Source organism: Fundulus heteroclitus, chromosome 5, assembly GCF_011125445.2.
Source record: "Fundulus heteroclitus isolate FHET01 chromosome 5, MU-UCD_Fhet_4.1, whole genome shotgun sequence".
Classification (NCBI taxonomy): Eukaryota; Metazoa; Chordata; class Actinopteri; order Cyprinodontiformes; family Fundulidae; genus Fundulus; species Fundulus heteroclitus.
In genome coordinates, this window is record NC_046365.1 from 10,319,704 (window position 1) to 10,462,374 (window position 142,671).

General features: G+C 43.6%; 5 protein-coding genes across 16 annotated transcripts; 3 read left to right on the forward strand and 2 right to left on the reverse strand.

Moving 5' to 3' along the window:
* Window positions 1-1,393: 1,393 nt before the first annotated feature.
* clockb (clock circadian regulator b) lies at window positions 1,394-39,330 on the reverse strand. Of its 7 annotated transcripts, none has more exons than XM_036136857.1 (25): window positions 39,062-39,328; window positions 33,985-34,069; window positions 32,180-32,308; window positions 29,744-29,832; window positions 29,287-29,346; window positions 29,055-29,203; window positions 28,440-28,531; window positions 26,836-26,925; window positions 26,536-26,656; window positions 26,122-26,235; window positions 24,007-24,125; window positions 23,835-23,917; window positions 20,821-20,927; window positions 20,562-20,709; window positions 20,373-20,448; window positions 16,288-16,432; window positions 16,061-16,164; window positions 13,647-13,727; window positions 13,159-13,317; window positions 12,325-12,594; window positions 11,373-11,560; window positions 11,142-11,274; window positions 9,270-9,401; window positions 5,525-5,668; window positions 1,394-5,494 (listed from the first exon to the last, which is right to left on the reverse strand). In XM_036136857.1, exons 4-25 carry the CDS (start codon window positions 29,758-29,760, stop codon window positions 5,354-5,356), a joined length of 2,673 nt encoding a protein of 890 aa, XP_035992750.1. In that variant the 5' UTR covers window positions 29,761-29,832; window positions 32,180-32,308; window positions 33,985-34,069; window positions 39,062-39,328; the 3' UTR covers window positions 1,394-5,353. The 7 variants fall into 7 exon arrangements, with proteins under 7 accessions (XP_035992750.1, XP_035992748.1, XP_035992749.1 ...); XM_036136855.1 differs by adding an exon at window positions 35,563-35,651 and having other exon boundaries at window positions 1,394-5,668; XM_036136856.1 differs by having other exon boundaries at window positions 1,394-5,668; window positions 9,270-9,398; window positions 39,062-39,330.
* Window positions 39,331-47,480: 8,150 nt separating this feature from the next.
* si:dkey-245p14.4 (PH-EXOC1_like domain-containing protein) lies at window positions 47,481-53,242 on the forward strand. The gene is made up of 4 exons (XM_012851333.3): window positions 47,481-47,552; window positions 50,699-50,858; window positions 50,982-51,160; window positions 52,445-53,242. Exons 2-4 carry the CDS (start codon window positions 50,738-50,740, stop codon window positions 52,712-52,714), a joined length of 570 nt encoding a protein of 189 aa, XP_012706787.1. The 5' UTR covers window positions 47,481-47,552; window positions 50,699-50,737; the 3' UTR covers window positions 52,715-53,242.
* A 3,350-nt stretch (window positions 53,243-56,592) lies between these two features.
* smc2 (structural maintenance of chromosomes 2) lies at window positions 56,593-69,237 on the forward strand. The gene is made up of 25 exons (XM_036136858.1): window positions 56,593-56,894; window positions 56,987-57,136; window positions 58,682-58,804; window positions 58,894-58,932; window positions 59,012-59,122; window positions 59,234-59,278; window positions 59,392-59,625; window positions 59,706-59,855; window positions 59,939-60,172; window positions 60,257-60,416; window positions 60,503-60,620; window positions 61,791-61,929; window positions 62,016-62,135; window positions 62,228-62,432; window positions 63,272-63,407; window positions 64,684-64,808; window positions 64,908-65,101; window positions 65,306-65,449; window positions 65,752-65,826; window positions 65,956-66,075; window positions 66,204-66,404; window positions 66,577-66,693; window positions 67,003-67,163; window positions 67,257-67,404; window positions 68,852-69,237. Exons 1-25 carry the CDS (start codon window positions 56,727-56,729, stop codon window positions 69,035-69,037), a joined length of 3,603 nt encoding a protein of 1,200 aa, XP_035992751.1. The 5' UTR covers window positions 56,593-56,726; the 3' UTR covers window positions 69,038-69,237.
* Window positions 69,238-69,337: 100 nt separating this feature from the next.
* Window positions 69,338-93,477, reverse strand: ecpas (Ecm29 proteasome adaptor and scaffold). Its single transcript, XM_036136859.1, has 49 exons — window positions 93,456-93,477; window positions 92,653-92,783; window positions 91,219-91,335; window positions 90,824-90,942; window positions 89,495-89,644; window positions 89,196-89,373; window positions 88,921-89,060; window positions 88,742-88,820; window positions 88,524-88,643; window positions 88,340-88,425; window positions 88,174-88,249; window positions 86,539-86,588; window positions 86,387-86,453; window positions 86,182-86,304; window positions 85,990-86,093; window positions 85,696-85,819; window positions 85,525-85,605; window positions 85,216-85,426; window positions 84,910-85,001; window positions 84,629-84,763; window positions 84,362-84,533; window positions 83,492-83,664; window positions 83,304-83,405; window positions 81,230-81,353; window positions 80,002-80,147; window positions 79,855-79,909; window positions 79,609-79,723; window positions 79,458-79,526; window positions 78,951-79,068; window positions 78,690-78,857; window positions 78,526-78,605; window positions 78,329-78,434; window positions 78,181-78,228; window positions 77,979-78,097; window positions 76,608-76,758; window positions 76,453-76,518; window positions 76,284-76,373; window positions 76,122-76,188; window positions 75,950-76,041; window positions 75,801-75,867; window positions 73,988-74,185; window positions 73,666-73,877; window positions 73,538-73,581; window positions 73,190-73,382; window positions 72,942-73,113; window positions 72,757-72,862; window positions 72,578-72,666; window positions 71,940-72,011; window positions 69,338-69,957 (listed from the first exon to the last, which is right to left on the reverse strand). The coding sequence occupies exons 1-49, from the start codon at window positions 93,475-93,477 to the stop codon at window positions 69,818-69,820; spliced, it is 5,559 nt and encodes a 1,852-aa protein (XP_035992752.1). The 3' UTR covers window positions 69,338-69,817.
* Window positions 93,478-97,825: 4,348 nt separating this feature from the next.
* On the forward strand, window positions 97,826-140,826 carry kdm4c (lysine (K)-specific demethylase 4C). 6 transcript variants are annotated; one of them, XM_036136864.1, is made up of 22 exons: window positions 97,826-98,088; window positions 101,176-101,342; window positions 101,795-101,970; window positions 103,089-103,203; window positions 104,878-105,071; window positions 110,236-110,285; window positions 114,696-114,799; window positions 114,980-115,117; window positions 115,305-115,498; window positions 115,588-115,817; window positions 116,424-118,291; window positions 118,423-118,534; window positions 123,975-124,198; window positions 125,434-125,677; window positions 127,887-127,963; window positions 128,968-129,023; window positions 129,189-129,297; window positions 134,340-134,534; window positions 136,007-136,177; window positions 137,268-137,387; window positions 139,341-139,418; window positions 139,536-140,826. In XM_036136864.1, exons 2-22 carry the CDS (start codon window positions 101,199-101,201, stop codon window positions 139,701-139,703), a joined length of 4,767 nt encoding a protein of 1,588 aa, XP_035992757.1. In that variant the 5' UTR covers window positions 97,826-98,088; window positions 101,176-101,198; the 3' UTR covers window positions 139,704-140,826. The 6 variants fall into 6 exon arrangements, with proteins under 6 accessions (XP_035992757.1, XP_035992756.1, XP_035992758.1 ...); XM_036136863.1 differs by having other exon boundaries at window positions 116,424-118,282; window positions 139,341-139,433; XM_036136860.1 differs by having other exon boundaries at window positions 97,827-98,088; window positions 139,341-139,433.
* The last annotated feature ends 1,845 nt before the right edge of the window (window positions 140,827-142,671 follow it).

Consider the following 142,671-nt stretch of genomic DNA (forward strand, 5'->3'; position numbering starts at 1 on the left):
CTTTGAACGTGGCATGATTGTTGGTGCCAGAAGGGCTGGTCTGAGTATTTCAGAAACTGCTAATCTACTGAGATTTTCACACACAACCATCTCTAGGGTTTACAGAGAATGGTCCGAAAAAAGAAAAAAACATCCAGTGAGCGGCAGTTCTGTGGGCGGAAATGCCTTGTTGATGCCAGAGGTCAGAGCAGAATGGCCAGACTGGTTCGAGCTGATAGAAGGGCAACAGTGACTCAAATAACCACCCGTTACAACCAAGGTGGGCAGAAGAGCATCTCTGAACGCACAGTACGTCGAACTTTGAGGCAGATGGGCTACAGCAGCAGAAGACCACATCGGGTGCCACTCCTTTCAGCTAAGAACAGGAAACTGAGGCTACAATTTGCACAAGCTCATCGAAATTGGACAATAGAAGATTGGAAAAACTGTTGCCTGGTCTGATGAGTCTCGATTTCTGCTGCGACAGTCGGATGGTAGGGTCAGAATTTGGCGTCTACAACATGAAAGCATGGATCCATCCTGCCTTGTATCAACGGTTCAGGCTGGTGGTGGTGGTGTCATGGTGTGGGGAATATTTTCTTGGCACTCTTTGGGCCCCTTGGTATCGTTGCAACGCCACAGCCTACCTGAGTATTGTTGCTGACCATGTCCATCCCTTTATGACCACAATGTACCCAACTTCTGATGGCTACTTTCAGCAGGATAATGTGCCATGTCATAAAGCTGGAATCATCTCAGACTGGTTTCTTGAACATGACAATGAGTTCGCTGTACTCAAATGGCCTCCACAGTCACCAGATCTCAATCCAATAGAGCATCTTTGGGATGTGGTGGAATGGGAGATTCGCATCATGGATGTGCAGCCGACAAATCTGCGGCAACTGTGTGATGCCATCATGTCAATATGGACCAAACTCCCTGAGGAATGCTTCCAGCACCTTGTTGAATCTATGCCACGAAGAATCGAGGCAGTTCTGAAGGCAAAAGGGGGTCCAACCCGTTACTAGCATGGGGTACCTAATAAAGTGGCCGGTGAGTGTAGTTTCTCATCTGTTAAATTACTTTAGATCTTTGCATGATGCTATTTTAAGATTGTTGTTTTGTCTGGTTCTTTTTAAGTGATTATTTGATTCTAATAATTTCAAGCTGGCATTTACTATTATCACAGGGAGCCAGCTTGTTCTGGATAGTTATTTCCTATGAGAACTTCACTTTGTTACTCTGATTTTTAAATTTGTTTGATGATCTGAAACATTTAAGTGTGGAAAATAGCAAAACCAGGATACACTTGTAAGGAGGAAAACACTTTTTTTCCAGCACTGTATGTTCAATACAGTAAAATTCTGCACAGGAGGGGTTGGAAAAGCAACAAAGACACAACAAACGAGAGAGATTCAAGTTCAGGTGTCGTGTTTTATTCTCAAGTTGACCAATGATGGGACAGGGGGGATTATAGCAATTGCAAACATTTTGCTTCAAAATATGGATTATTAGTATTACATTTGACTTTGGGGTAGATAAAAGGAGTACAGCTCAAGAGCAGAAGAAGGGATTTACATACGTACAGTACAGGTAGAAGCATAGCACCATTTTACACTGAATACTGGTGTTTTTAGCTTTGTGTCTGTGTACAGTATTATACTAGAACTACACTCTTAACAAAAATGGTGGTTTGGAGAAAAAAAAAAAAGTGATTGTTGCATCTGTGTGGGAAGGCAGTGAGGAAGGGGGCGTGGCCGTCTTAATGCTGTCGCCCATCAATTATGCAACACTTCAACAGCTTATTTTTTTTTTTTTTTACTAAAACCTCCCCATCATTCCTAAAAAAACAAAAACAAACAAAAAAAACTAAACATTTGTAATGATGAAACATTCAGAACTAGTCGACAACAACTTTAAAAACACAGTAATGATTGTATTGTTTTTCTATGTGGAAACTTGTGATTGATGAGCTCTCTTTCATTCCCCTCCTTTTCCTTCATAACAAAGCCAGTCCAAAAAAAAAAAATCTAATAAAAAAAAAAATAAAATCTGGAAAAATCAAAATTTACAACAATCCATTAGTCTTTTCTTTTTTTAAAAAAAACAAACAAAAAAACAAACACCTTTACATTCTTTGGGCTGGGTATCAGTGTCACAAACTAGATCCATTTTCAGCTCTACTCACATTCACACCGTAGTCTATCGAGGCTCTTTGTTGTCGTGGGTGGGAAGACCTGGCTCAGACAGGAACTTTGCTGTTTCAATGAGCTACTTCGGCTTTTACCATCTATCATCCGACGGGAGCTTTTTTTGTGATCTTAGCATTTGCTTCGTAACTCTGCAGTTTAAACCAGTGCTCTCCTATTGCCTATTTCCCCTAAAACCTCTTCAGTCACACATCTCTTCTATGAAAATATACAGGGTTACAGTGAAAGTCACCACGCATGCCACGTCTCGCTCACACGACCCACGTTACGGACTTGGAGCCGTCTCCCACGCTGGAGACGGCTCTCAAAAAACATCACTTCTTTATACTGCAACGCAAGAACTGATTGGCTATCACCGGGGGAGGGAAGGGGAGCAAATACGGTGACCCACCCCCCCCCACAACCACCCCAGACTGATACAAGTAGGATCAAGGAACGAAGATGCTACATTCACACAAACACACACAAGCACACGCCAGCTTCTCCTACGCAAAACACACTCCTTTGCCAGCGACTGCACGCTCCTTCGCTCCGAGGCCTTTTTTTTTTTTTATATATATTTTTTTCTCCGTTTGATATGGCTTATCGCTGTAGCACACGCCGCCTGGGCCAGAAATCCACTGCCGTCTCTGTGCATGGACCCGGGCCCAGTCCTGGTTTCGACTGCCATTCGAGAAACAAAGTGAACCGGACTGCATGAGGGTTTTCTGAGACCTGTGAGGAGAAGGAAGGATGAAACACTGATGACAGAGTGGACCGTGAGATATTAGCTGGTGAAAATCCACGTTTGTTTCTGCGCTAAAGTAGGTACATGTAAGATCAGGGTCATAGTTAGGGGTTTTGTTCCCCCCCTCTCACCGTAATTCCAAAAGTCACTCCTCAACCTGTACTTTCCCCTCGTCACGTTAGGCATGGGCCATTCAAAGTGTGCCAAAAAATGTCCAAACCTCTCACATTTTCTGTTCACCGAGTTGCTAAGGTTAAAAGACTCCTTAACGAGGGGCCACGTGCAAAGCCATGACCCCTCCCCCACACATTGCTGTGCAGTGCCCGTCAGCTGGCTGAAATAAGGGCACAACACTCTATCACATCCAAAAATCACTGATTCAGCAGCATTTCTGGTCGGGGGAACAAAAAAAAACAACATCTGTGATCTAGAGACTACAGGAGTTGCACCTCTCACTTTTTACAAAGGTAACGCCTGTTTGTAAAAGCAGCGGATTGCGGGCTAGCTACTGGAGCAGACAGCCTGACTAACTGGATCGTATCAGCGCGTCGTACTCCCAGCGTTTATCTATAAAGGACAGAAAGGGAAAACACTATAATACTGCATAGAGACAGTTTAGTTGTTTGCTTAAGTCTATATAGAATAAATATATGGTGCAGATGACTGGGTTAGCTTCCAGCTAACCACGTGGTAACAGTGGTTGAGGAAGAAAAAGTATTTCCACCAAGTCAATTAAACTGGAGTACGATTACAGCGCCAACAGGATAAACGGCGTACGTATTGATCCTGTTGGCTCCCACCGCAACTTGGCCAATCCGCTGGGAGAGAACTGCAAGTATCAGCATAATAGTTTTTTTTAAATATCCATGTCAAACATTTTTGTTATAGGTTTTGGTATTTTTACTTAGTTATCACAGTGAGAATCTCATACCGGCCCATGCCTAAACTCTGTTTACGCCCCTGAAGTCCACGCCTTTGAAGGAAAAAAAAGGAGAGACTTTTGAAATCGAGATCACATTTTCCACTCAGTCGCCGCATCCTTTATAACGCGAGCTCCTCTGGTGTGTGAAGCATCACTGTCTAATCCTTCCTGGTCTGGTTCCAGACTGAGGCAGAAGCAGAAACAATAACAGGACAACTTTCCACATTCCTGAGAGGCAAAGTACCATCCAGCAACTTCAAACCCTTACTAAAGTCAACGTGGTAAGACACCAGGGCCCAACACACACGCCCACTACAACACACACGCTCACGCTGCGCCATGCACCACGACCGTTTTTATCAAAAACGCACATTAGCTTACGGAATCACACCACAGGTTACAAATTTTAAAAAAATGGGGGTGGGGTTTAACAGTGATGTTTCTTTACACAACCACATTAAGTGCTGAAGTTGCCAGGAGGTTGAGGATATACCGTCGCTCACGTATAGGGCTCTCTGACTGGTAAAAAATAATCCCTACTATATACATATGCATGACTTGTTATTAGGGGTAATATCTTTTTGGAAAATATATATTTATATATATATATATATATATATATGACTTTGAATATTGTAATTTGAAATAAAAAAAACATAATTCACTATGTTATTGGCACTTGGAATCACTAAACCCGTTATACGTACAGTAATCATCCTGCAAATAATTCAGTTAAACTGTAATCTAGTTTCTTCCAGCTTCTTGTCAAACATAACTTTTAATTACAAAGGTAAAAGGATCCATTTTTGTCCTGGAGACACAGTGTTAAAAAGCAGCTTCTACAAAAAAAAAATTAAAAAAAACACCCGAGCCCAATCCTTCCTATTTTTCCTTTTCATTTTTTTTTAACACACCCAAAGACTTTAAAGCCTTGTTCTGGACTTGTTTTTCTTCTTTTCAAGAGAATGGGGAGGGGGTCTTAGAGAGCACATCGTTGCTCTGTGTTTGACCAGAAACCACGAAAAAGTAAAAATTCTGTTTCCAAAAGCAACTAAGAAAAGCTTACATAGTTATTATTTCCATGCAGTCATATAAAATACTAAGGTTCTGTTTTCTGTTAGGCTATACTTGCATATTTACAGGTTTTCTTTTTATCATACAGTAAATCTGTACACAGTCAGTCCGCTTTGAGACTCTTTTAAAAAAAAAGAGTCCATTATCATCGGCGTAAGGTGTATTTTCTCTTTATCTTCCAAAGTCTCCCCAGAGACTGAAGCTCCGTCAGGATTTGACCTCTTAGGAGAAAAACGGGTGTTTTCTCCTTCCTTCAGCCTCAGTGACGGCTGTCGCAGAGTTCCTCATGAACTCAGAGCTTTTCCTCGTTCCTACAAGTGATTTCTTTTAAAAGACGGAAGGGAAGGCAATCAGTTTTTTTTCGGAGGGTAGATGAGGTCAGAAACATCCAGAAGACCTACACAGACGTACGCAGCCGTTTCCACAGCTTTCCTCCGCGAGTCATTGCTGCTGATTGTTGACAGCGTCAGTCCTGTGTGATGACGAGGCTTTCTGCTGTTTCTGCGGCTGCGGTTTCAGCTGCTGCTGGTGCCGCTGATGGTGAGACTGTTGCTGTTTTTGTTGCCTTTGCTGCTGTTGTTGCTGTTGATGTTGTTGCTGTTGTTGTTGTTGTTGCTGTTGTTGATGTTGTTGCTGCTGTTGTTGTTGCTGTTGATGTTGCTGCTGTGGAAGGGTTGCCTGGGTGAAACCTCCCTGCTGTTGGATAGGAAACGCTGCTTGGAGAATCAGCTGGTTACTGTGAAGGAGCCGAGTCCCCTAGTAGCAAAAAGATGCAAACGTTTTTTTAAAATTTAAGCAGATATTTAGAAATTTCAGTGTTTTTTATTTTATTTTATTTTGCACTTCTTAAAGGGACAGTGTATCAGTAGCTGATTTGGCTCGTTATTAGAAAAAAAAATAAAGTATTGCTTTCAAATATACATAATCTGCCAAAGTCTAATAATCACATCAAAAATGAAGGCGTTCTCGTAGCTCAGAATGAGTAGTTTATAAATACAAAGGTGGTGCTGGACCCAATGGAAGACGCCATTTTTGATTACAGTAGCTGAAAGGGGACAAACTTGTTAGCCTTATGCGTTTTACCCGTGTATAAAACGTGTTGTCGGTATAAAACAAGCAAAGACGACCGTAGATCAGTCTATTTGCCATTTTCTGTTGAAATGGAGGACCATCCATACTCTTTACCCAGCGAGAGGTAACCAAGAAAAGGAAAATAAGTAATAAACACAAGAAAACGACAGTCTACATCAGCGTAGACTGTCCAGGTGGAGCGGAGATAATGTGCAGAGGTTACCAGCTTTCTGGTGGACAGGTAAGTAAATTTTTATGTATTTTTTTTGGGGGGGGGGGGGGGTTGCGGCTCTAGCGGCTTGCTTTTTCTGAAAGTAGGCTGACAGGAAGGGGGGTGAAAGAGGGGGAGAGACATGCGGCAAAGGACCGCGGATCGGAGTCGAACCCGGGTCGACCGCATCGAGGACTAAGGCCTCCGTATACGGGTTGCGATACCTGCTGCGCCACATGCGCGTCCCAAGGTAAGTTAATTTAACATAACAGGGGAGTTTACTTTAGCGTTATGTTAGAAACAGGACACTGCAGCCCAACAGCTACTCTGTCCTCCCTGCAGGGACGGCTAGTTTGCTTGTTAACTAACACTGGACGTTACCAGTTGCTGTAATTCTTCCCAGAAGTCATACCAGCAGTATGCTTCTTTCAGACGTATTTTTACCGTAAATTGTCACATTCATGACACTCCGCGGCTTACAGGGTAGTTGTTACGCGCTTAAAAAATACACAACATCCTCACATAAGAATCCGAGTGACAATTTTTTTAAGTTTTGAGGTGCTATCCTGACAAATTATTGAAACATTCAACAGTGTCGCACCTCCGACACTATAGATCTGCTTCCACCAAACCGAGTTCTAGCGCTAAGCTAGTGCTAATTTTTACAAACAACACGGGCATAATTTATAAAGCTTGTGTATGCATAAAATGGGGCCTGAAACTTGTGTATGTCTCTTTACACACAAAAGTTGGGATCCAAAATAAAAAAATAAATTAAAAAAACTTGGTGGGAAAATGTGCGATCCTCACAGCAACTCTGAGTCGTGCGTATGCTCATTTTGGAAACTGGGGAAATTGGCGATGCAGATGCTAAAGTGGCGAACTGCAGCCAAACTGCCTGAGGATTCCTCTCAGGCGTAAATTTAAAATATGCCCAAAACCCTAACTCAACTTACATCTTAAATCCAGGTCTGCAGAACATTTTATTGGGGTTTCTTTTATTAATTTTATTAAAAAGGCTTTCTTTTTAATTCCAGCTTTCTCCACGCCGCCCTAGCTCTTTCTAATCTCCATCTTTCAAACAGCATTTACTGAGTGCGGTGACGTGTTACGTCAGGGTGCGTCAAAAAAATAAGAAATAACGAGCTGCCAGTACAGGCGGAGGCAACCCAGGGATAGCGGTAGCAGCGTAGTGTGCGTGATCCACTCTACAGTGTCATGATTGAACAGCGGCCCAAACAAATAAATAAATAAATAAATAGGAGAACAACAGCCCTTGCAGCCCAAATATCAGACACGGCTCGCACGGCCGTGCTCCGATGGCACAAGGGTAGAGAGCGCGACCCATGGGAGTCCCAGGTTTGATTCCGGCCTGGGGTCCTTTGCCGTATGTCCTCCCCCCTCTCAAACCCCCTTTCCTGTCGGCCTACGTTGTAAAACTGAGCCCCTAGTGCTACAAAAAAAAAATAAAAATAAAAAAATAAAAAGACTGCTGACACTTTGTGCTCAACTGGGGAGTCTCCCATCAGCTTCATAAAATGCTGATCACCCTCCCTCGTCAGAATTATGACTGACGGCAGTCATCCAACTTTTAAAACAGCAATCAAGTTCACTTTTTAACTTCTATTAAGTTCTATTAATGTGGACAACATCTGTGCTTTTACCCGATTTTCACATTCAATAAATGCTTTTCTGTGAAATGTTTTCCAAAGTCTCTCTGCTTTTTCGCCCTGGTTGCCATTGCAATGAAAACTGATCAGCTGACCCATTTTAATACACATTAACATTCATGAGGTGCTCTGCATCGACCATTTACGGTTGAATCTGGGCGTGTAGAGAGCAGAACATGAGGATGAACCTGGTGCACAAACACTCAGGTGCAGCAGTGATGTATAATTACGTGGTGGTGTGCGTGTGCATGGTTTAATAATTTATTTATTTTTTAGCATGGGCCATTTTCGTTTTTTTGGCGTACACGTTTAAATCTGGATTCTACACAATGTTTTATAAATGAGGCCTCAGGTCTTTTGCATCCTCCCCTGTCAAAACTCTGGTCCCATCACTTTAAAAGCAGCGTTAGTCCAGCACCAGTTTGCTGCTGGAACAGAGAAAGTAATCATTTTCATCACCAAGACTCACCAGGAGGTTTGGCCCTGCCTTAATTGGTTAAATTTAAAACGACAGAAAAAAGCTGGGGGAAAAGCGCGTCAACAATAATAAAATGTCAGATTAGCATCAGAAGCTGGCTGTCTCCTATTAAACCACTGTTTATTTTGAAATAACCTGTTTAAGCAGGTAAATGTGCTGCTTACAGCTAATTATTTCCATTATAGACATAAACATTATTTCTGACTCAATCCTTTAACACTGTTGCTCTCTTAATATCTCCAGGTGATGTTAATAGATCTGTCTCTGAAAGTCGTGGTTAACCCGGTGGAGCGAAAAAGAGATCAGCTGATCAGGAATGTGAAACTTTCAACCGCTGGTTGTTTAAAACAGCATGAAAGAATTAGTGATATCAGGGCTACTGAGATAAATGGTATTATGTGTGGAGCAAAAGGATCATTTTATAAAATGATCCTTCATAAAAATGATAAAACAGTTATAATGAAGTAATGACGACACTCTTGGTTGGAAAAGCAAGCTGTTTCTTTTACAGATCCAGATCAGAACCGACCATAGCACCAGACCTGGGTTAAAAACTGGAACCATTTGGGTAGAAAAGCTCAACATAATCTGATCTGGGTTATTACTATTCAATGTTGTTTAACCCAGAAGTGTTTAATCCACCTCTGCAGCGACTGGCACCAGCCAGAAGAAATGTGGCAACTTTCTCAAATGTCAATCTGAAATTATATCAAGCAATTGCTTTTATCTGCTTAGGTCTGACACTACTACTGATCTTTATTTAATAAATATTTAAAAAACACATCAAACACTGAGATATCAATTCTGCTTCAGACACTTAAGACTATTTTAACCTCTCGTTGAGACAGAGAGACATTAAAGACGTAGTGCAAAATAAACAGACAGTATGACGTCTTTAAACGGGCTCGCTCTGCCCTCTCCCGTTACCTGCAGGAACTGCTGCTGCTGCTGCCCCTGCTGGCTGTTTTGTGCCACTACAGCTGTTTGGTTTTGGCCATCAGGCTGACATTGTGATGACTGGGCCGGTTGTAGCGTCAGGGTCTGGGTCTGTCCTCCCTGCTGAGGTCACACAGAGGAAAAGGGGAGACGGTTAAAACAGAGAAGGGGACGTTTTCTGCTTTCCACTAATACTTTCACCGATACTTCACCTTAACACACATCTTTCTTGTGTTGATTGGGAAATTAAATGCACCAGCTCGATATTGACCTAACATTTCATTTTGTAGTTTTTCTGGTGATAAAAGTAAGAACAGAAGGTATTAAGAATCCTCCAGTCTGTTTTGGCAACATTTTGCTCTCACTGTGCGTCACTGCCTACAGCCAAAGGGCCCTAAAACACAAATAGTGCCGTTAATAACAAATATTACTGAATAGGCAACGTCCTTACAACAGTTCAGTTTATCCAGTGCAATTGTTTGGCATACACTGCTCAAAAGAATTAAAGGGGCTCTTTGTTTAATTTTAGTCTAATATCAGGTAAAGCCCCATTTGCAGAGATTAGTTTTATTTAGGGACCACAGGTGATATTGTCTGTTTTTAATCTCGGGCGAATGTGCCATGTCAGTAATTTGTAAAGTAAAAATTTTACAATTTTGCTGCACAGTGCGATAGACAGGAGAAGAGGTTCTGTTGGAAAAATGACAAGCCCAAATAAGCGACTTTAAAAAAGAGAGAGAGCCCAAAGTCCCATATAAGTGGAGTTGTCAGCTGCTTATGTTGCACAGCTGCTCACATTCACATCACGCAGCAGAGATGTCCGTACATTTCATCACACCTCAGGCTTCAGTTATCCCGTGTGAATGCGGCACTTAAAAAGCTGACGTAGGAGGGTCATTTATTTATTACATGAGGTCCCTAGGTGAAACTGATCCCATGTGAACGGGGCTTAAGTTAAATGTCTGCAATATTGATCTGGTCAGGTCGGTAGTAGAGGGGGACGTTAATGAGTGTCGGCCGTTCTGGCGCTAATGAAATTAACAACCGGGGCACTAAAGGGGCAACAATGAGACAACACAGACAACTTTCCCTCCTGTTTTGTTCTGACTGCTTTCCAGTACTTTTACATCTGACCTGGATCAGTGTCACTACTGGTAGCATGAGGCGATACCTGGACCCTACAGAGGTGGCACACACAGTCCACCAGGATGTCCCACCCATACGTGCCATTCCCAGAAGGTTTCCTTTGTTTCCTGTGCATCCCTTCATGTATCCATGGAGGGATGCACAGACCCGTACACAATAAACGATGGCAGCCTAGCTTGACTACAAGCCTCTTTTTTGGCAAATAACAAATTGATCATTTCCTTTTTGTACAGAAACTACAAAAAAACTGTTCTCAGGACTGAAATGCAAGATGTTTGTCTCCATCACCTCTGATGTGACTCGTTAGGTTAGAAGCACGGATCGGCAGGACAGCTGATCCCTAATCGATTATCTGCTCTAGTCAGGATATTTACAGATTTACAGACATCCACGATAAAAATGAGCAACAACCCCGAAAATAACTACAGCTTTTACTGCAGCAGCACATTACACTGAACAAATGTGAAACAATCCAGCCTTTAATTAAACATTTTGCAGTGGTAGGAGGATACTGGGTCAACACTACGCGCTGTCCTGTTGGAAAACAGAGCATTTACCAAATACTTCTTGTTTTATTTTCTGATTTTGAGATCTGTTGCAATAAAAGATGAATTTAGTTTAAGGTTCTTTACAGATTTGCACCAGGTCATAACTGTGTGTGTCTGCAGATCAGAGGGCAGAGACAGAATCGCCTTTCTGGCATGAATGTTTATTTACCTGCTGGCCACCAAAAGGGTTGTATGCTGTAACAACCTGGCCCATAAACATAGAGGTGGGCACCATGACGGCACCACATGCATGCATCGGAGTCGTCACCAGCTTGGTAACGAGCTGCTGCCCCGCTGGGAATCTGGGAGGGGGAAAAAAAAAAAATAGTTAGGATCCATCCGTCCTCGTCATTAACATAATAAATCACTAAAAGCTTTGGTTTGTCTTTTGTCTGCTCACCGGATCTGTCGGTCCTGCGTGAAGGTGGCCACGGCGGTGCCCTGCTGCGCGTTGTTCTGCGGGAGGCTGGTGCTGATCTGCAGCACGTTTGGCTGTCCCGGCTGGGAAATCATCATGGTGTTGTACAGCGGGGCCGACACGGATCCCTGGGCCTGGCCCTGAGCCTGGCCTGCTTGCTGGGGCTGACACTGGATACACAAATGCAACATATGGGGACGTTACGTTGATTTCTTTACAGCAGCGCTACATAAACATTGTCTCCAACATGGCTACACTCTCTCCAATACACTTCGTATTTAGACCACCATTTGTCATGTTATTGAATCCGTTTTATTTGCCTTCTGTGTGAAAGGTCAACACAACGTTGCAATGAACAGACCAGACGGAGCAGAAAAGACGTTGTGGAGTTTAGCTTCATCTGAAGCTACGGTTCGTGTCATGTGAAAATTCAAAGAGCATCGTACAACTGCAAACTCACCGAGAGAAGGCCGTCCACCCTAAAAGGCCAAGCTGGGTGAGAGGCGCATTAAAGAAGTCTCTAACAGTCCTGCCACATATCTGCCGCCCCCAAAGGTCCTAATTTCATCTATTATGAAAAACTATCTTGCAAATCTCCTTTATAGAACTATTAAGGTTAAATTAAAATCCATAATCAGGGAAGCAGAATGGTGACTCTGCAGGAGCTGCAGAGATCCACAGCTCAGGTGGGAGAATGTACCAACGGGACAACTAACCATTAGCCGTGCAACCACTAAATCCAGCGCTCATTGAAGACCAGCGAGAAGAAAACCATCAGGATCTCCATTTTTATTTAGGGAAAACGACAATCATGTGAGAGAAGGTTCTAGGGTTATAAAGTCAAAAGCTGTGAAAAGGTTATTCCCTTAGAGTCGAAGCCGTGCAAGAAAGCGTTGAGACATTTTAGTGTGAACTTTCTAAAACGGGGCAGCACCTGTGTGAGTGCGTTGGTCTGCTGCTGTAAGCTCTGTTGTTGTTGTTGTTGTTGTTGTTGTTGTTGTTGTTGTTGAGGAGGAGGAGGAGCAGGAGGAGCTTGCTGCTGAACGGTGAGCTGCTGAGATCCCGAATGAACAAGGTTGACTGAAGGTTGCTGGACCTGACCAGCCAGCGTCGCGGCTTGTTGGACCGACCCCACCTGTGGTAGCTGTACGTTCATCGTTCCACTCTGCTGCTGCTGCTGCTGCTGTTGTTGTTGCAGCAGCATCTGATGGGGACATCAAATGTTTTTTTCATGACTTTCTGTTATTTTTCATTGTATAGTAAAACCAAACGTATTTCCAAACAGAAAGAAAGGTTCTGGATTCGGATAATGACAGCCAGCTATTGCTATTACATCTCTGATCCAAGTCAGGTAAACAAAGCCAAAAAAGTGAAAACAAAGCAATCTACTGGTCTGAATAAAGAGGGAGATAGGTTGTTTTTTTTGTTTGTGGCGTTCAAATCTTATTTCCCAAAACATTGGGAAAGAAGCCTCAAAGCTACTGTTTTACACTCATCTTTTGCCATTTTCCATTGCTGAAAGTCCTAAATGTGAAATCAAGCTGTGAAACTGTATTAAAGTGTTACATCTATCCACCTAGCAATTAAGAAGCTGGTGTGAAATATAACAAACCATTTGTAGCTCTAAAATAAACATCTAGTAGAAAAGTTGGAATGTTCTAAACAAATATTAAGAAACCACACATTAAACCGGTCTAATCCATCTGCATTCTCTACAACATAAAGGTCAGGACAGCGTCGAAGGCGTTGCCGGTCGTTTACAGCCCACCTGTATGCCCTGGCCCTGGACTCTCTGCAGCTGATCCTGGATGTGCCTCAGCTCCTCCTGCTGCCGCTGGATGTTTGCCTGGATCATTCGGGTTCTCTGCTCCAGCTGGTCCTTCAGGTGCTGCATGGCGTTCACCTGTGCTGAGAACTCCAGCACCGGCTTGGGAAGGCAAAGAAAAGCCTCGTAAAAATCCGCTTTTGCATCAAGCTAAACAGGATAGAGCCCTCTAATACATTCCAGTTTGCAGATTCACATGTCGCATCATAACCTAACCCATCATCTAAAACCCACTGCACAGACAAGACCATTCCTCTACGTTCTATGTGTATTTGCTGTTCTTTCAGCGCTCCATCACTGTGGGACATCCTGCATCAGGTCCCATCAGATCATATTCTTTCACACATGTATAAGTCCGTCGCTGTTAGTTTCTTGTGCTTTTTCTCTTGCCTGAGGCAGGCGGGACTGGTGGCCCCATTGTAGCTTCTTACCTGCACGCTGGTCTGAAGCGGCTGCTGCTGCTGCTGCTGCTGCTGCTGAGTGATCTGTCCTGTGGTCTGAGAACTCATAGACTGCAAATACAAAGATACGCAAGAAACATCAAAGGTAAAGAAGGCTGTCATACTTTTTAATTTATCTTGCGACTCGATGCTATTGGTTGGGCTTCGTAGGATAAAATACTTTTTTTAATAAAATACTAAAATTGACTGAACTGTTTAACAACTAGGATCAAATAGGGATGTATATAACTGATTTGAATCTCTGTATTATTGGATTGAATTATCTTTTTTTTAAATGCCGTAAGTTGGGTTAGGGTTATGAATTTGCGATGCAAAAATATTGAACTGAATTGAATCTAGTCTGCTTTTTAAGCTCCTGTTATGACATTTCAGTACGTAGGTCCTAAAGGTATCTTTGCTAGAGTTTTAATTTCCACAACAAGGATACCTTCACTTCTTTGGACCTTATTTTTGTGTGGTTATCTGTATTAAGCTCACATAAGTTGATATAGAGAAACGGCCCTTTTAACACAATGTGCCAAAGAAAGTGAAAAAAGTCTATTTTATATATTTAGCTAAGCCTGTGATCCTTTGCATAGCTAGATTCTTTACAAAGTCTGTGCTCTAGCAAAGCTTCAGCAAAGCTAGACATGCTGTAGGACGGCTTCCTGTACAGTTTACAGGCCAAATCTGTGTAAAGTGTAAATACTGAAGGCCAGTATTTAGTGGCTTTTCTACAGTGGTCAGGTCTGAAATAAGGAAACTGTGAAAATGGAAAGAAAGACTAACAGATACAAGTTTTATACAAATTAGGGACTAATTTTCAAACTCTATTTTGCTTTCCATATAAACCTATACCTGAAAATTTCAATGCTTTTCCGGACTGTGTAGGAACCATGTGCCGAGTCTCATTCTTCTAACAGGGGATTATAATCTGTAGCTGATTCAGTGTTGGGGGAGAAAGCTAACAAAGGTTTCCATTTTCAACCCTCTACTCTCATCAGCAACGCTATCCAAGACAGAGACCGACTACATTTCTCTCCACACAAGTGTCGACATCATCCAGAGGACAAAGATCATCCGCTGTTACCATATAACATAGAAAGGATTCTTGGATCAATATTTGTTTCTGTGCTTTTTGTGTCTCTGCTCTGTCTTCTCTAAACCCTCAGTCGGTCGAGGCAGATGACCGTTCACACTGAGCCTGGTTCTGCTGGAGGTTTTTCTCCCTGTTAAAAGGGAGTTTTCCTCTCCACTGTCGCTTCATGCATGCTCAGGATGAGGGATTGCTGCTAAGCCATGGACAATGCTGCTTGTCAAGATTGATGCAATCTGCTGGGGTTCCTTAGACAGGAAACTTTCTGACCAATCTGTCTGCATGTAGGGATGAGTACTGAATAAGGTACGTTTATAGGTACCGACTGAATCCCGTCGGTACTACCGGGTACCAATTCACGTAAAGTCAAACGGTACCATGTTTCGGTACAAAAAAACGCATCACCGTGACACTGAGTGATTTTCCATGCCGAACATTGCACGCACAAAAGCATAATGATGTCAGTAGCTGCTGGTGGTCCAACAAAGCAAGCCTGGCTGATAGAAAAGTGTTCTATCAGCCAGAACACTTTTCTATCAAGCCTGGCCCCACTTTCCAAAATGCCCTGCAGATTACGCTCACTGCAACATTTGTGAAGCAAAGTGCAAGACCAGCAGCGGGAATTCCTACTTCTCCAAGCCCTGTCTCACAGACGGACAGACAGCTGCTGATGCTGCCTCGTCCTGAAGCCCGCCTGCAGTCAGAGCAAAGAGAGCAGAGAAGAGAGCTTCTGTTCCCTCACTGCAAACGTATCCCGCCCCGATTTAAGATTTAAAAGTGGGATAAAATATGTTTCTTCTCTGAAACTTCCGCTAAAAACAGTTCCCTGAATGTTATTCACACACAGCTTCAATCCCGTATTCACCTCATTTACTCTGTGCCTCTGACAGCTGCTGTTTTGGTTAAAATAAATAGTTTATGTGTTGTGTATTCATGTATTAAAATGTATAAATAATTTCATATGGTTCATTTTTAAATCCAAACAAGTTTATACACTGAGAAATAAGTTTGTTAAATTGAAAATGTAAGATTTTATTGATAAATTAACATTTATTACTACATAAACACACAAAAGTAGCGAGAATAGGTACCATTAAATACCAGTATTAATTCCCAGGTACCGTTTATTGGTTCAAAAGTGAAAGGTACCCATCCCTGTCTGTATAATTTGACTTTGTAAAGTGCCTTGAGATGAGGTGTTGTGAATTGGCGCTATATAAATAAATAAAAAAATGTATGTGTTTATTTCAATTCTGTAAAAAACATCCAGCAGAATTAAACGTCATTATTTCGTCCGATCCTGTCCCACCTGGCTGCTGATGGAGGAGCGTCGCTGAGGCGTCATCTCCATGTTAGAGGCCAGGGACTGCCGAGGAGGCGAGGCCATGTCCATGTGTAGCTTGGGAGCTGTTGCTGCAGAGACAGAACAAGCGGTCACCCCCCCTGATCCCAATGAAACACAGATCCCTTCTAGTACTGGGCTTTAACTCGCTAAAATAAAGCTTGTTGTTACTGTAAATGTGTAGAGCTCCTTACAAGTGCAAGTGTTGTCCGAGACGTGTGACGAGGACTTCCGGGAGCTTCGCGAAGACGTTGAGGGCGTCCGACTATGGTCGAACCGCTCCAGCGCTTCCTTCAAGCTGTTCGTGTTTAGTTGTGAATCCGAACCAGAGTCCTGACTCTACAGATTTAAAGAAATAACACCAAAGATGAACACAAGTCCAACTGGATACGGAGAAAATGAAAAAACGGGACATAATTGACATAAAATTAGGAAAACAAGCAGTTTCAACATTTCTGTTGACCATTGCGATGGTAAATGGAGCCATGAACCCTCAGTTAACCACTCTTCTTTCTTTTTTGCCATCAAGTCGTTGCCACTACTTTCCATGAGCGTTTTGTGTCTAATAGCGTCTTATAGCAGGTAAAGGCAGCGAGAGTCCATCAGATCAGCTCAGTATATTACTGCAGAGTGTGAATGCATTGCATTTAAAGTATATATTTATTAATCGTATACTGCATCAATCACACCCATGCTGATACAGCAATGACTCCATACATGACAGGATTATGCATAAATGAAACTTTGCACATCACTGATTTAGATCTCATCTCACCGTCTACTACGTTCTACCAAGGCATTAAATGATGCATCCAGATAGACCAAAGAAAGTTTCATTTTATACTTGAGCACCGTCCATCTGACAAGGAGAGTTTTAGCACCTTTATAACAACAGAAGCAAATAAAAGTAAAGCTTGCAAGATTCTTTAACAATTCTGGGACAAAACATGTGACTGATAGTCAAAGCAGACGATCTAAGCTAACAACCTTCTGGAAATGATAGTGTGTGTGGGTGCATGTGTAAGTGTGTGATCTTAGAGCTTTTTTTATCATTTATCAGGTTAGGAGTGAAAAAAAAAGGAAGTTGAGAACTAACACTTTACAAGCAGAGGTGGGCAATATGGACCTAAACTTTCATTATGATTTGTAGCGTTTATAGTGACAACAATGTTAAAATTAATTCTACTCTTTTTTTTTTCAAACTCTAAATCTCTATGTGCAACCATTCAGAGCATCAAAGAGAAAAATGTATCTGAAATAAAACTCTAAATTGTACATGCAAGTTGAATATCAGCTGTATTTCTAGATAATGTCCTGAAATAAATTCAAGAAAAAATGATTCATGCAGCAAAACCTTTATTTTTTTGCTTTGCAACCATCATCGATTAGAGGTTATGTTTAATATCGCAGGACGACCACTTCTTATCTCGACAATCTGATAAACAGGATGATACTGACCTTTAAATCCCAGCGGTACAAATGAAGAGCCACTACATAGCTGTGCATGGACAGGTGATTTACTAACAAAGATCCCTGTGATAATATAAAACCTCCTTCTGTCTAAAGAGGAGTTAGTGCAGTGGTCGCCAACCCGTCGATCGCAATCGACTGGTAGATCTTTGAAATATTCCCTGTAGATCCCGATGATAGAATAGACCAGGGATGCGCGAGCTGAAATCTGTAATACCGTCTGACGGTGTTTTTTCCCCACACCATAAAGACGTGTAAATAAACATTTCCTTTGTGTAAATTAAAATCAAAAACTGCTAAATTAATAAATAAATAAAATGTATTGACATGGAAATCTATTTATTTTTAGTCTTCTTCTATGCTTCATTTTAAGATGAAGTGATATTCTCTCGCCCACACCCCGTTGCAGCCTCGGCTGCTGCTGGGGGGGGGGGGTGCACCTGAAAATCCTCACGATTCTGTTGTGGATTTTGCAACTTTATTGCAGTTTAATTCAAATTATGTTCTAATTTTCTTCCCACAACTTTTGTTATGATGGCAAAAAAATTTAGGAACCCCATGAAAGGAAATAGGCCACGCTTTTACTTTTTGTGTTGGACATAAAGCTGTACCTATAGTCGCATTGAGGATTGTGTTAAAGTAAGAGTTCGGTTTGGTAAAATGTTGATTTTAATGTGACTTTAGTGACGCTTCAGGAGATAAGCATAACACTTGATAAGACATTACTTTACTTTTGTGTTGAGATGAATTGAAGTTTATGTGTTGATGTGAAGCTATGGCCAGTTTGATATGCTACTTACAATGTTTTCTTTGTTGCGTTAACTTGTCCAGTTGGACCAAAACATTTTATGTAATTCAAAAACAGATGATTTATGAGTTAATTCATGAATAAAAGACTTCAAGTTTGAAGTAGAATCTGGGCTATTTTTCTTGCAACGCCTCTACAGGTAGATCTTGCTTCCTACCAAAGTGGAGGTCGGGGATCTTGGGCTTAAAAAGGTTGGAGACCACTGAGTTAGTGGGTCATGAAGAACCAGAAGTTTAGATTCTCCAGGCCAGAATAGCATGTTTGGAGACAGCATCTATTCTTCTTTAAGAGATTAAAAGATTTCAAAATAAACATCTGTGATTGCTGCTACAGGTTCCATGCGCGGCGGTTTCCAGGGCTTCACCAAGGCTGGAGGCAGAGAGCTCTCATAGTGGCGTTCATATTTTGAGCCGTAGTGTACAAACGCAGCTGCAAGGACCTTTTAAGGGATCGTCTAGCTTTTGCAGCAGTGTGTCTGCGTGCCATTAAGGAAGTTCCCTGACGCACATTAAACAGTCCCAGCAGGGCTGATAAAGCACACTGGTGACATTAGCACATCTGTTGGAGGTGTGCTGGACCAGGGACACGTCTGGGCTGGAGATTGACACTGTGATCCGGAGACCCAGGAAACCTTTACAGATGTTCTGAACCAGTTACCTAATTAGGGAGCCAACATGTAACTTTTCCAACAGAAAAACTAATTTATTTTTTCTGAGAAGATGACAATTTTGTGGTTTCATCCTTTGTAAGGCATAATTATCAAAATTACAATTACAATTTGGAGATGCACCTGTGAGTAATGTGATGGCATGTCTCCAAGACTGTGGAAGAACCACAGCTACCTGTGCCACTAGTTTTGCTGGATTGCTGCCAGGCGTTTGCAGGCCGATGCATAACTGACTGACAAGTTTTCTGAGTTCAAGGGCAAACAGCAGCAGCGAAACAACATGAGCGTCAAACTGCTTTAAAAAAGAACCTTTAATATGGCTCCTATCATTTAGTGTCCTTAATGTTTTTCCCACTGTTTAAGCCAGGGCACTGCCTCTTCTCCACCTCTTCCTGCACACTGCCAGGCAGCTGGCTGAAACGAGGTTGCCGCCACACAGAATAACTGGGAAAAATTCAATTTGTAACCTACGGAGAGGCTATCTACCGGAGCAGACAGCCAGACAACAAAACAAGGCAATAAGTTGTTCATCCATAATATTCTGCACCATAGGCCCCAGAAAGCCATTAGGAAACTCGCCGGATGATTATTCTTCATTCTAACTTGCATACAAAAATAAAGAAAGATGTATGAACCAGCTGTTGCTGTTTTTTTTTTCTTTCAATAAAGCATTTATATGGTGTTGTACTTTTCGTTTGATATTGTTCTGTAAATACATGGACTAGAACTGCCAAATATATCAAACAGCAGCACTAGTCGTAGTATCAGGGCCAATTGCCAAGCATTGCCAGGACACAATATTTTGTAAGAATATATTTCAATTGCAATTCTGTATACCTGTAAGATATATGGCCTGCGGGATATGGACTTTTATAACCCTGATGCCCACACTTGATGTATGTATATAGTGGCCAATTTAGCTTAAGCTCACAAAGAGTGGTGGGAAAGAGAGTCACAAAAACTATTCTATCATGACAGATATTGGTCATTGTAACACAAGTATTGCTGTTACACATAAGATTGTGCGCCGCTAAAAGTGATCCGTTAAAGCTGTGGTATTTTTACCCAAAGTTATCATAGCGTCAGGATCTCATACTGGCCGCTGCCTCGGCCCCCAAAGAATTAACACCAGCATATTTTTGGTCAAATATAGATGAGTTTTGTTTCAGTGTCTATTACATTATCAGTACAAAACAAGCCTGGTCATACTTTATTTATAGCTGTTCTTGAATAATCTAGCCCGCGTCCTCCAGATCCGTCAACTTCTTCAGCTAAAGTGGTTGAGAAAAATGCAAATGAAACTCATCAGACCATTTCTAGAGGCGATGACTCACTTTATCAACAGCTGCCTCCGGATTGGACTCTTCAATTCCCAGCTCCCTGCGCTGCTCTGCCCTCACCTCTGCATAGCTGCACATTAGACAGAGAAAAGGGGCTATAATTAGAGGGATGCATAAACAAATCAATGAAGAACAATAAAAGGTGGTGTTTATGAAGATGAGAGCGTGTAAAGAGGACCGCACCTGACCACCGTGTGTGTGCAAACGATGAACTCCGGTCTGGAGTTCCACTGATGATAGGTGATGTAGTAGTGCGTCTGCAGCCAGATCCACTGTTGACCTTTAGTCAGGAAACGATAATAGCACGACTTCCCTTTTCCATACTGCATCACTGACAAGGAGAGGGACGAAGACAGGCAGGGGCAAAAGATGTCAGAAGAGGGGCAGAGACGGGACCCCTGCAAAGAAGCTTGGACGAACGAGAAAGAGCGCGGCCTCTTACGGTGTTCGTGACATTTAGCCAGCGTCTCCAAGTCGTCCACGTGGTAATAATCATACCCCGATGTTCCCAGAACCTCAAAAGGCAGGTAGCCTATTATTGGTGGCGCTCTGAAAAGAGAAAAATGACACATCATGGGGGGTGAAAAAAAAAACGTATGACTCGACATGGCTCAGCTTCTCGTTCCCAGGAAATGTCTCTGAAAACGAGCCATTACTGTTTTTCCCCCTCCGTCACTTTTCATCGTTTCCCCTTCCAGATATTTTATACAAGGCGAATCAGGGGAGGGGGGGGGGGGGTCTCCAGTGGAAGTCCAGAGGAAATGCAGCAGATCTTTGTGTTCACACATGCCATCCCATCTCTACACCACTTGCACGGCTGCAGTGCGTGTGTGAAAATGGGTCAAGTCTGTTTTCATCCGTCTGCCAGTGTATTTGTGCACATGAGTGTGTTTGTGTGTTATGGTTATAAAGAGGTGAGAAAAAAAAGGGGGGGGTGGGGGGAATCCTGTGTGTTAGTTTATTTTTATCATCTTCCTCCCTGGAGCCAAACCAACCAGGGGGGATTATTATGTCTTAAAACCAACAGTCCTAGATAGCTCGTCTTAAATCTTAGTAAGTCACTTAAAAATGCACCAAACGTGCCTAAAATATCACCAATTATTGCTTGGATGAAACACTTGACAGTTGTTTATGTCAACGCTGCTCCTTTCATTCCAGAACGGCCCTACTACTGCCAGTAAAATAAAAATAGTAAAGATGATGCTTTTTATGACGGTCGTTTGGACAAAACTTAGTGAAAACCTGTGAGAAACTTGTCAAAACACCAAGGTGTCCGCTATATTTCAGCATCTCAGCATAACACACACCGTGTACCCTGGGGATGACGGCAGTAAATTACAGCTTTTATCCGTGCATAAACTGGAGGGTATAACAGGGTCTGAGCTCGCAACATCAGGATAACATGAAAGGTGTGATGACGTTTCTGAAAGACATGACGATGACATGACTTGCAACAAACTAACGCCCAAGTTACAGATCAGCGACTTTCTGCTTTGGGGTCACTGTGAGCATACACCCAAGACAGTAACTAGTCTGGGCAGATCCCGGGCAAAAACCATTTCCATCCCAGCAACATAGTTTCACTGCAACGCTTCCTGCAGCTGTATTGTCATTGAAACAACTTCATTACACGGCAAGACAAGTTTCTCAATGACGTTGGCACAACTCGTCTCCAACAACAAGACCTTTTGTGCTGCTTCGAACAACAAGCATCACAAAAAACTAGCAGCGGAGCGTAGATGCATGACGTTCATGAATGAATTAACTATTAAACGCAGAGTCCTGGCAGGTCTTTCAAAACTAATACTGGATCCACTGATATTGGGAATGATTTAGAGTTTGGGTTTATTGCTCTATGCCGAACTGCTTAGTAATGACAGAAGGTGTGAGAGCGTGGTTGGACAAAAATATGTGAACAAAGCCAATTTATTAAGACCAGAATCATGACAGGCTGAAGCAGGACAGAAGAAGCTAACATGCTGTGTGAACGATCCATCTATAAAGCTCATGAAAGAAGACAGGACAGTGTGTTTCAGGAGAAAATATTTAGGTCCCTGTAGTGATTCTGATGTCTTCAGCTGTTAGCAGACGTCTAGCTGACTAATGAAGATGACCAACAGATAGCCACTGCCATCAGAGACGGCTCCCCTGCAGCTTTCAGTATCAGCTGTGCTCGTTTCAGGCAAAACAGAACCAATTAAGTGATCAAGATATAAACAGTGAGGCGGATCAGACGAGGCCTTTCCAGAAAACGTTGCGTGAGAAGGGCAGTAAGACCACCCCTTGTTTCTCTCTTCTCACAGCCACGTTATTAAGACGCTCCGCTCACGACGTCTCGCCAACCCAGCTGCTCGCCAACTCGGCCACATCTCTCTCTCCTCTGGCAGCTTAAAGGAGGAATAAGTAATAATGACACCTAGTGTTTGGAATGGGAGCAACACACAGACGACTGACAGCCTATTGTGCCGTTTCCTCGATGATTCGTTGCTGCTGTGATACTCCACCGAACAGGTAACACGGTCTTGTTCTGGTCTACGTCTGGTCGGCTTCTCCTACTGGCCTCCATGTTAGCAGGCTGCTGCTGCTTTGACAACATAAAATACCAAATGCTGCGCTCTGTTTTAGGAACTCACGTATGATTGGCGCAGTAACCAGGAAGTAAACACGGGCTACGCACCGCACCTCTCGGTTTAAAAGGAGAACAATTGTCATTCCACTCTGGATGACAAATGAGAACGATGTAGGTTAATTTTACAGTAAATTTCGTAGTCATTGCTGGTTTAAAGCCAATTCTAAGATGAAGCGAAGAAACAGTGGAAAAGTAGAAACGCGGGTTTGGCAAGTTGAGGCGTAACGGGAAGAGCCGTGATAGAACAACAGGCTGTTACCGGACCAAAACGCAGAGCAGAGCAGAAAACGCAGAGGTCAGCAACTCAAACCTCCACTATGCCATCTGTGGCACAGTTTTAAAACTAAAACCAGGTCAAGTTCTTTGCCAACCTGCAAACTTGGGCTGCAAACCCATTTTTAGGTCACACCAGTAGATTGGGGACAAACAGTCAGCAGAGCTCTGCCTGTCGTAATGCGTGTTTATATCACCCAGGTTAGACGTGTCGTTCATATTTTAAAATGAAAAACAGAGAGTAGCACGTTATTTTGTTCCTTGAAGACCTTTATAGGGTAGTTTCAGATCTAGCTCATTGTTCCCTGGATGCTGTGGGGTTTTCCTTGCACATCCTCGCCTATCAAGACGTGATGCGGCACACGCAGCAAAACCAAGGTGTTAAAGAGAGACGTGACATTTCACAAAACTTCCAGTGGCCTATAGAGAGATTTAAATCCCCCCCTTTGACCTCATTTCTGACGGTGGCGGCCGCGCCTGGAAAATACTTTGGAAAAAGTAGTTGTGAATGGAGAAGAGGAATTCCCCACAGAGTCACTACAGAGCGAGTTTACCTGTGGTCTAAGAAGAGGAATTTCCATTCGAGACTGTGCCTGGAGGTAAATTCTTCATTTGGCTCCTCGACTGTGCACATTTCCTACAACCGCAAAAAAAAAAAAACATGAGGACCCGACCGGAAGTAAAATGACAAAAAAGGAGGACTCGGCTGTCTCGTCTTGACGATACCTTAATGAACTGAGGTTTGGCCAAGCGGACGGTGGCTACGAAGCACACCTGGTCGTCGAAGGCAGGCTGCAGGGACCGCTGTAACACTCCTGCCAGACCGTTCCTGGTGATGTTTGGAACTGAAACCAAGTGAACCGTTTATCGTCACATTCAACTGCAGAGGTCTTAATTGTTAGATGGTTAATACGTGGAAATGACGCACAGCAATAACATCTTTTCACAAATAAAAAACTTAAAGGTTTTGCTTGCACGCGTATGGAGTCGGTGCTTTGCAGAAGCAGCTTTCACTTTAGCTACAGCTGCAAGTCTTAGCGTATTTCTTCACCTTAGCCAGAGGCTGAAATATTTGCATATTACTGCAAAGTAGCTCAAGTTTAACCTGACAACAGCCAGCTGCATGTATCGCTCCGCCTAGCTCCACTCACATACATCTGGGACACCGCTCATTGAAAGTGATTTCCCCAACCAAATTTATGGTCTGGCCAATCAGGACGCAGGGCGGGTGTTTCCTGGATGTGACGTAGTGGAGAAGCGACCGTGAGATTCCAACAACAATGGCGGCTCGCATCGAGGAACCAAGCGTTAGCATTGATGCTGCTATTTCTTCCGTGTTGTCCAATCTATCTGATATTGTTTCATTAAAAGAACATCAGAGAACGGCTCTGAAGGCTTTTGTTGGTGGACACCATGTTTTCGCCCTTCTCCCGACCGAATTTGGCAAGTTTTGTTTTCCGGGGCGCGGACGCGCCTATTAGTCCTCAACGCGGTCGGCCCGGGATCGACTCCGACCCGCGGCGCTTTGCCGCCTGTCTTCCCCCTCTTCCTGTCAGCTCACTGTCAATAAAATGCGTGCCACTAGAGCCACAAACACATAAAAAAAAAAAAAAAAAAAAGTTTTTTTTTCCTGCGTCGCTCTCATCAGCGTCACGGGTTAGCTTCGGTGTGAGTGGTTGAAATAGCACGTAGATAAAGATGACAGACAATTGGCATATCCAATCATATGCAAGGAGTTTTGATAAGGCCCAGCCTTCAGTAAAGGCAATGCCTATCGCGGTGTCCCAGATGTATGTGAGTGGAGCTAGGCGGAGCGAGACATGCAGCTGGCTGTTGTCAGGTTAGCTCAAGTTAGGGCTGGACGACAATTCAATAACAATATACATCGATCAACAGATGTATATCGATGATAGACAAAAAGGGTCAGTAAAAAGCTCAATAGAATAAAAAGTTTTCTTTCCTTTTGCATTCAAGGCTATTATGTAGGTTAATATTACATTCTCCCAACCAATCACAACGCAGACCCTGGACCGCTCCGCCCCCCTAAGCCCCGCCCCCTTCAAAGAGTTCAGAGAGCACGTGGTTAATTTTTCTTTTATAAAAACTTGCAGTTTTGGTAAAACGTTGGTTGAATAAAGGGCTGAGTTTGAATTCAGCGTTTGTGTGTTCTGGATCTAAAAATAGGTTTCTAAGCAACAGCATAAAATGGCCAGGGCTGCACATAAAATAAATGTTTTGAATTTGTTGATAACTATCGATATCGATCAATATGATTTCTATTATATCGATATGTTTTTTTTTTCCTATATCGTCCAGCCCTAGCTGAAGCTTAGTCAGATTAGATGGAGACGGACTGAAAATTTATTTTCTGGTGCCGTCTCTGATGCGTGGATCTGCTTTGACCTGAACCCTTCTATCGTAGCTCTGGCTCCACGTTTAAGGTCTCAACACCTTTGCAGCCTCCAGCAGGTTTTCCTCCAGGACTGCCCTGTATTTAGCTCCATCCATATTGGGATATTGTTTTTATATCCTAACCCTGTTTTAATTATACTTATACCTTAAAATTATCCTTACACTTCACAATTATGTGCAGCTGGTCTGCCATACAGAACTTGGTGGCTGTAGTACGACACAAGCGTAAAAAGGGCCATGAATACGTTTATAAGGACCTGTATAAGGTGCTTTGGAGTGGAATAGCTACTCATAATATTGCTTATGCTTATTATGATTTAATAATTGATATTGTTCCGATTGTAAAAGGTTAAAGTCTGTAATGTGAAATATCACGTTAACATCGTTAAAGCATTGGGCATCAAATTAACGATGAGAGGAGCAGCGTACCGTTATTGAGCGACTTGAAGTTGCCGATGAACTTAACATATTCATAGACAGGGGGCTCTTTGGGGTCAATTGCCCCTCGCAGCATGTGGCAGCAGAACTCCAGATGATTCTTAGCTGAAGAGACAGACGCACACAAAGAGTTACTTCAATTACAAATGGGAAGGACACTGCTGGAAAATATCTTATAGTGCTGGAAAGAAAAACTGACGCCATTGCATCTGCGTTTCTCCAAAAATCAAAAACATGCCAGGGCCTTTTGTGAGGCAGACAGAGGACACAACTGAAAGGAGGCAGAAATGTTTTTACAACTGTTTTTACCACTTTACAAAAATCCATACAAAGTACCTCCTGGTTTTAGAATGAATACTTTTAAAGGAGATTTTTATTATTCAAGCTTAAGACACTGTTACTGACTCTTCATGTAGTCACTATTGAGGTTCTCCAGGTCAGCTGGGTGTGTAGACAGAGCCTTGTACACTTCGGAGTGTTCCCCAATGGGCAAAAAGTTTAACAAGTTCTGGTCCACCAAGTCCGCCTGGAAAATACAAGAATTCAGGAATTAAGAGATAAAAAAACAACAAAAACTAAATATTCACACTGGACAGGTTTTAAATCTGAACCACAACGAACATACACACCAAATCCATTAAAGCCTGCACTGGAGTAGAACCAGAGATGAATACATGATGAACCAAGAGAACCAGCGATACTTACTGGTAGGTGTTCTAGCAAAGAGGTGACGCTCTCAGAGACGTACAGGATGTTTCCATCGGTCATTATTGCTATAAAGAATCCATCCAAAGCCTGAACCAAAGGCAAAAATGATAATGTGACATATTCTGTTTACTAGCAAGAGAAAAGCACACACTGAATGCTGAAACGAAGGATCGGTCTTTGCCAGACAGAAAAGATTTAAGAGAAAAGTTTGACACACAAAGCCAGAATAGCAGCCGTCTGTTAGTTAGGCAAAACATCAGGTTTACAGGAAGTCATTGTGGTTTCCTAATTAATGAAGCCATGAGCTTGACGCTCTTCTTTTCCCCTCTGTAATCCACTTAATGGCAAAAAAAAAAAAACAAGCATCCTCTCCGTTAGGTTCAACCATTTACTTCTAAAATATAAATGATACAGGTATGAAATATCCAGCAAAAATAAAATAATAAAAGAAGATTAGGAGAAATGTGGATGAGGTCAAAAAACTGTGTGGCTCCACTCCTGACTAACCTGAAGCCGAAGCCACACCCCTAATAATCCAGAAACTCACTAATGCAACTAAATATGCACATTTGCTTCCTTACACATGAGAACCTTTAACTTTGTTGTATATAAATTGTAACTTATGAGTAATCCTTTTTATCTTAACTTAAACAGAATTTAGGCTCCTACAGTCATCGTTGGCATGAATACCAGATTATTCTTTGTCTTTAAATGATTTTTTTTAAACCATTCTTTTCTCTCATGGGAAATATCATGTTCTTTAACAGGTACAAGTTTGAATTTATAGTGTTTTTTTTCCCAATCAACACAGAGACAAAATTATTCATGCAAGTTAAACATACAGACAGGAAGAACATCTGCATCAGTGTCTTCAGCTTTTAAGCAAAGTTCGGGGCTTTGGGAAAGGCATTGGAGAACTTTATTGTTGGCCTGGTTTGTCCCTGCCCAGTTTTGATGTGTGTTTAGGATGAATTAACAAGTTTAACCCAACGGTCACCCATCAGGTGAAAAGGAAATTGGCCGGGATGTTCTGGAAGAACCCAGAACCCACCAAGGCTCAAGCCTGCAGTCAACGTGAAGGTGATTGGTCCCCATCTACGGTGAAGCCAGTCGAACAGAAACAGGTAGATGACTGCCACCAAATCCTTCAACCTTAACTCACATCTACAGCTAGATTGTTGAATCCTGGACCCGGCTGGGTGTTCCAACAGGACAATGACCCAAACACATCCAAACTATCTTTGTAATGGATACAGGAGGTTACCATTAACTGGGACGGTTCTTGACCTCAACTAAAACCGCATGGACTAAGCTTGAAAGCAGGTCCTTTGTCAGGAAGACAGAAGCTCTGCTGGTTCTGATAAGAAGAGCGGTCACAGCTGATGGTGACCGGTGGCAGAGTTAGTTGGTGGCAGAAAAAAAGGGTTTATCTGCAAACTAACCAGAAGATGAAAATCTATGTGACATTAATGTCCACGATGACTGCACGCATGCGCTCGGCTGCGACAGGAGAACCCAACCACAGAACCAACAGAGGAGCCGGTCCTACGCCGTTGTCACCCACAATACAGGAATAGAGCAGAGAATGTGACATTTCTGACCTCCAGCATGAGCTGTGTGAATTCTTCGTTGCTCAGAAAGGGGGGTTTCCAGTCCTGTCTGATCTCGCTCGACTCCGACTGGGCTGCGATCTCTGAAGGAGGAAGGAGGATGGATGAGGTTCAAGGAAACACGTTTCAGGACTCTTAAAACTAAGAGGCGGGGAAGATGAAGGGTGTATAAAACAAATGTTCTCAGAGACCGACCCGACTGCAAAGACAGCACAGCTAAGAACTAAAACGATGATTCCAAGCTAAAAGCTGGGATTTATAGGACCGTTAGCCCCAAATGCTGTTACTGCACCTAATCTACAACCATCAAAGCTGAAACGCTAAAACAACCCAATCCCTAACTATAAGTAACTAAGCATTTAGATACGGCCAGCGGTTCAGAAGGTTACAATAAATCAAATCATATTTTACAATTTCCCCTGCGTCATAAAAAGTACCATAAACCCCGTTTTTTGCAAGAGTTCAGCACATGAGGGCGAACGGCCCTGATAGTGGAGAGCACCGGAGTAAATAATTAACCCCAAAGACCAGCGTGAGGAGTCTCCACCCAGCGAGGAGCTCCACGTACGCACGGGAAGTGACGGGAGGACCACGGAGACACCCGACCTTTGTGTTTACACAGGAAGTCGATGCTTTTCTGCAGGATGGTGGACTTGTCCATCTTTCTGGTGTTGCCCGGCAACATGGTGCCAAGCTCCTTGATGAGGACATTGAACTGGTCCCTCCTCTTCTTCTCCGACTTGTTGCGGGACACGCTGCAACCCAAAGCAGTGCGGTTACATGTCGAGCGTTACGTGACCGGGGCGGCTTTTTTCCCGCGGCGCGGCGCGGCGCTCACCGTTTGGCCTTGTCCTTTTCATCTTCTTCCATCAACCCATCGGTGAGGCTGCAATCATCCCTACAGGAAGCAAGGCAGTGAATGAAAAGTGACTTTCTGCCATGTTGGCGCTCCTGCGGGTGTACGTTTGTAGGAGACTTTGAAGCCTAAACGCGTTAGTGACATTAGTAGATGATAAAGAAGAGCTAAAACGACAAGATTCCTGAAATGCATAACAGATGCCAGTTTATTTGGGATGAGAAAGAAAGAAAGGAAGGAAGAATGTGCGATGCATGCCAGGAAGGTTAAACTCAGTTTGAGTAATAGGGCGTGCCCTGTCGGAGCTTCGGTTATGAATGTCAAAATACTTTCATTTATAATCGCAGACAGTTCCTGAAGCTCATTCCTTCGATGTAATTAGACAAAACTATGGAATGAATTTGTATGCAGGTCTGTGTGCGTGTCTCGGTCAGCGTACCCCATGCTGGATGTCATGGTGGCTGCTGATCAGGGCTGTGGCTGCAGTGACTTGTTCTTTAGCCGTGAGGTCGGCATTTGGAAAAGCACCTGGAAATGAAAGACAAAACAGGGCGGAAAACGTAAATGAAATTAAGATCGTCGCTTTAATCCTTCGTAATCCTGTTCAGGGGATTAACAGCATAAATCGTAACAAAAGATTCACACATCTAATCGGATGCCTTTAATTGAGACAACTTGAGGTGCATGCCGTGCTGGCTGTATTCATTTTAGCCGCTGGTAAATACGCAGGAAGTCTTCAGATAACTTCCTCTCTGAAAGAAGTAGGAAAACTAAAACCTTTAATTTGAGTCGGTTCGTTTTTTGTATCGGGGCAAAGTTCCATTTTAAGAAATTATTTGAAAAGAAGACGGTTTATTATGCGTCCGTGGATGTTTTTTTGAGTGTTGATTCCATTATCCGATGAAACACCCAATTTTCCCCCTAATTGTGATCTGACAGGTCCCGTTATTTCAAACGGTTTATGATGCCATGCCCTCCGACAGTAGAGCAGAGAAGGCGTTTTCCTGAAATCACTCCCAAACTACTGTTTGGCACGTAGATCCATCTAACCATGGATCCCTCTGAGACCCTAAAGTAAGCTCCACTCTCCTCCGGCTCTCCAGCAGAGAGCCTTCAAGACGTTTTTGAACGTCTCTTAGTCTCTGTGCATGGTGGCAGGATAAAAACCAGGCCTGGATCAGGCTAGATCGATGCCAGTGTTCAAAAGCAACGTGCCTTTATGTCATGACACATTTATATCCAGAGAAACAGTAAGCAAGGGATTACTAATTGGAAGTTCCTCAAAACTCAAAAATAAAATAAAAAATTATATATATATATATATATATATATATATATATATATATATATATATATATATATATATATATATATATATATATATGTAGCCAAAGGTTTGATTTTTGCACAGATTATAGAGCAACAAAAGCTCGACTTCTTTCTAAGTTTTCCCACATCTGTAGCAGGGATGCCAGCAGAGTGGCCAGCACTGCACCTCATCTGGACAGGTAGAGAGATTGATCCCTCTCTTAGGAATATTTAAGAAGCTAATATGTAATGAAAATTGAACATTGTTACTCTACTTAGGTGCGTTATCGTCTATATTTAGAAATATCTCAGAGTTTTCATCTGCGGCCACGTTTTAACCACCTGTGAACCAGTTCAACGCATGAGTCATGATGAAACTGTGCCTGAAAGGTGGACCAGCACCAACTGTGCAGGGTCAAATTCAAGTCATGGAAAAGGCAAACACCAGACAACAAAAGGAGCTGGTCGACATTTCTTTTTAATGCACTGGCTCCGCTTTATGTCGCTTTAATGGGTGTCTAGTACTACTAATCTAAAAGGCTGGACATTTTGTAAGGAAAGCAGTAGAGTACTTAATTTGTTCAAAAAGAGCGGTTTCACTGACATTAAATCTTCAAAAAACATTATGGTAGCATGTTAAAAATGTAAATAAGGGCTGAACATGTCAAAAAAAATTCAAAAGGCCATTAATCAACTCGAATGAAAGATTTAAAAAAGTGCTTTTTGAAATACACATCGTGCTAGAGGCTGCCTCTAACCATCATTATTACTGGCTGCCTTTAAAAAACCAATTATACTCTTTTACAAAGGTGAAGGATTAGTAAAAACTGGTACCAAACACACACACATCAGTGTTCCTACAGCATAAGGCAAGTGAAATTCAAGACTTTTTAAGACCTTTTTAATGCCACTTGAAATAAAAAGTTAAGACCAACTTGACGATAAACAAGATAAACCTGGTTGCGACAACTTCACCCAAATGATTATTTTAACATAAACCATTACTTTCTGGCCCAGTAGACATGTTTAACATTTTGAAAAACATTCAATATAGGAAGAAAGCTAAAAAAAAAACACACAAATTACAGATATATTTTTAACAACTACTGAACTGAATTCACAAACTTTGTTTTGTTCCCTACTAAGATAAACTATTTATCAGTTTTAAAAACCACAACATAACCAGCGCCAACTCTTTTTCACAGCTATGATCCGGCCGCGACAGTTTTTATTGGTTCCGTTATCGGGACGACCCAAAAATGGTTACATTGAGCCGTTCTGTAAATTAAAAAATATTTAATTGTGTCAATTATTTTACCGTTTGATAAGGATTACAAAAATAAAATCCTATTTATGACCTGGTAACAATTTTAAGACCTAAGAAAGACTGATTTAAGAAATTTTAATGCCAATTAAGGCCTTAGTTTTATAATACAGAATTCAATGCCTTTTAAGACTTTTTAAGGATCCGCGGGAACCCTGACACACACACACACACACATTCACTAAATTCTGTCTGCCAGACCAAAGCATTTTCAGTGGAAGTCAGCCATGGGGGACTCCTTACCTTGCAGCAGCTTCTGCACACGCCGAACGTCTTTTCTCACATGTCACAGAAAGGGGTCGGTGCCGTCGCTGACTCTGAGGTCAGGACAGCGAACCACGAGGAAGAACGCCTTTGGTCGACCAAAACCTGCTGGAGAAACCAGAGAACGACAGAGAGAGGGTCATGGGGGTGTGGGCGCAGGTTTTGGAGGATTTTCCACTGTTGCAGATGGCTGCCCTGAGGACAGACAGCAGGAAAATTAAGTCAAATGAAAAACTCCAGGTGATCAGCAACTTCTAAACTTTAGTAGATTTTCCATTTTAAAGTACATTTAAAAAAAAAAAAATTACTCACCACTAAGGAAGCTATATTTTCAAACAGCTCATTTACAAGACACACTGAGTCTCAAGAGACTAACCTTTATAAATAAAGGATTAATAAAATTAAATAAAAAAAATCACAGCATAAATTAACAAAGAGTTTGTTTCTAAACTACCCATACGGTCATATTTAATAACTGAAAGGTTATTTCAGTAACTCTTAGTTACTTAGTTACACTAAGGGAAGCACATTATACACAGACTGATGATGTTTTGAAGCTTTTATTTAAGATAAGAAATTCCTTTATTGTCCCACAACGGGGAAATTTGGAAAATGTCTGTTAATTATGATTTTCTTTTTCAGCTCCAGCTAATAAAAACACAGCATTTAAGATTAGAACAATTAATCAGACCAATAAAAGAGCAAAACATTTTATGCAGAAATAGGGTCTTAATGAAAAGCAGGTTTAATCCCGTCTTAGATGTTGTATTTATTTATTTATTTTTCAAAAAGGTACTTTTAACCTGATAAACAAGCCTCTTAGAAATGCATTTTATAACTTACTGAATATGATCCATATACAGATTGTAAATTGATGAATTAACGTGCTAGGCTTGTAATGTGCTCATCAGTGGGATTCTTAACAAATAGTTGCAGTAGAAGTTTAAGGTTTAATACCATATCTGCAACAAACAAACATAATAAAACAGCACGGATTATAAACATTTTAAATAAGATTCCCTAAACCTGAACTTTTAAATAATTGTACGCTATTTAAAAAAAATACTAAATTCACAATAAAACTGTTTGCATGTTGTTACTTATAGCTAAACATCAAAGTAAAATGATTCATGTGAAGGTTTATACGGCAGAACTGGCACATTGGCGCCTTTTAAACAGCAAACGTAGAACGACCCAAACGGAGGGTCCTTCTGCGTGTTTGATCATTTCTAGCTTTAAAAGAAAACGTGATTTTTTTTATGAGAGGATTCATTTAAATGCAGTTTCCTACTCCTACATTCATCCTGTCACTTTTCTTTTCCAGATTCACCGCAGCGTTTGAGACGTGAGGCAGAGCTCCTCATTAAGGCTCAGTTAGCACCGCCTGCCTTCTCATCGCCGACAAATCCTGGGACACAACATTCAGACTTACGTTTTCAAACCTTCAGTTTTTCCCAAAACACGTACAATCATGGCATTATTAGCCTTCAATAATAAAGGCTAATATTTGCTTTTAGTTTTCATTCTCCCATGTTCTATTTTGTTTCTACATTTTATTCCAACTTGCTTTTATTCTGTTTTATTTTCCTATATTTAATCATGTAAAGCACTTTGCATTGTCTTTGTACTGAAATGTGCTATATAAATAAATTTGCCTTGCCTTTGAAAATTATTCTGCTTCAATATGTGACAATTAAAGAAAACCAAAATCTAGTCGTTTGCCAGCATCTATTGAGAAAAACAACAACATAAACAAACCCAAAAAAAAGCCATTTTTAACTTACCCCTGGCTGGAATGTCCCTCCTAGACAAAACTGGCCTATTTAGTCTTCTTCACAAGCTGTGACGAAACTTCACACCACACCTGACCTGCGACACAAAGAAAGCCCTGACTCATTAGCCAGCGCAGGAATGGGTTCATCGTCGTGATTCAGTTCCCCACACGGACAAGAAACCTAAACATCAAATCCATCCTCTGCACAGAAGTCAGCAGCAGCAGCATTTGTCAGATCAGAGCAGCACGTCACGTCAGGACGCTAAAAACTTTGTGAAACGGCGCTGCTGGGAAGCTGACGAACAATGACCCAGTTCCCCACACAGCAGCGCTGTGATACAGCCCATCTGCAAACCCGCCGGCTTATCCTAATATTCATATCAATGAGCAAAATCCCCCATGTGTGTTTGGACCCAAATCGTACAGAAGAAAAAATAAACAAAACAAGCACTAATGTCTGAACAACAGTCCAAGTTAATCTATTGAAACCAAGAGATAATGAGGGATTTCATTAACTTGACACTAAATCCCCTTAAACTTGATGTGACTAGGGCTGAACAATTAATCGCATTTTCAATATAATCGTGATTTTAAAAAACGCAATTTCCAAATCGCAGAGGTCTGCAATTTTTGGCTATGTAACAATTAGTGAATCAGACGTGTCCTTTAGGAGTCTGTAAAATGTTAAAAGTGGGTTTGCCTCCACATGGTAGGGAAGACAGTTGCAGCAGTGAGATATTCTAATTTTATTAGTCGTTTTAGAGTTTATATAATCATACAAAGCATTAAGTACAGGTAATGTGACTGACAGAAATCACACAGAAGGAGAGGGACCCTTATTTAACAGAATCTTCCAAGTCTGAAATCCGCAGGTATAATCTTAGATAAAGTCTGGATTACAGTTTAGTTAACTCTAGATCCTCCGGCGTCTAGAAGGCCGTTATAATCCATCGAAACCCATCGAGTGAGGCAGAATACCAAAATGAGGCTGCTTGATACGCTTCCAGGGTTTCAGGGACAACACTCAACATCGACTTCGTCCCCTTTGGAAAACGAGACATTTTTGCGGTGGACAAATCCATCTAATCCGTTTCTCTACACGGCCCGTATTTATGAAATGTACGGTTAATTGGCGAAACGTTAAGCTCCTAAAGCTACCCTCCAGATATTTCCTGTAAAATCAATCAAACCCGCTTCCGATACAGTTTATCATCTGCAGAACGGCAGCCTTTTCATTTTTTTTTCTCTCGCTGAGAAACGTTGCTTAATCAAAATCAAACCTAGCCTCCCTAAAAGCCAGCGTCCGCATGCATGTGTGCCTCTACGGGCGGCACAAAAAAAACATGGAAGCAGTTGATGTGGCGGACCGCACTGGAGGGGTACAAAGACGCTTCATGGCTAGTTTGGCAAAGCGTAGCGATGCCTGCTGCTCCGCTCAATAGCTGCTGCTCCGTCTGAGTTTTAATGTTTTCATTTATTTGAAATCATTCAGTCAGTGCCTACTGTTTTAACTGCTTTATGAAAAACGCTGACTTGGCTCTTTCAAATTGACACATTTTTTGCCCAGTTGTGTGCAGCGCTGCGCTACCTTCCTACTGCTGGTGTGCACTGCAGCTCAGCTGGCTGAAAGAAGCTCCCACCCAGGTCTGTCCAAGCAGACGTCTGCAGGACGGCCGCCTGGACAGACGAGCCAACAAATAGCCAAATAATATCAACATGCTCTGTGAGGAGCAGAACAAGAAAATAGGTCAAATGAAGGCAACAGAATGTAGCAGGCGCTTCTAAAGGATTCGTTTTAAAAAGGAGTCAAACTAAGAAATAACTATAACAAAAGACACGTCAGAACAGCAGTGATCAGGAGGATGTTGGAGTTTTTTCTCACGCAGCATAAATAATTGTGGTTATTCTGTTTCACAAAAGAAAACTCGCTGGGAGAACGTTGTGAAACCATGGTAAATAGGTTGGTTACCATCGCCATTTTACTGCTCTACAGGCTAAATCGACCCTTCAACGCTGCGTTTTATCTGCCGTTTCCATTGTCGAAAAGAAAAATGACCTGGAGTCTTATTCTATTCTTCGTTCCCACCTCTGCTGACAACAAAGCTGAGCCTTGAGTTTTGCTCTGACAAAATTGAGCCCGATACGTCAACATAGGTGGACTTTAGTAACATCAGGCCAATAATCTACTATCTGATGTTTTTTCAGTACCTGTATAAGAAAAATGAACTGATCTGCAGGTTGGAGCATCACACAAGTCCCGGTATCCATTTAAGACTGGAAATCATTTTTCATCTGAATCACAGAACCGTCTGTGTTAAAATAAATGTAGTCAGCAGAATGTATTTGTGTTTCAGGACACCACGTTCTCTTTCACAGCTTATTGTTGCAAAAATATATTCTAAGCAACTCGACATTGTGACTAAAGAATAAGACTACTACGAGTCTGACATTTACACTATCCATATAAAAGCATTTGTTGAACGTTTTATTTTAATTTACAAAAACGAAAGTTAAAAACCAAATTAAAGTTCAGCTATCTTGTCTGATTTTGTGTCACAACTTATAAGAGGTTTCAATTTCAATTAGAGGACATATATTACTCAAACCCTAAGATTTAAAAAAAAAAAACAAGTTGCTACCATCTTAAATGATCCTGGCATCGTTTTTTACATGATTTTTGGAGGAAACTTGTGCGAATGTTGGTAACATTGCTCAGTGGCGTATTTACTCAGGTTTTCTCATAGCGTTAGATTCGTCTCGGGTCAGATCCGCCGGTCACCGATTCGCGCCCCAGTTCTGTTCATCCCTTCCCACCTGTACACAAACCATTGCGTACCAATTATACCGTGGTGTACGATTCTATTCTTCGTGAACCATGGAGATTAAAAACACGCAAATACGTTGATAGTGTACTATTACATATAACTTTGTATTACACCATGTTTCCATGAAGCACTTAGGGTCAGAGGATTATTTTTGTGACAGATTACGACTCCTGGGCAAACCGAATTAACTCTTCATGACCTCCTGCTGGTAGATGTTATCATTCTGACCCCTATAAGTAGCGTTCTTTACCGAAGACTATTTATAATTTGGAAAACAACTTTATTCAGACCCCGGTGGAATTGAATAAATGTCCGATCCTTTTTGAAACATCACCAGTAGACACCACAATTTCATTAGGGTGCTAGTAATTGCGCCCCCTCGCCGTTTAGTTTTAAACAATTTCATCTATCCATACCTGACTTTTTTTGGACTACCGAAATGATTCCGTCTAGTGCAGAATATTTTCTAGCGGCCATATCATTTCATACCCGTCAGAGGGAATGTTTTGCACAAGCTTTCTACATATAACTCCATTTACATGAACTAAAATATTGCCAATAAGCATTATCTAACAGCAGAAGGTCACTGAGCGTTATTTCTAGTTTTGACCATTTTTTCTCAAGCCAAATTGACTAAATTGTCACGCCAACTCTTTAAATACGCAGTGAAATTAATTAATTAATTTGTGGGCTTACTCGTCTCTTGATAACATTTTATCTCCATAGTTCACGAAGCTATTTCACTGCGAAACAAAACAAACTGATTCACCATGGTTTATAAAGCACATGGTACAGTGTGGTGTGTGTACTGGAAGAAAATGACATCAGAAAGGGATGAAAGGACTTTTTTTGTCGTCCGAAAAAGGGGGATAAGAATAAGCAAAGGGCCGTAATTACTCAGGTATTTTCTTACCTGAAATAAAATTGCAACTAACCGACCAAAACTGCAAAGGTTTGCACGCCAAGCCTCTTTGATGACATTAGACCAAACAATGCACTTTTTTTTGGGGGGGGGGGGGGGGGGGGGGGTGGTTGCTTTTTTTTTTTAAATCAAAACCTGCAGTCAAATCCATGCCTTACTGTCCAGCTGTGTTCTCATTGTGGCTGTTATAATATTAAAATTTAAAATACACCTCTGGATAGCAAATTAGGAGAACCGCTGCCTCACAATTTCACATCCTCTGCTTTTAAGACCTGGATGCAGGCAGGCAGGTCACAGTGACTGCAAAGACCCCCACAGCACATCACATCACCCCCCCATCTTTATTTCTGCATTTCTAGCTCTTTGGGGGGGGTCTGTAATTGATGGTCAGTCGGCTGAAGCGTCAGTACGTTGTGCTTCTTCACAGAGCTAAGAAACACATCACCATTACGAATGAATCAACTCTTGACATTAGCAACATGGCCGCAGCAGTGTTGTTGACCAAGAAGAAGTAGTATTCCACATACCTTTTAATGCCACAGGTGTTGTTGTTGTTGTTATACAACCGTAAGAGAACAACCCATTTAGCTAGCTAGCAGGCTAACTAAGCTGGCTACCGAAAACTGCCCATTTAACTCAAGAGATTTAATGCTCTTACTGTCCCCGTTTCCTCCCCGCTACACTCGCAAATGGTTATGACGGGCAGAGCGATTCACATGGATCACATAAACAACCAGAAATAAATTCATTTGAAAAAAAAAAAAAAAAAAAACTCAGTCTCTATCAGTGCAGGCTGACGCCGCGCCTGGAGCTGTCACGCAACAACTGACATTGAAGACGGAATAATCTTCAAAATATCAGCGCTGTGCCACCAAGCAGCGCGAGGGAGCGCGTCTAAACAACCGCACGAGGCAGCGTCTTCGGACTAGCCGACAAAAAAAAAAAAAAAACCCTACAAAGCTGCGGCCGGCGAGGAACAGCCGAAACCAGCGACGGCACAAACGTTTTTCGCGGCAGATGTATGCGCGAACGCACACGCATACATATATAGTCAATGGGAACGCGCGCGCAAACACACACACACACACACAGAGGAGGAGCCGCGCACGCGCACGCCCACTCGCTCACACAGATACTGGCAGCTCAGAATGTGGGTCACTGGGCCTCTACTCTCCCTCGAGCGTGCGGAAACAGTCCCGAAGCTTTGCTCTGCAGTCCGACCGCTTCCGCACGCCGAAAGAAAAAAACAAAAAAAGAAACACCGTACACAAACAATCAACTTAACTGTTTCTCAACACCCGCTTTTGTATGTGCAGTTTAAAAAAAATTATAATATTTACCTTCGCGAATTACCAAGCAGCCAGTCTCCCGTGTTTTGCTTACTTGAGCGTCACGTCGAGGCGGTGGGGGCCAGGAGGACTGAGAGGACTTCGGGCTGGGGAGAAAAACAGGAGGCCTACTTCATATTACGACGTACAGTCATGCGCAATGGAGACAGTAGGGCGCACTATTTTTCAAGTACAGTAGCAGAAACGGAGGGAAACTGCTGAGTGATCTCCAGAGGAGAAATGACTTGGCGTTTTCGTGGCCTTTTCATTTTCAGTCTGACTGCTCCATTCGCAGTCCATCCTCGGCTTTTTTTCTTTTTTTTTTTTTTTGTAAGTGCAGAGTAGCAGCTCAGCAGCTTGCTCTGCATTTGACCGGACTGGGGAGGAAATCAGGACGTTTCTCTAAAATAGTAATCTAGGTTGCTCACACGTTATTGTAATACATGACCCAAAGATGATGCAAGTGAGGATTTTTTTTTTTTTAAAGGTTTAGCATTTCTCAAATTTTGTAAAAGACTGGCTGAATGTGACCCAGGACAGGATGGGTTGGTATGGTAGGGATAGCCCAGACCACTTTGCAGGGCTTTCCCCCTTTTATCGACATCCAATCATCAGCCCTGCAAGCCATGACGGTGTACCTACATTTCGAGCCACCCTGTATTCAATATGTGATTAAAACTGTACATATATTACAAAAAATAAAGGCGTGCAAAAGAACTGATCAGTTGCTTTATCTGCAATTATGCTTGTTTTTGTTTTAAGGGAGCACAGACCTTTGTCCTCTTCATTTGGTTAATAAATGTTTTAGAAACAAAGTAAAAGCCTGTTTTCTCTTGCCATGACCCGGATAACAGAATTTGCACAAGCAATTTTAAAGCTACTAGTGTATATTTCCCACTAACCGATGTACACTGATATTAAAAGCACAGCTTGGTAATGAAGCATATGGACTATTTCAACTGTGAAATTCAATAAACTATGATTTTTTTGTTTGTTTTTTGGGGGTTTTTTTTTAAGCAGGCTGCTGAAGGATGGGGGGGTGGCAAATCTTTGAGCAAATGTCTGTTGATGACATCACAAGAGGTACAAGAATCAAGCTCGTCAGCTGCTATTTGTAAACAATATATGATAGACAAGCAACCTTTGTTAAGTTTTGATGTTAAATTTCCCCGTCTTATTCTTATCTTGTTCTCCTCTGTGTGTTTGACTGTTTCCTAAAATGCATTCTGTGTTGTTAAATGGATTAAATGATGAAACTGTACAGAACGCAAGAGAAAAATCTTTAAATCATGCAAGAGAAGAGGTAAAGAAAGTGGAAAAATGCAAATGAAATTGATTAGTTGCCTCATGTGATGTCAGTAGAGGTATGTGGGCTTTATCTTGATTAAATAATGTTTCACAACAAAGTAGTGAAACAAAGGGAAACATTTTATATAAATGTCATCTTATAGGTGAAGAACTATACATTTACATAATTTTGCAGCAATATCTGGCGAGCAGCTTTAATGGAACATTGTTGTCTGTTTAATATTCATTTCATGCTTTCTCGAAGTTACTATTACATTTCACTAATCTATGATAGGTGCAATATTGTGTACAGGAATGGCAATGATAAGTCTGAAATAACTAAATATAAGCTCGAATCTTATAAACAAAGTTTAAAAAGAGAGATTTACTTTCTTTCAATTGCGAATTCAACATGTCCAATCTTGGTAAAGTACAGGATCTCAATTCAAAGAGTCCATCCATGGCATAAGGGAATAAACTACTAATGGTCATACTAACTTAGTCCAGGTTTAAAAAACATAAGGGTTTTAGAATTTGACCCAAACATGTTCATGTTTTTTCCGGGTGTCTTACAAACACTGAAGTACCAAGAGAAATGTTGGCACTGAATTCAAAGATACAAACCAGATACCAAGCTCAGAGTTGTTACCCAGCAGCAATGCTGTGTTGTCTTACGTTGCACAAAACAGCGGGCTGTCCCTCCTGCTCGAATGAACTTGCAATCAAACAATATGAAATTCATTCAGAGTACGACGGACACATAACGTTTACATTTTTCTTCCCCTTAATGCGTTTGTCGGCCCCTAATGGAACCGGTGGAGAACCACATCACCCATATCAAATACTTGCACTGAATACCATTCTCTAGAATTATTCAAATACAAGCACACATAAATCATACCCCATACTATGGCCATATTTGTTAAACAAAAAAACAAGCAAAACTAAAAAAGCAGTGAGTAAAAATAGAAAGTCCACTAGCTTACAGAACCACCGTTAGCAGCAAGAACTCCAACAGAGTTTTTGTGAACCTTTCAGTTTCTGAAGGTATTGAGGAGGAACTTTGGTCTGCTCCCTCATGGAGAAATGATTCTGCTCAGGCTTTTGTTTGAGCGCAGATTTTTTTAATGTCCCAATAAAATTTGGTCTGAATTTGAACAGGGAGTTATCCTGATTCTGTTATTTTATCCCCGACTATTAAAACAAGGCGACATGACAAATACTTTATCCAGAAAATCTATTATTTTCATGAGAAAAGACAACAACAAATACCTGAAGCCACGGTGAAGCCTTTTTTTTAACATATTATCTATACTTAGTGTAAAAGAGTAGAATCTATTCATTAGAATTATCTATAATTGCTTTTAAGTCGAACCAATTGAATTTATAGGGTGGATATGAATCAAGAGATAAATCATGAGGTTGTACAATTTTAGGCTTTACTTTCAGAAAGGTTTGCTCCATTCTGAAAAAAATAACTTTTGTTAATTTATTTTTCTATGATACACATTAAGTTTTCCAAATAATTAAGATGTTACAACATTTGTGAGCCTGTATAGCATTCGCAATTTTTAAAATGTTTAAATATCAAATATATTCAATATTAAATATATTTAATGTTTTTGTTTAGTAAATATTTTTACATTTTGTATCATAGTTTTGACAAAAACAAACCAAAAAAATACTAGCTTTGTAAAACAAACAATACAGAACTCTCCAGTCACTCTGAGAAGCACTGTTTGGATGACAGAAAGTGAAATCTGGGAGAGATTTTTTTATTTATTTTTTTTACTAAAAACGTGACAGTAGCTGTTCATAGGGGGTAAAACGTGGGTGAAGGAACAGGAAAGTTCTCAGCAGGCGATCCAGTTTGTTTGCAGGAAGTATTTTCACATAAACGCTTCAACGATTCCCACAGTTGTTCTTGAGCTATGAGCGCCCCCTACTGGCGAGGACATTTTGTACTAAACAGGTTTTTCTCCTCTTAAAACAAACATAGATGGGAAGCCATGAGCTGCCACGTGATTTAATGAGGCTCCATACGATTGGCTTCGCCTTACCCTGCTTCTCTTTTAGCTCCCTTCTTTCTGGGCAGTCAAGAAAACTTACTGCCCCTGATTTCCAAAAATAATATTTAAATGTTTTTCTCTTTAGCACCACTTCAAGACTGGGGATCGAGAACAGCTGCGATGCTTCTGGGTTTTTAGGATCTTAATTTCTTAATTTTACATGGGAGAGGTGTAAATTACATAAGTGGATGATACTTTTGTTATGCACTCACTGACAGTATTACATTAGCAATCTGCCTGTCAGTGTGTTGATCCACCTTTCCCATTTAAAACAGGCTCGAACCCTCAAAGCGAGGACTCCACGAGACCCCTGAAGGTGAGCTGTGGCATCTGGGACCAAGGTGTCAGCAGCAGATCCCTATAAGTTATGAGGTGGGGATAGGTCTTCTGGGTCCAGCACGTCCCACAAATCACAAATTGGACTGAGATCTGGGGAATGTGGAGGCCAAGTCAACAGCACTAAAACCTCCAACAAAAGGGGGTTAGCATGGGCCCCTGATTGGTCTGCAGCTATGCGGCGCTGCACAGAACAAGCTGCATCGTATTCTGATACTTTTCTATCAGAACTGGCATCAACTTCTTTGGCAAACTCGGCTCAATCAGCCTGCTGATGTCCACAGGTCCAGTTTATTTCTGTTCCTTAGCTGGACCACCTCAGATAGATGTTGACCAATGCGGACAGGGATCACCAAATGAGAGCTGAAGGTTTTGGAGAGGCGCTGACCCAGTGGTCCAGCTATTATGACCTGGTCCTCGTCAAACTGACCCTGATTAATATTTTCAGTCAGGTTGTGGTGGAACGTTCGGCTGCATTAAAAATGCAGATAATCAATTCATTTTAGAGCACTTTTTCTCTGTGCACCTCTGAAGTCGAAAGCTGTGCTAGGAACACACTTTTTAGATCATTTTTTTTTACTGTTGACTATTACTTATCAATTAAAAGAGACCAACACTGTAACAGCTTTGAATATTCATTAGAGTAGAGCTGTGTGAATGTACACAGAACTGTGGTTTTCTGATTGGCATGTTTTTTGGATTTTTTTATATATATATTTTTTATTATTTCGTTACAAAATACAGGTGACAGTGTCCCCTCAGTAGGTCAGTATTATTGGGGCTGAATAAGCAGCAACGTTCTCATTAGTTCATCAAGTTTCTAAAAAAAAATAAAAATAAAAATAAAAAAATTAAAAATAAAAAACAGCTGCAGCAAACTGGTCTGTTCCTACACATTAGCACCCCCTAGTGGAGAGGACATTTTGTACTAAACAGATTGTGCTCCTCTTAAACAAACATAGTGATCCTATAGGCTACCACGTGATTCACGGAGGCCCTATCTTTGACCTGCTGATAGCCTTTTGAGCACAAAGAACACACTGTCCCTGCTGTTTTCCTGGACAATCTTTACATATTCATATCCCGAGGCTCTAGATGGTCCATAGACTCAAGCTCAGGGAAGGATCTGATGCTTTTGGATCTTTCAGGTTCTTGATTGCCCGTTTCTTTTTTTTTTTATGGTGGAGTTTTCTTCCTTGTGTGTAGAAAGCACATCTGTATCTGCTTTTTTCCTCGTTATATACAGCATCCTCCAACCATATTGCAATCCCCTTTAAAGAGATAAAAGCAGCAAATTATTATTTGTTATTACAAAAAAATGCATCACTGAAAATGTTTAGAAGGAGCTTCTACACATTAGATTATTACTGTCCAGGAGTCCAACATCCAGTAGTTTGGCTTGTTTCTTCGTTTGTGTGAAGTCCTCTGAGTAATTTCCAGACACGCATAGTTTCACATCAACATTCAAACTGATATTGAAAACATCTGACAAATGACTGACTCATTTGCAGAAATCCAGATTTTTTTAGATCCCTATAAGCAGTGTAAAATAGTTCCTTTATGTTTCAAACACTTGTCTTACATCTGGAACATTATTAAACACCCCGTGAAGTTTAACAGGGGTGCTCTACGTCCTTATCAGCCACTTATTGTAGTCTTTTAAATCGTGTCTTTATTGTTTCTTCTTGTATCTTTAAACAAGCCTCATTCCAGTCTGTTTTGTATGTCCATCCATCCATCCATCCATCCATCCATCCATCCATCCATCCATCCATCCATCCATCCATCCATCCGTAGCAGCTTCAGTAGGGAGGCCCAGACGTCCCTCTCCCAGGACACTTGATCCAGCTCCTCCGGGGGAATCCCAAGGCGTTCCCAGGCCAGCCGGGAGACATAGTCCCTCCAGCGTGTCCTGGGTCTTCCCCTGGGCCTCCTCCCGGTGGGACGTGCCCGGAACACCTCACCAGGGAGGCGTCCAGGAGGCATCCTGACCAGATGGCCGAGCCACCTCAACTGGCTCCTCTCGACGTGGAGGAGCAGCGGCTCTACTCTGAGTCCTCCCCGGATGACTGAGCTCCTCACCCTATCTCTAAGGGAGAGCCCAGACACACTACGGAGAAAACTCATTTCAGCCGCTTGTATCCGGGATCTCGTTCTTTTGGTCACGACCCAAAGCTTGTGACTTAGACTTAGACAAACTTTGTCATTTTGTGTGTACAGAACGAAATTTTGTTTGCATACAGCTTAAGAATTTCAGTGAATTGCAGTGGATTTCAGAATAAAGTAACTTTGCAGGATAATAAAAATAACTTTGCAGGATAAATGAAGTAACTTTGCAGGATAAATGAAGTAACTTTGCAGGATAAATGAAGTAACTTTGCAGGATAAATAAAGTAACTTTGCAGGATAAATAAAGTAACGTTGCAGGATAATAAAATAACTTTGCAGGATAAATGAAGTAACTTTGCAGAATAAATAAAGTAACTTTGCAGGATAGTAAAGTAACTTCGCAGGATAATAAAGAAACTGCAGGATAAAAAAGTAACTTTGCAGGACAGTTCCAGGATAAAGTGCACTTTATCAGATGGACACAATGCAGGACACATGTGATACAGAGTCCAGTTTTAGCTTTAGCAGTTCAACAGTCTGATGGCAGCAGGGAAAAAGCTTTTACAAAACCTGGAGGACCTGCAGCGAATGCTGTGGAACCTCTTCCCAGAAGGTAGCAGGGAGAACAGTCCATGGTGGGGGTTTGTGGGGTCTCTGATGATGTTACGGGCTCGAGACACCCATCGCTGTGATGAAAGGTCCTTAATGGAGGGAAGAGGAGCCCCCATGACCATAGATGAGGGTAGGAACATAGATCTACCGGTAAATCAAGAGCTTTGCCTTTTGGCGCCCGCTTCACAGCACACGCTGTACCAATCCACTTGTCCTTCTCCCACTCGATCTTCCCCTCATTCGTGAACAAGACCCCAAGATACTTAAACTCCTTCACAAGGGGCAGTACATCCTCCCCAACCCAAAAAAGGCACTCTACCCTTTTCCGCCTCAAGACCATGGTCTCGGATTTGGAGGCACTGATTTTCATCCTGGCCGCTTCGCACTCGGCTGCGAACCGCTCCAGTGAGAGCTGTAGATCACGCCCTGATGAAGCCAATAGGACCACGTCATCCGCGAATAGCACCGGTCATACAGAGACCTGACAGCCCTTATTAAAGGGTCCGGTACTCCATACTCCCGGAGAACCCCCACAGGATCCCTCGGGGGACACGGTCGAATGCCTTCTCCAGATCCACAAAACATATGTAAAATAAAAAAGACTGGTTGGGCACACTCCCACACACCCTCCAGGATCCTGCTGAGGGTGTAGAGCAGATCCAGGATGAAAACCACACTGCTATTACTGAATCCGAGATTCGATTATCTGACGGACCCTCCTTTCCAGAACCCCAGAATAGACCTTACCAGGTAGGCTTAAGAGTGTGATTCCTCTGTAGTTGGAACACACTCTCTGGTCCCCCTTTTTAAACAGGGGGACCACCACCCCAGTCTGCCAATCCAGGGGAACTGCCCCTGATGTCCATGCAATGCTGCAGAGCCGCGTTAACCAACACAGCCCCACAACATCCAGAGCCTTAAGGTACTCAGGGTGAATCTCATCCACCCCAGGGGCCTTGCCACCGAGGAGCTTTTTAACAACCTCGGCAACCTCAGCGCCAGAGATGGGAGAACCCGACCCGTCCCCAGGTTCTGTTTCTTCAATGGATGACGTCTTGGTGGGATTAAGGAGGTCTTCGAAGTATTCTGCCCACCAACACACGACGTCCCGAGTCAAGGTCAACAGCGCTCCACCCCCACTATAAACAGTGTTGGTACTGCACTACTTCCCCTCCTGAGACGCCGGATAGCGGACCAGAAATGCTTTGAAGCCATACGGAAGTCTTTCTCCATGGCCTCTCCGAACTCTTCCCACACCCGAGTTTTTGCCTCAGCGACCAGTCGAGCCGCCTGCCGCTTTGACTGCTGGTACACATGAGCTGCTTCCGTAGTCCCACAGGCCATTAAAGCCCGATTGGACTCCTTCTTCAGCTTGACAGCTTCCCTCACCGCTAGTGTCCACCAGTGTGTTCGAGGGTTGCCGCCGCGACATGCACTCATTGAACTATGGCCTAGGGTGTCCTGGTGCCAAGAGCACAAATGGACACCCTTATGCTCGAACATGGTGTTCGTTATGAATAATCCATGACAAGCACAGAAGTACAACAACAGAACACCACTCGAGGTCAGATCAGGTGGGCCATTCCTCCCAACCACGCCCCTCCAGATCCCACTGTCATTGCCCATGTGAGCGTTGAAGTCCCCCAGCAAAGCGAGGGAGTCCCCAGGAGGAGCACTCTCCAGTACCCCCTCTAAGGACTCCAAAAAGGGTGGGTAATCCGAGATGCTGTTTGGCACATAAGCACAAACAACAGTCAGAACCCTTCCCCTATCCGTATCCGGAGGGAGACCACCCTCTCGTACAGGCACCGAGATGAGGGGCAACAAGTATGCCCACTCCAGCTCAGCGCCTCTTACCAGGGGCAACTCCAGAGTGGAAGAATGTCCAACCCCTCTCAAGGAGACTGGTTCCAGAGCCAGAGCCGTGCGTCGAGGTAATTCCGACCATCTCTAGCCGGAACCTCTCAACCTCACGCACTAGCTTAGGCTCCTTCCCCACCAGAGAGGTGACATTCCATGTCCCAAAAGCCAGTTTCTTCAGCCAAGGATCAGAACGCCAAGGTCCCCGCCCTCGACAGCCACCCTGTTTTGTATGTCTTGTTTAATATCATGCCTCCACACATTGAGTTTATCCATTGCTGAGTCAGTTGAACTGGACATTAATAACTTCGAAAATGTGTTTTTTTATTGTTGAATTGATATTGTGTCTATTTCTGATCATAGTGGGATCTGCATAATGTTTCTGGATCTGGAGAGCAAATGACTTTGGATCTGCAAATATTTAAAGAAATTGTTTTTTTTTTTTTAGGAATTTTGTGTTTTTCACATTATTGTTCAAAGGCAACCCCCCCACCCCCCTAAAAAAAAAAAAAAAAAACATAATTTTCGTATAGATCTTTAACCTTTTGGATACCTTTTATATTACATAGTTTAAACACATCTTTTTGGCCAGGTATAAATTATTGACAGCCCAGGCTAGAGGCGAGGTGGTACATAAGTGATGTAAGTGATATGAAGCTGAGGCTTTTGGTCATCTCCGCCTTTCTCATCTACAGCTAATGATATCAATAGATGGTGTGACAATGTAACAGAAAAGTTTTAAATCAAAGAAAGCAATGAAATCATTAGCTGTGATGTAATGAAATTAAACGTATGTATACATTTATTAATCTTGACAATCAAACTGAATTGTTTATGTTGTACACATCTTCTTATTTTGCATATAATGTGTATACATAATTTTAAAAACAAAAACCTATTCATAAAATTAAAACAAAATCATCGCAAGAATGTCAACTTTGAGTAAGGAGACAATAACAAGCAATTGAAACGGTTACTGTTAGAACTAGACAGTCTGTATACGTTTATGTGCCTTTATATGTTTTGGTCTGTGTAATGGAGAGCTTCAGCTGTTCGCTTGTGTAACGTGCGCGTTTTGTAGTTCGTTTTTGGAATGACGTACGAGTTAAAGGCTGTCCGAAAACAGCACAGCACTCTGAAGCTCTTTTCCTACCCGTGATAGAGTTCTTACCGTTGACCCCATGAAAGGTCAAGGAAGAGGAGCTAGGAGCTATAATTAGACGTTTTCAAATGCAGCCATCTAGTCCTCCGCACTACTCCTAACATTTTGTCACTTTAGGAGCTCTCTTTAGGCCTAAAGTACTTATCTAACCGAGGTGAAATTCTAATAAAAATTCTTGGAATTCTGGAAATTCTGTGATTTCTCCTGAAATTACGTCACTAAGAGCTGCTTTAAGTCTTAGGATTCTTTGTGAACACGGTGACAGGCTTTTAACTGCTGGGAAGGCCGACATGACATGGCAGCTGGGTGAAGGACTAAGCTGAGAAGCTGCTGAGGGTCAGTGACTAAACACCAGAGGAATGAGCAAAGGGAATTAAATAAGACACAAAAGGACCTTAGCTAACGCACTAAAAGCTAATTACTGACACTTAAATACAAATCTAAACCAATACACAAAAGGAACTTACAATCTCAACAATGAACTGTGTAAGGAAAATTACTTTCCAAGATAAGCCAAATACAAAACCGAGTTACAGCCAAACACACAATATTAATACTTTTGTAATAATTTTATCCTTGCTCCATAGCCCCTCTATTCCACGCACAGCTTCAGCCTGTAGCAATCCTTCTCCTCTTTTCCCTCCGGTAATATTTAAGCTTCCATTTTCCATCCATTCCATGTCCGGCCCTCCTACACCCCCTCGCATTGCTTGGTTTTCTTATCATTGTTATATTAATTTTTGATTTTGTTGGAGTTCTATTTTTTGTTTGTTTGTTTTTCCATCATTTAATTACGTTTTCGCTATCCATCAGCTCTTCATCCGGTCTGCTACATTTGAGGCGTCTCCAAGCTCGACATTATGACGATGCCCACCAAAGTTCTTCGCATTATCTTTCTCCTGACTCCAAATGCAACAAGACATCCTCACATTAAACACAAATAGGAAATGACTGTTGCTTTTATTACCATGCATGCCAACAGCACATATCACACAAGCCATTCTCTGACCTTATAACAGTACTGATGATAGGTAAGTACAACGGACCTCATGTGTTATTCATGGTTTTTCAACACTTGTGTGCTTCCTCTCTGCTCCCTGCCCATCCGCTTTTCTTTCCATCTTAGAGACAAAAAGCCTCTCAAGTGAGCACCCACGAAGATTATCAACAACAACGGCAACAGTAAAGCACTTAGCTGTGGAAGGACCCATCTTTGTTTTCTCAAACGTGACAAATCCAATGGAGCCACGCTCTTTCCTGCTAAGCAAATCAAATCAGCGGTTTGGTCCGGTTCACGCCGGGGTGATGTTTCGCTCCGAGAGAAGTGCTGAAAACTTCAAACCACGCTCAGACGCAGTGCTCTGTTGACACGCTCGACGTGATACCTCACGAAGCTGAGATTAAAGAAAGGCAGCATTCTTTTGAGCAGCACCCCCCACACCCACCGCCACCCCTCATGAAAGTGCTTCACCTCACTTGTATCTAGTCTCAGTGATTGAATTATAACGGGGTAATGGAAACCATGCAGAGTGCTGTGGGACATCCTTTTCCCTCACAACAACCGTTTAATCACAGACAAACAGCGGGCACAGTGCCACATTATATATCAACGTCTGTATGTGAGTGAGAGCAGGAGACAGGATGGCGACAACCAAAAAGAGACGGACTTTCTCTATCAGCTGGGATATTGTAGGAACTTTGGTAAAATGTTTTTGGTTTTCCTTGTGATTTCAGCTGAATCACTATAAATACACTATATATATATATATATATATATATATATATATATATATATATATATATATATATATATATATATATAAATTATATGAGGCATTTGCCAGATACCTTCCTGGCATCATAATGGGTCTTAATTGGGACTATAAAACTTAAAGTGATGACCAGATTGGCATTTTATTGCCTCCTTTGCTACTTAGACCCCCCCACACAGACACACTCCCTTGTGAGCATGCTGATAGGCAAGCATTACCTCAAACCCCATCACCACGCAGTGGACTGTTTGCGTGCCGGAATCACACACAAACAAACCAACCCACAACCTCAGAAGTTTCTCACCATCAGATCAGAAGAAACATCTCCACCTCTCTCCCCACCTCTGCCAGATTCTGATGCTGATCGGAGTCTCGTTTTTTTCACTTCCCTTTCCTTTTCTTGAAATTTATTTGTTGTTTTTTGGGTTGTTTTTTTTGTGAGGCCCCCTTTTTCTAAAGCCTTGACTCCTTTTGTGCCAGCATGTCGTCTCTTTTGAGGGAAGAGATGCAGAGGGTTTTATTTCGACCTGCAAAGCACAGACTGGTGGAGTTTATCGAGATCGAAGAGCCGTCGCCTGGAAGGCATTTTCTCTGCGTCTCAGGTAAGCCGCTTTTATCATTTCTTTTTTTTTTTTTTCTCCCCCTGATTTCATTGCAGATGAAATGCCTGGTGCCGCACTGCATCTCTTTTCCCATTAAAAGTAAGTGTCTTCCTGGTCTCACAGTTGGACGAAAAAAAGTGGTGCAGCTGAGCATAGTGCATTGTCAGATCTCTCAGACGACCCAAAAGTCTGGATCCAAGAAGTCGCAAACCAAACGTTCCAGCATCCAGGAGTGCTACAAGAGGATAGAGATCTGGTCCCTGCACGACTTGACTCTTGTTGATGGGCGAGACCCTGATGTGGTAATTTACTAAATTTGATTATTCTTTTACACTATCTATCTATCTATCTATCTATCTATCTATCTATCTATCTATCTATCTATCTATCTATCTATCTATCTATCTATCTATCTATCTATCTATCTATCTATCTATCTATCTTGCTGTTTTTTCATATTTGCTAAATTAAAGCTTGCCAGTTGATATTTGGTCTTAGTTTTTCTACAAATGTAGTCTTTGCATCACTGTAAGAAATGTATCAAGGGAATTATCTTCATTGTTTAATCAAAAACATTTAAATTTCAATAAAATTTAATGGTGTCAGAACAGCCAGTCTGTTACACTGATAGAAGTCCCTGAACTGTTCACAATTTGTCATGTTTTGGCTAAAAATGTCAATATATGTTTTTAGATTAGATGTAATATACCAGGGGTATCCAAAGTGAGGCCCAACGGCCATTTGGGAGGCCTTGGCATAATTTTATGCAGTCCTTTAAGGGCAATTCAAGAGTGACGCAGGTTTGGCCCACCAGCTGAAGCAGATCATGCTGAGGGACACTTAAGGAAAAAGGTTTGGGCAAGATTTTTGCAGACAGAATTGTTTCCTTGAAATGGAATTTGTTAGCTAAAAACAAAGTTCTTGTCTTTAATTCCCTCTTTTTTCTTTTCTTTTTTTTTCTGCTTCCATTTCAGTTTCACAGAAAATCAGACAACTTATATCCACTGAGTTACTTTTTAAAAGCAGACCCAGATACACCTTTTTAATAAACTTGGCTGAACACAGCAATCATAATCAATTAAAAGGCACATACAATAAAAAATGTTCTCAACTAATAAAGGAGAATGTAATTACTAAATCCCACCCTAATGAAATTATATAGGTTATGTTTTACACATTCCTTTTCTGCATAAATCAACCTATTTAGTTAATTTTACTAAAATATTGCATGTTTAGCATTTTAGTGAGAAAAACAAAAATACATTTTAAATTTGATGAAATTGGCAAAAAAAAAAAAAGAAGGTTGGACACCAGAGTAATAGATCATAAACTGGTACTGTTGTGAAGTGAAAGGAGAATTATGCATTGTTTTAAAAACCTTTATTACATTTTAGAAAGTTTATGATCCATTTCTACTCAGCCTGCTCATGTCTATGTTGCTTTGTACTTTTAAAGTATTGAACAGCAGGTGGGAAATAAAGACGTAATTTTAGAAAAGGACAATTCAAGTCATAGAAAGGAAACCAGTAGATTTGAGAGCTCTGTACCTTTAAAGCACATTGTCATGCCCATTGATTTGCCTTCAGGACGACCCCTGCTTCCTGCTGCACTTCGATGAGGTGCGCACAGTGACGGCCATCACCTGCTCAGCCAAATACACCATGGTGCGCGCCCTGGTTGCCCTCTGCGAACGCCACTGTCAGAGGCCGCTGAATCTGCAGAACTTTGACTTCCCTTACATCAAGCCCACCACCTACTACTCCAACAGAGGGGACTGTGTCGTTCTGTCCCAGATATGCTTCTATGCCTGCAATCTGGTTTGTCTGTCCATGTGTCCCGTGCCGCTGGATGCCTAGTGACAAAACTCCCGTGTGTGGTTCTCTATATAGTGTGTGGGCAATGTCGTGCTGTCGCTAATGTTCTGTGTGTAGTTCGGGTCAATAGGAGCTATAGAATTTGCTTCAGTTGGGTTTTAATAAAGTGTTATTGATCTTTTTTTGCGTTAATGCTCTTCTAAGTGTGTGTTCACTTAATGTGATATTTCTAAAACATCTTTTATACTTTATTTATATAAGTACATGACCCATTTGAGAGTCCACTAAATATGATATTTACAATAAAACAAAATAAACTGTAGAAGACTAATATGAAAATAAAGAGATGACCCATGTCTTCCTTTTGTCACGAAAATAAAGAATCCTGTGCACACAGTATGATTACTGTGTGCTGTTTATTTGGCATCTCTGTATTTATAAACGCATATGGAGCCAAAGTAACACGTCATATAAAAAGAAATGACTCCAGGGGCGTTCTGTTGGTTTACTGCTGCATATTTTAGCCCAATAACAGATTAATCATCCCCTGACTTCTGTTTCTATTACGAGTATTGAGTATTGATGTGAAGGTTCTATAATAACCTATTTTATTCGCCATTTTAGGAATGTTGTCGTCAAAATAACTACTAAGTGGGTGTTATGCTAAACTGCTCATCCTCTTTACACAGAATATTTAAGTAAACTTTTACTAATACGAGCAGTATAACTTACATTACATGTTGTAGAAGGTCTTTTTTTCTGTCTGTTGATTTGCCACACCCTCTCATCCCTGCAGGATCCCAGGTGGGCCAGTGCCCGTCTCCAGTGGTCATTGGATGAGAGGGAGAGTACATCACAGAGCAACACTGAGACAATAAAAGGCAAAAAAAAAAAGAAAGACATTCACATGCTCATTCCAAAGGGCAAGTTTAACGGGGACCAATTAACCTAACATGTATATGATGAAATGTGGGTGGAGGCCACCCAAAGAGAGTATGTGAAATCACATGGAAAACATACAAATTCTATGCATGGTGATCACCAGCCAGGATCTTAAAATGTTGTTCGTGAGAAAAAGACCAAAATGCTGGCAAGAGCTTGGGAGCTGCATGATACATTGGATAAAACAATTTATTGAGAATAATGAACAAAACTTACAGGCAGGCAGGCGAAACTAGGATCAGGGACATGACAAGGAGGGAACCAGAACAGGGGTAGCATAACGGAGGACCTGACGATGAGTGTGGATGAACTGGCAGAATATACAGAGGAATATACAGAAGGGGAGGCAGGTGGAGCAATTAGCACAGATGAAAGGTGTAATGGCAACTAAGCTGAGGGAGAGAGAACAGTGATCTGACAGGGACAGGAGGAAAGCAGAACCTACCAGGAAAACATGGGGAATGAACAGATAAGGATGAAACGCCACAATCCCCAGGAATATAAAATTAAAGTAATCAAACCCCTGGGGATCATGACATAAACAAGAATAAACCACTAAAAGTATTATGAAGACGAATGACAGGACCAAAAGGAAGGAACTTAATCTATAGACTGACAAATACTAAAAGGTGAAAAAAATAAACGGAACTGCACGATCCCCTGGAGCCAAAAAATAATCAAAGACCTGGGGATCGTGACAATACCACTTATTTGTCCTAATCAGGGGATGCTGCCCTCTGTGTTTATGGTCCAAAGAAAGTGAACGCCCTCACAATACATCTGAGAGGGCTCCGGTGTCTTAATGTAGAAAATAATATAAACTATAAACCTTTACGGTTAAGCTTTTAAATGTATGCTGGTCTGATTGTAGAGTAAGACATTTTGTATTAGCATCTTGTTTTTCATGAAGATCTTAATGTAGTGTATTTGTGTGTGTGTGTTAGAGCAGGCATACACTGTACGATATTTTCAATTGTACTCAGAAACAGCTCCAACTGTACGACGAAACCGCAGGGTTTAAAAGTTCACTTCTCACCATATCTGTTCTTACACTGTACGACCAGATGCTCTGATGCGACCTGACCACTCACACTGTACGTCAAAAAAACACATGTGGACTCAGCCCCGTACAGAGATGGCGCCTATCGGACGCATCTACCCACAAGCCAAATGTAAACAGTAGAAGAAGAAAAAGACTGAAGTGTCGATGCTCATTGTTAAATATGAGGCTCACTAGAATGAAACGCGCTGCCTTGGCAATTGTACGAGTTGCTCCTCTGTAGTTTGACTCCATGTCACACGTACCACCGTCATGCTTCTCTCTCCGCTCCTATGTTTTGGGCTGAAAAGAAGAATTTCCTTGTTTGCGCATGCGCAGTGCGTAAAGTTAGGGGAAATCTGCTTGTAGACGCTGGTAGCTCTGCTTTAACAGCCGGACGCACTCACTATCACCACAGGGCTGACTAAATTTCAAACATGTTTGATTTTAATCGGACTATACGACTCCTGATCAGGAGGTGGTCATGAGAGGCTAATCGTCCATCATTACCCCCTCTATACTACACGATGCAGGACACACGATGAAGCTGAAACTCGGCCTGATCCAAAAAGTTCTCTCACAACTGAAGAATCGGCCAAAAAAGAGCAAAAAAAATCGTACTGTGTATGCCGAGCTTTACTGTGTTTGTGAGTATTTTGTAGGTGTATACTTGCCGTTGTTTGTACCTTGTTTTATGTGAAGCACAAATTTAGTGTTTTTTTGCATTTTCATTCATGTTTTTTTCTTCACTGAAAGCACACTGTATTGCTTTTGAAAAGTGCTTCATAAATAAAAATTGCATTAACCTAAATAATTGTGCCAATTAGTGCAGCCCCCCCATTCGTGTTTACACCAAACACGTACAAGGCAATTTTTATTGTGTTGGTCGTCTTTCATTGGTCGCTTGACATTTTGCCTCTCTCTAGCAAAGAATTTGCGCTGACAATGCAGCTGTTGTGCCAAGCGACGCCACCAAAAGTTGAACATTGTTTATCTTTCTTGTGTCACGTTGCATGCCAGCGTGTGCACATCTATGTGTAGGAGCTTGAAATTTCACACACAGAAATTTCACCTTAGGTGTGAACATGCCTTTAAGAGGCTGATGACGGTCTCCAGACATTGGGCAGGAGGTGGGGTACACTCTAGCCAGGTCACCAGTCCATCACAGATCAATACAGAGACACACAGAACAACACACCTAAGAGCAATTTGGAGAAACCAGTTCACCTAACAGTCCTATTTTGGACAGTGGGAGAAGAAGCCATGCACGCACAGGAAGATACAGGAGCTTCTTGCTGCAAGACAAGGGTGCTGCCATCTGCACCACCATGCAGCCCTGCATAGTCACTGATCACTTTTTGAGAAACTGGCTTATAGTTCTTAATTTATTTAGTTCCAGTATTGGAGTTGCAGCAATCCCTCATTCCGAGCACATACATATATAATATTATATATATATATATATATATATATATATATATATATATATATATATATATATATATATATATATATATATATATATATATATATATATACTATAACTAACTAACTATAGTTTGGTATATATATATTTAGATATTATTGATATATATATATACCAAACTAACTTATTTTAGTTTCCATCAGTTGAACTTGCCACTCACAATATGGCGAACAAACTCACGAATGAGGGGACGTGTTTTGTGTACGCTAGCGCATGTTTTAGCCGTCAGACACTATGCCTGATAAAAATACATCGGGTGGGCCTGAATATACAATCATCTGTGTTGTTCGTATTTCATATTTAAATATTTCAGAATAAATCAGTTACCAGTTTTAATACAGTATATGTTTGGCATATTACCATTAAACTAGACAAATGTTTTTTTTTCTTGTTTTCTTCCGGCTCATAAAGGAAAGCCCCATAACTCTAGTTTTCGTCCACGCCTGCTTGCCGCCAAAATTTAAGTAGAGACGGGGTTGTCAGTTGCAAAACACTGGACTGCAGCCGTGTCCCTGCGTATATTTACGCCTCGGTCCGTCTTCATCTTGATCTAGCCTACGGGATCTGCGGAGAGAGAGGGCAGAAAGATGTACATCAAGTCTATCATCATCGAAGGATTTAAATCCTACGCCCAGAGGACGGAAATCAACGGCTTCGATCCGCTCTTCAACGCGATCACAGGACTGAACGGCAGCGGAAAGTCCAACATCCTCGACTCCATCTGCTTCGTCCTGGGCATTTCCAACCTCAGCCATGTACGACAGTTATTTAGATATCCGCGTTAAATGATTAAGTTATTCAACACGTTCGCTTTTTAAAAAAAATGTTGTTTTGTTTCTCACTAAAGGTGCGAGCCTCCAACCTGCAGGACCTGGTGTATAAAAACGGACAGGGTGGCATCACTAAAGCCACTGTTTCTATTACGTTTGACAACTCCAACAAAAGCCAGAGTCCTCTGGGGTTTGAGACCCACGATGAAATCACCGTCACCAGACAGGTGAGGAGCTGGCTCTGCTCTACATCTTCCCTTTTCACAGATTCCGGCTTGTTTTCATCGCACTGGTTTACTTTAAAGTCGCAGTTAATCAGAGCTCCGTAGCTCTGATGATCAGACTCTGTTGACACCCACGCTGAAAACAAAGCCAGGCTGGCTGGGATGATAGTGCTGCGTTCAGGCTCCGCCGGTGCTGCGTTCAGGCTCCGCCGGTGCTGCGTTCAGGCTCCGCCGGTGCTGCGTTCAGGCTCTGCCCTTTTCGCTGCTCGGTGGGCGGGCATCTGCAGGTGATGGCGTTAACTGCTGATGGCGTTAACTCAGTACTGGAAAAGCCGATATCATTAAATTTTATTAACACGTGAACAGAACATAATAGTGATATGGATGAAAAAATTTATTTCACAATTGTTTATTTAGATTTAATTAAAAAAAAGTCAGGCGTCCCGAGTCAATAGTGGGTTTCTTTTTGAGCATTGCCCAGTATCTTACCTCCATATCCATTTTTTTTCCATCAACTCTGACCAGCTTCTCCTTCTATGCAGAATAATAGCATCTCTGTAGCGCGATTCTCTTCCACCGCCATGTTTCATTGTGAGGAGATTCAGGATGTTTGCATGCATGCACATGTATGACCTCTCTTGGACTGTGAACGCATCCCACCCAATGAACAAGGCTCTCCTTTCTCAGGAAATCGAAACAGACTGGACTTTCCACTAAGCTGTTAAAAAAACGTCTACAGAGCTACAGTAGAAAGCGTCTGGTGACTCACTGTGACGGTGTCGTATGGGAGCTGCACAGTGCAGGAGAGGAAGGACGGGCGGCGAGGACAGCGCGGGGGATTGTGGGATGCCGTCTACAGGACCTAGACTCAGTCTGTGCTGCATGAGTCCAGAGAAGCGTCAGACGTACTGCCACAGATCGCCGTTTGTCCCTCTTCCATCAGGGAACCCATTCAGGAGCAATACAGCGATAACTAACAGACTTAAAAACGGCTTCTTTCTTACTTTCAGTTAATAATCTGTTACATGTTACAAACACATTACTGGTTACACAGCTTTATCATCTGATGAGAATCGTCTACTCTGTCTCTCACTTGCAAAGGCGTATTCACACGCTTCAATATCTCAGGGACTTCCTGTTCGGACATTCATGTATGTACTGCAGTGTGCTACTTTTGACCCCAAAGAGTCCATTAGCTGCTAAGGACTATGTGCACGCTGAGCTGATGCTTATGTCAGGATGCCTTCTAAGACTTCCCCGTCTTACGCTGCCCTCATTTTGTTAACGCTTACCCTTTTCTCATCTCTGCGGAGGAAGAAAAAAAAGCATGCTTCACAGTGGAAACAGAGTTTTTAGACCGATATGCAGAATTCATCTTATATATATTCATCCCCCTTTACGCTGATACCTCCACATAAAATCTACTATAATGTCCGTCTTTGGAGACTACCTGTTATTAAACACATGACGGTTTATTTGGGTTCTTTCTTTCAATCATGGTGTCCAAATTAAATCTTTTTTTTTTTCCTTCTCCTTTCTGCCTTACAGGTGGTGATCGGTGGCAGGAACAAGTACCTCATCAATGGAGTCAACGCCAACAACACCCGGGTGCAGGACCTGTTCTGCTCAGTCGGTCTTAACGTTAACAACCCACATTTCCTCATCATGCAGGTTGGCTGTTTCTTAACAATCCTGTTTGTGTGTTGTTGTTGTTTTTTTTAAGAGCTTCCTTCAAACTTTTTATGTTTGCACCACTTTAGGGGCGGATCACCAAGGTCCTGAACATGAAGCCGCTGGAGGTAAAGCCGCCACGCGTCAGACAGTGCCTCGCTAATAGCTGCTGAGATCTGGAACCTACAGAAACTCTCTTCTCCCCAGATCCTCGCCATGATCGAGGAGGCGGCCGGCACCAGGATGTACGAGTGTAAAAAGCTCGGCGCCCAGAAGACCATCGAGAAGAAGGAAGCCAAACTAAAGGAGATTCAGACTGTATGAGATCCAGGGCTTTGAAAAAAAAAACAACAACTTCTGTGTCTTTTTATGAGTGTTTTAATGGGAAATGTGCTGCAGCAAACCTGTTCTTGTATTTAACTGTTCTAGATTCTGGATGAGGAAATCACTCCAACCATGCAGAAACTGCAAGAAGTAAGCTGACCGATAACTTTTAAAAGGAGAGGAGGGAAAATATGGCCACTTCTTGCCCCCTGGGGTGTGGTCCATGCTGACCTTCGCCAACCCTCCCCTCTCTCTCTCTCCAGGAGCGATCATCTTATCTGGAGTACCAGAAGCTGATGCGTGAGATCCAGCACCTGTCTCGCCTCTATGTGGCCTGGCTGTTCGTGTGCGCCGAGGAGACCAAGATGAAGTCCGCGGAGAACCTGAAGGTGATGCAGGACAACATCGCCCAGATGCAAGCCAACATGGCCGAGAACGAGAACAAAATCCACGAGCTCTCCGCCCAGATCCAGGAGCTGGAGAAGAAAAGAGACCAGGTACAATAACAGAGTTATTGTGTGGCGTCTCAGTGGTCGCTTAGTTGTAATTTTCATGATGTGAAATCCCTGGTTTGAAGGAGCTGATCGGCGTGCTGAAAACCCTGGAGGCCACTCTAGCCGACGCCCAGCGGGTGGACGCCAAAGCCCAAAGCAAGCTGGACATAAAGAAGCAGAACCTCAAAGATGAGACCAAGAAGCGAAAGGAGCTCGTGAAGAGCATGGAAGAAGTACGTGAGCTAAGGTTCCCAGGGTTTGACCGGGTTGTTCAGAAGAGCAAACGGGATCGCAGACTGATCGGATTCCTCCTCAGGACAAGAAGACGCTGGAGGTGAAGGAGAAGCAGCTGTCCAAGTTGGCCGAGCAGCTCCGGGCCGTTCAGGAGGAGGGGCAGGAGGACGGCGCCGCCCTGGAGGCCGCCGAGCAGCACCTGCGGGCCGTGCTGGCCGGTCTGTCCACCAACGAGGACGGCGAGGCGGAGACGCTCGCCGGCCAGATGATAGCCTGCAAGAACAGCATGAGCAAGGCGGAGACGGAGGCCAAGATGGTGAGAGGACAACCACTGTGGTCCTGTTGGTTAGAAGCCTTTGGGTCCCCGTATTCGGTCAGACTAATTAATCTTCCTGTCCAGGCCCAAATGACCCTGAAGCACGCCCAGGCTGAGCTGAAGTCCAAACAGGCTGAGGTGACCAAGATGGACAGCGGCTACAAGAAGGACCAGGACGCCCTGCAGGCCGTCAGGAAGTCCACGGAGAAGCTGCAGGCGGAGCTGGCCAAGTTCAACTACGAAGGTGGTGTCGAGCCTCCGAACTACAACTCCCAGGCTCCTCCGGTGTGCTGACCGTGGCCGTCTCTCTCTCTCTCTCTCTCTCGGCAGATGGGAAGGAGGAAAGGCTGCTGGAGCAGAGGCGGGATCTGTCCAGACAGGTGTCTCAGCTCAAAGGGACCTACGAGCGCCTCATGTCCCGCTTCCCCAACCTGCGCTTTGACTACAAGTAACGGCTCTCACTTCTCTCACTTCTGCACCTCAAACACGCAGGGTTTCAGGGGGTACAAAGAGCACATTTAGAACCGGGTTCTAGTTCAAACAAAAACTAAGTGGATCTGATGCTGACTCCATCGTGGTTGCTTCCACCTGCACCGCCTCTGTTGCTGGTGGACACTCTCCTCCCTCTTAGCCTTGGTCAGAACTTCCCAGGCAGCTCGTTTCTCACGGCTACGGTTCTTCCTTCATAACTCGTGCATGGGTACAAAACTGACCCGGTTTCTAATCTTTACTGATTAGAACCCCCCCATTAAAAAAAACCAAAAACAAACAACGGTCACACCCAACCACTGTAAATTGTTGGGCCGCTTAAAAGATTGAGTTCTTTGGCCCTGAGTTTGGAGACACACAAATAATATTTTTTATTATTTATTTAGGTGGAAAAAGGTTCAAGTTTGATCTTTTATCAGTCAGAGGGAGTATGTCCAAATAAATATCGACTATGAAATTAAGCTTTTGAATAAAGGCTTAAAATCCCAAAGCTGATAAAGTGAAGTAGCCCTTTACCTCACTGCAGAGTCCGACGTCGGCTTCGGTTCTGTGTGGTTTAAGGGTTTGTTAAAAATGAAGAGGAACGCAGCTGTGGAAATATTTTGCACTCGGTCGTCAATCCCCAAAAGCCTGATCTAGAAAACCCAGAGTCGGTGTTGGAATTTGAAAGGGAAACTTTTAGGAATCCTGTTGATCCGAGCCGATGTTCTGCTTAATTCAGACCAATGCTCAATTGTCTCTATTTGTCATTTAGTGCAGATGGTTAAATGGTGGATGTGGGAAAATAAAACCGAATTAACACGCAGATCGCCTCCTTCTATGCATCTGTGATTAACTTCTCACCAGACATAAAAAGAAAAAAAAAAAAACTACCTTGGAAACAAACCAGTTTGCATCCTATTCTCTGTTATCGGATTCTTTAACAAAACAATTAACATCACGGAGCTGTAGAAGTGCCTTAAAAAGTGCCTTAAAATCAACAAATGCTCCTTTACTGCTTTCAGACACCTTAAGAGGGTCCTAAATATCACATTTCTGGTGTTGGCTCCTCTAGAAAAGTTTTCAGCTGGAACATGCAGGTCTGTGTTAACTCAGTAACGTGAGCATCGCTTGTCTCTCCGGCCGGCAGGGATCCAGAGGCCGGGTGGGACCGCAGCAAGGTGAAGGGGCTGCTGGCCAACCTGATCACGGTCAGCGACGTCACCTACGCCACCGCGCTGGAGGTCGTTGCCGGAAACCGGCTGTACAACATCGTTGTCGACACGGAGGTAGGTGTGAGCGGCCTGCATGATGACAAAGATCTGCCAGAAAGCCGTGGAGACACTCTGACCGGAGCCCGCGCGCTGTCGCCTAGGTGACGGGCAAGAAGCTGCTGGAGAAGGGAGAGCTGCAGCGGCGCTACACCATCATCCCCCTGAACAAGATCTCCGCCAAGACGCTCAACGACAAAGTGATCAACACGGCGAAGGGCCTGGTGAGAGCGCTGCTTCGTACCGGAGCCGGTCGCCCCGTCACAAACGCTCCGCTGCCCCCTCACCGCCGTCCGTCGTCTCGTTTCCCTGTCAGGTTGGAAAGGAGAACGTCCACACGGCCCTGTCCCTGGTGGGCTACGAGGCCGACGTGCGGAAAGCCATGGAGTACGTGTTCGGCTCCACCCTGGTGTGCGACACCCTGGACAACGCCAAAAGGGTGGCGTTCGACAAGCAGGTCATGATTAAGACGGTCACGCTCGGAGGGGACATCTTCGACCCTCAGGGAACTCTGAGTGGAGGTGAGGCGGGGCGGGGGACGGATACATCCGCTAGCAGTACTTTGTGAAACTGAACCGGAGACATACAGAGAAAGCGAGTCATAGCTGGACCGATTTTCAGATCGATTGGCGTCAGTCAACCACCGGACGGTGCGGAGCTGCAGACGCGACCTTTTCCCCGTCAGTGAGCTCGTCGTTAATAGCCGACAGGAGAACAAAACACGGCTGAATGGGTAATCGTTATATTCCTCCAGCCGCCGAGTTAATTCAGGCTGCGAGGCGGTGAGAGAGAGCAAGACTTTAGGGTGATAACAGGAAGGCTGAGGGTGTCGGCAAAGTTATTCTGCATGCTGGATTAGGAAATGTTGAACAATATGTGGAGTCGAAGTCACGCCACATCTATCAACTTAACCGGAACATTTGAAAGGATAGAATATTTTAGGAGTCAGGCGTTAGGCCCGTTTGACGGACTCTAGCCAGGCGTACAGCTGACGTACGTTTTTAGCGGCTGAGATGCTGAGTCTCAGAGCGGAGGAGGGTCCTCCTGAGTCACCTGGTATCAAGATGGCGGTTTTCAGTAAACCTCAGCCAGGATTTACATTTTCTAGAAAACGCTCGCCCAGACTTCTGACCTCATGCTAGCCGCGCTAATATAAGATGTTTCCAGAGATGGGGGCGCTAACATAAATAAGCAACGAGCACATTGCTCGGCGTTCCATGACAGAAATCCGAATGAGCTAAAAAATCGGCGTCCGACTCGGCTCACAGAGTTCCCATCGGTGCGTTTGTTTTAAAGGAGTCGTCCGCTTTGTAGTCGCACACCAGCGCTTAGAAAGCAACTGGCATGTGTTCTCCGCCAGGTGCCCGCTCTCAGTCGGCGTCGATCCTGTCGAGCCTGCAGGAGGTGAAGGACGTCCAGAGCAGCCTGAGCGAGAAGGAGGCCCAGCTGCAGGACGTGGAGCGCCAGCTGGCCGGCCTCAAAGGGACCGCCGAGAAGTAAGCAGCTTTCATAGGACAATCCCGCAGAATCTGACATGCTCTTACTTTGGAGTGCACTTTGACATGATCCCGTTGTATTTTAGGTAAAGCAGATTTTACGTTTCATACACGGACTTGAGGGGGAAAAATGGAGGAGAGACCTGCTAGCTATAGCGATCGTTGTCAAGGCCATTTCCAAGAGTTTTGTAATTTCCTACTCACTGTATAATTAGTGGGACTATGTCCTAAGTTAGCTAGGCATGCCACTAACAGGGTTTCCCCGGCTTACCCACCGTGTCATAGGCCTGATGGGCTGCCAGGCTTATAATGGGGCGAGGGAAACCCTGCTCAGGCTATAATTTATTTGTTTTGTGCCATACACCGTAAGAGGTGCCCAGCCATTATAAAGCTTATAAGACACGAATGTATTCAAAAAGGCACAGCATTACTCTTCAAACATAAAGTGTCGTCATTTTTATGATGCCAGGCTTTTGAAACACTGAGCTAACTGAAACGCATAATAATTAATTAAATCCTGTAGTTTGCCTTCATCACTGATATAAAACAAATCTGGGTAAACCTCAAGGACTTAACCAAACGATTAATTTTTGAGAGTCGTATACACAGGACAATAAAACAAATGGTGCATTTGGGTTTCATTTAGCGGTAAATCACACAGAGTAGCGCTGGACGATATAAGAGGAAAAAAGCATATCAATAAATTATCAACAAATTCAAAACATATTTTAAGTGCAGCCCTGGCCATTTTATGCTGTTGCTTAGCAACCTATTTTTAGATACAGAACATGCAAACACTGAATTCAAACTCAACCCTTTATTCAACAAACTTGGTACCAAAACTACAAGTTAAAAAAAAGAAAGAAAAAACACCTGCTCTCTGAACTCTTTAAAGGGGGCGGAGCTTAGTGACAGAGGTTCCTGAGTCTGTGATTGGCTGGGAGGCTGTAATGACTTTAGTATTAACTTACATGATAGGCTAGAATGCAAAAGGAAGGAAAACTATTGTTATATTGAACTTTGTATTGATCCTTTTTTTTTTTATTATAAATATACGTCTATTAATCAATTATATATCGTCCAGCCCTAACGGAGAACATATTTGTCTCCAAGTTGTGCACACGCTGACCCCTGGGTTTTAGTTGGGTTCACCGTGACCTTAAACATAAACGCAAACGTCCTTTATTAAAGATATCCGTTGGTGAAGCGGCCCTTTTTCAGCCAGCTGACGGGCGGTGCGCAGCAGCTGACCTACTTTCTCATTCCGCCTGTTCAGGTACCGGCAGCTGAAGCAGCAGTACGACCTGAAGGTGGAGGAGGAGCGCATCCTGCAGGTCAAAGTGCAGCAGAGCTCCTTCTACTACCAGCAGGAGGAGCTGGAGGGTCTGCGCAAGGCCATAGGTCAGAGTGCAGCGCACGCCGTCGTCTCCAGGTAAAACGCTCCGCTTTGTGCCCGCCGTGTGCGTGACGCCCGTCTCCCCTTTTTGTCCGGCCAATCAGCGGAGAGCGAGGAGACGCTGCGCGTCACCAAGGAGGTGCAGAAGCGGGCCGAGGAGAAATGCAAGGTGCTGGAGAGCAAGATGAAAAACGCCAAGGCGGAGCGGGAGAAGGAGCTGAAGGGAGCCCAGGAGCGGCTGAACGCGGCCAAGGCCAAAGCGGACGCCTTCAACAAGAAGCTGAAGCAGAAGCAGCAGGTGAGGCCGAGCCGGAGGACCCGCCTCCACGCACCCTCACTCCTCCGTTTTACAGCTCCACGATTTAAACATTTGTAAGAAGCAGCCTAAAAGATAAAGTCGTTTATAAAAAAACAATAACAACAACTGAGAACTCTGGGAAGTTGAGTATGGAAGAGTATGTGGTCCAGATGTTGCTCCTCCTGATCTTGATTCTGCCTTCAGGAGTCCGACACGGTGGCCCTGGAGCTGGAGGAGCTGCAGAAGGAGCAGGCTGGCTACGAGCAGCAGATCCAGGCCGTAGACGAGGCCATGAAGGCCATCCAGGAGCAGATCGACGACATGGCCTGCACCGTGTCCCAGAACAAGGTGACGTACACTGGAGGGGCCGATTTAAACGGCAGGCAGCATCTTTGTGTAGCTCCTCTACTGCAGCGTTCAGGTTAGGACTTCTGCTTATAGAACGTCTGTTTAACATCCAGAGGCGAGCGGTTTTCTTCAGGGGTATCAGAGTAAAGGGGGTGAAATATAATTCACGTCTTTCAGATATAAAAAAATAAATAAACAGAGAACCTCCATGTTGGTTGCCTTTCCCGTGGGGCAACTCCTCGTCGACGTTTGCGGCTGTGAAGCTGAGCTGCTCCTAAACGTTCGCTGCCTTGTTCCCGCAGGAGGCGCTGCGTGAAGCAGAGGAGGAGGTGACCAAGCAGAAGGAGGTGATCGTGGCCCACGACCATCAGTTCAAGGTGACCGAAGCGTCTCTCGGTTGTTTTCGGCTTCCTCTTCACGAGTCGTCGCGGCGACAGCAATCCCTCGTGACCTGTCTGTCCGGTTGCCTCTCTCACTCGCTCTCTCTCTCTCTCTGAACGCTGCAGGAAAAAAGCACGGAGGTGAACAAGATCAGGGAGAACAACCACAAAACGCAGCTGAAGATCAGGGAGCTGGAGCACAACATCAGCAAGCACCACAAAGAGAGCCAGGAGGCCGCCGACAAGGTGCGCGCGACCTCTGACCTCCGTCCGCTCCGCCTCCAAGCAGCATCCCCCACCCGGAGGCTGCACGATGTTTTATAGTGGGATCTTCTTTTTTGGTTTTACATTTTCTTTCCACCTCCCCCCCCCAGGTGGCCCGGATGCTGGAGGAACACGACTGGATCCACTCGGAGCGGCAGTTCTTCGGCAAGCCCAACACGTCCTACGACTTCAAGACGAACAACCCCCGCGAGGCCGGCAAGCGCCTGAAGAAGCTGGAGGAGACCACGGGCAAGCTGGAGAGGGTCATCAACAAGAGGGCCATGAACATGCTCAACGAGGCGGAGGAAAGGGTGAGGAGGAGGAGGAGGAGGAGCCCGAAAGTTGGTTTTCCAGGACTAATGTGTCTAAATGCATCATTTCTGCCCTTCCTTCTCTATTTTGTTGCTTCCTTTCCTTCTTTCCTTGCTTCCTTCGCTCCCTCGTCCACATTTTCTAACGCCTCCTCCCTGTATAATCTTGCAGTACAACGACCTGATGAAGAAGAAGAGGATCGTGGAGAACGACAAGGCGAAGATCCTGCAGACCATCACGGAGCTGGACCAGAAGAAGAACGAGGCTCTCAACGTGGCGTGGCAGAAGGTCGGCTCGTTGTTCCACACCAGGGTCACAGTTTTTAAATTCGCTCGCCACCCAACGGATCAGTTTTGATATTAAAGTTTTTGAATGTTAAGAAACCAGGCGGGTATGTTTGAAAATGTCATTTTAAATAAACGGTGAGGTAATGGTTGGAGACTTACAGGTAATATAGGAGAGAGGCAGAGCTGTGGCCAAGGACTGTAATGGAAAGTTGAGTGGAAGGAAAAAAATCTTCTCAGAGCGTGTGCTGCTGCTGCCTGTTCAGTTTCACACCTGTTTTTATTTAGTTTTGTTTTTTACCTTCCTCTGCAGGTAAACAAGGACTTCGGCTCCATTTTCTCCACCCTGCTGCCCGGAGCCACAGCCAAGCTGGCTCCTCCCCAGGGATGTGGCGTCCTGGACGGCCTGGAGTTCAAAGTGGCTTTGGGCGACACCTGGAAGGAGAACCTCTCTGAACTCAGCGGCGGGCAGAGGTCGCTGAGCCCTATACACGGCTGCTTTTGTTGTTTTTAACCCGCCTGTGTGGATAACTGGCTTTAAAGGTGACGTCCCTCTTTCTGCACCAGGTCCCTCGTGGCTTTGTCTCTCATTCTGGCCATGCTGCTCTTCAAACCCGCTCCCATCTACATCCTGGATGAGGTGGACGCCGCTCTGGACCTGTCGCACACGCAGAACATCGGACAGATGCTGCGCAGACACTTCACGCACTCTCAGGTAGGTGGAAACACGACGCCTGTTTTCACAGGTCTGCCTAAAAAGTGGATCAGACAGCTGCAGCTGATCCAGAACGCTGCTGCCCGTGTCCTCACTAAGACTAAGAAAGTAGAGAACATCACCCCAGTTCTAAAGTCCTTACACTGGCTCCCTGTTTCTCAGAGAATAGACTTTAAAATAGGGCTGAACAATTAATCGCATTTTCAATATAATCGCGATTTGAAAAAACGCAATTTCCAAATAGAGTATGTAACAATTAGGGAATTAGACACGTCCATTAGGTGTTGGTAAAATGTTTAAAGTAGGTTTGCCTCCACATGGAAGGGAAGACAGTTGCAGCAGTGAGATAATTTAATTTTATTACTTGTTTTAGAGTTTATATAATCATACATAGCATTAAGTACAGGTCAATCAGTTTAATACATAGACTTGCTTGTTGGTTGCACTTTATGTTCAACAAGGATTGATGTCCAAATCAACTAAAAGCTGTTCTCTTGAACAATATTCTGATTAATAGAAAAATTAAAAGTTCTTGTTTTAAATAGTTTTTGTTTACAAACATCTTTATTTAGAGGTCATTTTTGTTGCTTGTGGTTAACGCAGAGAAAAGTCAAAATTGCAATTTTGGTTGAAATAAATCGTAGTCAGAACGCAATCATTTCTGCTCTGAGTTTAGATGCTGTGGGTCTATTGGCAACTAATCTGCACAGCGAGGAAACAAATTGATTTGTTGTTTGTATATGTTTAAAAAGACATGATAAATTAAACTGGAAAAAAATCGTATTAAATCGCAATATTAAGAAAAAAAAAACGCAATTAGATTATTTTCCAAAATCATTCAGCCCTACTTTAAAATACTTCTGTCAGTCTATAAATCCCTAAATGGCTTAGCACCTAAATACATTACAGATTTATCAGTGCATCAACCCTCCAGACCACTCAGGTCTTCTGGCTCCAGCCTTCTCTGCATACCTAGAACCAGAACCAAACATGGAGAAGCAGCATTTAGTTCCTATGCTCCACTTATCTGGAACAAACTTCCAGAAAACTGTAAAAGGGCTGAAAGCCTGAGTTCTTTTAAATCAAGATTAAAAACACATTTGTTTAGGATTGATTGCCTTCAACTGTTCTAGTTAAACTGTTTTACTAAAACATCATTAGTTTAAGTTTGTAATCTGTTTTTGTTTGCTTTTAGCTTCTATTCTCCCATGTTCTATTTTGTTCCTCCTTTTTATTGTTTTATTTTCCTATATTTTAATCATGTAAAGCACTTTGCATTGTCTCTGTACTGAAATGTGCTCTAATAAATCTGCCTTGCCTCTCGCTAAAGTATTCAGACCCCTGGAAGCCCCCCCCCCTCAGTTTGTCACCTGAGCAGGGTTTCATTTAACTTGGTTAGTGATCACAAACACCCAGCTCTCTTCTCTTTTAACCTTCTCCCCTCCAGTTCGTGGTGGTGTCCCTCAAAGACGGGATGTTCGCCAACGCCAACGTCCTGTTCAAGACCAAGTTCGTCGACGGCATGTCCACGGTGTCGCGGACGGCACTCAGCCAGAGCGAGGCCGCCGTTCCCCTCAAAGCCACGGACAAGGCCCGTCAGAAGGACAAGAGGAACAGGCAGCTCATCAGCTAATGGCCGCCGCCATCTTTCACCCGTTTCCTATAAAATGTTAGCAACTTTCCCTACGTGGACAGTAACTGCTTTGTTTGTCCTTTTATAGAAATAGCATCTTAATGTTTCTCATCCTGTCCTGTGCTTTTTCATGTTCCTTTCTTTTAAATCAAGCTGATGGATCTATATGTGTTTTTGTAAATAAAGCAAGTAACCCGCCATTGCTTCTTTTCATTTGTAAACCTGGGATGTTTATAAGTGACAGAAGCTCTGTGGATCAAACCCACAGACAGTGGAGGAGAAACATGTGAAGAGGTCAGGTCTGGGTCAGTGGTCCAAAGTTTTATTTCATGAAGGACAAATCGAAACAACCATGGCATCACTTTCAAGTTAACAGCAAGCTCTCGCGTCTTTCTGGTCTGGCACATGTTCTCATCACGCTATGAAAAACTAACCTGGGCGCCGCACTTTACACAACAGTTTATTAAGACAAACCCACAACAGTAGTAAAATCCCCGTTTAGAGGCTAGAGCTCCAGTGTCCACAAAGCAACACGTCGGTTTGGTTTTTAGAAAGCATTTCTCAACACGCTGCCCATTTTAAACGGACAAAAAAACTAAATAATAATCAATCACACATGGTTGGCGCCTCGCACCTCAGCCACCGACCCAGACTACACGGATCCCCGCTGCGACGGTCGTGGGTGGAGCGGATGAAAGCGGGCGTGTCAGCTCGGGTGTTCTAGTACATGGTTGGTGTTGCTGACTGTTGAAGACGGCGCTCCGCCTCTCCGCCGGCGGCTCAGGGCTGGCTCTGGATGCGGCGCCGCAGCTCCTGGGCCTTGTCCCTCAGCTCGGGCCGGCTGTCCGACTGCAGCGTGGACAGCGAGCGCTGCAGCTGCTCCCGGCTCCTCGCCGACATGCAGTCCCACTGCTCGCTCTCTGTTAGGGTGGGCGCACACACAAACAGCCGCTTACACACCAGCGTACGTGCAGAGGAAGATGCATTATACTTAAAAAAAATAGACCTTTTCTATTCATACATGCAAATATGCAGCATTTTCTGCTTTAAGGCAAAAACATGCAGACATGATCAAAGTTAGCTTGCCTGTCATTCACACTGCAAAAACATGACTAAAAACAAAAAAATATTCTTGAAATTAGTGTATTTGACCTTGACTTGAGCAGCAAGTTTACATGATCTGCCAATGGAATAAAATTTTTGCACTTAAAATAGGAGCAAGTCATCTCCATGTTATTTCAAGTGTAGTTTACCTAATTCTTATTTTAGGTGTAAAAATACTCATTCCATTGGCATATCATCTTATTTACCTGCTCAAATGAAAGACAAATACACTAATTTCAAGAAATTTTTACTTATTTTTAATTCAGTTTTTGCAGTGCACTGCATGGATTCCAGCCTGTGTCTTTTTCTTTTTTCAGTTTTTCCTCTTAGCTTCATGTGAGTCTTCTAGAGGTCAGCGGGGACTTTCTATGATGACCCTGTGCTGAATAAACATCTTTGCCATTTTACTTCATATGGTGTGCCAGGTCCTTTTAGTTTCTATTTTTTAACCATTTGAGATCATTTTTGCTCAGGCATCTCTAATTTTCCTCACTTCTAGACACGGTCTTCCTCTCAATTTAACTTCACTTTTTAATAAAATGGCTGGAAAACCCGGTTTTACTCAAGATTATCAGAAGGACGCACCACAGCCAGCATAAACAACCTGCTACCTTCCTTCCACAATAATGACCTCAAAGACTGAACTCCAGCTGTTATTTTTTAACACATCTGTCAATACATGATTCAGATACTCAATGTGTGCACATGAACGACTGTTTAGTCTTTAGGTTTTCTAATACTCTACCACACCTACTAGTAAATGATTTGCCATGTAGCAATAACATTCGTATCAAACCCAGGTTGATCGGGTTTAGCGGCGTTGGACAAAGAGACGTAAAGCTGTGAATAACTCAAAGTAACAAAAACAGTTGTTTCATTATCCTGGAGTTCGCGTTTCTGCCGACATCACAGAATAAGCCAGGTTCAGTCTGTGGGCTCACTAGAAAGGAGAGTATCCGGGGTGTAAAACACTCAAACTCACCACTCAGAACATGCAGCCATCAATGAGCAAGCATCCATGTTGACGATGTAGCTAAATGTCATTTAGGACTTAGGATGGAAAATCCAGACATATCCAGTTTTTAAAAAGCCCAAAATGTAGATTGTTAAATGTAAAACCTTTGAAGACGCTTCAGAAAGCCTGATTACTGCTGCACATTCTGCTGGAATAGTGAATGTAACACAAGAGCGACTCAAGTTTGTCGCAGATCCTCATTAAGCAACATTAGTTGTTTCATCAAATGAAATGAAATAAAGTTTCATCAGAACCTTTTGAACTGGACTGAACGATCAGTCTGAACAGTTTTATGTTCTGGAAAATGCGACACGGAGAGAAACCATTGTAACCATTTTCTCGTCCCTATGTAGACAGACAGAGCTGATGGAAGCTGATTTTATACTTTCAAAAAGACTGTTCAACTCCCCTGGTGTGCAGGTATAGAAAAACGGGACGTCTGAAGAAGGATTTCAAAGAAATGACTTCCATTTAGGAGAGGGACACAGATAACAGACCTGAAGTCTGACAGTAAAAACTTCACATGACATCAATAGAGTCACACCAAGGCAGCGTTTCAGCTGCTCTCCCTCCCTCCTAGTTGGAAATCGGGCAAGATTTCCAACTAGCAAAGCTCTGCATCACCCACAATCCCCGACGAGGACGAGACGCCGCCTCACACCCCTCCATCTGTCCACTCGCTGATCGGCTGGAGCTTACTGGGACTTATTTTTCAGCAAGGAGAGATAATCTAGACCCAAACCCTAGACCCTTAATCTAAAGTATTATGAAAGCGGAACCTACCTCCTGTTCTCTTAACGATCAGATCCACGACGGATAAGGCCTCCGTCCTCACAGAAGAGTAGCTCTTATTTTCTGCAGAGAAAATGAAACGTGTATATAGTCGCTGAGCGTTAAAGACTTTCAGCTAAACCACGTGTCAAACTTAAGGCCCACGGGCCGAATCCGGCCCGTCAAGGCAATTAATCGGGCCCTTAAGAGCCAAAAAAGGCATATTGTGTCATAAAGTAGAGGCATATATCCTTTTAAATTGTATAAAGTGGCTAAAACTGTGCCTCCTGTAGAAAATGTTCATTTTATTAACTATATTAACAGCATCATGCCACTAGATGTCACACAATACATTAAAACAACCCAGAAATGTCCAAAAGAACGATGAGATTTTAAAGTGTAACTCCCCCCGATAACAACTTTGTTTGCAGATAAACTGTATAAACTGATACTAGGGTGCTACTTTTATGTTACTGTGCATTTTTTTATATTTCTATGTGAACTGAAATTAAATGATGAAATCAAAAGTATCATCTATAAATGTGCAAGCGGCCCTTTTAATGACTCCATGATGCCGAAGTGGCCCCTTATAGAAATGAGTTTGACAGCCATGAGCTAAAGGAATCAAAAACTGCTAATTCCCTCCTTACCTAAAGAATACGTGAGCGCGATGCAGGCCTCGGTGAGGATCTGTGATAGTGCATTCATGTCTTTGTTGCCCTTCTCAAGCAGCAACAACCTACGCAGACCAAAACAAGTGATGATCATTGAACATTGAGAATAACAGGCTGCCCAAATGCAACAGGTTGTGTGTTTGTGTGCTCCTTACTCCTGGAAATATGCGTTCATGGCCTGAAGGACGGCGAGCTGCACCTTCCATGTGCTCAGTTTCAGCTTCCCGGACATCAGGGTGCACACATCCGTCTGGAAACGAGCTGCGCGCCAACAACGAGACAACTCGTCACCTTCTCTTCAGGTAGGTGTAGAGGGCAGCGGGCCTGCCGGAGGACTTACCTTGGGTTTGGGGGTTTCTGGGCCAGGTCTTCCCAAGTGTCTCAAAAGCACAGAGAACAGCTTCGGTTTGCAGCTCCTTATCTTTCACGTCTTTGGTGTCGTCGTCATCGTCGTCGTCGTCCTCCATTGACCTGGGAGAGGCGCCGCCAACGCCGCCGCTCTCTGGACAGCTCTGTCGTGAAATCGGGAGTTTAGACCTTTTTCTGACGTCGGGGCTCGCGACAAACGGAGAGTTCTGGAAACCCAACCTTCTTGATGAGAGGGAAGAGGATGTCGGCCATGTCGCTGAAGCGGTCCTCCTGGCTGCTGTGGAGAACGTCGGCGGCACAGCGCAGGGCAGCCATCTTGTAGAGCAGGTTCTCCTTACGGCACTCCTTCAGCACCACATCCAGCACCTCGGGGACGGTGGGCTGGCCGCTGCAGGGCTTCCGCAGCTCCGCGCTAAACGCCAACGGAGGAAGAGGCACAACTTAAAAAGGAAGGAGGACATTTTATCCCACAAAGAAAATGTCCTGGACATTAGACAGGAAACCTTTTGACCAGTCTGTCAGTGTGATTTGATTGAATCTGACTTTGTAAACTCTAACATGACCGACCTGCACTTGGACACCACCGATCCGATGGCTTTCAGCAGCTCCTCCTGAGCAGAGAGGGAGAGAAGAGCTCTGAATCCACGGCTGTCTTTTCTTACCGACCGTTCTCACGCCACTGAAGCGGCACCAACCTTGCCAGCCCACGTTCGCCCAGACAGTCCCTGCATCAGAGCCGTCAACACCAAACCGAGGTGCGGGGCCACCAACGAGCCCGTCTGTTCCTTAGCAACGGTGGCCATGGCAGCGGCGCCCTGCGCCTTCATCTTCCAGGACTGAGACTGCAGGGCCTTTTGGGTGATGCTGATCAGCTCCGTCATGTAGAGCCTGATGCCTCCGAAGCTCCCTGAGATCAGAGAACAGTTTCAAGACATGGCTTCACCATAAATCCCTACAGCATTGCTTTAGGATGTAGATCTCTTATCGGCCCGGTACTCGTTGTTGCCGTGAGCTCACCTGGCACGTTCTCCTGCCACACCTCCGACCACAGGGTGGCGTCGTGGCCCTCTCCCTTCTCCTCGTCGGGACCCGGCGCCTGGTGCATGCCGAGGAAGGCCAGCGGCAGAGCCACGCCCGCGTGGGCCTTCAGCACGTCTGGACTGTAGTGGCTGATGGCGTGCACCGTTAACGCGCACGACGACTTGTGAACAGGTTCTGGAAGCAGGAGGGGAAGAAAAAAAACTTTGGTTCACCTTCTGTGACGTTACGGCTTTAAATACGTAATTTAAATAAAACAGGAAACAAAAATGATTCGCGTTCTAAATGTTTTTAACCAATCAAAATCTAACACAATTATGCGCTGCTGTGTAAGACGCTAACAAAATACACTGAAGTTTGGGCGTGAATACCATTTCCAGGCCCAATATTGTCACATTTTATTGCTCCTTTAGGAAGAAAACACATTTAAAACTAAGACATGAGTATATATTACTCACTCAATATATATTTGTATGGATAAGAAGCCGAGTTAAAGTCTAACTCTTGGACTGAAAAAAAAATCCTGAAAACCATTGAATAACTTCCTAGAACAAGGTAAACTTTGAATATTCATGCATCAAAAGTGTTCAAATTAAGTTTAAATACAAAATATTGCACATTTTTTACACCGATTATGGTATTCCGCGTTTGAGTGCTGCCTCCGTTTACGATCGGCCATTTCCGACGTGTGACGTCAGTTCAAGAACACTGAGAATGCGCGAAGCGAACTTGCATAGAAACACACATTGTTTACATTGTACAACCCGTACGGCGAACAAGGATATATGGATGTTTTCCAGTATCTTCTTTCACACACCAAATCTGCTGATCCACGTCTACTTTGAGCAAGCGCTTTTAAAAAAAGTCGCCGAACTAAGTCCACAATAAAATGCCTTCTAGGTGCGTAGTTAGTGGCTGTAGTGCAGACCGCGGTGAAGTTGGTTTGACATTGAACATTCAAGCTCTGCGGAGTCAGCGGGATCTAGCTCACGGTTGATCCGGTTGAAGGACTCGATTTCGGCCAGCGTCTCTCAGCTGCTCCCTTCTCCCATACGCGGTGGGACCGTCAACAAATCTGATTTGATTTTTTGTTTCTCAAGAGTGCTCCGCTGACTCCGCGGAGCTTGAATGTCCAATGTCAAGCCAACTTCACTGCAGTCTAGTGCAGGCCAGAAAGTAGCGCTACATACTTGGCCGAAGGATCAAAAGGTCCGAAAGAAATGGGATAAATTCGTAAAAGAAACGCAAAAGGACTGGATTGCCGGCAGTGACAAAAGTGTTTTATGCAATTCACACTTCATGAGCGAGGATTTTGAGGGGTACTTACAATGGAGCATGGGCTCTATGTCTTAGGCAGCGTTAGATATAGTCTCCTCAGGTTCACCTTGTTCAAACTCCGTTTCTTCATATATATATTCGGTATCGGAGTCGCCGATGCTTGAGGTGGAGTTTGTAGATGTATCAGACATTTTTTTATTAATTTTTTGTACGTAGAGTAAGTTATTAAATTTAATAAATCGGTAGCGAAAGTTGTAGTGTTAGCAGCCGGATGCACGGTACTAGTTCTGTTTGTGACGTCACATTCTGGAGCAGCTGATTGAATAATGTTTAGGCTCTTTCGCTTATACGGCAAGTTTTATCGAAATTACTTCCAAATGGCGCACATAATTTACATATAATTTACATTTCTTTACTCTGGTGACTATTTGAATGCATCTGCGTTAAAATACATTCAGTCCAGGAGTTAGACTTTAACTTCACAATAAAGGCCTGCTGTGCCTCTCAGACTCACCTTCTTTCTCCAGGTACCAGTTGCTGAGCTTCAGCAGTAGTTTTTCTACACTGCTGTCCTTCGCTGTCTAACAGGGAAAACAAGCATTAACCTTTAGTTCACTAATAACTCCCCTAAGACGTTCTGGTAACCTGATGTGTGTGGCTTACCCTGACCAGGTGCCCCAAAGCAAAGGCGTAGGCTTTCTGTACGACTGTGCTTCTGTCATGAATGCCGTTGAGCAGGGCACTCATCAGTTTACCTGCAGATCAAAAGGCTGATGGGGTTGCTTGGTTTGAGCAATGAGCAGCTACCAGAATCAGCTGGAGTGTTGTGGCGTACCTGAGTATGGGGTTAGGTCCTGGGGACACTGGACTGTGAGGGACACGATGACACTGGCACAGCCTCCCTGATCGAGCAGAGCCACCAGAGGTTCAGTAACACAACATTTACGGGTAATTAAGAACTGTTGACTGTGGGTCAGACGGCAGGACTCGGGTTTACCTTGGTTCCCAGGCCTACGCCACTCTTCAGCAGCTCACAGAGTCTGGGGACCAGCTCCCCCAGCACAGAAACATCCAGATGTTGCAGGCACTGAAAGAAGACACGTATTTGGAAGCTGCTGAACGACCGTTTAAAAGACTGTAGAGTTAAGCATTGCTTTGTGTCTTACCATGTTCACAGTCTCCATCATTGGAGAAGACTTGGCAGCGCTCAGCCTGGCAGCATCCATGGCACTCTGCAGAGGAAGAACAAACACACCTCATGACACCCAGTGGGACCCTCTGGATGGCGTCCAGGAGAACTGGAGACACTTTAACACTTTACCTTCTCCTGCTCAGTGGCTCTGAGACTGAGGTAGTTGAGGACCTGAGGCTCCAGGGTGCTGAGGGCTTCCAGCAGAGCTGGAATCAGCCGAGCAGCGTGGGGCTTCAGTCGGGCACCGGCAGTCTTACTGATCTTCACCAGGGTCTGAATACTTGAGAGAACGGATCGACAGGACAATCAGACAGCAAGAAACGTCGGAGCTACTCAGGACCAATCAACAGATACGGTTAAATAACAGCTTAAAGAGTCCATAATCATTTCATAAATGATACTTTCAAAGACCAAAAGGTCAAAACTAATTCTATGCCATGTGTTTTCAGAAGCTGGGCTCAGTCCTCTCAGTGAGAGAAACTCTGAATGCTTCCACACACTCAGACATTTTGGAACATGTTGTGCGCCCAATGTTTTGGGGATTAGAGCAGAGAGAGAGCCAGGGTGCGGGTCCAACATCAGTGTCTGACCTCCAAAATGTGCTCCTGGATAAAATGGTCGAAGATTGAGACAAGCCCACCCCTGAAACCAATGGAAAGCCCTCCTGGTAGATTTGAGACATCGTTTAAACCAGGGGTGTCAAACTCATTTTGATTGAGGGGCCGCATACAGCTTAATCTGATCTCAAGAGGGCCACACGAGTAAACTCATTGCAAGATTAAATAGAACTAATAAATGTGGACTTGTTGTTGATTTTTATATTAAGTTAATTTCACTTTTACACAATATATTATGAATAACCTCAGCGTTTTTAAGAAAAGTATGTGTAATTTCAACAATACTTTTACTCAGTTAAACATTTACTTGTGCATTAAGCATAAGAACTGATCACAGTGATTTTTTGGAACTTAAAAACACTGTCCTACATGACAAAATACATCAAACAGATAAAAATTAAGAAATGATTTGAATTTTGTCCACACCTGAAGCTTAATCTGCTAATTAAAACACAGCGCCCCTCGTGGACAATATAGGAACTGCATATTTTCAATTAAACAAAGTACATGTTTTTTTCAATAATTGTTTTATCATTCTCTTCCTTTTATCTTGTCCACTTGTGAAAGTCAAATCTGATGAGCTCTTTGTGGCATCTTATTGCCACATTGCCAGACAGGACACTGGAAAAAAAAAAAAAAAAAAAAAATTGTTCGGCGGGCCGGATCCGGCCCGCGGGCCGTATGTTTGACACCCCTGGTTTAAACCCTACGGGTTAAGAATGGGACTTCACACAAGTCCATGTGGACGTGACGGCAGGGGAATGAATACTTTTGGCCATCACCAGTTCACCTTTTACCATCGACTCTTAATACAGACGTTTAGTCCAAAGTGAATGAGCATTCCTGTTGAGCAGGTGAGCGCGGTTACGGGGAGACGTCTCACCTGAGTGAGCGAACCTCTGAGACGTTGCTCACGATGCCCTTTTCCAGCAGGGTGGGTAGCATCATGGCCACGGTCCTCTGGGCAGCGGAGCCAGTGGACTCACACATACGAACGCACACCTGCACAGAAAACCCACCAGCCGTGACACACGCAGTCATCCACACGCAGTGGGACTCCAGCATGCTCTGAGGCTTTACGTTACCTTGCTGAGCGTTTTCAGTGTCAAGTCTGCAGCCTTTCGCACAGATTCCTACAAGAGATGAAAGAAACAGACCAGATGGGGACTCCACGGTGAACCGCTAGGACTTCACGGGGCGACGTTTCTGTCAGATCGATTTTTTTCCTCTCACCTTGATGTCATCCAGGACCCTGAAGAGCGTCTCCCACATCTCTGCCAGGTGATCGACGAGGTCGTCGGCCTGACGGCCACGGATCAGGTCGTTGAGGGCCAGACAGCTGCAGGAGAAATCCAACAATGTAAATCAGTTCCCCATCATGCCGAATATAAAACAGGCGACATAGTAAGGGAGAAGCTGGCCCACCGCACCTGGACTCACGCACTCTCCAGGTGTTATTGGTCAAGTTAGACAGGACATCCTGCAGGATCTCCTTCAAATATTTATCCACCTGTGCAAACAGGAACGCAGCTCAGCATTCTTCCATCTTTATCCCACATTTCTGCTCATGTGCACACCGACCACCAAGCCTTACCAGGGTTTTATCGGTGACTAAGGCATCCCAGATGCTAGTCATAGCCTGGCGGATGCTCAGGTTCGGGTCGAACTGGTAGCGGTACAGGCGAGGCACTAACTGTGGCAGGAAGGGAGCCAGCTGCTCCCCGGCCTTGGCTGCGATCATGTGGAAACCGAAAGCTGCTCCCTGAAAGAAAGAGTAAGTGGGGTGGGGTCAGGGAGGAGAAGAAGGCCTGGCGGGAATGGCGGCTGTGGAGGGGAGAGAGCCTGAGCGCGGTACCTTGCGTGAGTTCCACATGGCATGGTGGTTGGCCAGGTTCATGAACTTGTAGACCAGATCCGGTTGGTTCAGGTCACTGGCCAATGAGCAGAGCTCCTTGTATGTGGACAAGCTTTGGCTGTGAGGAAATACGGTATTGCTTCAACTCAAATTAAAACATATCTTGTCCAAACATTTTGGGTCATATTAACGCAAAGAAAAAAGGGAACTAAAAGTAAGACTTGCTTGAAATGAGTGTACAGTATTTGATCTTGATTTGAGCGGATAAATAAGATTATCTGCCACTGGAATGAGTAGTTTTACCCCTAAAACAAGATAATTAGCCATCCTGCACTTAAAATAAGACGACGGAGATGAGTTGTTCCGTTTTTAAGAGCAAAAATCTTATTCCATTGGCAGATCATTTAAACTTGCCTGCTCAAATCAAGGACAAATACACACATTTCAAGGAAATTCGACTTACTTTTAGCTCCATTTCTGCAGTGAGCACCAATTGTGAAAACTTACCCATCGGGTGTTTTTCCCAGACCCTCCCCTTGAAACACCTCGGTATCCTCTGACACTGCATGTTTCACCCTGTTGGCACGGACAGATCAACATTAAAGGAGGTCTCTCCTGTTTGGGGTCCATTTACTGCAGAGTTCAACCGTCAACTGACCGCTTGCCAGTCATGAGCGTTTCCACCAGTGTGGACACCAGCTCCTGCTGATCAGCCTCGCCCCCCATCTCATAGACGAGCCCAAGGCCTTTAGATGCGACATCCTGACTCAGCTCTGATCGGAATGGAAAAGACGCGTGCATGAGAGCAAATCAAGGAGCGGTTTTTGTTGTTTTGGGGTTTTTAAAACGTTACACATATGAATTAGATCAGCAGCAATAAATCCTCAGTCATCTTTTGTCTTACCATCGGGGTCTGAGAGAACAGAGATGAAGGCTATCTGAATGTCCTTTAGATGGGTCTGTAAAAGCAGGAGAAGGGAAAACGATCTTTGAAGCTCAGACTAAAGTTATACATAAAGACAGTAATGCTAGAGGTGTATTTTATACGTACTGTGATCTCCTTGTGCTGGCTGAGCTTCCTGACGAGGGACAGCAGCCAGATGCAGGCTGCCTGCCGAACATGAGGGTTCTGGCTGGGAATGTACCTGGACAGGATGGAGTTGAGGACCCAAGGAACAACATCGTTGCTTTTGACATCTGGTTGGAAGAAGACAGAAATGAAACAGTTTTGGAGGGTAGGGCTGAACGATAAATCGATTTAATCGATTAATTCAAGTTTACATTTTTTTAAGAATAAATTTTTGGAAAATCTGGATTTTATTTTTCCAAATTAATCATTAGGCTTCCGTGAAGAGATCAGCACGCAATGCTGGATATGTGTTTAGGAAAATATATTGTCAAAATAGTGTAAAAGGAAACCTTTTCTTTTACCGTAATGCGAGGCATTTTAATTTACTCATTTACTTATTTTTTTTTAACCTTAGTTTGAAGTTACACAAGTGATGTGAAGCCTGCTCTTAAAAGCAAGTTTTTAAATTAATTTTTTTCATTTCTTTTTATGAAAAGAAAAGGAGGAAAAAAGAAAATCGATTAATCGGATTTGGTAAAGTAAAATCGGAGATTTTATTTTTAAGCCATATCGCCCAGCCCTATTGGAGGGATTTGGTTGCGGTTCAAACGCCCTGCGGTGAGAACTTCCAGGGCTTTCAGAGTTAAGGCTGAACGTAACGTTTCCCTTTTATACAATGATTAGCTTTTTATTCTGAATCCCTGATATTTACGATCCACTTTGGTTATAAATGAAATTAGCAGAAAAGTAACCATTTCTTCAGAATTCAGTTCTCCTTGATGAAACCTTTTGACTTCAAAACATGTATTGATTTCATGTAACAAGTGTTTTATATTTATTTCAGTTATTACTTCTTTTTAATCCCCAGATCTCACGATCAAATCCTAAACTTGAAAAAGCAGACGCCGTGCAGCATCTCCGATCCATTTCTAGAAATACTGCAGGAACGATGGGCCGCGCCCTACAGGGCAACTAAAATCCTTTCTTTCTACTCCTGATCACAACCCAGCGATCTCCGAGCAGTTGTGTGGGAACAGAAGTCGATTTGCCCTGGACATTTTCTTTTATGTGTATTTTTGTTGTTCAAAAGAAGCGTTTGTGTGAATTTTTGACGTGACCTCATCCATTAGTGGGTAAAATTCAGATCCATTTCACACCAGCAGCCTGTAGAAGCGCCTTGAGGAACAACACCAAACCTGCCAGCACTCACTGGGTGGCGGGCTGTACTGGTCCTCGGTGCAGGTCCAGGGGTCTCGGGCGGCTCCAGAAGAGGATCCTATTGCAGCGCTGGTGATGGCCTCGCCCACTGTGAACTGCAGCTCCACCTGCTTGGCCTGAAAGGTAAAAAGGAGGCCGGTTGTTGTCAATAAACTATTTGTTTATGGCAGCTTTACAGCGGGTTCAGTAGAACTAATAAAATACTTTGCTCTGTGCTAGTAAAAGCCCGTCTCAGCTGCAGCTATACGGAGTTTCAGACTAGTCAGTATTTAATGTGCTGCCATTATCTGCTTCAAACATCCTGTGAAAAGCAGTGGTGGTCACAGCTAACTTAATAGTTAGCTTTGTAAACTCATAGTCTGCGAACAAAAATATTAGCTTTGCTACCGGTTAAACCTTACAATAAATAAGGATACTTCAGGAAGCTAACGCTAGCCGCTAACCACAGGCTGTCACTCACTCCGTGTCACACGTCTTGAGACAAAAAGGTGCTACACACACACACACGGCTCATGACGAACGTGCTCGGTTGTTTGAGTGGTCAGCTGTTTTAGTTCAGGATAATTAATTACTTTTAAACTAACTTTTACACAGCAGTGGAAGCTTATGAGAAGAATAAATATTCTATCCATCTGTGCCCAGGCAGTGTTACCAGTTTTTCTTCTTTTTAATTTAAAAGCGTATTTTAATATATATATATATATATATATATATATATATATATATATGTTTCATCATTGCTGTGTAGAAACAAGCTTTTGTTCTATTTTATACATGCTGGTTAAATATCCCTCAAAGATTACCGTAGCAGGTGAGGCAGTAAGCCACCCAGTGTTTTATACAGAAGTTTTGGGGTTAAAAAAAAAAAAAAAAAAAAAAAAAAAAAAAGTCCAGCTGGGCCATGCAGTGACCCAAAACCCCAGCTCTGAGTCCAGTCTCCTTCCACCTCATGCAGTGCCGATAACAAACCTAGAAAGCTCGATTACACCTCTAATTAAACAGCAGGGTGCTTGCTCTTTTTCCAAATTAAAATTCCAGACTTTTTTAAAACTGATATTTTTTCCCCCCCCCAAGACCTTAACTTTATGTACTTGTATACTTGTGTGCCTACTGCCTACTTAATTGGTTGAGATTGTACAAACTGTGTATTAGAAATGTTAATTTTTATAGGCTAGTATTCAATGAACAAATGCATTATTCACAGTAAATTATGCTTTTACTGATGAAAACGTTTCAAAACATGAAAATCACAAGTACATGAATTTCACATCAAACAAGTGTTTGATTCCATTAGGCTAATACAGTACGTGACCAGTTAGTAAAATTATAGTTTTATAGCCTACCTTCCTATTTCTCATTTCACAATGCCTTTGAGCATACTGTAAAATTCTACCATACACTTTTTCCCCATACTTTATTAAGACTTTCACACAAAATTCAAGACTTTTCAATGTCTGGAAAACAGTGTTTCAAAATTCCATACTTATTAAGACTTTCAAGACTTGCGCAAGCACCCTGAAAAGGGATCAGGGTCACACAGCAGCGTAGTGTTTACAGAAAAAAGAAAAACGTGACTACCGGTGTCTCTATTTTTTAGCAATGGGAGCCGACTGCATCATAACAACAAGAAGGAAGATAAGAAAACAGCACAGCTATTAATGTTTTTATGGAGCTGTGACTCTTACTGTTGTGGAGTCTGTGTGTGGATGTGTATTGGGAGCCAGGACAGTGATGTAAACGGCAGAAGAATATCTTGTTGTGAACATTATCATACTTAAAGTTATTAAAACCCAATAAAGTGGACGCCAACAGGTCCGCAAACAGTTTCTAAACTTAGCGTGATTGATAATGCATGGACGAAAAGTTAGTGCTGCAATTATCTGTCTTTGGACTTCCACCTCTGGTCAAAAGCTGTATTCCCCCCCCCCCCATTCAGGTCTGCATTCACAGACAGGTTCATATTTGTTGCAGAACCAATGGAAATGTGACTCTCTGTGGTCAGCATTCAGTGTTACTTCCTAAGATGTTTCTGAACAGCGTGCCCCGTTATCCGGCATGTTCCATACCTCCACAGAGTCCATGAGGCCCTGCAGCAGCTTCTTCTGGTGTGGGAAGTCTGTGTCTCCCACTGATAGATAACCCAAGGTTGTAATGGATCGCTCCTTCATCTGGGAAACGACACAGAGAAAAAAATAAAAAAAATCAATGAGCGCATCAACACAGCAAATCAGAGACGTTAGGACTCACAGTTTACCTTTATGCTCTCTTTGCCAGAAGTGATGCGCGCCAACAGGTTTTCCACCATGGAGAGTTTGGTGAAGCCGTCTCCCTCTGCGGGGATCAGGAGGGGGCCGTTCCGCCCGATTTCTCCCAGAGCTGTGCAGGCTGCTACGGCCAACATAGCACTGCTGCTGTCCAGGAAAGAACCTGGGTGTAAAAACACGCAATCACTTTACAGAGGAAAATATCAGAGAGACACTAATTACACAAATTTACTTTGTATTTGTAGAAAAGCCAAATAAAAGGTTAGAAACAACAAGTTATTAACCTTGTGAATGGGACTACTTCTTGTGTACGTCTCAACCTGATTCAGGTTAAAATTCTCCACCGTACTCACTATAATAAAGTCAGACTTGCCAAAATATACCCTGAAATAGATGGAACGTGTGATCGCTGTAGAGCCACCAACGCAGACTTAGCTCATATGTTCTGGTCGTGCTCTAAGCTGGAAGAGTTTTGGAAATCAATATTTTTTGAACGTGGCGTTTGGCCTGCATCTAAAATCTAGTCCTTTAATGGCTATTTTTGGGGTTGATGCAGGGATTTCTAGCAAGGCAAATGTTATTGCTTTTGCAACTCTGATCGCTCGAAGGAGAATACTTTTAGAATGGAAATCCCAATTTCCACCGAAGGCATCAATGTGGCTTTCCGATATGATGATGTTCCTAAAAATTAAAAAAAGTGAAATACTTTCTAAAAGGATTGACCAAAAAGTATGGGGCCCTTTACTGGGTTATTTTGATAAACTTGTAACTCTCCCTTCTCACTAGTAAATAACAAAAACTTAACTGTACATCAGTAAAATCTCCACTAAAAAGGATCTATGAAGAAAAAAAAGACATACCAATTGTCTTAGTTGCCATGGAGACTAGTTTGTCATCATCCTGGGAAGTGATGCTCATGTCCTCTTCCTTGTTTTCTGTCATCTCGCAAGAGGTGGTGCCTTTCTTCCTGCTCAGATTCCTTCCCACCATGTAGCCGAGGGCCAGGATGGCGCCGTGCTGAGTCTCTGGACTCTGAAATTCCCCCCCGTAAAACAAACGTCAACACCCGAGAAATAACACAAGCTTAGGAAACGGAAAAAAAAAAACCACGAGGCGACGTGGCATACATGGTTGTCTTTGGTGATTTTGACCAGGTTCTGCACGGCCTTCTGCAGCTCGTTGCCAGTCATGGTGGAGATCACCACAGCATACAGCTGGGCGGCGAGTTCCCTCATGTCCTCCTTATTTGTGTTCATTAAGCTCTGAAAAGAAAAGAAATGAAGAAAGAAAAAAAAACGATTATAGCTGATGTGGCCAACACAATAAAACGTGCATTAAACTCCAGATTTTACCAGAAAGATACATAGTTTAATGAGCTTAAAAGTAGTGTACATGAAATAAAACTCACTTTAATCCAGTCTATCTTATCAGAAAACCTGGGGGCCAGTTTTTCTGGGCACACAGACACCACCTCCAGTAGACAGTACATGACTGGGATCCCTGCAGGGAAACGCAGAGGCACACAATTACATCCTCGCTAGATTTTTTTTTTTTAAACCAGGACTGAATTACAGTATTAAAACAAAACAAAAACACAGGTATTATTAATTAGACGACTCAAAAACCAGACATCATGAATCCCACTGTTTACTACCCGGTTAGACCCCAATCGGGCTGCTGCAGCCGTGTTCTAGACAGGCACATGAAGTCACACCTCCCACAGCGGAGAGCAGCTGCTGCAGCAGGTCCATGTACACGTGTACGGGATTTGCCTCCAGGCCCTTCGGTGCCGGGGGCTCCGCTGAGAGCAGCGTGTGGACGTAGCGGCCGATGGCGGGAGCGTCGTCCTGCATGTCCGGCAGCCGGCTGGACGTGGGCCTGGCGCCAGCGCTGTGGGCCAGACACATCCTCAGGTACAGCATTATCTAGAAAAGCCAGGGAAAGACGCGGAGGATGGGTTCGGTTTAGTTTGCAGACTCGTCACGTTTTATCCACCCAACAACAAACGCGTTTTGGTCCTCACCTCTCCAAATGCAGATGGGTTAAAAGGAATAGTGGAGGTTCCAACGATGTACTTCGCAGGGGTTTTAATCCTCTGAGCTGCCTAAAAAAAAGAATATAAAAAGAGTCGATCACTACATGTAGAGTAAAAAGGGCGAAGCTGAGTTCTAGGTGTGCCGTCTCAGAGCCCCACTTTTTCCTGGATATAGGCGACCATGTCAGGAAAGGACGGCATTGGCTTTGGTCCCTCCTTCTCAGAGATCTTTGTAGGAGAAGCTCTCAGCACCCTTTGGGCCTCGGCGGACACTTCCTCCCTTCTGAAACGCAGAATAAATTCATCTTACAGACCGCCAGGTACACTGCAGACACACTTATTTCAATTCAGCCATCCAGTTTTCTCTTTCTGCGTTAGAAATGATTAAAAAGGTTCCATAAAATATTTTTATATATATATTTTTGTCATTTCTCTGCGTTTCTCTTGACTTACGGGTCTCCGGCGGCCAACAGCAGCAGGTATCTCGACGGCACGTGGTCAGGAGCAAACACCGTGCTGGCGAACTTCATGGCCACCTGTCGGACTTGCACCTCCGGCTGCAGCCAAACGACAAGCAGCCGTCTCTCAGCCCACACTTCCCGCTTGCTAAACTTGCTTAAAACGCAGCTGGCGGTCCACACTCACCTTTGAGATGTATGCGGCCACCAGGGCTTCCATCAGGTTCAGCAGCGCCCCCTGCAGGTTGGCATAAGCTCCCACCATCATTGATAGAGCTTCTTGGATGGCGAGGCGAACATCCGGCTCCTCCTGAGGAAGCAGGCGCGTCGTTTTAAAGAAGCGAGCTAAGCTACGTTCGCCTGCGACTTTCCCTGAGCTGCGTTCAACCCACCTTACACATGGACTCAAAAAACTGCTGCACAAGAGCAATATCCTTGGTGAAAAGCTGAGGCATGCGACTAAAACGGGAGAAACTTGTTAGTTTGTCTGTTTTTAGATTGTCCAAGTGGTAAGATAGTAAGTGAGGGGTTGTTTTCATCGTACCTGGAGAGCTTTCCAACAGCAGAGTAGGCGACACACAATAACTTAGGATCCTGCAACGAGTGATATTGTGAGAGAACGGAGACACAATAAAAGTGCAAGAATTGCCACCTAAGTGCGTGTGGACATTAGAGATGCACCACGAAAATTGACTAATGACCGAAATCAGACTGTTTTGAAATGATCAACAATCAGGCGAGAGAATGGACCCTTAAAACAACCATTTCACCAGAAGCCTCCTCTAAGTTGCTGAGGGAAGAGGACTCATAGTTGGCTTCTGTTAGTTTCAGGCAAGTGTTCAGAAATGATTCCAAAAAAGTTCAACAACAAAACAATTTTTTTTTTTTTTTTCCGAAATTTGAAGACGTTTCGCTTCCCATCCAGAAAGCTTTCTCAATTCAAAATTTCTGCAGTAATGTGGAGTTCCAGGTTTCATAGTACTGCCCAACAAAGGCCTAGTAATGGCTTAGATGACCTGCAAATTGAAGCGAAACAGGAACTAACCCTTTATAGGGTTGATTCATTCCAATTATCACCTCAAACCTCACCTCCATGCAGGTGATCAAAATATCTCTCTGGTAAACCAGGCCAATAATGACCTTAACGACTCCCCATTGCAGAGGCATGGACCGGTTTTGGTTTAATTTGCATGTCATCTAAGCCATTACAAGGCCTTTGTTGGGCAGTAATATAAAGCTTGCAGCTCTAAACTACTCCAGACATTTTGAATTGAGGAAGCTTTCTGGATGGGAAGCGAAACGTCTTCAAACTTCGAAAAAAAAAGTCCAGTTGTTTTGTTTTTGAACTTTTTTGGACCATGACCTGAAAGACTGAGAATCTTCACCAGCGTGTTCAGAAATGAAATCAGAGAAAAAATAAGAATGTTGCATCTTCCAAAAGAAACCATTTTTATCAGATGGACGTCGGTGTCTCATCCAGGCTGCTGCAAGCGAGTTAAACTTCAGCTGAAAACAGGAAGGCTGAAGGTGTTGCAGCAAAGAGCCACAGTTTAGTCCAGTTCTGTCTGCTGAGAAACACAGAGCAGTTCAGTGGACTGAAACTCCAAAATTCAACCTCTACAATGAGTCTGACCTTCAGGCCTAGTTACGCTAACTACTATTAAAAACTGTTCAAAACATCCAACCTTTAATCATTTTGTCTGTGTGAAAATATTGAGCATTCTGTTTAATTGTGGAACAGCAGCTGCTCTCCGTCTCCCACTCCCAATTAACGACTGATTAGGACCAAGGGACTAAACAGTTTAAGACATCTGACCATAAACCAGAACTTTTTGCTTTCAAACGTAAAATTGGACATAGCTGGCATCAAAATAATAAAAATAACACCTTTTAACTCGGTGCGCTTTTATATTTGGAGATGTGACTAAAGCAAAGCTTCTCTTTTCATGGGTTTCCGCTTCAATAACTTAGGTGGACTTCTGACAAACAGCCTAGTTTTATTTCACTATACATTTTCAGCTGAGCCATAAAGTAGAGAAACATGTTGGTGTTGTCACCATTAGCTCTGAACAAGGAGTGAAAACGGCATAAACGCCGTTTATGTCGGAGCTAAAAGCCGACCAGAGAGTAAAAACGGGCCACGGAGTCTCAGGTCGGCGCGTGTGGCCAGTTTAAATACCTCTTTGTATTCGTTGATGAGCTTGGTCAGACCGTTGAGCAGCATCAGTCCTAAAGGCTTGTTAGTGTCGGGGCAACTGTGAGGCAGAAAATAAGACGACTAACAATTAGCCCTCATCGTCCCTGCATTCATGAGAGCTGCTGAGGAACGAGAGCGGCCGTCTTACACCATGCAGATGTGATGGACGAACTGTAAGGTGAGCGACAGCAGCTTGTTGTTGGTGTTGGTCCCGAACAGGCCGTCGTAGACCACCTGCAGCACAAAGCAGCACACACGCTTAGCGCGGCTCAGAGCGCGGACGGCGAGAGGCCAGCCGGCGGCCTGGTCGCCTGAAACGGAGTCAGCCTGACCTGGATGTTAGCCGGGAAGCACTCCGCTGCCAGGCGAGAGCGTAGAAGATGTGGCAGGATCTTTAGCTTCACTCTGGTGCTCACTGGCTCGTGCTTCAGCTCTTGTTTGACGTTCCCGCCCTGAGGGAACGAACGGGAACGTTTTAGCTCGTCTCATACTTGAACAGAATCTGATCTATTTAGCAATGATTTCTGGATGAAATGGAAAGCTTCCACACCTTTGATTTCAGAGGAACGTCTCCCAGATACACCTTGAACATCTTGTTGATGATCAGAGGATTGTTCCAGTCAATGATGCTGGAGAAAAAAAAAACATAAAGATGACAGGAGAATTCATGCACAAACAGCAAACAGTGATTCTCCCACATTTCCTTTGCATAGAGCTTAAAAAGTCTACCTCTGTTTGCTCCTCAGCTCGAGGTCCGCTGCAGTGGCCACGCTGTGCCTGGTGTCGCTTGAAGCCACCACCAAATGAACCACCGTCTCCACCTCTGGAGCCTGCTTGGCCTCGATGAACTTCACGATGCCCAGCTTGCACTGTTGAAGTGAAGACAGAAGGCTGCAACTTAACTACGGCTAAACCAAGATCCACCAGGAAGACCAAGCTAGCGGCGATACAAACCATAAACACCTTTATCTGCTCAGCCGGCCCCACCAATCCGCTTGTCGTACCTGTTCCAGCTGCTCGGCGCTCCACTGGGCCTCTCCGATCACCCTCTTCGCAGCGAAGACGCTCATCCCCGGGGGAGGCTGGGGAAGACCCTGCCCGCCCCCCGTGGCCGCCCCGTCAGAGGAACCCCCCTGGGAGGAGGACGGCGCCGGCCGAGTGGGCGACTCGTTCAGCACAAACCTGCCGGTGAGACAGAAGGAAGAAGGCTCCGGTTCATAACGCCTTCATCCACAGCCGCTGCACTGACGTCCGCCCGCGTGTCGATTTTTGACACGCCCGCTGGAGAGAGGGGGGGACTCACCCGTAAGGCATGAGCAGAACGTCCAGCATGAACTCCAGCAGAAGGTGCATCATCTTCGGCCTCTCGGTTAGGTTGAACGGAGACACGCCTTTGGATGGGTCAGCGGGATACTTCATGTGGTAAAGGGTGGGGATCAGCAGGTGCATGAGGCTGGAAAGGCAAAGACAGAGCTTAAAGCCTGACCCCCCATGTGGGAAAACAAGCAACCCTCCACCTTTAAACGTCGCACACGTTCAACCAAGAAAACACAGGACAAAAAAAGATGTAGAAAATTAAAAAGCTACGCACTTTGTTGGAGCTTAACATCTAGGCTTGAGCTTTTTTATGCCTTCTACCTCCTAAAAGTTCTCCAAACCTATCAGATTTCTATCCACAGCTCTCCTTCCAGCCCACACCGGAAACTTCAGGTTCAAAGCTGACTGATTCAATTCAATTCAATTTTATTTACATAGCGCCAATTCATGAAACATGTCATCTCGAAGCACTTTACAAAGTCAAATTTAATCAGATTATACAGATTGGTCAAAAATATCCTATATAAGGGAACCAGTTGATTGCTTCAAATTCAAAGTCCTGACAAGCAGCATTCACTCCTGGAGAAGCGTAGAGCTACAGGGAGAGTCGTCTGCATGTTTGGGACGGTTCAGGATTTCATTCATTTGGAGAAAAAAAAAAAAACAAAAAAAAAAAAAAAACGGTTCCATCAGAAGACAAGTGGTCCCACAGCACGATGCGGCCATGTTTCAGGGTGGATGTGCACCGTCACTTCTGGTTCATCTGGCTTTTTACCGTGTGTGCTTCTTTAAAGGGTTTCATGGCCCGTACCCATTTTGTCTTTTCCCTCCTTTTAAAGAAACGTCCAGCTTTTGTAAAGTCACAGCTGTCCCTCATTTTCATCTTTACTGGGCTTGGGCATATGTCTAATGCAAGGATTGTTTTAACAGTGGCACTTGTAGCCTATGTCAGCTATGGCTGCAGCTGACAGATGCGGACGTAGCTAAAACCCAACCAGGCGAGTCAAACTTTCCTTTAGATTAACCCGACTCCCTACAATCCATGGCCAGTGTGTCCTTTGGTTGACTGAATGCTAAAATTGAACCAAAAGGCCCTGATTAGCTTAATGCTGTGCACTAATATGGTCTTTGCAGCTGTATTGTACAGGAAATACGGCACATAAAGAGTGGGAAAAGCTTCTGAAATGACTTATTGTGCGTTTCGGTTTCCGTAAATCCCAGTGTTTCTAACAAGGGTGTGAACATCTTTGACGTCCACCATAGAAGACAACAGCAGAGCAGCGGGTAGCTAAGCGACCGCATGCGTCCCCCTCACCTGTCCTGCTGTGGCTGGGGCTTGCCTTCCATGGCGGTGATGAGGGTCGGCGCCAGCTCACATTGTTTCGCCACCTCCAGACGAGGGTAGCCCATTTTAATGTAGATGATGGTGAAATTCTGTTCAGATGGAAGGAAACGATCCCGTTATTTTTCGGAGAGCAGACCGACTCCTGTGTAAATCACACTGGACCAAAAACTAAAAGTCAAAACGCTCCGTTTAAAACCACCCGACCGTACCGTGTACCGTAAGGGCCACAGAACGCTGAGCCTGGCAGTCATACGTTTACTTTGATCCGTCAGATAACTGATACTAAGTGTTTGCCCGTGTGATATGTGCTTAGAGGGACCAAAGTCAGTCTCTCACAAGGCAAACTCTACAAAGAAACATCTTACGGTGACAAAAGAAGCAGCGGCGGGGTCCTGGTACTGCACCAGCAGCGTCTCCACCGGCAGCTGAATCTTTGGCCGGCTTTTTATCCTCTTGTTGAGGTGAACCAGCAGTTCCATCACCTAGAGGGGGAAACATTTTTAGTGCAGTTCCATGAAACCGATGCATTAATTAGTACTGAGGAGAAACACATGCGAGGCCCCACAAAGTGACCCTTTCATCAAGACATGTTCAAAAAAGCAGCTTTTTTTTTTTTTTTTTAGCATTTTGTGACATTAAACCTTAATATAAGGGGAGCATGACTTAAGAGAAGCAGCCAAGAGGCCCGTGTTGACTCTGGAGGAGCTGCAGAGTTCCAGGGAACCCCCAAGCAGCAAGATGAAAGCCATTGCTGCTAGAAAGCTAATTACAAGTCCAGTTAGCAGATTTTCACATTTCCCCAAACCAGGTAAAAAAAATAAATAAAAATAGTGGAAATAATTCGCAAGATTACGCCCAAATTCTACCTTCTGGATTATAAGCAAAACGCTACATTTGGCTCAAAACCAATACTGCACATTACTCAGAGAACCATTTCCTCACGGAAACATGATGTTGACTGAGTCATGCTGCACAAATACTTTATTTAGCAAAGAAAGTGAAAGTGGTCGGATTTAATAGGTAGATGCACGTATTAGGGCTGGACGATAATTCAATATCAATATATATCAATCGACAGACATATATCTATGATAGAAAAAAACAAAAGGCCAATAAAAAGTTCAGTAGAAAAACAGTTTTTCTTCCCTTTGTATTTTAGCCATGTAGATTAATATTAGTCATTATATCCTCCCAGCCAATCACAAACGCAGACCCAGGAACACTCCGCCCCCTTCAAAGAGTTGAGAGAGCACAAGTTCCTTTTTTTTTTTTAAACTTGCAATTTTGGTAAAACGTTGGTTAAATAAAGGGTTGAGTTTGAATTCAGCGTTTACGTGTTCTGTGTCTAAAAACAGGTCGTTAAGCAACAGCATTAAATGGCCAGAACTGCTCTTAAAATTTGCTGATAATTATCGATATCGATCAATATGATTTCTATTTTATCGATATTGTTTTTTCTATATTGTCCAGCCAAGCCTGGAAGAAAGACCTATACCCAATAGAGAACAGCTGGCAAGAAATAATCCTAACATCAGCATCACGATTGAGCCACTAGATGCATACAACTGGCTGAGACCATAATAATAATAATAGGGGGACACATTGCAGTGTTGACTCAGTGGCACTGAACACCAAGGGCCCGCCACACTTTTCAGATTTTATTGCCAATAACTGGCTAAAAACCACGTCTCCCCATCTTTCTGTCCCAAGGCTAAGGCTGATCTGGTGATGCACCGACACCCAGGCTCCTGTCTAAGGTGCAGCGTGACGTCATGAGACGGGAGTGTAACCAGTCTCACCTTCTTCCGCACGCCCTCCTGGACACTGGAGAGCTTGAGGAGAACAGGGGGTAGGAACTTGGAGATGATGTCCTGGAGCTGGTCGTCGGTCTCTGCGTGGCCCAGGCGGAGGAACACGCGCTCCAGTTGATCTAATAAAACACATTTATTTTTTTTAACATCACTGGCACTCAACTTGAACATGCCACTTCAACCCATCGGGCGGCCGGAGACACTCCTCTGGGCTACAGAGCACCGTGTCAAGTCACTGTGGAGGAAGGCATTGCTGTCCCCGTTTGGCCGATGAGCTCAGCCTGTCTGTCAGCTGCAGACTCAGCCCAGCCATGCCTTCTTTAGCTCCACAAGCCGCTAGCGACAAATGACAAGACCATCCACGCAGTTCATCATTCCATTTTTATTGAAAAATTATTTTTTTTTAATTTTGAATTAGAAAACAGCAGCAATTTTTTTCTATGTAGTGACACCTCGGTGTAATTTATCCTAAACGTGACACACGCCCACGGTGCAAATCTCCACTTTGGGACTTTAGTGAAGGGAGCCAGTTTCATTCTGACCATGACTGGGCAAACGGCCTCCTGCCGATAGCATCTCAGCTAGCAACATAGCCGAGCAGCTAGCTAGCTAGCCAGCCAGCCAGCCTGCACCTCCAACCCGGTTTTAAGCGGAATTGGGCGCTATCGTGACATGATAGACCGCCTTATTAGCGGGACGGGCAAAATAATACCGCCGCATCTGTTTCGGGGCAATCCCCAGCGGGAGGTTTAAGAGGAAACGAATCGTTAGTAAGACAGAAAGAAACTTACTGAGTTCATCCTGGGCGGCCATGTTTGCTCTAAGTCATCGGCGACCCTCCCAGCTGTATGGAGTGCCGAAAGTGCCACGACGTGTCGCAGAACTAAATCACAATTATCATAAAACCGCTATTCGTGTTTTAATTAAACGAATTAGCGAATAAATACGTTTTACAAATGGATACGTTATTGTGTGTCAGCAGTTAATTAATTACACTGACAGACTTTTAAATGGGAAGTTTTATGATATGTTTGTTTTCAATTATGAGAGAGACCTGTTGGAACATATTTAAAAGCTCATGCAAAAAAAATACACTTACAAAAAAATACAGTGTCACAGTTTTAAATACTAAATAACTAATAAAAAATTATATAAAAAAATTAACCACACTAAACAAGTTAAGTTTTTTCTTTTTAGATCCTGACTGTGCTGCCATGAATTACATAGTAATTTAAATCATTCATCCATCCAAATATGTAACCACTGTCTTCCGTTGTCTTCCATTTATCTCAAATCAGGACTCAGGGGGAGAGGTAACAGACCCACGGGGGAAATAACCCATACATTTCTCTCCCCAGCAACACTCTGCAGCTCATTCTGGGGAATCCCAATGTGTTTTTAAGACCAGAAGTGATATATGTAGCCCCTCCAGCATGTTCTGGGTCCGCCCAATGGTCTTCTCTCAATACGATGTTTGTCACCAGGATTTTATTCTTTGGGTTACCTATTTCATGATCATAGGTGAGGGTAGGAATGAAAACTAAAGCTTGAATTGATATGATAAGATAAGATAGGCTATATTGATCTCACATTGGAGAAATTCACTTGCCAATGAGAACTTTCACAATTTGGCTAAGTTCTTTCTTCTTCTCATCGGTGTAGCGCAGCGCCCGCATCAATGCTGACAAAGCCACAATAATGAAGCTGTCTGGCTCCTACACCGTTCTGGCATTATTGTTGCTTTTTAGCTCCACCTTCAGTGGTCAGTGTTTTTTGTGCCCTGCTGCCATTAAGCATTGCTGTGTGGCATTAATTCTAAACAAATCAGTGAAAAATGGTAGAATAGAAACGTAAAGAAATCATCATAAATAAAAATGAAAAAAACAACTAATAATACTAATAATGTTTGTATTATTGTATATGCAATAATACAAACAAATAATACTTGAATATTTTTAAGGGTAAAATATTCTACCAGACTAAATATCTGGATCACAGATCAGACTGAACTAATAATGCAGTTTCTTTTTGCCTGAGCAAGTATTTTGTGTGTGTGTTCTTGTCCCTGCTGCTGAGCAAGAACACTTTCTGCTCATTGTACTAGTAAAGTGAGAACTTTGATGTAAAGTGAGGACTTTTTGTGGGTCCTCACTTTTATTCTGGGCTAGAGGTTAGGTTTACCACTATGGTGTCAATTAGGTTTAGGTTAGGGTTAGGTGTAAACCTGTAAAGGGTAGGGATAGGTCTAGGGTCAGGGTTAGGCCATAGAAAGGTAATGCTTCTACACTGGGAACCCGAGTTAGTTTCTTTTTTAAAAAGACTTATTGAAGAGAATGTAGATGACAGGCAGGCAGGAACGGCAGCTCAGACAGGTTGAACAGGTGACCTTGGCTGAGACAGGAAGATGACGTAGACAAAGGCAGACTTGACCAAGTGATAATGGCAGAAGCAGGCATGTGACCAGATGATGAGACAGGCAGATGTACTAGATGTTCCAGTCCTCCACATGACATTCTACAGCATCATAGGATGACGGTTCTCCTCTCCCTGATCCAAAGAAGCATTTCAATTGCCTTGGCGACCTCTGCCACTGTGTTGGACCTGCCGTCCTCTGATTTCTGCACCTCTGAAGGACATGGACACTTGGAATGTGTCACGAGGTGTTTGAGTTTTTGTGTCTATTTAGTTTATTTTTTTGTTTGTTTGTTTACATTCTCTAGTTCCAGCCATTTTATTTAATTTGTGGATTAGGTTTAAATTTCATCTTTACTGGGCTTAAATTCAGTCTGTACATTTTGTGTTATTTCTGTAAGATTCACTACACTCCACTACAGCTCCTCTGTTCTAATTAGTTTCAGCTGGGCCCTGGTTTCCTTTTCTGAATTCTCAAACCTCCGGCCAGAACTTTTTATAAAGCCAACCAGACATTCTTCTGTGTGTCCTGTCCAAATTCCTCCCACACCCAGGTTTTTGGCTCTGCAAACTCTGGAGCTGCCATCCCTCTGGCCATCCTGTACTGCTCTGCTGTTTCCGGAGTCCCCACATAAAATTGAGCCTTGTACACAGTAAATGAAATAGATATTTTTATCAACAAAATAATTAATTTACTGAATAATAAACAACATTTCCATGTATGTTTTATCGGTTTGGACACATTTTAGCAATTAATTAATGATTGTTTTATGCATTAAACTGTGGCACTTTGGGACTTCCATACTCTTCTCTTCCAATATGGCCGCCATGTGCTTAAAACTTGGTAACAGCTGCTGTGATAAAACTTATTTGCATTTCTGGTTGTTTGTGAGTGATTAAATCTTTAGCACGCACACAATATTTAATCCTGTTTAGTAAACCCAATAATTCCACAAGAAAAGTTTAAAAACCTGTTTACATTTTTTCATACCTTTTACTCTGAAATTATCCCAAAAAAAGGACTTTTCACAACAAAAATTAGCATTGACAATGCCTATTAAAGGAATGAAAACAACGCATGCAGTAATCAATGATACAATAAACCAAATGATTAGTTTGCGGGGAATGTTACTGGTTGACAACAATGATCAGCGTTGCCAAGCATGGTGTGGTCAGCAGCTTGTATGAACTAGGTCATTTTGTACAATGTTCCAGCAAATCCTACTTTTTTTTAGGTGTGGATATTAGAACATGGGTGTGTGGGCAAATTAGCTTGTATTTCTTTGCTGATAGCAAAAATGAGCAGTGTGTCAGTCAATCAGTGAAGCCACGCAGTTAGGTAGGTAGATACAGTGAAGAGGACTTGCTAAAGTTCAAACCAAGCACCAGAATGGGGTTAGAAAGGGGATCGACTTTGAAGGTGCAGTGGTTGTTGGTGCCATTCAGACTTTTCTCGGTATTTCAGGAGGAGCTGATCGACTGGAATTTTCATGCACATCCATCTCTTTGGTTTACAGATAATGATTTGAAAAAGAGAAATCCTCCAATGAGCAACGGTCGTGCGCATGGTTGTGTTCAGAGGTCAGAGGAGGATTGGCAGGTAATACAAAGGCAACAGTACTGAAACGAGCACCCGTTACAAAAGGGTGCTGCAAACCATTTCTGAACACAACGTGTCGAACTTTGAAGCACATGGAGTACAGCAGCAAACAATTTGAACAAATCGCTCGACCCCACCCGTCAGCGGAGGACAGTAAACTGAGGCAACGTGGAAAACAGCCAACAGTACTTGTTCTATAGATTTACCGTCCTCGCTTCATTCTCTGTAGGTCCATCAGTGAAATATCCATGTTAGGAGCAAAGAGTAACATGTTGCGCTACAGTCTTTTTGACTGTTTGTATATATTACAGCCAATTTGCATTGCATTACATTGTAAATACGGTGAACACCAACGTTTCCTGAATAACTGGTAGCTCCATCCTTTCAGTCATCCATTGTCTGTACCCATCTATGCCCATCCATGTGGGGGGTTAGCTGGAGAGCTATCTCCGGCTCGTGACGTCACGCGTGAATTGGTCTATATCTTTGGGGCGAGAGGCAGGGTACACCCTAGACAGGTCCCCACTCCACCACAGATGCAGTAATGTGCAAAATGTTCAAACCGTCCATAATTTCATTGTAAACCTAACCATAATCCTTTGTTTCTGATGTGCAAGGCTTTCTTACAGTTTTGGCACAGTAAAAAAAAAAAAAATCTCCAATTAATTAAAGGAGGAATACAGGCTCATTAAAAGAAACCCACCACTTGGCCCCTGTGATGTGAACCCATGTTAGCGCTGTGAGAAAATATCATAATATACTCAAAGATGACTGATGATGCTAAAGTAGGTGTTTGGGGCTGTATTAGTGTTTAAGGAGTTTAATTTGACAATCTCTACTTCAAATATTGGACCTGAGTATAGAAACTGGCCAGGCCTCGACTGGATCCCAATACAAAGAAGTCAAATTCTTTGAAACACAGTTTGAGGTTCAAGCTCTTTTTGTGCGTTTTCAATACTTTCTTGGCCGAAATATCCAGCAATTTAGTTCTTAATTTAGTTCCAGATAATTTAGTTCTTAATGTCTCTGATAAGTTACATTTTTTTTTTTTTATTGCAGGCCATCTTTGTCAGAGTAGTGGGGGGAGCATCTAGAGAGTTTCCCGTCCACAGCGCAATTCATGCAAAACTCGCCACAGGCACAGAGCGTATTTCCACGGGGCCTGTGTGCATAAAGTAGTGCATGTTGTCGTCCACGAAGCCTTCCAGCCTTCTCGCTCCTGCAGCTGATCCGCAGATCTCAAAGTGCGTGGATGGGGCTACTCCGCCACGGCCGTGACCGTGGCAGCAGCGGCAGCAGCGCAGAGCGCGTCGCCTCTTCCTCGCCGCACGCAGCAGCAGCTGTCATGTGAATCAGCTGGGCGAACAAGGAAGGAGATAAACAACAACACGACTCCGTCTCTCCACTCCAAGGTAACAAATGTGGCGGTGGGGGGAAAGCCAACGCTGCTCCTGCCGCGGGGAGAGCCGTGCGTGGGGTCCGGCTTCTTATTTCATGCCCGGGCAGCGGCTGGCGTTTCGTGACTCTTGTGCAGAAAGCTCGAAGCTAGCAGCGGCTAATGCCCCGCGAGCGCTGCCGAGCGCTGGAGTTGACGAGCGACCCGTGTGTGAGCCGCGAGCGTCCGCGTCCTCGTTTTTGTTCGCTTTACGGGCGAGTCTGCAAGTCATTGACGAACGCGTCGGCCCACAAACCCCAGCATGAACCATTTCGACCACAAGAAGCCCTAAAAGGAGGCAGCTACGGGCCTGTGCGCGGAGCCACCTTGCGAGGGGCATTTAAACCCCCCATTCAGCTGTAACAAGTTAGCTAACGTGATAGCTAGGTCGGCTTAGTAGTTATTTATACTTCCCCTTCCCCCGCTATAAAGGTGAATACCAGCACGGCGAGTGTTTTGAGTGCACATCTCGGAAGCCCATTGAGTGTTTTCGTTTTAACGCCAGCTGGTCGGCGGATTTGGCGAGCGGCGCCGTTTGTGCAGCCATTACTCGGCATCACAACACAGCGTAGGCTAGCTGGCTAGCTGCGCTGGCAGACAACAAAGATGAGCAGAGTTGCACGCGCAGGGGTATTAATAGTCAAAAGTGCAGCTCGGCGCGGATTGGATTTCCCCTGGAGAATATCCAGATCTGTTTCGGGAGGCTGTGCGGGATTTTAAAGAGCTCGTCTGAAAGTCTCGGACTTTTAACTGTAGTTTTTGTTTTTAGCCAGCTACTTTTTTGCTTTCGTTGATTTTCAAGGATTATCGGCGTACAGCTGCTAACTAAATGCTAGCGCGTAATGGGGAAAGTGCACAGAAGCGGCGTCGAGAAAAGGGGGACAAAAAGAGAGGGGGGGGGAGGAAATGTGAATTGACATGAGGCAATGTGATCCTTTGTGTACTGGCAGCGTAAAGTTGGGAGTGGAGCTGGGATGGGTGGATGGGACAAAAACCGTGCGAGGGGCAGCTGCAGGTTCAAATAACCAAAACAACACTTGTTGAAACTCTACCGCCATCTAGTGTTCATGTCGTATATCTGCTTTCCCATCGCAGCCACCCCATATTTATTTTGTACCAGTAACTCCAGTCAGTGTATTGCAGGGGTAAAAAATAAATATTTGCTCACAGAGGTAAATTATTAATCAAAGATGCACGAGTAAGAGACGACTGGTGGTGATCTGATGTGGCTTGATTCAATAGAAACCTTAAAGGGGACATGTCATTTTTTTTTAGCCCTTAAATCTAAAAATTTTAGGAGTCTATAGGTACGTAGAAAAGTTGAATGTGGTCTGACCAGGTGCTGCGATAGCTTTCTATTCTTCTTTGGTCATATATCTTTTTTTCAAGCTGTTCAGTTTTCTCTGTTTTCTATTATGTTGTCTTTTAAAAAAAATTACATTTCTGTATATATGGTGGAGCTGCTAAACAAGGTCATGGGCTGAGTCTGAAAGGGTCAGATTGGTAAGGACCCTTCAGCCAAAGCAGAAATGTAGTGTTCGTCATAAGTGCTGTCCAAAAAGTGCAGTCAGTAAAGAGGGAGGTAGGAAAAGGAGCCTGTTTGCTTCCTGTCATAGCTCATTTAGCATAGGGAGCTTGCAATGTCCCTTACCAGCTATAAGTTATCCCAAAATCCTTTGCGTGACGTGGTATATAAGCACAGCCCACCCCATGGAAATCAATGAAAATGTCCGGAGAGGACAGAGTGCACACGTTGTAGTTTTTTTTTCAGAAGGCTGATAGGCCCGGATCTGACTAGAATCCTCCATGTGTGCTTCTGTCTTATAATGAAGTACGAGTTAAAGGCTGTCTGAATTCGGCACAGCAGGCCGAAGCTCCTTTCCTACCTGGGATGGTGTTCTTACTGTTGACCCCGTGAAAGGTCAAGGAACAGGAGCTATAATTAGAACATTTGGGATGCAGCCATAGACTTCCAGCTCCATCGCTGTCTCAAATCTACAAGTTTTATATGTTGGAACAATTTTATAGTTCAAGCTGAAGCTACAAGTGGATAAGTCATGAGTTGTTCACTACACCGTCCCCCAGCATACGGAGCGCTTTGTGACCCGGAGGGAAGTGGCGGTGAGGTGCCTCCTTTAGATTAGAGAGACCAAAACGAGTTACACTCAGAGAAACCTCAGAACGGGTAAAAAGGGGAAACGTAGAGGTAAATTAAGGAGGAATCCAGACCAAAGCGTTGCAGTTCCCCTTTATATAGACCACAACAAAATGATTTTAATGTGGAACTAAAACAAGATATGTCTTCTTAAAAAAACTGCTTAAAATGCAGAATTAACTGAAATTCAAACGTATTAGAAACTATAAAAAAAAGTAAAATTATATTATACGCTGTTTATATCAAGTTGGTAGCTGTAAAATATTCAAAGAAAACCTAGTTGGGTTTATACAACCCATTTAATTCCACATACACACATGCAAACCTTTAAAAATTGTTTTCATGCTGTTTGAAAATTTATTTTTTTTTAGTCTTGAGATTAAAAAAAACTTCGGGCAAATCGGTGTGCAAGTTGTGATCCAATCCAATCCACTTTATTTATATAGCACATTTAACAACAGACAAAGTTTCCAATGTGCTGTACATAAAAAAAACCCCAAAAAAAACAAAGACACAAAGGACCACACAACTAAGCAGCGTTAAAAGCCAAAGAGTAAAAGTGGGTCTTAAGACGAGACTTATAACACTCCACCGTAGAGGCAGTCCGTACATGGAGGGGCAAAGCATTCCAAAGTTTAGGGCCAACTACAGAAAAAATGATGACTTGCTGTGGCGAGCCCCGAATAAGGGAGCAGCCAAAACGACAACGTCATTAATGACAGCAATAAGAGAAGTAAACTATATTCATCATTTTAAGGATGGATTATCGTTCTTTCAGAAGATTTTTCTTAGAATGGATCAGATCTCCTCCTAGAACGGTTCTGGCTAGCAGCAAAGACCAACGCAGGCCTGGATCTGAGCAACGCCTGGTACTCAGAGGTTTTACAAGCATTTCTTTTCCCCTCTCAGATTCTAGCCGCTGAGGAGGCAGGATGGCGGGAGCAGAGGTGTCCGGCCCTGCGAACCCCACCTGCAAGATCATGACCTTCAGGCCCACCATGGAAGAATTCAAAGACTTCAACCAGTACCTGGTGTACATGGAGTCTCAGGGTGCACACCGCGCTGGCTTGGCTAAGGTAGGTAGACACTTTTTATTTCTTTTTCCTTCATACCACGGGTTCGAGATGTATACATCAATGCTTCCTCTATTGATGCGTCAGCGTTTTCTCAATCTATTCAAGCAGAAGAATCTGGGGGGGGGGGCATTTTAAGGAGAGCCGAGTGCCGTCACATTGTTTCTGTTTTGCTATGACGATCATCATGGTCTTTATTGGTCATTGCTACATACATTCCAGTGAAACATGTCCTCTGCATTTAACTCATCCCTCGGGGGGGCCAGGGGGATGCCATTGTGCGGCACCCAGGGAGCATTCTGGGGCTGAGGGTCTTGCTTAGGGACCCAGAGTAGCAGTCTGTGGGATTCGAACCCAAAGCGTAATGCTTCTACCACTCGGCTACCACTAACCCTGAAACAAAGTTCCTGTGTTATTTTCAGCAACACGTCTCTGCTTTTTATTTCCATCCACAGGTCATCCCTCCTAAAGGCTGGAAGCCCCGTCGTACCTACGACGACATCGACGACTTAATGATCGACGCTCCCATCCAGCAGATGGTGGCGGGCCAGTCGGGGCTCTTCACCCAGTACAACATCCAGAAGAAGCCTCTTAGCGTGCAGGAGTTCAGGCGCTTAGCAAACAGTGACATGTGAGTGTCCCCCGTCTCCTGTTCAGTGTTAGTCATGAAACCGTATGTCTTAGTCTTCCACAAACAGGTGTTGTTTTTTTTTTTTTTTTGCTGCTTGACCGAAAAATACTTAAAACCAATGTTTTTCTCACTGAATACATTGAACTTTTTTTTTTTTTTTTTTCTCCTTCACTTGGGTAAATCTTATTGAGACACGAGGTCTGATTTCCAAGAGTGATCTGTCTTAAAGAGACATCGCGGGGCATCGTAAAGTGCCTTTAAAATAAGTCAAATGTCACGCAAAGCTTAGTCTACGTTTGTCTTTTCAGTCGCTTGGTTTTCGCGCAATTAAAGCCAACAATTGTTAAGACAATTTCTTTGACTTTGACTCTTAGAGCTGGTTCACAAGGCGAGGTTTTAAAATAGCCCGCCGATTTTTCAAAGCCACACGTGACGATAGAAAGACCACACGCAAACAGATTTAATTTAGGATCGTTCAAATATCAGGCGGGAAGTGTTGCAAACATCTCTTGATCAAGTTCAGAGGAAACAAATCTGGACGATGAGGAAGAACGATGGCGAAGGAGTGGAGACAACGCGATTAGCTGGGCTAAGAAATGGAGGCGAGCTGTTTTTTTCTGGGTTTCCATCATCTTGCTTTCTGATTGGCTACACGTCACTTTCAGCAGGCTCGTTTGTCCTCGGTGGTCACCACACACGCTAGGATATCGTGGCAAGACAATCCAACGTGTTCAATGTCCCCGATTTGAGTTTGGAGCGGTCCTGATGTTCCACTGAATGGACCCGATCGCTCTTAACACGCCACACACGGCTTGATTATCTCTCAAGATTATCTTAAGAGCCACGTGGATAGTCGGCGCCTCTCGGAAGGGCAGATCGGGGCAAAAATCTGGCAAAAAAAATCCTGCCATGTGAACCAGTCTTTAAAGATAATTCAATTTCAAATCCAAGAAACGGAGAGACACATGCAGCTTAATAGCCACATTAGGTTACTAGTTCAATGATGTAAAATATTCATATTTTACAAAACAAAACAAAAGGGTTTTAGTCCAGATTTACGGATTTTGATTTTTTTTTTATGTAATAAAGTCGACTTTCTTTTCTTTTTGTCCTTAAAGGTACTGTACACCTCGCTACCTGAATTATGAAGACCTGGAGAGGAAATACTGGAAGAACCTTACCTTTGTCTCGCCCATATATGGGGCAGATGTCAGTGGCAGCCTCTATGATGAGGTAGGTTGCCCCGCCCACCCCCAACGGTCAGTCATATGCTCTGCCTGTGCGGCCTAAGTACAGCGTCTGTAGCTGGGAGCGTCTGTAGTGTCCTATTAGGACCCCTGAATGTGATTCAGTCAAAGCAGTGCAGAGTGTACAACTCTTGGAATGTTTTTTTTCTTAATAGAGGCCAAAAAACACGTGTGATCGCTCATTTCTAAGATGTGATGCGGACATGAAGTCAGTGCAAGCCTTAAGTTGGACACGTGACGGACAACAAAGCCTCTTGCATTTAACAAATGGAGTGTTTAGGCCTGCGATGGAGTTTGCTCAAAGTTTCCGTCGCTGTAGGAAGTGGTTCCTGCTCTGTGGCTGTAAAAGAAAACCTTCCCTGGATCCTGCACTGCAAAAACACATCTAAAAATAAGTAAAATGTTCTTAAAGTTAGTGTATTTGTACTTGATTTGAGGAAGTAAATAAGATTATTTGCCAATGGAATTAGTATTTTGACCCCTAATATAAGATAATTAGACATCTTGCACTTGAAATAAGATGATGGAGATGAGTTGTTCCTATTTTAAGTGCAAAAATCTTATTCCATTGGCAAATTACCTTATTTACCTGCTCAAATCAAGGACAAATGCATTAATTTTAAGAACATTTTACTTATTTTAAGTTCCGTTTTTGCAGTGTGACCCCAGACATTCTGTTCCTTGCATAAGTATTCAGACCTTTTTCATGTTTTGTCTCATTACGATCGCAAACTGGGGTTTTTATGAAGCAGACCAACAGAAAAGTAACTTTAAAAGCTCTTTTATATAGAAAAATCCTAACAGGTTGGCACGCGTTTACTGTGATGGCTCTAAAGAAATCACCTAAATAGGCCTCCGCCTGCGTGTGTGTTTCTCTCAGCCTGATCCCAGATGTTCTGTGAATGCTGCACAGCCCTGCTACAGAACGTTAGTGAGTGAACGGAATCGCTTCAGGGAAGCAAGGGATAAAGTTTAAAGCAGAGTTTTTGGATGTTGTGTGGCACAAAACCATCACTTGCAGATCATGGTGAAAAGGCCATTCCCACAATGAAACACGGTGGCGGCAGCAGCTTCATGCCTTCAAACGACTCGCGACTGGGTGGGGGGTTCACCTTCCAGCAGGACCATAGCCCTTAACGTGTGAACAAAGGTTTGAAGCCTCTGGCTGTATGAAGCCGGTAGAAACACAGCCCAGAGGACTCAAAGCTGGGATTGCAGCAAACACAAATGCTTTGCCACACCTCACAGATTTGTTAGTAAAACTGTAATGAAAAAATAAGAATAATATTTTGCTTCCACAACCGTGAGTTGTGTGCTGCTTTGTGTTGGCATGCCACATATAATTCCTTTAAACTGCATGGCAGCTTGTGGTTATAACGTGACAAGACGTGGGACGCCTCAGGGGGATTCAGTGCTTCATCACGGTCATTTACCAGGAGGCAGGTTGATCGTGTTTTACTGGTCTGCTTGATTTGATCTCTGGTTACTTAGATTCATTCTGAGAACATTGGGGCACAGTATCCCAGCCGCTTATTAAAGCGCCATCTGGGACGTCTACGGGTACATCCTGCGTTATGTAGGTGGTTTGTAAGTGATGTCTTCTGTCACGCTCGGCCGCAGGCTGCAGCCCAGGCTCACACCCCTGTTCCCGGTTTTCTAGGACGTGGAAGAGTGGAACATCGGACACCTGAACTCCATCCTGGATGTTATCGAGGAGGACTGTGGCGTATCCATACAGGGGGTCAACACTCCCTATCTCTACTTTGGCATGTGGAAGACCACCTTCTCCTGGCACACCGAGGACATGGATCTGTATAGCATCAACTACCTTCACTTTGGAGAGCCCAAATCATGGTGAGTATGTGTGTAGGACAGGAAGTTCAGTATGAGGGTGAGCCCATGAAGGGGCAGATATTCAACAAGGTGGCCCAAAATCCAGACAACAGCGGGGTCTATATCCGATTCACGTCATCAAATAGGTGGTAACGCTTTCTTGTTGTCAGATATCTGAGGAAAATAGCTTTGGCCTGATTAAACGTCATCTAAAAAGTTTCATATTGCTGGAAAAACTCCTGTTCATGTCGCAGACACATTGTGATTTCACTATGCAGGGATTAGCTACGTTTTCATCCAATTGTCGTGCAAAGTTTGAGCGAACCTTTTAAAATGTCGCGGAAAAGAAAACCCGAATTAGGCCTTTTTCCAATCTACTGGTTTGACCAGAATTAACTGAGCCAGGGGCCGGCAACCCGCGGCTCATTAGCCCCATTTCCACTACCCTTGTTAAACCGATCCATGCCGAGCTCGGTCCGAGCTTGGATCAGTTAACCAAGCCGAGCTTGGTTCTGACCACCGTTTACACATCACGCTATCTCGGTTCCTTGGTTCCTCGCCTCCTAGTGACGATCTACGGTACTACTGCTCTCTAGGCTTGAAGGAGGAAATCAAGCAAATAAAAATGGCGGCGCCCATAACATTCAGGATGTTATGTTTGGTTATATTTTGTTGTTTGCGGAGAGTCAGGAGAAGACGGCAACTATTGGTGAATTTATTTGATAGAGTCGGCTTTTGGGAAGTGGATAAGACAAACGAACGTCTAATAAGGATTTACAGACGCAGGAAACAACGACAGACGCTGAGGTTCATCACACTGCTAAGCAGAATCATCACTGGAAATCGTGTCACGGTAGGGAAGCTAGTATTTTTATAAATGTCTGAAATGTCAGCTGGCTGTAAGGAGATGACGCAGTCTGCTCATGCGCTCTCTGTTATAAGAGAACCGAGCTACTGAAAAACCGAGCCGAACCCACCTATTGGACTGGTCTAGATGTAGCACGGTCTGGTTGTGTCTGGCTCGGTTCAGTTCAGTTTGCGTTCAATTTACACTCAATAGTTATCTCGGTTACCGAGCTCGGACCGTTCTCAGCATGGTTAAAAAAGGAGTATTGTAAACGGGGTATTTGATCCCTCTGACACGGCCCACAATATTTGCAATATTTTTTCATTGTTCAGTGAAATAGACATTTTATTATTCAGCTTGACGGCTGACTGCACGGCGTCAGTAAAAGGACGACGGCACGCAGATAGAGGACGGCATTTTTGTTTGCTGCCAGTGGATAATTTAAAAAAATGTTTTCACTACTACAAGGACTCAAATAGACATCGAGTATTTTCCTTAACCTTCAACCCCACGTCAGTTAAATATGTTGTGTTGCATTGCAGAAATGTTATTTAATTTTCTCTGCAGCCGTTCATTGATTTCATAAGTGTAACACAGTATAGTTTGTTTATACATAACACAAAGGCAAAAAAAAAAAACCCTCTAATATGCAACGTTATTTCATTTAAAATAAGGGTTTTGTGGCTCCTAGTGTTTTCTTTACTCTGTGAAACGGGTCTAAAATGGCTCTCTGAGTGGTAAAGGTTGCCGACCCCTGAACTAGGCCATGCGAAGTGTAATTTTGTCAGAATTCAACGTTATGCTTGGGTGCAATAGACAGGAAGCAGAGGACGCACACTAGCATTGACCACACACCTGAGGAAGAAAAAAAGAGAGAGGTTTTCAGGAATGTGTTATCGAGCCAGTTGTAATTGTCATGTCAACTAAAAGTGGCGATGTTACATGTAGTCTGGAGACGTAGAGAAAGAAATGCAATTCTAGGTGCGTTATGGGAATATTCAGGAAGACGTGGACGGTGGAAACAGCTGATCAGTCATGGGAGGTAATTGTTCGCTACGGCAAATGTGTTTCCAGCTCCTGTTTTGTGCATTGACTCTCTTTGGCAAAATCCAAAAACCACCTCAAGTAAGCGTAAAAACTTTTTTGTGAAACTGAGGAAGTCTTTTCACATTTTGCCGGTTCCCTCCACCTTTTCTAATGCGATACGTAAAAATGTGCATATCCAAATGAATGGAGGAAGGAGATCAGATGGTCAGATGAGACTAAAACTGAACCTTTGAGCCAACAAGGAAAACCCTACATCTGGCACAAACCCAACACATCCCATCACCCGAAGAACACCATTGCCATAGTGAAACATGGTGGTGGCAGCATCAGGCTGTGGGAATGTTTTTCAGCAGCAGGGACTGGGAATCTGTTCTTAGTCAAGGGAAAAATGGATGGTGCTGGAGTAAATACAATGACCCGAAGCAGACTGCTAAAACAAGCCTGAAGTGGTTCAACGGAGTACATGTAACGTCTTGGAACGGTCTAGTCAAAGTCCAGACCTTAATCCAATTGAGAACCTGTGGTTAGACCTGACAAGTCAAAGCCGTGTTTAGCCGTGAGGAATGGAGGAGGGGGGGGCTGACACAGGTTATTTGTTATTTTTGTCCCATTTGTGGCCCCTGGACTCATTCTGGGTGCCCCCCCCCCCCAAAACAACATTTCAAGAAAGATTTTGTCCAGGTGGCTGATGCAGATGAAAACTTTTAGTTTTTAATCAGGGCAAAATTGTTACAGAAAAGTAAAAAGCCTACAATTGAAAATGTTAAGTTCAACAAAAAGTATTCATCTTTTAATAAACACACTTTTGACATTCTCTTCAATTTCATAGTAACATGTATCCAATGACAATTACTCAAATGCAGACTTTGGTTCATTAAAATCTGCTTTGAATTCAATTATTAAAATTGGCTAATTACAGCAATTGTTTTCAAAGAACAACCGACCCAAATAATGTTCTTATATCGCTAGATCAAAAACAGTATCATTTATTATTGTTAAAGAGTCAAATTCAATTATTCTAAATGATTTGCAAACTGGATGACTATCTTTTAATACGACAAATGAGCAAAACCTTTTTTTTTACCTTTTAAAAATTATGATATTTTGTAGAGCAGGTAAAAAAAATGTACAGTAAATGTTTTGGGTTTTAAAATTGTGTACATTTTTTGGCCCAATTACGTCACAGCGCGGCAACGGAGGCTGTCCCAATTCACAAGCCGATCTCTTCCAGTCTTTTTCGCGGCCCATGAAGGACCCAGTCCACGTAGACCGGGTCCTTCGAAGGACACAGCCTCTGAATTGGACCCTAATAGTAGTCCTGTTGGCACATTCTCCCACATAATCTGTGGATCTCACCAGCTCCACCAGGTGTCAAGGTCCTCTTAGCTACTTTTCTGATTCATGCTCTTCTTGCCCAGCCTGTCAGTTCAGATGGAAGACCAAGTCGTCACTAATGTTCACTTAAAAACCTCTGAGGCCATCGCAGAGCAGCTTTATTTCCCACTAAGGTTTTTACTACCTCTTTTTACTAATTTGGTAACTCGCAGAGTTAGTTGGCTGTCTTTGATTTTTTCTTAGGGATTTCCAAGTAAAGGGGCTTAAATTTCTTTCTGTGCAACATGTATCATTTTGCTTCCATTTGGCAATACTGCACTACTTTGTGTTGGTTTATCACAAAAAACTAATACATTATATTTTGAGTTTGAGGCTGTAACAGGACAAAATGGAGAAACAGCCAATGCTTCACATGAGCGTGTCCCTACTGGGCCTTGCAGTCTTCTTGAGAGGTCTCCCTCACATCCCTCATCCTTTCCTGCTTGCGAATAATCCTCATGTTCTTTAGGATTTCAGTTGACGCGTTTCCTTCAGCCCAAGGCTTTCTGTCCTCGCTTCTCGTTTGCGTATTCAGGAGATCATCTGCATTCACGGTCGACGTCCGCTCGCACACGTTTGGGATTTGCCCGTTGGCATGGACGAAGTCGTTCGCCAAGGTTTCACACCATCAGAAGGATTTTGGGCTTTCGGGACACGGCCTTTCTTGCCTCTAAAATTAATCTGTTTCTCAATCTGTAATTTTCATGAAATTATTGTATCATTTTTGGTCCAAATCAACCCAATGAAGTGGTGTCTTGGTATAGTTGGGTAGAAAGACGACAAATAACAGTCTAAACACAACTATTTGTCGTCATTTATATGTCAAACCATCCTTTTTTTTGTTTATTTTAAAGCATACATCATTGAAGTTAATGCATGGCACTCTGACGAAGTCTGCTGCAGACATTCCTGCACAGACTCGCAGAGGTTTTGTTATTTGGAGGCTAGGACTGGAGTAAAAGGAAGAGGCGGGGGCGAATGCAGGTGGATCTAGACGGAGTTCTCGTTTTATTTCTTTGTCAGCGCGCCTTGCTCCATTTCCTCCTCCTGCCCTGGAGGTAGTTCTGCTCATTAGAGCGGGGAGCCCTGCGTCCCCCACAGGGGATCGGTGTCACAAGCAGGCGGCGACACACGCGTAAACAGACAAACACACACTCTCGCAGAGAGCAGCGCCGAGCACTCGCACAACGCGCACCCTTATCGTCTGGCGCACGCACTCACCCAACGTGCTCCCTTTCATCCTGCTGCTTTTCTCAACATCTCATCTCCAGCGGGGCGGAGGTGCATCTTAAAGATGCCAGTCTTCTCAATCGACCCCCCCACCCACCCCCTCTCAGTTCCTCACTTCACCTCCACCGAGGGTTGTGCCCCCCTCTTCCTGCGCCTCCCACCGCTGCGTTAAGCTGACAGGTCATACATACGATGATGGAGACGCTGCAGACCTGAGGGCGGATGGAGCCAGTCGAATGGAATGCCTTTTCACTCCCCGGGGGTTTTTCTGTCACACTCCCTGAGTTTCTTGCCGAGAAGTTTAGGAATAGCTTTAAATTCAGATTACATCAGCAGGATGTCGCAGGAAAGCGCAGAACAATCTCTTTTTCCATAATTAGTGACTATTTGCACCTTTCCATTACATTACCCCCCTCCCTTTTTTTGTAGTTGTAATCTATTAGAAAGTGTTATGTAATCAGAAAACATGAGCATCATAGTAGGATCAGCAATAAAATCTGACTTTTTTTTTTTTTTTACACTAATGATTGTATGTAAATAGTTGGGTAAAAAAGTAGTTTTTTTTCTACCCACAAGTATTCATGTATTCACCACTTGATGGCAGTCTTGACTCTCTTAAGGTTAGTACCGGGGCAATAATTAAGTACAGCCAAAAATAACTCTGTATCTCCCCCACCTCTCTTACAGGTACGCCATCCCTCCGGAGCACGGCAAACGACTGGAGCGCCTGGCTACAGGTAAGAAAAAAAAAATAAAAGGATGTTCAGCAGGATATCTGTAGAATGAGAAAATAACCCAGTATACAGAGGCATGACGTGCCAATAAAAGCAATGACGGAGAACATTTAGTCGGCACGCTGGCCAATTCTGAATATGACTGGACTAGATGCTTCAGGTAAGTCTTCAAGCAGGCCCTCTAGATCACAGGTTCCCAAACCTTTCAGTATGCGACCCCCAAAATAACTGACTTTATTCTCACAATTTCCTTTTGAGAGATTAAAGTTATAATATTACAATAATAAAGTTGTTAATTCCCAAGAATAAAGACATATTTTTTTTATAAGAACTCTTACAAAAAATTGCAAGAGATCCTAAAGCACATAGCACATCCGCATCATGTCCTAACCCCCACTTTGGGAACCTCTGCTCTAGATGCATTGTCACCCCCTGGTAAAGATGTATATTGCAGTAGCGTAAGCTTGTATTATAGGAACATTGTAGAAAAATCCAACCTTTAATTTTTTCCCTGGGGAAACATCAACTAAGTGAAGACATTTATTTAATTAAACTTTTTAAAATTTTGGGTAAAATCGCCAAAGCCGCACTGATTGGCAGCCCTTACATGTTCTATACATTTGAAATGATCTTCAGTTTAATTTTGATTGTATTTTAAATAGGGCTGGGCAAGTTAACGCGTTAATTTCGCGTTAACTCATTAGACTATTAACGGCGATATTTTCTTTAACGCGCGTTAACGCATGTTGGTCACATGCTTTTATTTTGTGAAGGTCTGTTGCTGCGGTGTAGGGGTTTGAATCAGAACAGTAGCTGGCGATAATGCGCCATTAACCTCGCTGTCAGCCAAACCTCGGATTCAAAGAGGAAGAAAGGTGCTGGCCGGAAAAAAACACAGCTGACATGCGGAAGGCGGTGTTTCCCGCAGGTACCGCGAGCGAGCTTAGGCGAGGCGAGGCGGTGAGTTGGCGGCCGGAACAAGTTTTGTGCGGAGCGGAGCGGGGGGGGGGGGGCCGCATCGACGCCGTCGGTGAAGTCGCTTCTCGTTTCAAAGTATCCATGTGTTTTTGCCTGTTTTCCCCCTGCCATTCACTATATGCGCGCGAGAAAGCAACAACAAAAAACCGCGTGTCAACGTCAAATAAACGCAAGCATATCGAGTTAGCAAGCATTTCAGTTTAAAGTTCTTCCAGCATGGAATATGACAGAAACAAGTTAGTTGGAACCACTGCCAAGTTAAACTTTGGTATTAAACATAAAATGGTAATGCTGCTCCCTGCTGTTACCTCAGAAATTGCCTGTTTTTGGTAGATTTTTTCCCCATAAAGAGAATTCCCTGTCAGTGGCAATAAGCTTTAATTTATTATTATTGCTATTTTTTGTTTTACATGTTTAAGTTGAGCTTTACACTAAATATGTGTTACTGATAAGTGCTACAAATGTTACAACACTTTTGTTCATATGGCAGCAGAACATTAAAATAAAAGTGCTCTTTACACTACTTTTGAATTCATTCTTGGAGTTTGTAAATACAATGCGATTAATCGCGATTAATCGCGATTAATCAGTGCGATTAATCGCGATTAAATATTTTAATCGTTGCCCAGCCCTAATTTTAAATGTTGATTTAGAATGAATAATGAGCTAAAATCCTGTTGACTAAATTTGACTTTGGATACAGACCAATTTCTCTTAGCCATTTGTAACCCCTCCAGCTATGATCGCGTTTTTGTATATCATAAATTTATTATAATAATCTGGGCTGAATCAAAAGACTAGGGGTCGACTCACAGAGGGATATTGGAAACTGAATTTAAAATACAAGACAGAGTTGTGTTGCAAAATGTGATAAATCTATAGAGTATTGCAAATGTTATTTACATTATTTATAAAAGAAAAAGTCCAGTAGTCCACGGGAGATCAATCCCAACCCCAAGTTCAATTTATTGTTCCCTAAGAGGCCATTTGTATTGTCCATGCAGCTGAAATCAAGTTGTAAGTCCAAAAGCTGAGAGCAAACCCGCGTGTGTGAGATTGGTGTATCGGTGGGTGGACAGGCTGCGACACCTCCTACCACACTGTAGAACCTAGCAGACGCTCAAAAACACTCCAGGCTGAAGACTCTTGGCCAGCTGGCCATCAAACACAGTGCTATATGTTTCAGACTTGGCCTGTATGGGACTGGACCAGTAGTAAATAATATCACACAACCATTTCATCAATACATAAATCAGAAATCTCTGTACGTACAGTCAAGGCTAAAATAATGATAGTCAGAGTATACTCAATGATCTCCGATACTTGCACCATGTATCATGAAAAGTTAATTCAGTTCAACTTTCAATTAGCAGTAAAAACTTGTAAATGTAGGCTATGAGTCAGTAGCTGTGTCTCATGCTCATGTCAAGATAAACAAGCACGTTAATACATTCAACAGTTAAATTGCAATAGACCTAAATTCATACACATAAAGATATTTTTTTGGACAGTGTTGTTAAAGCCAGCACCAAACAACTACTGCCCAAGTCCCATTGAAACATCTGATGCTAGCAGTTAACGTAGCATAAGCACGCTAACACTTTGGAACATAAGGTTAGCAGCTAATTTAGCATTAGCACGCTAACGTCAACAATTGAACACTCTTTTTCCTTATGCAAACCCAGCAACAACGTTTATGGTAGAGGCCCCTAATAGTTGACAGGCATATCAGTCAATATTTGGACAGATATATGCAAAAGAACTAGGTAAAATGCTGTTAACCTTGCATATACCTGCAGCAGCTCCAAACTCAACCTCCCACACAACACAGACAGCGTGGAGGACGCCATGTGATTTCTTGCATTTACATTCTTAAGGAGGAAAGCACACAAAACATTTAAAATTACCCGGGTAACACATTAACCACTAGTCTGACCACCCATGTCTGTACACTATCAACAACCGGTCACTTGGGAGAAGCTGTTTCTCTCATCCAGAAGCATAAATGTGTGCCGTTTCCGGGAACACCTCTGGAATATAAACTGGAACCAAATGTTTTGTTCAGATGGATCTACTGTTTGTGGTAAGAAGCACCCTAGGTGCTGTTGATGTGAAACAAAGATAGAGAATGAAGAGCAGTCCACTGCCTCCACTGTCTGTTCCCTCCGGAGAGCCTTGTTAGAAGACATGGCAAATGTTTGAACAGGTCAATGACCCAAAATGTGGCTGAATCAACTCAGAAATGGTTCACCAGAAGCAACATCAACCTTTTTCCCAGAAATAAATCCTGTAAGGGGAGCAGAGGAGAGGACCCAAGATGGTCTAGAGCAGGGGTCACCAACCTTTTTGAAACTGAGAGCTACTTCACTGGTACTGTCACACAAAGGGCTACCATTACCAACCTTTAAACTAGTAGAGTCAGACATCATCTTATCTTAATGTAAAATATATATTTTTTTCTGTTTCACTTTAGATCATGTAATTTTAAAATCTATTTAAAGGCAGGTGTGATTACATAGGAAGAGCAACCACATCAAATGACGTTTTAGATGCAGCTCACTGGATTGTGGTGCCATTTTTAGAACAGGCTTCAGGGCACCACATGCGGTCCTTGGGGGCAACTGGTGCCCACGGGCACCGCGATGGTGACCCCTGGTCCAGAGAGACTCTGTGTATGCTCCATAGTGGGGCCTGTCTTATTGGACAAAAGTCGGGTTGACAAAGTGTTAACAGCAGTGTGCATATGTTTGTGGCACCAGTGATTTAGTCAACGACGAAAGCTTTATTTGTAACGAAGTCGCCTCCATCCTCTGGATTAATGGACACGGAATAACGGTTGGATGTCGCTGTGTTTCTCTCGGTGTTAGCTTACGCTGCTGCAGTAAAAGGGAAATTTAATTTGAAGTGTTTCTACACACCGTTAGCAGGGGTGCCAGTGTAATGGGCAGGGAGCTGCGTAAAGTATGCGCATGAAAATTCAGATCTGCTCTTCTAACTCATTCACTAACTGAAGAGGAACAGACACTAGTTAACGTCTAATCCATAAAATGTTTGAATGCTCTTTATTTTCAGAGCTAATGTCACAAAATGGGACGTTTAATTTTTTAATGCCTTACATATTCATGAAGCATACACCTGAAATCAGCCCTTTTAGTTTCTAATACGTTTCAATGTATCGTCTTGTGGATGGATGGAAACGTTGCTGTTTCACATATCCACCTTGAAATGAGTCCGACTGCATTGGGTCAACAAATCTGTTAAGGAGAGACGTTCAGGTCTAATCCTTCCTCATGTCGCCATCTAATGTTCATCAGTTTGATCATTCTGTTGGATCTGATCACGCGTGGAGACATATATTAAAAATATCTTCTTATACATGCATATATTCTCTTCAAACTCTCTGTGACGGTGTCTTTGTGGGGTTTCCTCTTACAGGGTTTTTCCCCAACAGCTTCAAGGGCTGTGAAGCTTTTCTGCGTCACAAGATGACCCTTATCTCCCCCTCCATACTTAGGAAGTATGGCATTCCCTTCGATAAGGTAAACTCCTCACCCCTTCAGAAAAACATATTTAGCCCTCCCCGGGACCAAAGTTTTTTTAGAAATCTCACTTGATTGTCTTCTTTTTTTTTGCCTCATGAAACATCTCTTTCCTGTTCTGTGTCTGCTCTGTTCCTCCCTGCCATGTTCCACCCTGCTCCCTCCGTCATGAACGCTCAGATCACTCAGGAAGCCGGAGAGTTCATGATCACCTTCCCGTATGGCTACCATGCCGGGTTCAATCACGGCTTCAACTGTGCAGAGTCCACCAACTTCGCCACGGTTCGCTGGATCGACTACGGCAAGGTGGCCACACAGGTAACGTCACACTCGGGTCGATCTGAAGACGAGTCCTCTTAAAGCTTTGCACCGTGCGTGTGTTTGAAGCGCGGAGTGGCCGACCGACCGTGTGAAGTTGAGCTCACATGGCTTCAAGGCCATCTGATGTCTTTTTTATTTTTTTTAAATGATGTGAAACGTTGCCCGCTCCTGCTTCCCTCCCTAGTGCACATGTAGCAAGGATATGGTGAAGATATCCATGGAGCCTTTCGTGAAGCGTTTCCAGCCTGACCGTTACGCCAACTGGATGCTGGGCAAGGACTCGACGCTCATCGACCACACTGTTCCCGCTCCCAGCACGACGCCGGAGCTGCAGAGCTGGCTACAGAGACGCCGGAAGACCAAGTCTGCCACTAAAGGGTACTGTATGCAACCTCTTCTGTCTCTAAAACGTAGGTCTCTTTAGGCTAAATCTTTTGTGATCTCTCTCCCTCTCTCTCGTGCCTCAGCAGCAGTCACTCTCGCATGCGCTCCAAGCGCCTCAGGACCACAGAGGAGCCAGTTGATCTGGATGGTAGCTTAGCGCTGAGCGGCAGCAAGAGAAAACCTCTGGGTGGTCAGTCCGGGCCCAAGGCGAGGAGGCCTGCAGCCGGGACAGCCTACAGGGAGCTAGAGAGAGGGAGGAAGAAGCAGGCGGAGGCCAAGCACAACCAAAAGCAGAGCCCGCCTGAGCTTTCTGGTGAGACGGCTTGATGAATTCTTTTCAGTTTGGTCTGGTGGTGGCGTTAGAGTACAAGAGAGGAGTTCGCATCTGTCGACCTTCTTTATTATTCTATCTGCTTTCTGCAGCGCTCTGGTACAACTGGCACCAGAACGTGCTTCTAGCATGATGCTGCCCCCATCATGCTTAACAGTGTTATTTTAAACTGCAGCTTTATCAAAACACGTCAGTGCGGCCAAGCCAGCTCAGGGTTTGTCTTGTTGGCCCGTGTGTTCCTTCACCAGAAGGCATCTCCATCGTCCTGGTGGGCAACGGCAAATTTCAGTCGATCTAAAAGGTGTACATTTCCAAATCGGGGCTTCTTCTTTAAAAATTTATTTACGTAAATGGACTGAACTTATATTGCACTTTTCTATAGTCTGACGCCTGTATGTACAGTTATTGACCCTGTTGGTTTGATGATGTCACTCTAAAAAAGCAGAAGACTTAAACGAAGGACAGTCATGCTTATAACTGGATGATTGTAAACCTATATGCTCAGAACCGTTTTGTTGCATTTTAAGGAAGTTTAGCTGGAGCTTTCAGCACTGACTGATGGTTGCTTTATCTTCTCTTTACCTTCAGCGGCTTGCAAACAAATGTGCGTGGTCAAGGTAAACCGCGTTGAGAGCAAAAGCCTGGGGGTTTCTAAAGAGGACGCGTCGCCGTCAAGCTCCCGGGGTTCACCGGTGGAGGACGAGCTAAAAGCGACCGTGACTGACCCTCAGGACCTCTCAGGGCCCACGGGGCCCGGGTCTCCTCAGGCACAGCTGGAAGTCGGTGATTCCAGGTGTTGTCCTTCTCTTCAGCAAGACCTCGACTCGCCTTCCCCTGCAGACGCCTCCGCAGAGACTCTAATGGACACCCGTCCCTGTGAACCTCACGTCTCAGCGCCCCCGTCCCCAGCGCTGCCCTTGGACACTGACACGGACATGCGTACGGGTAGCGCGGGTCACACTAGCGACACTGTAAAAGAGGAGAGCATGGACGTAGATGTTGATCCCCAACACGCTGAACCACACTCCAACACGAAAGCACTTTATGAGCCGGCGGAGGGGGGCGCTCACACGTCAGGCGGCCCCCCCTCTGCCTCACAACTCAACCACGGCGGGGAGCAAGGCGGCACCGAGGAAAGCCTGCCGCCTCCTCTCCTGCAGAGGAGCGCGGCAGACATGCCCCGGCTCACGCCAGAGCCGGCCGGCAAGGTGGCCGCCTGCCCGCTGCCGCCTGTGTTGACCCAGGAGATGCCCTCCCTCACGCCCGCCGACGACGAGGTCACCCACTTCCACAAACCCGGCGCCTTCAGTCACCAGGTCGCGCCCGTGCTCCAGAGGGAGACGCCGACGGGCTCGCCGTCTTCGCAGGGGGCCGGGGAGGAGGAAGGTGCTCCCTCAGAGCCGGCGGAGCCGCGCACGGTGGACCCCGACGGCGGCTGGCATTCACAGGCCCCGATTAATCGCGAGGAGGCGGCAGCGTGTGGCTCGGAAGCAAATGCAGCTCGTTTGCCTACCGGCGGCTTTCACGAAAGAACATCTGCCGACGTCCGTGAAATGTTAATAAAACCCGCTCCTGAAAGGGATCACACAACGCCGGGATGTTTCGTCCCCGAGGGAAGTGATGCAAGTCGGAGCCCGCTGGTTCAGAGAGGCACAGCTCAGAGAGAGACACAGCCCCACTTGCCTGATCCAATCAAAGACAGCTGCCCAGCTGAGCGAGCCGTTCCCTTCAGTCCGAACGTCCCCCCATCACCTGCTAACGCCGCTGATGTCCCCCGGTCCCCTGCTTCCTCCTCACGCCCTCCGAACGAGAACCACTCAGCATCACAACCCAGCCACCACGCTCTGTTTTCCGATTGTTCTTCCCAACACGTCCAGCCTAATGCGTCCCCCGCTAGTATCTGGAAAAACTTCACTTCCCAGAGTCCCGCAGTCCTCATCCAGAGTCTGCAGCCAGATCTCCCGAGCGACTTCTCCCACGACCCCCTGCCTTACACCATGTGGACTGAACCTCGGTGCAAAGAGGTCACAGACCTGGAGGACCCCGCGACGGACCTGCGCCGGTCGGAGAACCAGGAAGACGAAGGCGGGGTTCTCACCTGGGCCCAGCTGGAGCCCACCTCGCTCCTGTCAGTCGGTGCTATCGAGCCCCTGGGGCTTTGTGAAGAGTACGAGTTGCAAAAGGATGAAGAGGACGCGTCCGGAGCCGCGTCCAGACTGGGCGAGGCCGAGGAGCGGCTACGCCCCGAGAGGGAGCTGTCGCCTCACGGGTCGGGGGCGGGGGAGCAGGATGAGACGTCTGACATGGAGGAAGAGGAGTCCGATTGTGACGATGCAGAGCAGCTAAGTGGTGCGAAGGGACCGAGCAGCAGCGAGTCTTCCGAGGAAGAGGTGGAGAACGACGCAAAGAACTACAGGTGTGAGGAATCTGGCCTCGAACCTGGGGAGGTTTGTGCTGTGAGTGCTTTTTCTTTTTTTTTTGTTCTTTTTTCCCCCTCCGCACACACATTTTAGTCTATTTCTCATTCTTTACACCAAGTCAAATTGTTTGTATTGTTAAACCTCCCACGACTCCCTCTGTGTCCCAGTACCCAGCCCTGTCAGCCAAGAGGACCACTAAGAGCTGGCGTCACCCTCTCAGGAAACCCACCGCAAGAGCCGTGCCCACAGCCGTGAAGCAACAGGCCGCCAGTGACGAGGGTGGGCACATTCCCATGCACACACTGGGCTATTTTCAAACTCACTGTTATGGCTTAGCTTTGTAAAAACATGCAGACGGTGGTAAATGCTCCTATTGTAAGCCATGCTCAGCAATGCACATTTAAAATAAGAACACACACACACACACACACACAACCCAGGCATGTTTCCTGTTGTGGTTTGAGCTGCATAGTGGGTGGCTCCAATCCAGAAACCATAATCTTTGATTTTTTTTTTTATGGCTTAATTGCAGTGACCCCTTAAGTTCCTTCTCGTTAATTGGGTTTGGAGACCCAAACAACGCGACACAACTTTTTTTTTTTGTTGCCTTAATGAATGATGTGCGCCCAGCCACAGATTCTACACTGACTAAAGCTTGTGTGCCATCGACTCAAATCCACGGCCCGAAAGGTATTAAAGCCCCTTGAAGAGGTTTGCTTGTTTTCACAATGCGATCGCAACCCTTTTATGTGTTTTATTGGGATTTTATTGTAGTAGTTCGTAACTGTGAAGCAGAAGGAAAAGCGTTTGAAAATCTCTTGTCGACAGAAATCAGGATTGTCTTTCATGCTCTCGTTCCAAGCAACTTAAAATAAAAGCCCGTGCGACCGTTTGGCTTCAGAAGTCAAGCATTCGCCTGCCCTGCGAAGGTCTGAGGTCTGAGTCAGCCGAAAAGCCGCCGTGTAGACCAGAAACCGGGGATGAAGACGTGGAGAGGTTTCAAGCAAACTTAGATGATTAAACCCCAGTTTAATAATCTCAACTTTTTGGCCTACAGGCAAAACGCTGTTTCCGGCAGAAAACTAACACTGCTCCTCACCCTGAACGTTCCTCACCGGTGTTGGCAGCATCTTGCTGTGGGAACGCTTTTCCTCGGCAGGGACAGGAAATCTTGTCGGAGTTGAATAGCTGTCGGAGGGGGCGCAGAAGACATGGACCCTAAACAGCAGCTCAAATGGGATGCTTTAGAAACCGGCATATTTATGTGCTACCGCGGCCCAGTCACTGGCTAAATCCAGGCGAGAATCTGTGGGATAGACTTGAAAATCGATGTACACAGACGGCCTCCATCTGAGCTTACGGAGCTGTTCTGCAAAAAAGAATGGACCCGAAACTAGAAGCTGCTAGAGATGTTAGAGAAATATTCCAAATGTCCCAAATCTGTAATTGCAAGGAAAGGTGGTTCTGCAAAGTATTGACTCGGGGGCACGCCACACTTTTCAGATTTAAATTTATGAAAACCCCTTTTTAAAGCTCATATATACACATTTTCCCGTTCAGGTCAGAGTTATGCATCGTTTATTTGCATTATATCTATTGCATTATATCCCAATAAAATACATTGAAGTTTGTGGTTATAATTTGGACAGACTGTGAAAAGGTTCAAGGCGTGTGAATACTTCAGCCAATCACCGCAGCGGATCGTTCCCGCCTCGTTAACTCAAACGCGTCCTCTCCCACGGTAAATCATTCTGCTCCGTGGTCCCTTCCTTCCCTCCTAGTTTTCTAACCGATATGAAATCCCACCGCCGCCGCCAAGATGATGCTTCTGACGTCAGTCCACTCATAAACATTTAATTGTCTGGCCTGCCACAGCGCGCTGACCTTTTGATAGATGATCTATTTGTTTTTTTGCGGTTTTTATGAGGCGGGAGTGAGGGTCCCCCTTAGCAACATATATACACGCGCTCAGTCCCGTTTATTATCTCTGTGATTGGGGAGGGGGATGAATAATTCAGCAGCCGCTGTGGCTGTTTACCTCGGCGGCGGTGAAATGACCGCCGCTTCGTGAGGACTCTTTCATATTAAGGCCAGAGAATCGACGGCTTTTTTTTTTCTTTCTTCTTTTTTTTCAAAAGACAGGTGAAATACCTGCTCCAGCTACTCCGGGAAGCGGTTTCCTCCGGGGAGAGATTAGATTTAAGTAAAGCAGCGAGTCTGCAAATGAGCTCGAGCGCTACGAACACAAACGAGACACTTATGCGTGCCGCCACTTTACAAGCATGGGAAATACACAACTTATCCATATAGTTTCCAAATGTAGTCCGTTCTATTATAGAAGGGGAGGAGGATGGTGGGTAAAAATTCACTTCTGATAGTAGCTCCTAAATAAAGAAACAATAAATACCACATTCTATCTGGCCTTGGCCATAGGTGACTTAATCACAGTACACAAACCTGTTTTCATCAAAACAAATCCTAATTGAGACGAATCACAAAGAGATTTGTCTAAATTAGGATTTGACATTTGGCTGTGAGACCATTTATCAGCAGCCCTTCACAAAGCGCCATACCTGCTCATGCACATACCGTGATTTCATTAGTAATGTCTCCTTAATAAGATTTTCTGACACCTGCGCTCCCTGGTTGATGCTAATTGCAGCAGTTAGAACGATGAACTACCATTTAGCGTCTGAGAGCTTTTTCATCACGTCGCAGGTATGGGAGCGTGTTGTTTCCTTGTGTTAAATGCAACCAATAACTGCAGTAGTACAAACAGCGGGCTGTTAAAGATTGAGGGGATGATTGCGAAAAACAGATGAGATGTTTTTGGCTCTAAACATAATCCAAGACACTTTTTTTTTTTTTTTAATCATCCGCAGGAAACCATTGAGTTCTGCTGTCGACACAAGAGGCATTCCTAAAGACGCGATTAAAAACAGTGTCCGAAATTAACTTTGTGATTCACCGGCCAAGTTGGCCGGTAGATGTAAAAATCCACCGGCCAGGCATATTTTTTACCGGCCAAAATATTAATCCTGACCAGACCTCAACTTTTATAAAAATTAAGAGTGAGATTATGTTAATTATGGGGGGCGTGGTTGGGGGCGTGGCTGACTGGACCCTGGAAGAGAAACCTTTGTTTCCTGACTTAAAAAAAAGAAAATATTGTAGTTGATTATAAAAGACACAATATGAATGATCAGATTCACATCCAGGTGATAAAAAACACTACAGATTATCATTATTCTATCCATGTTGGCCTTATTTGTGAATGAGGCAGAGTTTCATCAAGCCTGTACGGTCAGTGGGGGTTCTAGACCAAATTTAGCAGGGTGGGTCAGGGTGGGGCCAGTGTTTTTTGACAGGGGCACAGAACAAAAGATTGGGGGGGGGGGGGGGGGGGGGGACTTAACAGGTCAACATTTCATTGTTTAAAATATTAAGTAAGCCAAAGAGCCAATTGTGGCTCTGGAACTGCAGGTAGCAGACCCCTGATCTTTTCTCAATACAGCGGGAGCTTAACGTGAAACAGCTTAATTTTAATTGTTATTTTTTTATGTTTTTTTAATTATTTTGTTATTTTATTATTGGGTAAAAACATAAACAAAAAAAATGCAACTGATCCAAATGACCAGTCAGTCACGTTATCTTTGTCAGCATTTATCATCCTAAGAAATTTAATATCATGTTTTTAGTACAGGGGCCATAACAGGGGCCAGGGACAGTTCTACATGGGCATAGGCCCCTGTTCAGAACCGCCCCTGTGTATGGTTCAAAATTTTCCCCTCAGCTGCAACACTTAAAGCACTCAGGGTTCACGCTGCGTCTTTACGCTGATCTCGCTGCTGGATTTTACCCTCGTGCGCTGCACCCCGATGTTACAGGTTACATGTAACGTAATTTTGCGCACCTGAATTCAAGCGCAACGTACCACGCCCACCGAAGCACCGCTGGTCCTGTGTCGTTAAAAACAAAAGAGCATGAAAAACAGTTACCGACTCTCCTACTGACTTTAATTGGGACATTTTGGTACGAGTGGAAGGACATTAAACGTAGCGATTCACGTTTTGAAGGCTGGCCGCTGATAAAAGCACCTTGCTCCGAGAGGGGGCGGGGTAAGAGCGGTGAAGCACAGAGCCGCAGCGCAGGTAGTTAAAAAAAATCAGAATAAATAAGAACGAAACTTATAAACAGACTAATTGGCGTTTTAGACTGTATCTGGTTAGCAGATCTGTTTTCTGATCCAGCGTTCAGCCATGACTGGTTCTGAATGTGAAAGAAGCTGAACCAGCACCGCAGAAGGCGGGTCTAGACTGAGCTCTGGATGGACAGAGCTGTGAACGGATCGTATGGGTTTCGTTATTTTTATGTTATTTTTATTTTATTTGATACAAACATTTACTCGCCATGTGGCAGCTAGCCCTCTGAAATTCACTCACCAAACGGGAAATTTACTCGCATTTGGCGACTGGCGAGTGTTAATTTCGGACCCTGATTAAAAATTGTCGCTAGAATTCGTTATTAACTACAGGGATTAGATGCGACTGCGCAAACTGCAAACATCTGTCACGACTGTTCACGGTCGCTTTATTGAGCCCCGTAGGTAGGTTTGTTTTTTGCAGTGGTTTTTACACCTTAACACAACCGCTGGAATAGATAGAAAGCTGCTCCAGGCTGCACAAATCAGATCAAATTGTGTTACACGTGTTGCATTTTCTGAACACCCAAATAATGGACCTAATTACCAAACAACCACTAAACATGTAAGCCGCTGTCATTAAATGTGTCCCGACTTTTCATCCCGACATTCATAATGGGTTAGTGTTTAGGTTTAACAAGAGACTAAGCAGGTTCTCATTGTCACAGTGAAACACAGTAGATGCCTTTTTTTTTTTTTTTTTTTTTTTAGCAAACCAACTTGATAACAGTGCAACGGGTTTATATTATATTATACTGAAGTTTTAGAACCTTGGTTTCCCAGTCGTTAACTCCATTAGGAAGCTGTGGTCACAAAGCAAGGTGGATAAATAGAGGCCAAAACGCTGTGATGAACTCTAAGCACTACTAGGGTGGGATGTGTCGCAGCCTTCTAAGTTCCAAGAACAAACATTTTCCAAGAAAGGCCGTGCGTGGCAACAGGTGGTTTGTTTCTTGAATGCACTTCCGACTTGCTGGTTTGAAAAAAAATATACATTGTTTATTCCCATCAAAAAAATTGACAAAATAACCAAAAATACTTTATAACCAAGATAAAAATGAAAGTCAACTTAGGCCGGGCGTACACTGTACGAGTTTTTGCCCTTTTCGGGCCGATTCTTCAGTCGTGCGAGCATTTTTTGAATCAGCACTGCATCAGCACATCAGAATCAGTTACAGAAGGTCTAAAAAAAGGGAGAATGAGCTCCTTAAATACTGACTCTTCACATTAAGTGTTTGATAACAAAACCTTTAAAAACATGTTCAGTGGTTGAACAGTGGATGGATTGTTTTTTAGTGTCAAACATCTAAAAAGCCCCAAAACTGAAGCTCTCTGGTTCCTAGTGGCCGCGCTGCGTCCTCACAGACGGTTCTGGAGCGTGAGACGCCGCTCTCCCGCTTCGCAGCGTTGGTCTTGCTATATAAACTATATCTGGCAATTTTGCTGTGCTCTTTTGTGCTGTGTAATGACAAGTGTAATGACAAGTGTTGAAAGTCACATTTTACCGTCTTAAATCAGAGCCTCCAGAAGCGAGCCTGGCAGAAGAGGAGGTGGAGGAGGACGAGGACGAGGAGGAGGAAGAGGAGGAGGGGGAGCATGAAATGGAGGGATGGGCGAAGCCCCTCATCCACCTTTGGCAGAACAGGAAGAGCTGCTTCTCTGCAGAGAGGGAGTACAATGCTCATGCAGCCACCCTGCAGCCACACTGTGCTGTTTGCACCTTCTTCATGCCGTACTATCAGGTAAACCGCCATCAGTCCCGTAATTGTAACTTTCCTTCAGGTGTATTTTGCAACGTGCTGCAAACCCAAGCGTTTCTAAGGTTACTCAGACACCAGATCTGCAAGACGGGGCCCCTTGGTTTTCTATGTTTTTTATGCTATAGCCACAAGCTTTAATGTATCTTATTGATATTTTACCACAGATACTCGAATGTCTCTCTAGCTGAAGGTTCAGGGTCACTGTCCTGCTGGAAAGGGAACCTCGGCCTCAGCCTCAGGTGTTTTTCACCCAGGACTGCCCTGTATTTAGCTCCAAACATGCCAGCTCTGCCCAGCGTCTGTATTCCTGTCAGGGAGGGGAAAAAAGGAGTCATCCCCACAGCATGATGCGGCCTCCACGGTGTCTTAGAGCAGGGATAGTGTGTCCAGGGTGATGCGTGTGATAGTTTTCTGCTTCATGTCAGCCAAAAAGTTTGATTTCTTCTCATCTGACCCTTACACCTTCATCCAGATGTGCTTTGTCCCCAACATGGACTGTGGCAAGCTGCAAATTGGACTTCTTATGGCTTTTTTTTTTCTCAACTGGGCACTTCCTCCTTGACAACTTTATATGACGAGCAGGTTTTTGGAGTCCATGACTCTTTTTATTTTTATTATTGTAGTTACAGATTCTCCAGACTGAGCTCTGAATCTCTGCAGCTCCTCCAGAGTTACCATGGACTCTTGCAGCTCCTGTGCTGCAGATTGTTTGGTCACCTGGCTCCTCTTTAAACGTCTCCGCTGTCCGTTCACCGGTGTTCTCCAACAGACCTCTCAACACGTGGCTTTTAATAGAAAAAGGGAAAACGGTCGACCATAGGGAGGAATTTTATATCTGCGACTGCACCAGACCTAGTATTATGTTAAATAAATAAAAATATTTTTTTTTTTTCATGCTAGTGAAAGGTAGCCCTTTTAACTATCAGCTCACCGTTTGTGTTTGCACCAGACGTTGCTGCTGAATGATTGCTGGTTGATTGTATGAATAATAGATGCGAACGGCGGACCCACAGGTCACAGTAATCACGTGGGTTTTCCCCACAGTGATGTCGCTGTTGATCACAGTCCGCCCCTGTAATATCCCGCCGGCTGAAATGTCACCTAGAATGAGGTGCCCCTCCCTCCCGGTGCAGGGAGGCATACGTTTCATCACCCCCACCCCGTCGATATCCCGACCCGTCGGGCATTAAAAGTGACCGAGCCTCTTTCTCCTGCAGGCTGACGACAAAGCGGAGGACCTGAAATCCGACCCGGCGAAGGACCCTTTCGGGGCTCCGTCTCCAGCGGAGGCCCCCTCGCCTGCCTGCGGAGGGCCGAGGAGGTCCAAGCCCCTGGTCCCTGAGATCTGCTTCTCTTTCCGAGAGCAGAACTGCCCCCCGACTCCCACCAACCCCCTGCTGCAAGAAGACGGCACCTCTCCTCTGCTGTACTGCCAGAGCTGTTGCCTGCAAGTTCACGCAAGTATGTCTGCACAAGCAGCGAGGGGTGCGGAGTTAGAGGGCTCGAACATGCCAGACTCCATGGGATCTACCAACCAGCAGACCAAATGTAGATCTAGTGTGTTTTATGTATGTGGTAGAAGGTCGCTGGGTTTATATGTCCTGACTCACTTCATCTCTGTTTCCCTTCAGCCCTCTCTCTCTCTCTCTCTCTGTTGCGTGCGCTCTCTCAGCGGTTTAAAGTATTCTGTTTCTCTCGTCAGCCGATCGAGGGAAAATCTCAATCTCGATCATTTATATTTATAATAGGAGGACAGGTAACGTCACACTGGCTTTTCATATCTGTAAGGTTCAGGCCTAGAGATGGAGATGATCGTGGAATAAGGGCCATTCTGTGTTGATTTGGTGCTATGTTTGACTGATCCTATACACCAGATTATTATTTAAAGCGATCTCTGGGGCTATCATGCTGTGCAGTCTTACAATGCCGGCCCACGGCACCACAGATCCTCCAACCTACCTGACGGTGGGTGTGGAGTGCTTTTTTTACACGTAAGGGAGAGAACTCCTCGTTTAAAACCAAGACTAAAAGATTATGGAAATAAAATGTTAATTTTTTTAGCTTTTATATCAGGTAATATGTAAATATCATTATATCCTCTAAATAATGGAAGGCTTTACCGTAATGCTCGGGTTCACAGAAGCCGGCCGACATTTCCAAAGCCCGGCATGATGAATGAACGAGCAATTGACTTACCAGAATAGAAAATAAAGTTACATTTTAAATGCAGTCATTTTTTGCCTCTTCTGATATCATTTGAAATGCCTGAAAACGGCTGGCTTAAAGTCTATTAGCTGGTCCTGCTTATGAATCGTTGGTTCAGTGATCCTGAAGAAAGATGGGATTTGTAGTTTTTGACTGGGCTGTCGGAGCTAATAATAATCCATGTGTTTTTATTTAGCACTTACCTGTTTTAATATGTAGCACTTTGGGATTTGTATAAATATAAAGTGCATTACAAATCCAATGTATTATTATTATTATTAATAAGCAGTAAAATCTGAAAATCTCTCATGCACAGCTTCTCTCTTGCATACAGTTAGGAGCAAAATTATTCATACCACTGACTGATCCAGGTTGACAGTAATATTTTAACTTGACCGTTCTGAACCTTGAACGTTGTCTCATTACCTTACGGAAGATTGCCGTATCAATTCCCTCCAGTAACAAACTATGTGGTTAGATGAAATAAACCTTTAATAGTTCTGAGCCTGACCCGACTTCACAGAAGGGTCCCATCGTCACGTTCCCCGTCTCCAAGTCGGCATCAGTCCCAGATCGCAGGACTGGTCCTGCCGCATAGTTGTCCTCCATGATGCAGACATGCTGCGCACCGCGCGGTCACTCCAGAACAGCTGTTCTGCATTTGTAATTACTTGGTTTGTTAGCATGTGGGAGCGAGAGAAGCAGCTTATGTCATCCGACACCGGTGGAAAAAGCGACAAGCTTGGTTTGGAGACATGAGAACAAGTACAAGTTGATGTAACTTTCCCCCCCAGAGCTGTAATCTGAACTGTGGAAAGGAAACAGAGGTGGGCTTGGATTTTTGGGTTATGTGATGGATGGTCAAGGAAAAGATAATGGACATTCGCGCGCTCTCGGACTTTAAAAACGTCCTCTTTGCTTAGGCGTCTCAAGGCAGCTTTTAAAGAATCGAAGCAGTTCTGCTAAATCAAATTTGGAAAAACTTTCTATTTGTGGATAACATTCATGTTTTTAGTCTCCCAAGACACACACGCTTCACCCAAACTAATAAAACTAAGCAAATAATCGCACACCACTTAAAGTATTTAAAATCAAAAAAATAAATTTAGCATAAAATATACAGACAAACCACAGTTAAACAAAACAAAAACTGTGATCGACTGTTTTTTTTTTTATTTTTTGCTATCATGACCACCCGGATAATCCCTCACACACAGCCACACAGACCACGGAGATCTCAATTTCCACTTACTCTGCAATACTGGGCTTGTCTACACAGAAACCCACCACTTCAATGCCATCAGGAGTCTCTGGAAACAATGCGGCTGTGGCATTTTGTCCAGTGTTTTGTAACAATAGACCTCGCCGTTCCTGTCGACCGCGTTGCTTATCTCACTCCACTGGGACTTTTTTCCTTTATTTATTTATTTTGCATCTGATTTTCCTCCACCTTTCCCTCCTGTAGGCTGCTACGGTGTAGCTGCAGAAGACATCAGCGAGCAATGGCTGTGTGACCGCTGTTCAGACGGGAGCCTCACAGCTGTAAGACCGTTTATGTCCGTGTTTTAGAAAGCTTGTCTTGTTCTGGCTTGTGTCCAAAACGGTGAAATGCAAAACTAACTCCAGAATAAATGAACCTATCAAAGCAAGAGCTTTGTCTCATTCTGAGCATTTTGAAACAAAAACCCAGTCTTTAAAGGGAGCACGTTTATTCAGTATAGAAATAATCTCACGTCTAAACTAATTGGCCATTTTTTTAACAATACAGTTGCTTTATTTTAACATTTTCTGCTAATAGGAAAGCAGTCTTGTGTAAAACAGGGCTGAAGCATATACAACCGTTTCTCTCTAAATCATCCAGAGGTCTAGGTCCTTTTTTTTTAATGCTTTAAGCCCATTATCAAGCTGACAGACCCCTTTTGTTTTTTTTTTCTTCGATTAAAATCTCCTGGGATACACTTTTACACTGTTCCCAAGAAGAGAAACAGGCCCACAGCATCACAGATCCATCGCCATGCTCAACAGTGGACGTGAGGTCCTTTTTAGCCAACCAGTTGTTTTTAGCAACTTTCCCACTGTTAGGTTTACGATGGAAGGACAGAAAAGGCGTTTTTAATCCTCCCCAACAATCAGCTGCTGTGTGGAAATGGCCTAATGGTCGCTCCGCAGACGTGGTGACTCCAAGCTGTCACTCTTTGCTACAGTCGTCCATATTCATCTCATATTTGTTGCAAATTCATAGAAACTTTGATCAAATTTAAAATGGTAAGATTTTTTTTTTAAAGGGATCATTATTGGTACCAATAATTGTGAGATTTTGAATTTTGTCACACACATTTATCAACCTGTGGTTTCTCCCCGTTCAATACATTTGGTCAAATTAAGTTTTGAATTTTGTTGAGTTTTTATTCTATTTCTTTACATCTTCGCCTAAGATGCCAATACATTTAGCTGAAATGGTTTGATGTATTTAATTTTTTTTTTACCAGGGAAAAAGCATGTGAGAACATTTCGGTAATCCACATTTCCTCTGTGGTTTTCCTCAGGAGTGCTGTCTCTGTAACCTCAGAGGTGGAGCCCTGAAGAAAACCCACAACAACAAGTGAGGCATGCTTCCTGTTCACATGGATTAATCTCCGCGTTCTTGTCCCCCCGATTGTCACGACGTCCGCCAAATAAACCGTCCGTCTGTCCTAACGGTCAGCTTGCATTGTTGTGCTTCATTTTCCACGTGGACGTGTGTGTGTGTGTGTGTGTGTGTGTGCAGATGGGCCCACGTGATGTGTGCCGTCGCTCTCCCAGAGGTCCGGTTCGGCGATGAAGCCAAGAGGAGTCCCATTGATACCAGCAGGATCCCCGTGCAGCGTTATAAACTGGTGAGAGGACACACACACGCACACACACACACCCACACACACACACACACACACACACACACACTCACAGTCCTTGAGGACTGGTCTGGTCTAATTAATGAAGTATTCACAATCCTAATTAACAATGTGAGGTGAACATGCCCGCAATCAAAGCTAGATAATTAACTACTAGTTGATGGGAATGGCGAGGGGGCGGTGGGGTGGTGGTGGGTGGGCTTCTGTGGGCAGGGCGTTCTGTGTGCCGTATCATTTCTGCCGCTTCTCTGTTTGCTTAACGAGAGATCGCAGTGTGCCTCAGCGGACCTGACTTGTTGACGCTATTGTTAGCTCTGTGCTGCAGGCGCCGTGATAGCGAGGTGTTTGCAGAGGCGAACGCCGGGCAATAAATGCTGCACATTAAGACAAGAAATAAGATTAAAAATAACATATACCTAAATAAAAAGAAAACTACTGAAAAGATGGGTATGAAAACTAGACATCAACACGAATAAAACAAAACCGAAGCTCTAATGGAATGGCTGCCTGAAGAAGCTCGGCCTTCTGCCGTTTATTTTAAATAAGACAAAGTTGTCAACGCACCGGAGGAAGTGCTTTCCAAAGTCTGCGTACCGTGATTGGGAAGGATTGATCTTTGTAAGTTGAATTTCTAGTATCTAATAGACTAATATTAACCTTTGGCCTGTTGATTTAAAGGTACAGGCAGATGATTTCAGTAGGATTTCAGCAGATGCACTGTGGAGTTTGGCCATGTAAGGCTCTAAAGGTTATGACTAAAATTCACAAAATAAATTCTACTATTAACTTGCAACTTCTGCGTGTCCCGGTTTCAATTCTAGCAGCTGATTTTTTTTTTTTTTCACATTTTGAACTCGGTCTAAATTTGATCTGTTAAAACAAAAAGGGGTCAAAAGACTTTTAGACCAATCCAGTCGAGTTGAAACAAAAGTACGTAGTTTTCGCATCACAAGTCTGAGATTAGAAATATTTCTTAACTTAACCAGTTTTGAATGAGCTGTTTAGAGTGATACTTAAATGACACGGAGCTGTGACCAAAAAGTGGAGCCCGTAAAAGTGAGACGGTGCTTGGTTGCAGCCGGGATCACGTATTTAGAGTCATCGATCAATGTCTTAGTTTTATCTATGTTTAACCCCAGAAAGTTGCCTTTTAACCATTGCTTGATTTCTGTCACTCACTTAAGTTGAGCGATTTATGGAATTCAGATTATGATCGGTTCCAGAGGAAGTATGTAAAGTAGGAAAAGTAGGAGCACAATACAGAACCTTGCGAAAACCCACCAGACCAAGAGCATTCAAAAGATTTTTTTTTATAGCCTAGTAATTATTTATATTATAAGAGGAGACGTCACACATGAGAGAGGAATTAAAATGGTAAGTGGGGCTGTCTAAAACGTTAAAGCAAAGATAAAAGGTCATATATGATAAAAGTGATCGATCTAAAAATCATCAGATCCAAGTCTGCATCCGATTCTTTTGCTTATTTCTAATAGTTGGTCACACCTTTTCAACAGTCGCTTAACTCAAAGATCAAAAGAGAGGGTTTTACTCCATCCCTCCAAAATTTTGCCTTTTTACATATCATCCACTTTTTTGTTGTTGATATTTTAGCGTTTTTCCCAGTCGCCACGTGTTTTCAAGTTCGGATTGGACCCGTTGCCACCGCAGCAGCCCAGTGCATTCATAATTCACAACCACACAACTACACACAAACACACACACGTAGGCATTCATAATTTACCGTGGGAATGTTCTTAACGCTTGGCTCAACACAGGCACCCAGATACGTGTGGGAGAAGGCACAAAGCGCTGGGTAAAATATCCCGAAAAATGCTGATGTATTTACTGTCCTTTATGTTCTCATCTGAGCGGGTTTCTAACTAGCGGGCTAATTTCAAAGGGACTAACATACAGCGCTTGCACATAACTAAGGTTTTGTTGGATGCCAGTCAGGATCTTGTCAAAAACGTCTTCAGAGGATGGATGCTGACAGCATGGCCACTTTGCCTCGGCGTTGCTGTCCATAACAGAGCAGGTGTGGGAACAGGCCTCGGGAAAATGTAGGCCAAGTTAGTCATCAGGGCCAGCAATCCCTAATAGTTTTTCATCTGAGAGGATGAGCAGCTTGGAAGTAAGAGAGGCCTCATTTAAAAAAAAAAAAAAAAAACATTGTTAGGATTTTTATTATCCAGCTTTTATTAGGCCTTTATGTTGCCTTTTAGTTCATCTCACAAGAGAAAAAGAAGAAAGCCCCGCTCTTCTCGGGATCTCCTGATACTTAACTGATAGTTAAATGGACTGATTAGCTGGTAATTGGGAAGATGAAGCCACCGCTTCTGCAGAGGGCATTCAAATTTAATTAATTCCGTCTTGATGCACTAATTAGATCTGTTATTGATTTTTCAAAGGGATTAACAGAGGGGGATTGATTTCAGAGGCGTGACAGATAGCAGAGTGGGAGTAAAAGTTTATTTTTTTCTGGACTGCCACATCTTTTATTTATTTATTTTTATTATTATTTCTTAAGTCCCTTAGACAGCGTTTAGATAAACGCATTCTCCTATAGGGTGCTGCGGAACAGTATTTTCCCCCATTGCAGGTTTCTTGTTGTCGTGCGTATGTTTCAGATCATTAAACAAATTTTGATATCAAAAATTTAGTTTTCAAATAAAGATTGGATATATAGCCCCCCCCAAAAAGCTATCCTAATCAGCATGGCCCCTATGTAAAAGAGTCATTGCCTAATAAGGGAATTTAATAACTGGGATTTAATAACTGGGATCAAGCATTATCCGATCACCGGCAGTGAGTGTTTTACGTCACATTACATGAATTGGACGAATTGTTTTAATTCAGCTGCAATGGAGGGTTTTTAAACATGCCACTGCACCTGGATATTTCTGAATAGGCTGCTCCAAAACCTTCATTCATTTATTTATTTTTGTTTTTTAGCAATCTAGAGGTGAACCTACTAGAGGGCTCGAGTTCAATGTCTTGAACGACTTGTGGACATTTGAGTTTAAGGTCATGAACAGACGGCAGATCCTGCAGAGCACATTTTCTAATTCCGTCAATTAATGCAGGTCGTCCAGGTCCTGAAGCAGCAAAGCCGACCCATCACGCACCGCCATGTCTGAATGTCAGCTTGACGTCAAGGAAATTGAACTAAAATGGGTTTCTTTGCACAGTTAATTCATTAAGTACCAAGAGAGGTTGGTTTGGTAGCTTTTTTTTCCCCTTTTAATAAATTAAATCCTCATAAGCTGCTTTTTAAATATTTTGTCAGATATTAAAATCAATTTGACGATCTGACACATTCAAGAGCGACAAAGAAGTAAAACCAGAAGCAATCTGTCATGGGGCAAATTACTATTTTCACATCAGCTAATTCCTTTTTCACTTCACTTGCATTCTCTGGTGATCCAATGCAGAAAAAAAAAACCAAAACCCAAATAGCATTTACAGATGGTTCAAAATGACTTTCCAGGGAATTACTTTAATGCATAAATTACATTACCACACCGCAAGAGGGAAGGCAGAGCAGGTAAGTGAAGTGAAAAGTAGAGCACAGATGGGTGTTTCAAAGAAATTGAGTGAGATGGGAGGCCTGTGAAAGAGGAGCAGCAAATGTCTAGGGTTATAATAGGAGGATGTCGTCATTTTTTTTTCTCTACTCAAGAGGAGAACGAGGAGCGGATCTGTGGGAGAGACAGCGGCCGATGCCACAGTGGGGAGAAAGTCGACTCCATGGGTTGTTTGGTGCAAAAAGCTGCAGGATAAGCCCAAAAAAAAATGTTTGTTGCATGAATGCCTGACAGAGCTGGTGTATTGGACTCTACATGCGTTGGTTATATAGCCCAGAAGGAAAACAAAGCCCAATCACACCCGGCTCATGGCAGCACTAGTTCGTTGTGAAAATCTTTAAGCTCTGCTATAATCTGATTGATATTATTTGGTCCCTCTTTGTGTTAAACCAATGCAATAATTTGAATCTGTTAACTGACATCTTTCAGTCATTGGATGCTTTCGTATTAACCTGCAAATTTTACCCATTTTCATTAACTGAGCACTATCAAGATGTAATAATTTTTTTGCGATGCACACAACCTGACTCTGATACATTTTTAAATTAAACAGCTAAATTAGCATAATTCATCGCACTAGAAAATCGATTTTATATAAGCTATATGCAATTTAATTTTTATACATAAAATCACATATAATGGCTCACTCATATTGTTCATCTATTGAACAGAAAAGATTCACATCAATACTTCAGTGAGCCCAGAGCAGAAAGACAAACTACCTTTTTAGTTATTTCTGTATTTGTCGTAAGTCACATCACTATCACAACATTCACTGATATTATCGGTTTGTATGTTTTCCTAACCTCGTGCAGCCGTAAAGCTCTGGTTTGGGTGCTTTTAAATCTGTGGTACATGTCATGTATGGCTTTTCAAATTGGCATGTTGTAGGGATTCAAGTATTTGTCATACCCCAATATTTTTATTTTGTCTATTATTAAAGTAGCCATCATCAAATACAAACAAAATTCCTGAAAGCCTGAATGATGACGAGCTGCATTTTAGCTAAGAAAGCTTTAGTCATTAAGTCCTGTGGTCTCCTGGCAACTACTGAAGAACTTGGGATCATGTTGTTTTTATCTGTGCGCTTTTGTCCCTCCGCTTCAGATTACGGTGCATATACATCTTGAAAAATGTGCAACTCTACAGACGCCAATTTCCTTTTAGGACAACTGCGACTATGGCAGCGTCTTAATCAGGCTCCTACAGTCCCATGTTGCTCCGTGCTTCTGTCGCTATTTCTGAGTGTTGTCTGCTGTTGCTTTTGTTGTTGAAATCACGTCGCCGTTGGAAGATTTCAGTGACGAAAGAAGATTCCTAGCCTGTGCAAGCACGCTAGGAAGCGAAACAGCTTCCCTGGTCTGATTCTTCTGCTGTGCAAATGACGCGAGGAGTCTGGGACTGTGGGACTGACGGCTCGGTATCGTCTGTATGTGTTCACAGAAATGCATCTATTGCCGCAGCCGCTGCGCGGGGAAGTGGCAGGCGGGAGCTTGTATCCAGTGCTCGTGTGGCCGCTGTCCCACCTCCTTTCACGTGACCTGTGCCCATGCTGCCGGGGTTGTCATGGAGCCAGACGATTGGCCGTATGTCGTGTCAGTCACCTGCCACAGACACCAGTCGCGGAGTTCGTCTGCTGTAAGTCATAGGAGAGAGGTTCCCTGCAGCGGATGAGAATGCAGGCTGTGTTCAGAAAGAAACAGGAGTTTTGACAATCTTGTACTTAAAGGCTGAATCTGACGGGACTACAATGTACAATGTTGGCCACGTGGCAGCAACACCGTCTGCCAAGTCTAGGTGTAAAGTCAGCATTCATGTCTGGGTTTAGGGTTAGGGTTGGTTATGATATTCTACCAGGACGTCACAACCTTTGACTTGGGTTGTTATCAGGTCAGGAGGAGCTTAATACATCAACACAAAGCACAATTTTCAATTTATTTTGACCAAATTCAAAACGCACTTGCATAGGTTGGTAGATGGTGCCTTTTCCCTAGCCTTGAGATTGTCCTCAGTCTCTCCCATTACAGCAACTAGCTTCAACAAAGCCATAAATCCCAAGCTTTGTAAGTCTCATGGAGCACGGCTCAGTCCATCTTCCAGAACATGGAAAGGGTAGCCGTACCCGGACGTGGCTGTCCACCCAAACCCACCAGCCTGGCGGGGAGAATGATCCTCCTGCATCCGTCCCTACCATGCAGCACAGAGGGAATATTTTTCCCGGTCAAAAACTCACAGCAATGCCAAATAACTGCATGATACTAAAATGTAGTATCAGGCAATGATGCAGTCTTAGAAAAGGGGGCCAGAGCACCTATTTATACACATAGTTTGACATTATGTTGCTCTAAAAATGAGATAAATTGGGTTTTATATGATTCTACTCTAGAGATAGGTTATTCAGAGAATCAGCCAAGAGGCCTATGTTAACTCCAGAGCAGCTGCAGAGATCCACAGCTCAGGTGGGATTGTCCGTTGACAGGAAAACCATTAGTTTCATGGGATACTGGCAAGAAAAAAAGCTGCTATAGAAAGAAAGTGAAAAAAAGTTGTGTTCTCCTTGCCAAGTGACGGAGTTCAAATAGTGTGGAGGGTCTTTATAGAGAGCCGCTCACAGTCACTGACGAGCAGCAAATAGCTGCTTATGACACTGTCAGTCCTTCAGAAAGAAGTCTGGGGGGATTTTCATGCAAACTGTGCATCTTGTCTTACTTTTTGTTGAATGAATAATAACAAACTGATATGTCGCATGTGATTTATCTGAAGTTGCAATACATAATTGTAACAGCTTGTTTAAATTGCAAAGTATTTATTTCTTAATATCCTGATGAACTTAAACTTTCTCCATGACTTGAAAACCCAGTTTGGGCTGATCATTTAGGCATAGACTATGGTTTATATAAAGAGATATTCAAGCTTGGTTGAAGAAAGCAGCAGTTGCTTCTGTTTATGTGGGTTAATGCCAGCTTAACGTAACAACACAATGGATTGAACAGATAGGAACAAGACTGATATGAAAGAGCGCTGTTTCTTGATGAAAGTAATGCACTCAGCTTCGCTCTCTGTCCTCCCATTTTGATTGACCACAACGTTCTACTTCCTGCCTCTGCTAGAACCAGCGATTGTGGCAACCTCCTGTCTCACTGGGCCAGACGGTGATCTCCAAACACAAGAACCTGCGCTACTACAGCTCCAAAGTCACCGAGATCACCTCGCAGACCTTCTACGAGGTCATGTTCGACGACGGGTCTTTCTCTAATGATACCTACCCCGAGGATATCGTGGTGAGAGTTTCATCAATCAGACGCTACACCTCTCAGTTCTGAGAGTTGGGGATCTTTATAGATCTGATATGACCTCTTGAAAATGGTTTTATCCTTTACACCAAAAATATCCTGTTGAAGGATCTTCATTTGTTAGAAACCTTTTTGCAGACGGTTTGGTACTGGGGCTTCTTGTTAGTATACTGAGAGGAAACTAAACATGATGAGCAAAGTCAAAACTTTCCAAGGTTCCCCGTGCAGCAATTTATAAATGTAAACACAACACACTGGAAAATGGGGCATGGACATTTAGGTGTCTTTGGTCAGATTCTCCAGTAAAGTCCTCCCTTACAAGCTCGTATCCAACACTGACATGTCTCTGCAATCCTCCAGGGTTTTGGAAAATCAATGGAAAAAAAATAACTCCCTCCATGATCATGATCACCATATTGCTAGTCACTCCAGCAGATGCCAACGCAGCAGCGGTGTTTTGTTGTTACCGGATTGTTGTCTGTTGACGTGATATTCAGGACAGATCTGTTCACTATTTGACTCAAACAAGTAAACTGTAAATGTTACCGCTCTGTTTGGCCGCGACGCATGCGTCTAAATTTAGTAATTTGACGTCATTTGAGTAATGCCCTATACAGTGATTCCAGGACGACTGGTGCTTTCAATAAAGTCCCAATTAAAACAAAGAAAAAATCACTAAAAGTCACGAAATATAGCAACAAACACGCTAAATGAGCAACACGGGACCATCGTCTCTAATTTTCCTTCCCCCTGAGAGAAGCGCAACGCGCAGTAGTAGCCGCTAGCCAGCTACGCAGCCAGACAGGAAGTAGAAGGCAGTGTTGGTTTTTCAAAATAAAGTACATTTTAACATTTCATGATATTTAAGCTTGTGGTTACCCAAAAAGGGCCTTTGTCAAATCAGCCAATAAAGCTGGCAGAAGAGCTGCCGTATACGGTTTCCAACCTTACACGGCAAAAGTACTCTGATTATTTGGCTGCTCAGACAACTGATTAGAAAGCTGAATATTTAAAAAGCATGTTTCAACTCTACAATCATTAGAAGACCTTGACAAATGACTTCTTTTTGTGCTTTCAGAGCAGAGACTGTGTGAACCTCGGCCCTCCTGAAGTCGGAGAAGCTGTCCAAGTTAAATGGCCTGACGGGCTTTTCTATGGTGCTAAATACCTGGGATCCAACGTTTCCTACATGTACCAGGTACACATAAACACACAGCATGCGTCACAAAAGCCCGAGTCTGCAGCGGTTTTTCAAAGGTTGTTGAAAAAGCTTCTAAAAAGAGTTGTAGGTCACAGCGAAGGACTGGACCTGTTGAACTCCCCCGACATCCAAGTCGTCGTGAGAATCTGAGGTTGACACGGTCCCCTCGGTCTCCGTCCTGAGAGGAGGAGCGAGAAACGGAAGGAGATCATTTGGGAAGGCGATGCGGTGGTGACTGGAGGGGAGATTAGAGATGATGGTGGGGAGGAAAGAAACGGCGTGTACAGAGCAAAAGGCAGGAGGAGGAACGGTGATGGAAAATAGGTCAAGAAAAGAAAAGAGTGAGAAGCAGAGGATGATGAAAAGGAGGTGCCAATCTGCATTATTCAAAGACACTGAATTATTCACTTTGCTCAGGGTCTCAGGGCTTCCACTTAAAGCTTTATTTAGTCGTGCTGGGCGTCAAGCATTAGTTATGCACAAATGCCTCTGTGACGCACTCTCTCAGCTGGACATGGGTCAGAATTGGTCTTTTTTTTTTTCTAAGCTTTAACAAGAATTTTCCATTTTCAAGGTGGGTTTAAATTTGGCACAGTTTCAGCCCTGCCCTCCCTTCCAAAAGTTGCATTTTCTAAGGAGGAAACTGGGTGTTTGCACTTATGTCACAATGTTGCATGCCTGCCTTGGGATCTAGTACAAACCTCCGAGCAGCTCACCAAGGTCAGCTGATCAGGCCTTATTGCTCCGTCCTTGTACCAGACTTCCAACTGGAAGGTGCTGATAGGGTAGATGTGCTTCCACAGTGTGTACAAACGACAGCCACTGCTGATCCACCTTAAATGTATCTGTTTTCACAGGCACTGAATCCCAACTATCTGCACTGCAATATCTTAGAATTAGATTTGTTTACATTATTTTTATGTGTATCATGGAAGTGTACATCTACTCTAGCTTCTAAAGCACTTACATCCTTGTATCCCACTTGTGTCCCGCTTCCTTCCTTCCTTCCTTCCTTCCTTCCTTCCTTCCTTCCTTCCTTCCTTCCTACTTTCTCTGCCTTTCTCCCTCCCTTCCGTCCTCCCTACTTTTTCTTTCTTTCTTTCTTTCTTTCTTTCTTTCTTTCTTTCTTTCTTTCTTTCTTTCTTTTTTCCTTCCTTCCTTCCTACTTTCTCTGCCTTTCTCCCTTTCTTTGTTCCCACTTTCTCTGCCTTTCTTTGTTCCTACTTTCTCTTCCTTCCTTCCTTTCTTTCCTTCCTTCCTTCCTTCCTTCCTTCCTTCCTTCCTGCCTTCCTGCCTTCCTTCCTTCCTTCCTTCTCTGTCTTCCTCTCTCCCTACCTTTTTTCTTTCTTTCTTTCTTTTTCTTTTTTCCTTCCTTCCTTCCTTCCTTCCTTCCTTCCTTATTTCTGCCGCTATGCAGTTGACATACAGATCTACTTGTCTCTGAAGCCAGATTGCAGTGATGCTCTCCATTCTCCACTGGATTGCATTGCTGCTGTCAAACAGTGGTTTGGCCAGGTTTTCTTTAGTTTTTAAATGAATAAAACCACTGAATGTATTTTATTTGTTGGCAACCTCATTACAGATCTCAGTGCTTTGAGTTGTAATCTATAGAATCTAAAAAATGTAGGGGTAATTTTTAGATTTTTCATTTAAAAATGAAATTGACTCTGTGGTCAAGATCAGTGGTTTTCAGCTTGGTCTACCGACGGGCGCACATCCCCTGGCTTTATATTCTTTACATTGGCTTCCTTTTACTGATCGTTTTTAAATCTCTTTACGGACCTTGCCCCTCCTGATTTATCTGAACTTTTAAGAGTTTTTGTGTAAATTATTTTGTTTTCCGTGATCCTTTAGCGTGTTATCTCAGTGTTTTACGCTTTGGTCTGACTTGGGTGTAAAGCTCTTTATAAATCAACGATTTTTACTCCCTGAATATTTTTTTTTCCCAAGGTGGAGTTTGAAGATGGATCTCAGGTGCTGGCTAAAAGAGAAGATATCTACACTCTAGATGAAGATCTTCCTAGAAAGGTGAAGCGCAGACTAGTAAGTATGAGTGAACCGTGCTACTGGTTGGACGCCCTTTTGGGCGAATGAGCCAAGTGGAACCTTTTACTCACTTGCTTTCTCTCGTGTCTTGATTTGTAGTCGACGGCCTCAAGCATGCGCTTTCAGGATGCCTTCTTCACCACGCAGGGGGAGAGGAAAAGACAGAGGACACCGAACTCACGCTTCCAGAATGACTATGTGGCCCTGCCAGGCCTCCGTACGACTGCCAAAAGCACATGGGAGCACCGCAGCCACAAAGGGAAATGAAGTCATGGAGAAAAGATCAATGGCCAACGAATGCACTGAATTAACAGTGGATGAGAGAGAGCTGTGCTTTTTTCCCCCCCCTTCTGTGTGATTGTATGCTTGTGTGTGAGTCTTCAGGATCTGCTTCCATCCATCCGAACAGCTGCGGCCCACACAGAATCCCTGTGCAACGATAACAAGAAGCGATGAAACAGAATCCCGGTTGGGTGGACGTCGATGTGCGAGCGGCTGTACATTTTATTCCCGTGATGAGCGAGTGGGCGGCGTGTCTGCAGGTTGCAGAAGAAGTCTGGTCGGACTCACGTAGAGGAGGCCAACAGGGGGCTTTTCTGCCTCCGTCAGGGAAAACACACAGAACCCTTTTTAGAAATCACTAATCATGTCTTTGTACATTAAAAATTCAGAGGGGATTTTTCTTTTTCTTTTAAGAGCCCATTTTTGGCTGTTTTTTTTTGGGTAGGGTTTTGGGTTGACTTGGCTTGTTGAGCTTTCAGTTTTGATTTTAGATGTTTATGTACTCTGCTTGTAATATCCTCCTCCATTATGTCTTCACTGCATGTTCAACAGCGTCTCCTAACTGCTTCTGTCCGGCCAAGTCCAAGCACACCACAATGGCTTCCTCTCTGCTGTTTTTAAAAAAATGAATTTTCTTTATCGACTAGAATACATCAACTCTACCCCCCCCCCCCCCAAAAAAAACGAACTGCATGTTAATTGCGTCCTCTGGAAAATATTCGGACAGGAAGCCACGGCTCTGTGTTGGACTTGGCCTCCCATCAACGTGAAATGCTACTGTTGCTCTGTTAAATCAAACCCAGTGTTGAAATTATTTAAAATTTGTATTTATTATTATTATTTTTGGCTTGATATAGGTAAAGTATTGCCAACTGCTGTAAAGAAAAATGAGAATTGCAAGTTTATTTTTGTTCTTTAACTGAAATGTTGATTATGTCAGACTCCATCGGATCCATCGGAAAATAAATGAGTAATTTTAGGAATCAGGGAATAGACATGAATTTTTGAGATGCGAGTTTGGGGAAAAACTGTTTCTGAAACTAAACGCAAACATTGGATGTTGGACATCACATTGAAATGGTTATTAAAGTATTTCCTTAAAGCATTATTTATACACCGTTTTTTTATGCATGCTGCTCAGCAGATGGGAAGTGCAATTATTATTTTTACCCTTTAAGTGATGTCATGATAGACCTGCTGTGTTGGTGGTTATGTAATAATTTTGGCCATTTTACATTATACATGTCGATCGCATAACCACTGTTCTCTTTCTGGATTCTAGCACATTCCACTTAGTGAGCTAAGAACCTAATGTAACTGTTTCAGTAATATTTATCCGTTGCTGAAATGATGAACTTGCACATCAAAGCTAATGAACAATACTCGAACCATAGTCATATCCTTGAATGACTGAAGATAGAAACCAAGACATTGTCTGTTTTTTTTTTATAGATTTTTTTTATAATGAGCCAACTGCTCAAAAAAAATCTTTAATTTCCAACAAATTGCTGTCCTGGTTATGCGTTATTATATTTCTGCTATGGTTATTACATTTTCAAAGAAATATTTGGTGCTTAAGCATACCGTAATGAATTGCCAATGATGTAATGAAGGTTTTGGGGCAATAACATTTTACTAGGAAGGAGCTAGGCCATGAGTTACTCCCTTATTGGTTTTACTGCATTTAAAATGGTCAGGATTCTGTGCGCATCATGACTCATTCAGGAGGAGGTCACAGAAGACCATCTGGAGCTCTGCAGACCTGGCTCACTTCGGTTAGGGTCAGTGTTCAGGATCGAACAGTCAGAGAGAGAGAGACGGATCAAAACTGGCGTCCATGGGAGAGTTCAGAGGGCTGGACCTCTGCTGGGAATAAAGACCGTCTCTCATTTGCCAACAAACAACCGGGATTTCTTCAAGACCTTTGGGAAGAGTACGTGAAACAGACAAAACAAAAGTGGAACTTTCTGGAAGACGTGTGTTCGGTTACATCTGGCTTAAAACTCAGAAGAAATATGCATCACGCTGATAGTCGGACACCCCAAGCCCACAGTGTGATGGCCTGGGGCTGCTGTGTAGCTTCAGGACCTCGGCACCATGAATTTAGCTTCATCCGTCATCTATACCCGCTCATCTGTCACTGGTTCAGCTATATTCAGCAGTCATTGGGCGAGAGGCAGGGTAGACCATGGACAGGTTGCCAGTCCATCACAGGGCAACACAGAGAAACACGCACACATTCCCACCTAAGGGCATTTTAGAGTCCGGAGTACCTGGAGAGAACCCACACATGCACAAGGAGAACATGCAAAGTCCATGCAGAAAGGCCCCAGGCTGGGACTCAAAATCCAGGGCCTTCTTGCTTCAAGGCAACAGTGGCACCAAATGTCTGGCCTTTTGAATTCGACTCGCTATCTAAAATATTATGCTAAGCTTAAGGCAGTGCTCAAAAGGTCCGCCTCTGATTGGCTAAAAAAGGACAAAAATAATGAAGCTTTTGGTCAGGCCTAGTCAAAGTCTGCACTTGAATCTAATTATGCCGCATCGTTACCTTTAAACAGGCCTTAATTAGAACAATTCTGCAAAGAAGAGCGGACTAAAATACGGCATCTCCCCAGCGATGCGCAGCACTCTGTGGTCATTCTAGCAAAGACTTGATGGTCTTGGTCACCAGGGTGTCACAAGCAGTTAGTAGGTATATATAAGAAAGCATCTCCCTCCGCAGCTTCGTGGAGTCACTGGAGGCTCATTCGCGGCAATTTCACAATGAAAAGTCAAACATCAGAGAGCATCAGTTCCAGCTCTCCGCCACAGCCTGAATCTGTTTTCTAATATGGATTTAATGAGACCGAAAGAAGTGCAGGACCAGAGGCCCTGTGAGGCAGGAATGCTCATTAAACTTCCCAACATAAAGTCAAACGCTTGGAGTCTAAACCCTGGAATAGCAAGAAAG

Excerpts from the sequence above, each read along its gene's own strand:
- ecpas (XM_036136859.1), bottom strand. The coding sequence starts at position 93,477 with ATGGCCGCCCAGGATGAACTCA. Across the intron at positions 84,764-84,909 it reads ATAAGATAGACTGGATTAAA|AGCTTAATGAACACAAATAA; the intron begins GTGAGTTTTATT and ends TTTTCTTTTCAG. Across the intron at positions 76,759-77,978 it reads TCAGAGGTTCGCTCACTCAG|TATTCAGACCCTGGTGAAGA; the intron begins GTGAGACGTCTC and ends CGTTCTCTCAAG.
- smc2 (XM_036136858.1), top strand. The coding sequence starts at position 56,727 with ATGTACATCAAGTCTATCATCATCGAAGGATTTAAATCCTACGCCCAG. Across the intron at positions 62,433-63,271 it reads TCAGGGAACTCTGAGTGGAG|GTGCCCGCTCTCAGTCGGCG; the intron begins GTGAGGCGGGGC and ends GTTCTCCGCCAG. Across the intron at positions 65,450-65,751 it reads GCACCGTGTCCCAGAACAAG|GAGGCGCTGCGTGAAGCAGA; the intron begins GTGACGTACACT and ends TTGTTCCCGCAG.
- clockb (XM_012851352.3), bottom strand. Across the intron at positions 20,928-23,834 it reads TTCCTCTTCTTAGACCACAG|AGCGCCACCAATAATAGGCT; the intron begins GTAAACTCGCTC and ends TTCTCTTTTCAG. Across the intron at positions 11,275-11,372 it reads ACGCAGGACCGACAGATCCG|ATTCCCAGCGGGGCAGCAGC; the intron begins GTGAGCAGACAA and ends TCCCCCTCCCAG.
- kdm4c (XM_036136860.1), top strand. The coding sequence starts at position 101,199 with ATGGCGGGAGCAGAGGTGTCCGGCCCTGCGAACCCCACCTGCAAGATC. Across the intron at positions 105,072-110,235 it reads TTTGGAGAGCCCAAATCATG|GTACGCCATCCCTCCGGAGC; the intron begins GTGAGTATGTGT and ends CCTCTCTTACAG. Across the intron at positions 129,024-129,188 it reads AAGAAAACCCACAACAACAA|ATGGGCCCACGTGATGTGTG; the intron begins GTGAGGCATGCT and ends GTGTGTGTGCAG.
- si:dkey-245p14.4 (XM_012851333.3), top strand. The coding sequence starts at position 50,738 with ATGTCGTCTCTTTTGAGGGAAGAGATGCAGAGGGTTTTATTTCGACCT. Across the intron at positions 50,859-50,981 it reads GCATTTTCTCTGCGTCTCAG|TTGGACGAAAAAAAGTGGTG; the intron begins GTAAGCCGCTTT and ends CTGGTCTCACAG. Across the intron at positions 51,161-52,444 it reads ATGGGCGAGACCCTGATGTG|GACGACCCCTGCTTCCTGCT; the intron begins GTAATTTACTAA and ends ATTTGCCTTCAG.